Source organism: Triturus cristatus, chromosome 6 (assembly GCF_964204655.1).
Source record: "Triturus cristatus chromosome 6, aTriCri1.1, whole genome shotgun sequence".
Lineage (NCBI taxonomy): Eukaryota > Metazoa > Chordata > Amphibia > Caudata > Salamandridae > Triturus > Triturus cristatus.
This window is the reverse complement of record NC_140589.1, coordinates 1,844,318,703-1,844,462,881: the sequence shown is the minus strand read 5'-3', so window position 1 is coordinate 1,844,462,881 and position 144,179 is coordinate 1,844,318,703. Positions and strand designations below refer to the sequence as shown.

Sequence of the window (144,179 nt, the reverse complement as noted above, 5' to 3'; positions counted from 1 at the left end):
TAAAGCACAATGATGGATTCAACCCAGATCTGTGACTGGGGGTGAGTGTCCATCATCTTGTGTTTGCTTGGCTCTGTTCGGCACCACGTGTGATAAAGTTTTGAGTAACCTTTGATCCAGAAACTTTTTTTTAGTTCCTATCTGCAAATTATGCAGAAAATGATGGATTTTGTGGCAAATGCGAAAAGCCATATCTGATAGAGACTACTAGCCGCAGATTCCTTCACGTAGAATTATCCCCAGGCGTGAGACTGGATCCGGAAACCTTTTTGCCACAGCATCCCTGCACGCCGGGGGCGGGGTGACATTACGCGACTCCGCCCAGGCGTCGTCCGCATACGTGACGTCAGCGAGGTCACATAAGACCCGCCCCGGCGCGCCTCCGTCAGTTTTTTCCTTTTCCGCGTGCAACGCAGATCCGATCCTTGCTACGGGCCTGTTTAGGGCCCCTTTTTCTTCCATTTCTTTTTGGTGGAACAGTGTGCAAATGCCTTTGGGCTTTAAAATTTGCACGCTTTGAGGGCGTCTTATGTCGGTGACGGACCCTCACCTCATTTGTATGTGGTGTTTGGGGGAGGATCATGGCACCACAGATTGCCAACAGTTGAAGCTGAAGTCGCGGTGGGGGCGCCGGATGAAACTTCTCTCGGCACGTCTCTCCAGGTCGACGTCCTCCCCTCGGTCTGCTTCGGCAGACGGCTTCAGATACGGCCGTGGTCGCCGTCCTCGCCCTTCTCCGATGTCACGTGAGCGTCGCTCCCCGGTGGGTAAGTGTCGCAGTTTGTCCCTGGGGGCTGGTTTCCGGCTTACCGGGGACGTGGACTCTCCGCGGGTGATGCAGCCCGCGTGTCGTCCTATCCACCATTTCCCGGTGTTGGGGCGTCGAGAGTCCAAATGGAGACATACGTGGCAGCTTTGCAGGCCTCGCTGGCGTCTCCTCCTTCGCCTCATGGGGCGTCGGCTGATCCCTCGCCCTGCGCAGGGCCCTCCACAGCGCCGCCGGTGGCTCCAGCGCCGACTGGTTCGGATCCAGGCTTGGAGGATGTGGTACTGTTGGGGTGCAGCTCCTCTGGGGCACCTCCTTCAGACCATGGCGTCTCTGCCTCACTGCAAACTCCAGCAGGGGTCCCAGTGGTGTTGCGGGAGGTCGCCGGGGCTTGGGTCGCATCCCCGAGCCCCTCTCGGTCCTTTGACAAGGTGGTCCTGTCTGAGGCCGAGGTTACGCCGCTACGGTGCCGGCAGCAGCTGGACCGTGCGGTGCCACAGGGGTCGGTGGACCCTCCTCGTCCCGCTCCGGGTCGAGGCTGAGGGAGGACCCCTCGTCCCTCTCCGGGCCCCTCTCGTCCCTCCCCACAGGCGGCTGCCTCGTCGGAGGTTGTATCGTCTCTGGCGCCGCCGCATGGGTTGCCGAGCGATCTTCGCCTCATTCTGGGACGCGGCGGGCGGAGGGCTTCGTGCCACTCCCCAGGCCCATCTCGTTCCCCCACGCAGGGGGATGCCTCGGCGGGGGTCGGGTCGGTGTCATTCCGGCGCCGCCCCAGGGCCGGTGTGGCTCCAGCTCTACCCCGGTCTCCGGTGCGGGGTGACTTGGAGGTACCTTGTCTGGTGGTGCCGAATGGTGCCGATGTCCCATCTCAAGCAACGGACTCTACGGCTCCGCGCAGGGGTCGTACCGCGGATTCACCTTCGGACACTCCTTCTTCGGAGGCAGGCTGTATCTTGGTGTCATCCTCCCCGGAGACTGGTCGCCGTGTGGTGTCTTTTTCACCGGCATCGAAGGGTGACTCCCCGCCCTTCCTGAGGCAGAGGTATTCGTTGGAAGAGCGGCAGGTCCCTCATTCTACGGCTCCTTTTGACTTTCAGGTCTGGCCCTTGTCCATCTCGCTTGGCCTTGGGGACGGCCACCTTAGTTTGCAGCCGTCACCCACGGAGGAGCTGCTTTCTCCACCGCGGGGCCCTACGGAGACAGGTGCGGCCTTCGCTCAAGCGGTGTCCACGGCTGTGGGCATCCTGCGCATGGGTGACCCGGTGGCTCACTTTCCGGCGGACCATCTATTGGAGGCCCTCCACCAGGGCTCTGGTGGGAGGGAAGTCTTACTTCCCTTTGAAGGTTCACTCCTTTCTTCCTTGACGGGGGCTTGGAGGCGTCCTGCCTCAGGGGACCCGGTGCCTCAGCTTCTTCTGCACCGGCACCTCCCGGCGCCGCATGACCCGGCGTGTCTTTCCCTTCACCCCTCAGCCGCCTGCCCCTTTTTGCGGACTGCTTTTCCCTCCCTGCCACCACTGTTGACTCCGCCGTCCCGAGAGGCCCGCTGGCTGGACTCTTGGGGGCGCAACATGATTAATTTGGAAATGAATGAACACAAAGAATATCTAACTAAACAAAAGATTAGTCAATTGCAAAAAGACGTGAAGCGGTTCGACAAAGAAAAAATGTACCCCTACACCAAGGATGATTATGTGTTCTCCAACATAGACACCTCCTCTGATGACGTAAGCAGCCGCAGCTCCGGAAGATCAGACTCCACTGGGAGCGAATCCAACTACGACACCAGACAACCTAGAACAAGAGGTGGGTATAGGCACCAACCACCCCCACCACCCTTGTTCCATGGGTTCCCTTCCCACCCCTTCCCAACACCCATGTATCAGGGACCATGGATGGGCCCCCAACCTATGTGGAATGGCCCCATGGGACCCAATCCGATACCAAATTACCACCAATATCAGACCCCACCTTTTCTCAACAGAGGGAGGGGCAGAGGAAGAGGCAAAAGAAGAGGTACCTCCAAGACCGTCCACTGGCAGGACCCGGAACCAATGGTCCTGCGAAGCAAGACAACAAGACCTTAGTGGTTAACCTATCCTCCAGGCATATAACTGAAGGTGAGAATAGACTGTTGGAAAAAGGCTTAGGATTTGTACCGACACCTAAGGGAGATGACTTCATCCTGCATCAAGAACTCCATCAGTTCTTTCGGAAAATACGCCTTAAAGCATTCTTCCAAGACAAACCTCAGGCCCCCCCTAGCGGTTCAGGCCTTAAGAACAAATCGAAATTCACGCCCACCTCAGCTATGACCTTGAATGAAGTATTAACATTCGAACAAGCCGTCTTGAAGGAGGTTAACACCATCACCACGAACCGTGCATTTGACAATCTTTCCAGAGAAGAAAGGTCACTCCTCAGACACCTGACAGAGGATAGAACCATTATATTGAAACCCGCGGACAAAGGAGGGGCAATAGTCATGCAAGACAAGACTGTCTATGATGAGGAATGTACGCGACAATTATCTAACACCAGGTATTACGAACCCATCAATGAAGACCCCACCATACGCCTCTCGACCATGATACAACACCTGACATCGGAAGCAGAGGCAGAGGGATGGATTACCAAGGAAGAGGCCCTATTCCTTCTGAACAAGAAACCACGGACACCGTATTTCTACTGCCTCCCCAAAATTCATAAGGGGATCACCCCCCCACCAGGCAGACCCATCGTGACTGGGATTGATTCCCTTCTGGAACCCTTGAGCAAGTTCTGTGATGTGTTCCTACGCCCCTTGGTAACGAAGACTCCAACGTACCTAAGAGATACTACAGAGGTGCTCAACCTTATAGAACGATTTGATGCACCTGAATCCATCACCCTATTGGTCACCCTAGATGTGGAATCACTATATACGAACATTCCCCAAGATGCCACACTGATGGTCCTTGACAAGGCTCTCCGGAACATCAATCCGTGGCCGTCAGCTACACCAATCACCTTCATCTGTGACTGTGCCACCATAGCACTGAAAGAAAATTACTTCGCCTTTGAGAACAACCTTTACCATCAAATACAGGGTACCAGCATGGGTAGTACCTTCGCGCCGAGCTTGGCCTGCCTGTACATGGCTAACTTTGAAGAAGAACACATCCTGACCGAGACCAACCCATATACCAACAACATCTTATTATGGCGTAGATATATCGACGACATAATCATCTTTTGGAAAGGGGATGAAGAGACATGCAGGACATACTTCACATGGATTAATACCTTAAATCCATATCTACAATTTGTGGGCACATTGTCATACGAATCCATACCATTCCTTGACCTCCTGATATCCCTAAAAGAAGGTCGCCTGATGACTACCAACTACAAAAAGCCCACAGACAGGAATAGTCTTCTCCTATTCCCGAGTCACCACCCAAAGTCCTTAAGAAACAATTTACCGGTAGGACAATTCCTCCGCCTACGCCGGAATTGTAACTCTATTATGGAATTTGAAAAAGAGGCAGAGATATTAACGGAGAATTTGGAAATCAGAGAGTATCCTCAAAGAATTGTTAAACAGGCACGCAAAAGAGCCAGGAACACTCCTAGAGAAGCTCTATTAGAAATCAGAGAGAAAACCACCTCAGAAATTCTAACATGTGTGACATCCTTTACACCGAACTCCAACAAAATCCAAAGAATAATAAATAAACACTGGAAGATTCTTGAAACAGGGGAGTTCCTACCAGGACCCAAACCTCTCTTTGCCTTCAAGAGAACACAAAATCTGAGGGACATATTAGTCCACACTCGCCCTAAGAACATGATCAAGACGCAACCAACCCTATGGAATCTACCCCCGGTAGTTGGTCATTATCCATGCGGCTCGTGCACAGCATGCCCACCGACAAGTACCACAAAAGAACTTGACTCCCAAGACCCTGGAAGCAGTTACATCACACTAACTGCAACACTAAAAATTGCGTGTATATGATTACTTGTCCCTGTAGGTCACGATACATCGGCATGACAATGAGACCAGTCAAAATCCGAATTGGGGAACATAAGAGCACAATCCGGTGTAAGCGCACAGCAACGAGATTTCAAAGTCATTTCTTGGAAATGAACCATTCCCCCGAAGACTTACGATGGACCATCATCGAATCGAACCCCCATTGGTCAGCATCTACACTGTTTAGGCAGGAACAACGATGGGTGTTCAAACTGCGGAGTAATAAAGGGGACTTAATGAAGACATTCCCTGGGTTGATTTATCCCGTTAGTTACATAACATAAGGTCACCCCACAACAGTACTCGACACCAACGGCTATGAGGTTACAGCATGCACAACCACCTCTTGAACTGACATGCTAGTTCTAATAAACATTAAGCGCAATTAACTAACTGCATCCTCCACCACTGTGCTCGAGCCGCAGTTAGTAATTAACGACTCTGAAAATCTGATACAGAGGACAGATTTCCTATAATAGCACTTGAGCACATGTTAATTTGTGACCATCTCCGAGCATTACACGTCCCCACGCCCCTTTTGGACGTTGACATGCATGTGGTAGTTCCCTTCTCTCCTGAACATTAAGCGCAATTAACTAACTGCATCCTCCACCACTGTGCTCTAGCCGTAGTTAGTAATTAACGACTCTGAAAATCTGATACAGAGGACAGATTTCCTATAATAGCACTTGAGCACATGTCAATTTGTGACCATCTCCGAGCATTACACGTCCCCACGCCCCTTTGTTGGACGTTGACGTGCATATGGTAGTACCCTTCTCTCTCCTTCCCCCTCTTCCCCCCCCCCTTCTATTCCCTAGTTACATCACAGCTCGATGTAGAATATACAATTAAAATAATTCTTAGTACCACCACATAGACACGTTACTGCTTTTTTCTGTCTCTGAGGGATTTGAAATAGACCCTCCTAGCATCCGCCTGCCACAGCAGTTAGCACATTTTACTTTCTCTCCCCACTCTGGCAGTGGGTCCGCTAACCATACCATCATGGCTGCGGTAGTTGGCCGTTTGATAGTCCTTTCTCTAACAATCCGGCCCTCGGGCGCTAAGAGACTACGTCATCGCCCGGGGCCTTGGACATATCCCGTCTACACTACTTAATCAGACCGTAGTTTCTCTATCCTTGTTACCGGCTGTGCAGCGGCACGGGTAGGTCTCCCCGCATCATAAGGCGACTTTTGCAGTGAGTATTATTACCACCAGTTCGGACCGTTGGAGCTTCCTCTAAACAGGTATTTTTGATTGTTTTCCTGTTTTTTACCGATACCTTGTGTTCACACTGCCCTTCCACAGCCTTACTCCACGGCATACGCTGACGGAGCCCATCATCGACAAGGAGAGGGTAGGCACTCGGTGACGTTATGTATATATTTTTGTTATTATTGAATTTCTGTTGCCATCTTATTATCCCACCTTGTCTACCTGTTAAGAGCACCAATTTTTTCACTGAGGCCGCTCACATACTCACGGTTGCGCCGCAGTCCTTACAGACAGCTAGGCTGCATATCGCTGAGACGTTACATAGAGCTCCGCCCCACTACAGTAAAACGAGGCCATAGTATTTATGCACGCAATTGTACCTGTCTATGCGCTACAGTCACTTTAGATCACCGAATCCATTCGCCAGGCACTTCGAGGTGATTAAGAATCATGTCACCCCCCCACGGTGGGCACCTTTGAACCTTTTGTCCACCGCTACACCTCTGGCCTGCATCTTTGAACCTTGGGTCTCCCATTAGGTACGACCACATGTGTGTATTATGATGACTAAGGATGGAACCTACCTCCACCACCGCGGGTTTCACCTTCATGCTGGATACTACTCTAGCATCAAAACTTTTTTTGCATGAACACAATGACATTACCTTGGTTGTTGTACATTTCATGCACCAGGCACCTAAGCACACCCCGTGCACCAGTGTCCTCCTTTGAGCCACATATGTATCATAAGAACCTTGATATGTTACTGGTTCTCTCCTCCTCTTTCCCCCCCTCCTCTTTCCCCCCCTCCCCCCTTCCCCCCCCCCTTTTTTCTCCTTTATGTCTCCCTTTAGGCTGTGAACAGGATTGACGTATAAAAACGGATTCTGGACATTTATAGTCAAGCAAACCTGACCCAGGTAACATATAGGATTACGGGCTGTCTTTTCCCGAACCCTATTTTATCCATTCCGTGGTCCTGACTAAGCGCTCCTGGATCAAATAGGGACCATCTCACAGCGCGAAACATGTAGACCTTTTTCACATTCACTTTTTGTTACTACACAACACGGGTTGAGAGAAGTGGGACTCTATTTGGTCTTGTTTCCCCTCTCATAGCAGCACTACCGTGCATCTCCATCCCCGTGAACTTTTTAGTCTGTACCAGGGACCTTTTTGATTAAATAATTTTAGGTCCCTGTCTCATTTTAAACCTGCACTCACCAGCACTTCCCTACCCACACACCCTCATTCACAAATGCGGCAACTCCTTAAAAGAACTCCGCCAGAGAGCCCCTAACCAAGGGCCCGTGAGGGACTGCAGCGCCACCCCCACGAGGAGCAACCTTGCCCAATGATGATGCTATACATCCGCAAGGGTGTGTGAGGGCACTAGATACCACATTAAGGAGTACCTTTTCCTTACTCAGCACACTCACTTGATCCTTGGAGACACTCCCCGCTATTTACAGCTTATCTGTTGGCTGTAATCTCCCCCTCCACTCTGTAGGAACTGTAACCATCCGTTGGAATTATGTATGACTTTTAGGAGCATTGGTTCAGGACCTCTTTCTAACTGCTCCTAGTCCCCCCTCTCATTGATTTGTTGAATACTTAGTACGGCCATTGGCCGTGGGACTTATGTATCCTTCCTTTCTTTACTTCCCCTCACCTCCATAAGACACACGTGACATGGACACTTAGGAAGTTCCTGATTGTGACAAAGCATTATCATACATCTAACTGACACGATGGACAACCCAGGTCTCAGTTTTGATGATGATATGGTAGCAGAGATTTTGAGAGCCCCATCATTACTATCAGAAGATGGCAGTGCACCATCAGGTAGCGGCAATGAAGATTGGAGATCGCTCCAAACTCTACGAAAACTACAGATAAAAACAGCCCTACACGGAACCATTATGACAGAATATTTGAGAGCAAACATCGCTCCTAATGGCCTGCTGATAACTCTGGCACCAAGGATATTCTTGGAAGATCTGACGTTCCGCCGTGAATGGTCAAGAATATCCTGGAAATGTACACGTGATTGGCTGATACTAATCATAAATACAGCAAAACGTTTATCTGATGACCTACTCATCCAAATCAATTTGTCTGAGAATCGACTGAAGACAGGGATTTCCATCACAGCGTTTAAATCAAAACTTTCAGAGATTAATTTGGAAATGAATGAACACAAAGAATATCTAACTAAACAAAAGATTAGTCAATTGCAAAAAGACGTGAAGCGGTTCGACAAAGAAAAAATTTACCCCTATACCAAGGATGATTATGTGTTCTCCAACATAGACACCTCCTCTGATGACGTAAGCAGCCGCAGCTCCGGAAGATCAGACTCCACTGGGAGCGAATCCAACTACGACACCAGACAACCTAGAACAAGAGGTGGGTATAGGCACCAACCACCCCCACGGGCCCCCAACCTATGTGGAATGGCCCCATGGGACCCAATCCGATACCAAATTACCACCAATATCAGACCCCACCTTTTCTCAACAGAGGGAGGGGCAGAGGAAGAGGCAAAAGAAGAGGTACCTCTAAGACCGTCCACTGGCAGGACCCGGAACCAATGGTCCTGCGAAGCAAGACAACAAGACCTTAGTGGTTAACCTATCCTCCAGGCATATAACTGAAGGTGAGAATAGACTGTTGGAAAAAGGCTTAGGATTTGTACCGACACCTAAGGGAGATGACTTCATCCTGCATCAAGAACTCCATCAGTTCTTTCGGAAAATACGCCTTAAAGCATTCTTCCAAGACAAACCTCAGGCCCCCCCCCTAGCGGTTCAGGCCTTAAGAACAAATCGAAATTCACCCCCACCTCAGCTATGACCTTGAATGAAGTATTAACATTCGAACAAGCCGACTTGAAGGAGGTTAACACCATCACTTCGAACCGTGCATTTGACAATCTTTCCAGAGAAGAAAGGTCACTCCTCAGACACCTGACAGAGGATAGAACCATTATATTGAAACCCGCGGACAAAGGAGGGGCAATAGTCATTCAAGACAAGACTGTCTATGATGAGGAATGTACGCGACAATTATCTAACACCAGGTATTACAAACCCATCAATGAAGACCCCACCATACGCCTCTCGACCATGATACAACACCTGACATCGGAAGCAGAGGCAGAGGGATGGATTACCAAGGAAGAGGCCCTATTCCTTCTGAACAAGAAACCACGGACACCGTATTTCTACTGCCTCCCCAAAATTCATAAGGGGATCACCCCCCCACCAGGCAGACCCATCATGTCTGGGATTGATTCCCTTCTGGAACCCTTGAGCAAGTTCTGTGATGTGTTCCTACGCCCCTTGGTAACGAAGACTCCAACGTACCTAAGAGATACTACAGAGGTGCTCAACCTTATAGAACGATTTGATGCACCTGAATCCATCACCCTATTGGTCACCCTAGATGTGGAATCACTATATACGAACATTCCCCAAGATGCCACACTGATGGTCCTTGACAAGGCTCTCCGGAACATCAATCCGTGGCCGTCAGCTACACCAATCACCTTCATCTGTGACTGTGCCACCATAGCACTGAAAGAAAATTACTTCGCCTTTGAGAACAACCTTTACCATCAAATACAGGGTACCAGCATGGGTAGTACCTTCGCGCCGAGCTTGGCCTGCCTGTACATGGCTAACTTTGAAGAAGAACACATCCTGACCGAGACCAACCCATATACCAACAACATCTTATTATGGCGTAGATATATCGACGACATAATCATCTTTTGGAAAGGGGATGAAGAGACATGCAGGACATTCTTCACATGGATTAATACCTTAAATCCATATCTACAATTTGTGGGCACATTGTCATACGAATCCATACCATTCCTTGACCTCCTGATATCCCTAAAAGAAGGTCGCCTGATGACTACCAACTACAAAAAGCCCACAGACAGGAATAGTCTTCTCCTATTCCCGAGTCACCACCCAAAGTCCTTAAGAAACAATTTACCGGTGGGACAATTCCTCCGCCTACGCCGGAACTGTAACTCTATTATGGAATTTGAAAAAGAGGCAGACATATTAACGGAGAATTTGGAAATAAGAGAGTATCCTCAAAGAATTGTTAAACAGGCACGCAAAAGAGCCAGGAACACTCCTAGAGAAGCTCTATTAGAAATCAGAGAAAAAACCACCTCAGAAATTCTATCATGTGTGACATCCTTTACACCGAACTCCAACAAAATCCAAAGAATAATAAATAAACACCGGAAGATTCTTGAAACAGGGGAGTCCCTACCAGGACCCAAACCTCTCTTCGCCTTCAAGAGAACACAAAATCTGAGGGACATATTAGTCCACACTCGCCCTAAGAACATGATCAAGACGCAACCAACACTATGGAATCTACCCCCGGTAGTTGGTCATTATCCATGCGGCTCGTGCACAGCATGCCCACAGACAAGTACCACAAAAGAACTTGATCTAGGACTCCCAAGACCCTGGAAGCAGTTACATCACACTAACTGCAACACTAAAAATTGCGTGTATATGATTACTTGTCCTTGTAGGTCACGATACATCGGCATGACAATGAGACCAGTCAAAATCCGAATTGGGGAACATAAGAGCACAATCCGGTGTAAGCGCACAGCTACGAGATTTCAAAGTCATTTCTTGGAAATGAACCATTCCCCCGAAGACTTACGATGGACCATCATCGAATCGAACCCCCATTGGTCAGCATCTACACTGTTTAGGCAGGAACAACGATGGGTGTTCAAACTGCGGAGTAATAAAGGGGGACTTAATGAAGACATTCCCTGGGTTGATTTATCCCGTTAGTTACATAACATAAGGTCACCCCACAACAGTACTCGACACCAACGGCTATGAGGTTACAGCATGCACAACCACCTCTTGAACTGACATGCTAGTTCTAATAAACATTAAGCGCAATTAACTAACTGCATCCTCCACCACTGTGCTCGAGCCGCAGTTAGTAATTAACGACTCTGAAAATCTGATACAGAGGACAGATTTCCTATAATAGCACTTGAGCACATGTTAATTTGTGACCATCTCCGAGCATTACACGTCCCCACGCCCCTTTTGGACGTTGACATGCATGTGGTAGTTCCCTTCTCTCCTGAACATTAAGCGCAATTAACTAACTGCATCCTCCACCACTGTGCTCTAGCCGTAGTTAGTAATTAACGACTCTGAAAATCTGATACAGAGGACAGATTTCCTATAATAGCACTTGAGCACATGTCAATTTGTGACCATCTCCGAGCATTACACGTCCCCACGCCCCTTTGTTGGACGTTGACGTGCATATGGTAGTACCCTTCTCTCTCCTTCCCCCTCTTCCCCCCCCCCTTCTATTCCCTAGTTACATCACAGCTCGATGTAGAATATACAATTAAAATAATTCTTAGTACCACCACATAGACACGTTACTGCTTTTTTCTGTCTCTGAGGGATTTGAAATAGACCCTCCTAGCATCCGCCTGCCACAGCAGTTAGCACATTTTACTTTCTCTCCCCACTCTGGCAGTGGGTCCGCTAACCATACCATCATGGCTGCGGTAGTTGGCCGTTTCATAGTCCTTTCTCTAACAATCCGGCCCTCGGGCACTAAGAGACTACGTCATCGCCCGGGGCCTTGGACATATCCCGTCTACACTACTTAATCAGACCGTAGTTTCTCTATCCTTGTTACCGGCTGTGCAGCGGCACGGGTAGGTCTCCCCGCATCATAAGGCGACTTTTGCAGTGAGTATTATTACCACCAGTTCGGACCGTTGGAGCTTCCTCTAAACAGGTATTTTTGATTGTTTTCCTGTTTTTTACCGATACCTTGTGTTCACACTGCCCTTCCACAGCCTTACTCCATGGCATACGCTGACGGAGCCCATCATCGACAAGGAGAGGGTAGGCACTCGGTGACGTTATGTATATATTTTTGTTATTATTGAATTTCTGTTGCCATCTTATTATCCCACCTTGTCTACCTGTTAAGAGCACCAATTTTTTCACTGAGGCCGCTCACATACTCACGGTTGCGCCGCAGTCCTTACAGACAGCTAGGCTGCATATCGCTGAGACGTTACATAGAGCTCCGCCCCACTACAGTAAAACGAGGCCATAGTATTTATGCACGCCATTGTACCTGTCTATGCGCTACAGTCACTTTAGATCACCGAATCCATTCGCCAGGCACTTCGAGGTGATTAAGAATCATGTCACCCCCCACGGTGGGCACCTTTGAACCTTTTGTCCACCGCTACACCTCTGGCCTGCATCTTTGAACCCTGGGTCTCCCATTAGGTACGACCACATGTGTGTATTATGATGACTAAGGATGGAACCTACCTCCACCACCGCGGGTTTCACCTTCATGCTGGATACTACTCTAGCATCAAACATTTTTTTGCATGAACACAATGACATTACCTTGGTTGTTGTACATTTCATGCACCAGGCACCTAAGCACACCCCGTGCACCAGTGTCCTCCTTTGAGCCACATATGTATCATAAGAACCTTGATATGTTACTGGTTCTCTCCTCCTCTTTCCCCCCTCCCCCCTTCCCCCCCCCCTTTTTTCTCCTTTATGTCTCCCTTTAGGCTGTGAACAGGATTGACGTATAAAAACGGATTCTGGACATTTATAGTCAAGCAAACCTGACCCAGGTAACATATAGGATTACGGGCTGTCTTTTCCCGAACCCTATTTTATCCATTCCGTGGTCCTGACGAAGCGCTCCTGGATCAAATAGGGACCATCTCACAGCGCGAAACATGTAGACCTTTTTCACATTCACTTTTTGTTACTACACAACACGGGTTGAGAGAAGTGGGACTCTATTTGGTCTTGTTTCCCCTCTCATAGCAGCACTACCGTGCATCTCCATCCCCGTGAACTTTTTAGTCTGTACCAGGGACCTTTTTGATTAAATAATTTTAGGTCCCTGTCTCATTTTAAACCTGCACTCACCAGCACTTCCCTACCCACACACCCTCATTCACAAATGCGGCAACTCCTTAAAAGAACTCCGCCAGAGAGCCCCTAACCAAGGGCCCGTGAGGGACTGCAGCGCCACCCCCACGAGGAGCAACCTTGCCCAATGATGATGCTATACATCCGCAAGGGTGTGTGAGGGCACTAGATACCACATTAAGGAGTACCTTTTCCTTACTCAGCACACTCACTTGATCCTTGGAGACACTCCCCGCTATTTACAGCTTATCTGTTGGCTGTAATCTCCCCCTCCACTCTGTAGGAACTGTAACCATCCGTTGGAATTATGTATGACTTTTAGGAGCATTGGTTCAGGACCTCTTTCTAACTGCTCCTAGTCCCCCCTCTCATTGATTTGTTGAATACTTAGTACGGCCATTGGCCGTGGGACTTATGTATCCTTCCTTTCTTTACTTCCCCTCACCTCCATAAGACACACGTGACATGGACACTTAGGAAGTTCCTGATTGTCACAAAGCATTATCATACATCTAACTGACACGATGGACAACTCAGGTCTCAGTTTTGATGATGATATGGTAGCAGAGATTTTGAGAGCCCCATCATTACTATCAGAAGATGGCAGTGCACCATCAGGTAGCGGCAATGAAGATTGGAGATCGCTCCAAACTCTACGAAAACTACAGATAAAAACAGCCCTACACGGAACCATTATGACAGAATATTTGAGAGCAAACATCGCTCCTAATGGCCTGCTGATAACTCTGGCACCAAGGATATTCTTGGAAGATCTGACGTTCCGCCGTGAATGGTCAAGAATATCCTGGAAATGTACACGTGATTGGCTGATACTAATCATAAATACAGCAAAACGTTTATCTGATGACCTACTCATCCAAATCAATTTGTCTGAGAATCGACTGAAGACAGGGATTTCCATCACAGCGTTTAAATCAAAACTTTCAGAGATTAATTTGGAAATGAATGAACACAAAGAATATCTAACTAAACAAAAGATTAGTCAATTGCAAAAAGACGTGAAGCGGTTCGACAAAGAAAAAATTTACCCCTATACCAAGGATGATTATGTGTTCTCCAACATAGACACCTCCTCTGATGACGTAAGCAGCCGCAGCTCCGGAAGATCAGACTCCACTGGGAGCGAATCCAACTACGACACCAGACAACCTAGAACAAGAGGTGGGTATAGGCACCAACCACCCCCACCACCCTTGTTCCATGGGTTCCCTTCCCACCCCTTCCCAACACCCATGTATCAGGGACCATGGATGGGCCCCCAACCTATGTGGAATGGCCCCATCGGACCCAATCCGATACCAAATTACCACCAATATCAGACCCCACCTTTTCTCAACAGAGGGAGGGGCAGAGGAAGAGGCAAAAGAAGAGGTACCTCTAAGACCGTCCACTGGCAGGACCCGGAACCAATGGTCCTGCGAAGCAAGACAACAAGACCTTAGTGGTTAACCTATCCTCCAGGCATATAACTGAAGGTGAGAATAGACTGTTGGAAAAAGGCTTAGGATTTGTACCGACACCTAAGGGAGATGACTTCATCCTGCATCAAGAACTCCATCAGTTCTTTCGGAAAATACGCCTTAAAGCATTCTTCCAAGACAAACCTCAGGCCCCCCCCTAGCGGTTCAGGCCTTAAGAACAAATCGAAATTCACCCCCACCTCAGCTATGACCTTGAATGAAGTATTAACATTCGAACAAGCCGACTTGAAGGAGGTTAACACCATCACTTCGAACCGTGCATTTGACAATCTTTCCAGAGAAGAAAGGTCACTCCTCAGACACCTGACAGAGGATAGAACCATTATATTGAAACCCGCGGACAAAGGAGGGGCAATAGTCATTCAAGACAAGACTGTCTATGATGAGGAATGTACGCGACAATTATCTAACACCAGGTATTACGAACCCATCAATGAAGACCCCACCATACGCCTCTCGACCATGATACAACACCTGACATCGGAAGCAGAGGCAGAGGGATGGATTACCAAGGAAGAGGCCCTATTCCTTCTGAACAAGAAACCACGGACACCGTATTTCTACTGCCTCCCCAAAATTCATAAGGGGATCACCCCCCCACCAGGCAGACCCATCGTGTCTGGGATTGATTCCCTTCTGGAACCCTTGAGCAAGTTCTGTGATGTGTTCCTACGCCCCTTGGTAACGAAGACTCCAACGTACCTAAGAGATACTACAGAGGTGCTCAACCTTATAGAACGATTTGATGCACCTGAATCCATCACCCTATTGGTCACCCTAGATGTGGAATCACTATATACGAACATTCCCCAAGATGCCACACTGATGGTCCTTGACAAGGCTCTCCGGAACATCAATCCGTGGCCGTCAGCTACACCAATCACCTTCATCTGTGACTGTGCCACCATAGCACTGAAAGAAAATTACTTCGCCTTTGAGAACAACCTTTACCATCAAATACAGGGTACCAGCATGGGTAGTACCTTCGCGCCGAGCTTGGCCTGCCTGTACATGGCTAACTTTGAAGAAGAACACATCCTGACCGAGACCAACCCATATACCAACAACATCTTATTATGGCGTAGATATATCGACGACATAATCATCTTTTGGAAAGGGGATGAAGAGACATGCAGGACATTCTTCACATGGATTAATACCTTAAATCCATATCTACAATTTGTGGGCACATTGTCATACGAATCCATACCATTCCTTGACCTCCTGATATCCCTAAAAGAAGGTCGCCTGATGACTACCAACTACAAAAAGCCCACAGACAGGAATAGTCTTCTCCTATTCCCGAGTCACCACCCAAAATCCTTAAGAAACAATTTACCGGTGGGACAATTCCTCCGCCTACGCCGGAACTGTAACTCTATTATGGAATTTGAAAAAGAGGCAGACATATTAACGGAGAATTTGGAAATAAGAGAGTATCCTCAAAGAATTGTTAAACAGGCACGCAAAAGAGCCAGGAACACTCCTAGAGAAGCTCTATTAGAAATCAGAGAAAAAACCACCTCAGAAATTCTAACATGTGTGACATCCTTTACACCGAACTCCAACAAAATCCAAAGAATAATAAATAAACACCGGAAGATTCTTGAAACAGGGGAGTTCCTACCAGGACCCAAACCTCTCTTCGCCTTCAAGAGAACACAAAATCTGAGGGACATATTAGTCCACACTCGCCCTAAGAACATGATCAAGACGCAACCAAAACTATGGAATCTACCCCCGGTAGTTGGTCATTATCCATGCGGCTCGTGCACAGCATGCCCACAGACAAGTACCACAAAAGAACTTGATCTAGGACTCCCAAGACCCTGGAAGCAGTTACATCACACTAACTGCAACACTAAAAATTGCGTGTATATGATTACTTGTCCTTGTAGGTCACGATACATCGGCATGACAATGAGACCAGTCAAAATCCGAATTGGGGAACATAAGAGCACAATCCGGTGTAAGCGCACAGCTACGAGATTTCAAAGTCATTTCTTGGAAATGAACCATTCCCCCGAAGACTTACGATGGACCATCATCGAATCGAACCCCCATTGGTCAGCATCTACACTGTTTAGGCAGGAACAACGATGGGTGTTCAAACTGCGGAGTAATAAAGGGGGACTTAATGAAGACATTCCCTGGGTTGATTTATCCCGTTAGTTACATAACATAAGGTCACCCCACAACAGTACTCGACACCAACGGCTATGAGGTTACAGCATGCACAACCACCTCTTGAACTGACATGCTAGTTCTAATAAACATTAAGCGCAATTAACGAACTGCATTCTCCACCACTGTGCTCTAGCCGTAGTTAGTAATTAACGACTCTGAAAATCTGATACAGAGGACAGATTTCCTATAATAGCACTTGAGCACATGTCAATTTGTGACCATCTCCGAGCATTACACGTCCCCACGCCCCTTTTTTGGACGTTGACGTGCATATGGTAGTACCCTTCTCTCTCCTTCCCCCTCTTCCCCCCCCTTCTCTTCCCTAGTTACATCACAGCTCGATGATGTAGAATATACAATTAAAATAATTCTTAGTACCACCACATAGACACGTTACTGCTTTATTCTGTCTCTGAGGGATTTGAAATAGACCCTCCTAGCATCCGCCTGCCACAGCAGTTATCACATTTTACTTTTTCTCCCCACTCTGGCAGTGGGTCCGCTAACCATACCATCATGGCTGCGGTAGTTGGCCGTTTCATAGTCCTTTCTCTAACAATCCGGCCCTCGGGCGCTAAGAGACTACGTTTCCCGGCTCCGCCTCAATTTCCTTTCCAACCCCCACGCCTCGCGGCCCCCGCTTCGCGGTTGCCGCTCGCAGGCATAGACTATTTAAATCAGCAGCTGTGGGACAGATTCGGGTCCGTTGATCTTTGCCTGTGACCTGAGAGGACGCTTTGCAGCACACGAGGGGAAGCAGCGACGAGGCTATTCCTACGGGACTGCGAGGCCCAGGGTGCACACCTACAACTTTTCCTAGCACACCTGGCTCCTCTTCCCGTCTCCGCCTCAATTTCCTTTCCAACCCCCACGCCTCGCGGTCCCCGCTTCGCGGGAGCCGCTCGCAGGCATAGACTATTTAAATCAGCAGCTGTGGGACAGATTCGGGTCCGTTGATCTTTGCCTGTGACCTGAGAGGACGCCTTGCAGCACACGAGGGGAAGCAGCGACGAGGCTATTCCTACGGGACTGCGAGGCCCAGGGTGCACACCTACAACTTTTCCTAGCACACCTGGCTCCTCTTCCCGGCTCCGCCCCCTCTTCGATCCTCCATCTACTTCAAGGCTCACGCCCACACGCGCTAGCGGTACGCGCGCGGGACATAGCCCGGGGCGAAGACCGGGCAAAGAGCGGGCCGTTTGTTGCCGTTTGTTGCCGTTCGTGGACGGGACGGGCCACCCCTCTAAGACTGATTGTTGTTTGAGTACAACGGACACTCAACACCGCTATTCACGAACTGAGCTGGTAATTGACTACTTTTATTGTTCTGCCTTTTAATTGTTCAGTTTTACAAGTGACGGCAGACATTTTGAATAGTTTGTTTATCTTGGGTTGTAGAACATCGATATAGGCTACATTCCCCTGCTCTCCAACGAAGATGACATCACTAAGATCTGGCAGGAAGTTTGTTCAGGGCACCACCGGGGGTTGTGTTTCGGGGACCCTTGATAATTTTATTTCCAGAGCAACACGGGTCCTCGAACACGAAATCACACTAACTGAAAAAAGTCTGTCCCTTGAATTATCGGCCAAAAGATATTATGGCAGCCACTTCCCCAGTCAGCAGGCAATTTCCACCGGCTTCTGATTTATTACCAAGTAAGACGCCTGGGACGTCGATCATCCCACCGCCTAGCCCACTGGACGACACTCCTGATACCCCAACTATTTATGAAGCCTGTGGCTTTTCCACAGACCGTAGCGTCACTTCCCCTTTGCCTCCCTCTGATCAATCCTGCACTGCCATTCCGTCTCCGGTTAGCAAGTCTCAGCATAATAAAGGGCCAAGAAAGCGTGTGGGAGCACCTCTTAGGGGTAAACGTCCCAAAGTCCCCAAAAAATCCAAACATGCTAAACCATGTCCTGATCCTCCTTTGCATTCAACACACAGCCCCCCCCTCCACTGCAGGGTGTCAGCTCCCCCCCAATCCTCAGTCACTCTGCCTAATGCTAATCCTCCTCAGCTCTGCTCCCTTGAACTCCTGGAGCAGTCTCTCAAATCTCTTCTTCTACCCTTATATGAGAGAGTTAAGCAACTCTCTATTTCCTTAGGGAAATTAGAGACTATGGTGCTTACTAATACATCTTTACTGGAGAAATCAATAGTGCCTCCCGTCGTACCCAACATTTTATCCACCCGGCCCACCACTATCAAAACCGGGCCACTTCCCAATGATCCCACACCTTTGATTAGTGCCTCTTCCCTTCCATCTGCCCACAATGAACAAGTCATGGCAGTTTCCCACCCCTCTGCTAGCGCTGTCCCGTCTTCCCAATTAGCTAGTAATAATAGTAACCATGTAACTAGACAGCACTTGGCAGAGGGTGCGGGCTCATTTTCACAACTCCCCCATATCAATCTTACCCGTGAGTCCAAGCCCTACACAGTGGTACTGGTTGGTGTCCCAAGGCTCCCCGTGGACAAGTCTGAGTCGCACGATGAGCTGAAGAATAAAGTGACCCACTGGTTGAACTGCAATAGGCCCTTGCCTCCCAGAACAAGTGCTGAAATACTAATGGTACGTAGGGTGAGTTGGTTGGGCTCTGGGGTAAAGAAAGTTGAGGGCGATTGTGTACTTATCAATTTCCGAGATCCCAGGGCAGTGAGCCACATTTGCTCTCTTCCAAATTTTTCGAGTGCCACTGGTATCCAGACCGTTGACTTGTCCTATTTTTACCCCTGCATCTCTAGTGATACTTTGTGCCCCCAGTCAACTGGTTGGGAAAGGGTCTCCAGGGGATTTTGCCGCCCGCCCATTCTGGACTTTCAACTTCCCCTGCAGAACCATTATGCTCCCTTGAATTCCTTGGAGGGGATTGATTGACTGCCATTAACTCAGACGAATTCGGGGATCGCGAGTATGTTCTCTGTGATCCCCGCCCATCTTACTAGTCCAGGGCTGGGTAGCTGGGGCGGGACTGCGGGGCCACATCGGGGTTTGGGAGCATTACACTCTAACATTGTATGTGTTGATTCAAATGCGTTTCACATTAACTCTGCCCTCCCCCTCCCAGACTTGGATGGTCTGAACCCTATCCCGGCTATAAACCCAGTGACTCGCATTCCGTCCCTTCCCGAGACGATAACCCGCACTCTTGTCCCGCCTATTGCTAGCCCATCAATACCTTACTTTGATTCCTGCCAACTAGAGCTAGTATGTGGAGATGTCGATACCATCGCGGTCCGAGGCCCACTTCATGCTCCACAGCTGGCTGGTTCGCCTTGTTCTTCCCTCCTGAAAATGGCTTCTTGGAACATTGCGGGATTACGTAGTAAAATTGTAATGGAGGAATGGTCCGCCTGGGCATCCACCCATGATATTCTGGTTTTCCAGGAAACGTGGGCGGTGGACCCTATTTTCTTTTCTGGCTTTGTCAATTTTTATAAAGCGGCTATTGGTGGGGCAAGGGGTCGTCCTTCAGGCGGTCTCTGCATTTGGGTTAGACAAAGTTTAAAGTATAATATTACTGAGGTAAAAATCGATAGCCCCGACATATTGATCATTTTGTTACAACTCAAACATGAATCAGACGTATTGATCATCAATGTATATAACAGGGGACTCCCAGGAGGTAAAGGTTCTAACACTTTTTGGCAACTAGATGGGTTCCTGGAAACTGTTAATCCATGTACTAATGTGGTAATAGTGGGGGATTTTAATTGCTGTTTTGAGCCCTTGCTCTTTGCATGGGATTCATTAACAATGGAAGTGGATGCAACGATGAATATCCCTCCCCTCGACCTCCCGCCCATCAAGAAGTGGTCTGAATCAGCTATCCAGTGGATGTCTCTGTGTATGGAGCGAGGCTTTAGGGCAGCGAATGGCCGTACTCCATCGGACAAGTCTGGTAAGGTCACTTTTTCTGATGGTCGACGCAGTAGTAGAATCGACTACGCCTTGATTAAAGTCGAGTTCTGGCCTACATTAAGTGACATGGTGATCCAGGACATGCCCGTAAGTGACCACAACCCCCTAGTTTTAAACTTTTTGTCCTGCATTGACCGCAGAAATAATCCATCTGAGATTGTCACAGCCGACGCCCTACTAACCAACAATACACGGAGAGTGCGCTGGGAAAAGGTAGCTCTGGACAGCGCCACACTAACAACGATCAGTTCTAAAGTTTCGTGTGCGGTAGCAGACCTCCAGACTCTTCAGAGTAGAGAGGATGATGTTGGTGAGTCCTCATTCATCCATGACACCCTATTCCTAGACCTTAAGTCTCTGTTTACCAAACCCTGTACGGCCAAGAGACCTCATACTCCCAAGACCAACTCATGGTATAACAAAGCCTGTCGCGAGTCCTACAGCAAATTGAAGTTCGCCATTAAATCTAAAAACCCGGCGACTATCAGACTTGCAAGGAAAAATTATAGCTTAGTTAAAATCAAGGCTAAAAAAGAATGGGATAATGATCATTGGAATGATCTCTTGGATGCCAGCTATCATAAAAATCTGACCCTGTTCTGGCACATTGTGAAATGGGGCAATACTCTATGTTTGCAGACCCCCACCAACCGCGTACCCCCCGACACTTGGGTCCCTCACTTCGAACGGCAGTTTTCGGATTTGACTTCGAATGAGGTGACCGTTCCCATATTATCTCAGACCATGTACCCCCTATTGAACCTCAAATTTGACTGCAAAGAAGTAGAGTTGGCCTTATCTAGGGTTCCAAGTGGAAAGGCTCCGGGTATAGACTGCGTCCCCGCAGACCTGTTCAAATCAGACCGTGCAAATTGGGTACCCTACATCGCTCTTCTGGCCACTGCAATAGCAAAGGGGGCCGGCATCCCTGAATCGTGGAGGGGCGCGGAGATCTTGCCGATCTTCAAGAAGGGCGATCGTTCTTCCCCGGGGAACTATCGCCCAATTAGCTTAATTGACTCTGTTAAAAAAATTATAGCAAGGATGATCCTGGCTAGAATAGAGTCATGGATAGAACAGGAGAATATTATCTCGCCCCTCCAGGCTGGTTTCAGACCCTGTACTAGTACCATCGATCAGGCGTTTAAGTTTCAATTGATCATCTGGAAAACAGTTTGTCTGCGGTGGTTCTTTGTATGCCGCCTTTGTTGACCTTCGGTCGGCATTCGACCTGGTTAACAGGTCCAAACTTTGGGCGGTCCTAGCAGAGTTAGGGATGCCCGCCGATCTTCTGCACATTGTAATCAGGCTGCACGAAAAAAAAATCGCCATAGTTCGTTGGGGGAAGCAAGGACAGGTCACCGACAGATTTAACATCAATAGGGGTATCAGGCAAGGGTGCGTCCTTGCACCAACTCTGTTCTTGTTATTTATTAACAGTGTTGTGAAGTACTTCTTATCTACTCCTACAGACGCCCCTTCGTTGGGAGGTATAAAAATCCCACTCCTTATGTTTGCTGATGACACCTTGCTTTTATCACAGACTATGTCCGGCTTACAGACGGCTTTGAATGTTTTCTCCAACTTCTGTTCTGACTTCGACCTGTCAGTGAACGTATCAAAAACGAAGTATATGGTTTTCAACAAAGGGAAAGGCACGAAAGGTCAAGTAACTATGAATGATGACATACTTGAACGTACTCAAGTGATGATCTACTTGGGGATCGTTCTTGAAAACAAATTGAGTTGGAAGCCACAAATAGATGTTCTTTCTCTCAAATTTGCCCAACTTTCGGGGTGTCTAGTCAAAGAACACAAACAATCCCAGACGAAAACAATACGTCCTGTTATTAAAATTTATAATGCTAGGATCAATTCAGCAATTCTTTATGGTGCTGAACTCTGGGGTTTTTCTGATCTTTCCCCACTGGTTAAAGCTCAACATAAATTTCTAAGGCTACTAACGGGCCTCCCTAGCTCGACACCTGTGAAACCGCTTATGCTGGATCTTGGCTGTCACTCCTTTGATGACATTGCCAGGTTCAAACCACTGTCCTTTTGGAGGAGATTATGGACAGTTCCGGAACTAGAGCCCTACGCCAAGGCATTCCTGGACGTCCGTTCCATCCTGGGCGCAGGAAATATCTTGTGGTTTAAGCAAGTTAGTTCACACCTAGAATCAATGGGCCTGGGAGCTCTCTGGACTGATCCAGTTTCCAACTCCTTCCCCCCCAAAAAAGTCTTTAAAAGTCTTTATTGGACTATGGTTTGCCAAAAACATCAAACCCGAGTTCCAGCAGAGTCTCTGTCAGGCAGGTTTCTTGTGCAGAAAAACGCCCCATGTCTAGAAGCTTACTGGGATATCATTACAAAGCCCAGCGACAGGAAGCTTTACCACCAATTGAGGGTTGGTACCCTACCCACCAATTCTTTCACTAAAAATTGGAAGGGTGCGACTGGCGATTCCTGCCGCTGGTGCTTAGATTGTGCTGAAACTGTGGGCCATATATTTTTTGTTTGTCCAGCATACGCCACTCCCCGGGCCAAATGGCTCAAACCCATCTGTCAAACCCTGGGTACCAGACAGGGGCTTGAGGCCCTTAACATCCTAAGATTCAACACGGGAGAATGTATTGTAGTAGCAGTTGCCAAATTCTTGGGGTGGGTTTGGTTTATTAGAAACAGGAGGCAATAGCCAGTTGACCCGTGCTTATTTATGTTTTTACTTCCTCTGTGTTCTGTATGTATTTTTATCCTTCATACTGTACAAAACGCTTATTTTGTAAATGTCTTTTTATGATAATTATGATCGATAATAAAGACTAATAAACGAAACGACTACGTCATCGCCCGGGGCCTTGGACATATCCCGTCTACACTACTTAATCAGACCGTAGTTTCTCTATCCTTGTTACCGGCTGTGCAGCGGCACGGGTAGGTCTCCCCGCATCGTAAGGCGACTTTTGCAGTGAGTATTATTACCACCAGTTCGGACCGTTGGAGCTTCCTCTAAACAGGTATTTTTGATCGTTTTCCTGTTTTTTACCGATACCTTGTGTTCACTCTGCCCTGCCACAGCCTTACTCCGCGGCATACGCTGACGGAGCCCATCATCGACAAGGAGAGGGTAGGCACTCGGTGACGTTATGTATATATTTTTGTTATTATTGAATTTCTGTTGCCATCTTATTATCCCACCTTGTCTACCTGTTAAGAGCACCAATTTTTTCACTGAGGCCGCTCACATACTCACGGTTGCGCCGCAGTCCTTACAGACAGCTAGGCTGCATATCGCTGAGACGTTACATAGAGCTCCGCCCCACTACAGTAAAACGAGGCCATAGTATTTATGCACGCCATTGTCCCTGTCTATGCGCTACAGTCACTTTAGATCACCGAATCCATTCGCCAGGCACTTCGAGGTGATTAAGAATCATGTCACCCCCCACGGTGGGCACCTTTGAACCTTTTGTCCACCGCTACACCTCTGGCCTGCATCTTTGAACCCTGGGTCTCCCATTAGGTACGACCACATGTGTGTATTATGATGACTAAGGATGGAACCTACCTCCACCACCGCGGGTTTCACCTTCATGCTGCATACTACTCTAGCATCAAATTTTTTTTTGCATGAACACAATGACATTACCTTGGTTGTTGTACATTTCATGCACCAGGCACCTAAGCACACCCCGTGCACCAGTGTCCTCCTTTGAGCCACATATGTATCATAAGAACCTTGATATGTTACTGGTTCTCTCCTCCTCTTTCCCCCCCCCCCTCCCCCTCCCCCCTTCCCCCCCCCCCCTCTCCCCCCTTCCCCCCCCCCCCTTTTTTCTCCTTTATGTCTCCCTTTAGGCTGTGAACAGGATTGACGTATAAAAACGGATTCTGGACATTTATAGTCAAGCAAACCTGACCCAGGTAACATATAGGATTACGGGCTGTCTTTTCCCGAACCCTATTTTATCCATTCCGTGGTCCTGACGAAGCGCTCCTGGATCCAATAGGGACCATCTCACAGCGCGAAACATGTAGACCTTTTTCACATTCACTTTTTGTTACTACACAACACGGGTTGAGAGAAGTGGGACTCTATTTGGTCTTGTTTCCCCTGTCATAGCAGCACTACCGTGCATCTCCATCCCCGTGATTTTTTTAGTCTGTACCAGGGACCTTTTTGATTAAATAATTTTAGGTCCCTGTCTCATTTTAAACGTGCACTCACCAGCACTTCCCTACCCACACACCCTCATTCACAAATGCGGCAACTCCTTAAAAGAACTCCGCCAGAGAGCCCCTAACCAAGGGCCGTGAGGGACTGCAGCGCCACCCCCACGAGGAGCAACCTTGCCCAATCATGATGCTATACATCCGCAAGGGTGTGTGAGGGCACTAGATACCACATTAAGGAGTACCTTTTCCTTACTCAGCACACTCACTTGATCCTTGGAGACACTCCCCGCTATTTACAGCTTATCTGTTGGCTGTAATCTCCCCCTCCACTCTGTAGGAACTGTAACCATCCGTTGGAATTAGGCGCAACATGATCGCCTCGACCAGCGCGGCCCTTAACACCTTGTGTGTGCTGGCTAAGGCCTCCTCCTGTTTGTGGGACTTGGCGGAGTCTCTGGGATCTGCAGCGTCCCAGGAGTCTCGTGCTGGGCCGGGCCATGGCTTCCTCAGTCGCTCTCCGTCGCCATGCTTGGCTTCGGGATAGAGTATTCCCTGAGAATATTCGGGAGCGACTCATCGACCTGCCGTTTGATGGCAGCCTGTTGTTCCATGCCCCGGCTGACTCCGCCATCCAAAGGCTCTTGGCGGGGCTCCGTCCTCCTCCTCCTCCTCCGCCTTATCCTCCTCCTCCGTCCCCTCCTCAGTGACTTCTGAGTTGGGTTGATTCTGGGCCTTCTTAGGTTGGTTGTTCTGGCTGTGGAATGCGTTTTCTGGCCGTTTACGTCCTTCCTTGGGACTTTGGCATTGTTGGCTGCTGGACGGCCCTTGTGTTGATTGTGTGTGCTGCAGGAGTTGTTGCGCGGACTTGGCCTTGAGATTGGGCCTTCTGCTTTGCTTGGGCTGCTTGTCACGCCTTCAGCGGGGGTGTTTTTTCCCCCGTGGCTCTTTGTTTTTTTCCTCTGCTGCGGAAGTTCTTCCAAAGAGGGTTCCGATATCTTGGGACTTAACGTACCCTATGTGGGGTAGTGGTAGCTGTCATATAGCTTGCGCTCTGCTAGAGGGTTCTGGTCGCCTTCAGGTGCCTGTTCTCCATGGCGTTTAGGTAGGTTGCTTTGCTTCCTGAGGTCGTGTGTGCGGCCACTCGTAGTGGTGTGCCCGGGCATCTCCTCCTCTCCCTGCTCCTGTCCTGGGGTCTGGGAGTGGGGTGCTTCGGCCTCTCGGTCCTTGCCCTTGGTTCCTCTGCTGTGAGTGTACAAGCCTCTTCAGCCTTCTTTCCCTCTTACATCCCCTTGGGGTCGGTGGGGTTCTGCTTGTGGGGGTTCCCTTGGCCTGGCAGGGGCGAGGTTCTACCTGGTCCACAGATCTGGTCCCCTGTGGGGCCCTCTGATCTGCATAGGCTGGTGGGGTCCTTTCGCAGACCCTCCTTCCCAGGGGGTATGGCCAGGGTATCTATTCTACATGAAGGAATCTGCGGCTAGTAGTCTAGCAGATGTACGAGTTACTTACCTTCGGTAACAATGTATCTGGTAGAGACGATTCTAGCCGCAGATTCCTTCACGGCCCGCCCTTCCTCCCCTATTCTGCGGGGACCCTGGGGTTGGTCTTCAGTACTCGCCTCCCGGTGGGGGGCTGTGTCGCCTGCGAGTGCCTTTCCTTGTTCTTGACGGGTGGCTCTGTCTGGGGGCGGTTCATTCCTCCTTTGGTTCTTTAGAGGATGGGGTTCCGGTGCCCTGCTGCTCTGGCTACTCCGGGTTTGGGGGGGTGAGGGGGGTGGGGGATTGCTTTCTATCCCTGTCCTCCCTCCCTTCCTTCCATTGTTATCCTCTGCTTAAGGGTCATCTGGCCTTGTCTTTCCCTTGTGGGTGTTTGCCCTCTAGGTTGGGGTGACTTGGAAGTTTGTTGTGCCTGTCTGTCTTGGGACTGGTCCCATTCCTTGCTCAGGATGGGGGGGGTTACTACATGTGTCATGACTTTTACGCATGTTCTTTGCCTCCGGGGCACAGGGATGGGAGGTTGTCTGTGTGCTGGCAGGGTGACTGCGCAGGTTTCTGCTTCTTCTTTCTTCTTTCCCTGCCCTTGGGTTCTGCGGTGTTGGCACTACTCTGGTGGTGTTGTTAGTCACCGTTTCTTTCCAATTTTTCTGCTCTTCGCACACTGTTCCCATGCTTCCACAGTTTTTCATCTGGTGGTTCCGCGTTGTGGTGCGGAAAAGTTCTCCGAAGAAAACTGACGTAGGCGCACCTTATGTGACCTCGCTGACGTAATGTACGCGGAGTCGCGTGATGTCACCCGCCCCCGGCGCGCAGGGATGCTGTGGCAAAAAGGTTTCCGGATCCAGTCTCACGCCTGGGGATAATTCTACGTGAAGGAATCTGCGGCTAGAATCGTCTCTACCAGATACATCGTTACCGAAGAAAAGTAACTCGTACAATAATGCCGAAAGCACCGCAGACACAATGGAATACTTCCAGCGGCACTGACCATAGGGTGGGCAATCTACCTCTGCATTGGCAAGAGGAGTTTTCCCAGTAGCGATCTGTAGAGCTGCTACATGGGCATCTCTGCACATCTGCCAAACATTGCTGTGTAGATACAGATATTGGGTGCGACGGGCATTTATGCCCGTTCAGTCCTACAAGACCGATTGGTCTAAACCATTCTCCAAGTCCCTCTTCAAAGTACTTTATGGCTTGGGAAGCTGTTCATAAGTGGCGGCCTCTGCAAGTTAAAGTATCTATGAGAAGAAAGTTACTTCCTTTCGGCAACAATCTGTCTGGTGGATACTCTACCTACCTACAGAAGTCGCACCTCCTCCCATGAAGGTTATTTACTATTTTGACAATTGTAAATACTTTTCATGTGTTGTCTTCTCATTAGTATATGTAATAAAGGTGCATATTTATTTATAAATTTCTCATTCTTCTGCCTTGTTGGAGTGGAAAAAAGAAAGTGATACTGTCATTGGTACCCTAGTTGTGCGCCTTTTAAATCCAGTGACGTCACTAGGTGTGAAGATGCTGAGCAGGGGACCTCTGCTTACGTGGATGAGGTATTCCATGTGAGTTTCCGTTCCAGACTGGCAACAGGGGATGTTCACAAGGTGGGGAATCTGTAGGTAGATAAGAGTACCCACTAGAAGGATAGTTACTGAAGTGAAGTTACTTTTTCTTTTGATTTTTATCTACTTTTATGGCACATCACTCTTTTTAAATCTCTGTACTGACTTTTTTTCTCCTCTTCATTCGAGTGTCTGCCTAGTGCTTAAACGACAGACTTTGCTGATGCAGACTAGCTTATTAATTGAGTTGAGTTGACATATCAGCATAGAGTAGTTTCTATGACCATCTTTTTCTACAACTTGTATGCCTACTGAGTAATTTCCATGCTGTGCCTCAAGGTCACCATAATGGAGTTCTAGGTTCGCCAATAAGCACAACTTTTGCACTTAAGAGCCTAAACCTTTGCAAGGAATATCTTACGAGGAAAAGGTGTTTGGGAAAAGCTGATTCTTTTTTTTTTTTAAAGTACTTTACTTATCTTTTGGAGTTCTCCATGTTGCCTTCTCTGTCCCATAGTTCTGGAGGAAGAGGCACAGTTGGACTATATAATTCCCATTCCAGGATGGTAGCCACAACAGAGTTTGCTTCCCAGTCCAAGATGGCTACTGTAATGACTTTAGCTGTTTCCTGGACTCTTCCATGACCCATAGTTCAAGGGAGAGTTGTAGCTGGACTGTATCATTGTCCCCAATCCAAGATGATCGGCATAGTGGCTTCTAGTGCTGCTTCTTAGTCTATGATGGTTTCTGTACTACCTGTGATGTCTCTTCCAGTTTTAGTTAGTTAATTTTAAAAAAAAACTGCTTAATTCAGGGGACGGTGCACTACAGGTTATAGTATTTTTCGTCGTGGCCTTCACCTCTTGCTCTAAATTCTGTCCCCCTGGAATTCTCTTGGACTCTAGACTCTCCTGCAAACCTCATGATTTGGGGTTCTTCGCTGCTCAGTCCGGGGTTGCTTAACGTCCTGATTATCTTCACATCAACTCCTGTTCTTGTTCTCCAGACGTCTTCTGCCATTTACCTCTGGAGGTGATTTCTTTCACGGGTTTTCCTCCTTGCAACCTTTCTTGAGTATCTGCTACAGTGAGGAATCATGCTAGTGTCAGGCAGAAGCGAAGTCAAGAAAGAAGTCTTGGTTTAGTCTTGAACATGACAGTCCCAAGGGTTCTCAGCCATTTAGAAGTCAACTTTACATTTCAGACTTTTGCTGGGCAATTCATCACTGTAGTCGGCATTGGAGGGAGTGAGGTCCAGCGGGAAGTCCTGACAAGTAGACTTCCTGTAATATATTCTTCAGCAATTGGGCCATTGCTCGTGTGCTCGATAGAGTGGGTGAGCCATGGTTGCCAGGAGAGCGCTGCTGTGAATTTAGCCATGTGTTGTGCTGCACTGATCAGGCCGGAGCCCTGCGTGGTAGTGAGTCGGTGACCCCATATGCCAGGAGGTGCAGCGGCGAGAAGGCTATTGTGCGTAAACGGGCCATATCTCAGCACGGTAGCGAGGCAGGACCCCGTATGCCAGGAGGGTCCACCGTGGAAAATATCAAAGTGCTGATCGGTCCAGAACCTGTGGGCTGTGAGATACGGTGACCCCGTATGCCAAAGGTCAATAAAAGCACCAAGAACTGCAACTTGTTCTACACCACCAGAGAAATGAGGACATCATGGGAGTACCTATGCACTGTCACCTAGGTGAGGGAACTAGGACCGGATCGTCATTACCACCCCCCATCAGGAGCCGAAGAACCCTTACCTCCACAGGAGGAGCCGGAAAAAGCCTCTGATCGCTTCAGGAGCGCGATTGAAAGTGAGAAACTCAGCACTTGCTGAGTGAAGCCACCTGGGCAGCATGTGGCTGACTTACCTGAACTTGACTGCAGCGAGCAATTGCGGACAGGGCACACTCAAACTCCAGGTTCTTCACACCTTCCCGTGCAGGTAAGACTGCTTTCAGGCCTGTCTGCGCTGGGGCAACTTGCTACTAGTAGCACTGCGGCTCTTGAACATGTTTGACATGGAGTCAAAGTGGACTCTTGAGACTCGGACTGCTAGTGGGACATACCCTGGATGTTACCAACAGCAATTGGGGAATAACCACTACTGTTTGCAGAGAGGGAGTGGGACAGTGAATCTCCATAGAAACACTGGCCGCAACCTCAAGGGGGATTGCGTACACTTGTAGAAAGTGCACTTTTTGTATGGTCATCCCTACACTTTTTCCCCCATAATGCTGATCGTTGTGACTTTGAAAGTGCACTGGAGCCTGCTATCCAGGTGCCAATGCTCTCTCCCTAAAATATGATACATGTGAATTGTAACTCCAATTGGCAAGGACTAAAAACCCCCTATAAGTCCCTGGTAAGTGGTACCATTGGTGGCATGGGCATTAAAGAGGTCACCAGGGCCGGCAGCACTGATTGTGCCACCCTGAGTGACCCAACTAAAGGGATGATGTTATGTTAAATATTGCTAATAAAGCGCACATACACCAGATTGGTTTCATGGCGCTGCTCTAAGAAGTGCTGAGTCCTGGGATTTTACTCAAATACCTGTCTAAACAGCCATGTCTTAAGGAGCCTCCTAAAGCTCAAAAGGTCTGTGCAGGATCTGATTTCGAGAAGCAGGGAGTTCCAGTATCTGGGGCCTAATACGGCGAACCTCGTTCCACCGAAGCGCTTCAATTTGAAGGAGGTAGATAAGAGATGCATGTGGGCAGATTGCGCGTAGGATTGTGCCTTTGAATGACTTTGTGGACGCTTCACTCGTCTCCCCGGATTAATTCCCCTAATAGTCCTACGTATTACTCTAGGACTCATATTCATTACTGAGTACGAAAATACTCCCGCTGCCGATCTACTTTACGGACAGCATTACCACAGCGCTAAGTTACCGCCGCGTAGCCCCTGTGGACGCCTTTACTCGTCTCCCCGGATTAATTCCTTTAGCAGTCCTATGTATCGCGCTGTGACTCATAGGCATTCCTGAGCCACGGTACCAAATAACCGCTGCCGCCGATCTACTTCACGGACAGCACTATTACAGCGTCAAGCCATGATGTTCTATAGATAATTCCCTCTCTTAGCAATCAACGATACCGATCGCTGTTAACTACCTCTGTGATTGACTCCCCATGTTGCTATCACCATACGGGATAGACTCGCCTCATGCCACTACCATAGAAAAATTTGTAACCATTGTCCTGATGATGACCTTAACTCGATATGGTCGAAACGCCGTCGACATTACAGCGTAACCTATGGCTACCACGGGATCGTTTCTGAAAGTAACAAGACACAAATTATTTTTGTATTAACTTGATTCACATCGTTTGATCCCTAATTATTGTTTGTTCTTATTGTCCTTCGCCGTCTCACGCTGTCTTTATATCACTTGTGTCACTGCACTTATCACTCACACCAAGCACGGTCGGTGCACAATTGGTTGTTTTGGTTACTCTAATCCAATTGTAATGTAGTGCTGTTATAACTACTTGCTAAATAACCTTTACCCCTAATCTTGGTCTCCAGTTTCCCTCCTTTAGTGACTTATGCACCTATTATAACAGTCTTTTTAATGATTACTGGTTGAGACATTGTTTTTGTTATTTTGAATGAGACTGTCAACAAATTTAGGGCTTCTGACACTCAGGATTTAAAGATGATACATCCCACCTTGAAGGTGCATCTCTGGGCTATAGGCAACCAGTGTAACTTCCTCATGAGGGGCGTGACATGTTGGCGCTTGTTTTGCTGAAAAATCAGTCTTGCTGCCTGGTTCTGGACCAATTGTAGTTGGTTAATTAGGTAGGCTGGAATGCCAAAGTATAGAGAATTGGCATAGTCTATGTGGGATATTACCATAGCTAAGACTACCTGTATTTTGGCTTCCTGTGTGAGGAATCTACTGATTTTTCTTAACTGGAAGAAACACGTTGAAATCACAGAGCCAATTTGGGTCTTCACTGTAAGATCGCTGTTAATTGTTACCCCCAAGGTTTTGGCAGAATAGGACGGGTGGGAGGCTGTCCTAGTTCCTTTGGCCAAAAGAGAGGACTCCACGGGTTCAGTGATCCCCCTGTTAGGATCACTTTGGTCTTATCTGGATTGAGTTTTAAGTCATTGCTATTCATCCAATCACGGATGAGTAGCATAGTAGTCTGAAGTGGATGGATGCAGGGGAGTTGCTGATGGAAAACATGAGTTGAAAGTCGTCCGCATAGTTAAAGGTGCGCACTTTCCTTTCCTTCAGGACATGGATAAGAGGGAGGAGGTATAGATTAAACAGATGGGGGGGAAGTGAGGAGCCCTGAGAGACACCACAAGTGGTACTCATCTTGGGGGCTGTGAACTGTCCTATGCGGACTGCTGGAGATCGATTTCCCAGAAAGAAGCGGATCCATTCAAGTGCTGAGCCTTGGATTCCTGCACTTCTTACACGATTGGCCAGTATGTCGTGGTCGACCGTGTCGAATGCTGCAAAGAGATCCAGCAGCACCAGAGAGATCCAGCAGCACCAGAGCCTGCGGAGAGCTCCTGTCAGCCTCTTTCCGAAGGGTGTCCAGTACTGTTAGTATGACTGACTCTGCGGAATGTGCTGGACGAAACCCTGCTTGATGGGTGTCCAGATATTCAGACTGTTCCAGAAAGGCAGATAGACATGTGGCCACATGGGCTTCAAGTACCTTGGCCAGATAAGGCAACAAGGAGATAGGGCGGTAATTCATCAGAGTTGTAGGGTCGGCCCCTGGCTTCTTCAGGAGGGGAAGGACAATGGCCTGGAATGGAACATATGGGGATACTAGCCTTAATTTTGTTAATAAAAAAAATGTTCAGAGTCGCATAAGCTTTGTGAAGGCGTGGTTTTTGAAGTCACCCTGTCGGAATGGGATAGTTCATTAACTATCAAAAATATTTCTTTGGACCGGTTTGTGGAGGTCACAATTTTGGTGGAGAAGCATGTGGCTTTTGTGTCCAGGATAGTTTTTTTGTCGTTTTTTTGTGCAGCTAAATAGACGCTTTTATCCTCAGGTATTTACTTCTCCACCTTCTTTCGGATTGTCGAAGGGCTAGTTTTAAGGTTTTTAAGTCGGACGAAAACCATCTCTGTGCCTCGTGACGTCGGGCTTGATGTATTTTCCAAAGGGGTGCATGTTTGTAACTGGCTGCTAGTAACCAAGCTGATAGGATTGGGCAGGCGGGACTGTGTTGGTCAATATCTTAAGGAATTGACTTTTATTGGTATTGTTCCAGCTCCTCGCTACCCTACCATCAGAAGCGAGAGTTTCGGCCCCCGTGAGATTTTTGATAATAAATTTAATCAGCTGATGGTCGGACCATGGGCAAGGGACAACCACCCGGTTAGACATAGTAATGTTGGCTGTCCATACCTGGTTGAGTGTGTGCCCTTTAATATGTGTAGCGACCGTCACCTGTTGATTAAGATTTAGCCCTGTGAGTAAGTCAGTAAATTCAGCAGAGTGAGGACTGCCCAATAATTAAAATCACCGATCAATAAAATTTTTGCGTGATGTTATTAGGTGGGCTACCTGTTCGCCTAGAGATTGTGGGAACAGTGGCATATTCTGCGGGGGCCTATAGAGTAAAACACAAACCATGGGGGTAGCGTCAGATTCTAATTTGATCACAATATTGTCTACTGACGGTAGATCAAGAGGAGTTAGTGCCGTGAATTTCAAGTTGTAGCGTATTATGGCTGCTACTCCTCCCCCCACCTTCCCCTGAGGGCGGTTGGCTTGAAGGATATAGTAGTCAATAGGTAGTGCAGCTAGGATGTCAGGGGAGGAATCCTGTGATAACCAGGTTTCTGTTAACAGAAGGATGACCGGTTGTTCAGACACCAGTAATAGGTGTATGTCCAATTTGTGTTTAACCATGGAGCGGGTATTAAGGTAAATGACAGATAACACCCGACTGTTGTTTCTGTTCTGAGTTTGGGTGCGACCTGCTGGGTGTGAGAGTTCAGGGAAGGAGGTTCTCATTTCCATGATCCCATTCTTGGCCAGTGTGAGGATTAAGTACAAATTTCTCCGAGTGGAGCAGATTCAATTCAGCTGATGAATAAGTTATGAATTGGGCATAGTGACTGGCCGCGTACGGGCACAGGCGGGCTTGCCTTTGGCGCTGCTACCGGCATTTTAATGGCCGTATTTAGCCTTGGCTCCTCCCCAGTGATTGGCGCCCGAGTGGGCGTGACACCAGAAAGTGAGCAGGGCCGAAATTCAAGGCGAGTGGAGCAGCTAGCGCGGTGAGTTTCCGAGTATGAACAATTTAATTCAATACAGTACAATTTTAGAAGGCAATTTTAAAAGCATAAAAAACAGTTTTTAAAAAAAAGATCACAGATTCAGTCCGCCGGGCAGCAGCACTCATCTTAGAGTGATGATAGCAGGCCTGCCACTGCAGGAACAGTGCAGGCTGCTCCAACTTGCCTTTGTCCTGGCCATGTGCAGCACGGTCACAGTACTACTTTTAATGTCAGTCACCCCTATGGTAGGCCTCCTGAGCCCAGGAGGCAGGGTGCATTATATTAAAGATGCGGATATACATGTGCAAGCTTATATGCCCCTAAACATTTCAGTGAGTGTATTAAACCCTTGATTTATATAGCAAAACAAAAGTGTTTGAACGGATTCTGAAAAAGAATAGTGTCTTCAATATAAAATCTGGATGTATTTTTTTTTTTTTATTATCCAAACATTTGTTGAGAAACTATGGGGCTCGTTTATGAGCTTTGTGACGCAGTGCAGCACAGCAAGTCACCTTTCTGCGCTGCGTGACAGGGAAAGGACAGAAATGCAATGTATTTAATAGAATATGATGCCTATCTGTCCTTTCCCATGTTCTGGCTCACAATGTGATGCCTAGAGCTAACGCAGGCAACCTTGAACCTTGGTGCAGGGGTGCCTGCGTTGAATGCAGGCTTTTTTGTGCAGGAAGGAAAACCTTCCTGCACAAAAACAATCCTGGGAGGCATATTTCTCTTTCTATGTGTGGTGCAGAATGCAGCACACATTGAAAGAGGAAGAAACAAGATATTTCTCCTTGTTATGCCTCCCCTAGGAAGGTGTAAGATTTTGGCACACCCACAGGCTTACAAGTGCTTGTAAATCTGTGGATGCATCAAAATCCATGAGAGTTGGGTGGAACACCCACACAAGGCTCATGGAACGCCATACCGGAGAAGAGTAATGTAATGCAATGCAACAATTTGCCCCGTGCTGAGTTGTTACTCCAGATATTTGGAGCCACACAAAGTGGCTTTGCATGGCTTCAAAAAAATCCTTAAGGTTTGCATCGCTCTTGCACCACACTGCATGGTGCAAGAGCGACAAACTGTCTGATAAATAGGCCCCCTAGCTTATAGTCCCAAGTTAAGTTTTTGGTTTGCTTGAAACTGACAGCATATATTGTCATGTCAATAATTCTTTTGCAGCCAACACGTGTTTCACCCCTTTTTAAATTGGCATGCAAGCCTGGGGCTTTATCAAGGCTGAGAAAACATAAAATAAACAGAAATGAAAACAAATCATGACATTATCTCCATTTGGCCCCAAAGAGAACAAATTATTTTGAAAATTGGTGCCATATTGTGAGAAGAACACCATCACCATGTAAAAAAAAAAGTTACCATGTGCTCCTTAATCCTAACCTTTATTGTTACGTGAATGAAAAAAGAAAATGAATTACAATCTGTAATTGAAATACGTTCTAGATGATTTATCGATTTGAGAATCTAAGACCATCATATTAAGTACACTGGCATAAGACAGAGGATACCTTTTCGCCTGATACATAAATATTTAGAGGTTATGTTTCTGTATTCCGGATAGTGTAACTGGAAGAGGAGAAAGAGAATAAAGATCAATGCTCAAGAGATACGAGAGTAAAATACAGCTTGCATCGTGGTAAAAAACATAAGTCCCGTACCAAGTCAATTATTCAAGGAATATTACACCAGTCAAAGAACCAGACTTTCCTCTTAAATTAATAATCCAGAGATCAGTCATATTTTCGAAAGAGGTGCAAGTTTTAGTGGAGGAATACATATGAGTTCCGCATTAAACTTACAAGTCAGGGCTACAAATGTCACTCATGAGCAGAAAAGTCTCTGTGGTTTTATGCAATGACGAGTCATCCCTGCAGTCGATTCCAAGTGTATCTGTCAGTGTCCAAGTCATCCGCCATTGTATTTTACAGCATGAGGAGTTGAGTCCTATGTCGCTGTCAAGGAAAGACAGTAGCAGTCGGGCAACATCTTCAGCTAATTAATTGCCAACGGATTTATATAGAGATCCCATATTTAAGGTCACATAAGTATTGTATATTATTCTTTATAACTTCAAATATTCAAAAGAATATAAGGGACAATTATGGTAAAACCTGAAATTTACGAAAAATGGGAGTGGGGATGAGGCAAATGTTCTAGGTTGTCTAGACCTACAGGCAAGGTTGTATCATGGGCACCATCTTGGGTGTATAATAATTCCTGATCGAAATTAAGGTAAGAAAACTGTTTTATCTTGTTCTGAACACCTTAAATCTTCCGAAGAGCAAGAGAACTAGGGGACAGTTATGAGAAAAACTAATGATGGAAAAAAGGAGGTAAAAAAAAAGAATACTATGAGATTATTCTAAACCGATAGTCAGGATAGTCTAGCGGGCGCCATCTTAGGTGCCTTATAGATAACTCAATATAAGTTACTAACGTTATCTTACGAATGATGGAAAGGTTGTGAATTGACACAGGGCAAAGATGCAACAGCGTTATTTCGGCCAAGCACCATATTGACTGCCTGCTTGCTTACGTTCATGTCAATACTGGTCCTTTGAGGTATCAACCCTTAAGTTTGAACAGATGTAATGATGCAGAGGGAGGACCAGAAACGTTAACACACAGAAAAACTATGATAAAAGAAGAGAAAGAGGGGGGCGCGGCGGAAGTGACGCAAGATGGTCACTGAATAGTTTCTTCTGTAACGCTGAAGGTCTTTTTCTTCCTGGGGGAAGTTAATCCGGCACAGTGAGGGCTCATTAAATCATTGGAAGACGTCGGAAGTCCCCGGGGAGCGGCAGGGTAGGTTTATAGACCTCAAATTTGTCTAATTACCTTTTTATTCGCTTTTCCCTAGCTGCTCCCGGCACGCTCCATTTAACGGCTGCCATCTTATGAGCTTTTCAGTTAGTTTTTTCCTCCGGTGTTAGCGCGCCCATTGCTTTTTCCTCACTTGAATGGCAATACTGGCTGGAAAAACATGGGATTTTCTTTCCAAAATGAAGAGAGACGCTTTATATATACTTTCTCATGTTTTCAATATTTTGTGAGCAAGCTATATGGGCAGCATGCATATTATTAGTGCATACAGTATGGACCTGACAAACATACTGGTATCTTTGAATTGTTATCCTTGAAAGAGACTTTTTTGTCTGTTGTTCAAGTGGTCTATTTTACTGGTCCTCTACACTAAAATTACGCATGCTCTAATCTATTCTGCCTGGGTGTTGAATAGATTACATACGCCATCTTGCTTGTCTCCTTCTGCTCAATTAAAATTTGGAAGTGGCACAGTCAACTAAATCTCAATCGATCACAAACCTCAATGCTAATAGTCGCAAAGAACTTGGAGGCAATGTAAACAAAAAGGCTAAAAAAGGATCCTTCTCCTAATAAATCGCCTTTGAATCTGGAAGACATCATGGATGAGTTAAAAAAAAAAAACTTTTATGGTAGATACCAGTGCGACACTTCAGAGGATTAAGGAGAAATGGTCCCATCTGGATTGTAGACTTACAGAGGTCGAACAGAGGGTTAGCGATGCTCAAGATGTGACTGCCAAGGTTGATAATCTATCCAAAAAAGTGACCCAACTAAAGAAACTATTAGAGAACCTGGAGAACCGAAACAGGTGCATTAATCTACGCATATATGGCATACTGGAAGGGTCTGAAGGCTCTGACATGATCAACTTCTTGAAGATCCACATACCGAAAATAGTTGGTCTACTAACTCTTGCAGATTTCAATATCCAAAGGGCACACAGGATTGGTCCTCTTGGGGCTTCAAGCTCACAAAGACCACAAGAGATCATTGCCTATTTTCTTCAATACTCAGAGCTAATGATGATACTCACAGCAGCTAAACAACGCAAACAAATGCTGTGGTCTGGTCAGAAGACTTTTTTTCAGTCAGGATGTCTCCAGAGCTACAGCTCATCGCAGGAAGGAATTTTTAGATCTCAGACCTATGTTGTGATCCATGAACGCTCCCTCGGTCTTATTCATCCTTGCTTTTTCTAGGTCACTTACAAGGACAGGACTGTTACTTTTGCAGAGCTTAAGAAATTCATACATACACACAGGGGTGAAGTCATGGAACTTAGTAATTCTTAAAATGTTGGCAATTTCCTTTTTTTTCTCTTTTACAGGTCCCTGGCTCCCTCTTGTTTTGATGTCATTGTCTTCATTGAATAGCGTTTCCTAGTCCAATGTATCCATTTTGTTCAGCTATGCTGTCCCCTTATTGTTTGGTAAGTTCCATTAGCAATGTGACTTATGTCTTTTCGTCTTACATTGTTCCCACCTCACTTGTTGATACTATGTTCATTTAATCTCACGTGTTTCACTCTTTTGAGCGGTGTCTTTTTCTGTTTATTACCCCCCCCCCCCCCCAAACATTGTCTTTTTTGTGCTTCATTCTTATGACTAAAGTCTTATGGCTCTTTTTTCTATTTACACCAGGGGAGACCTTGTTCTTTCCGAATTCCCTTCTACTCTTTATCTCCTTCTCTCTGGTTTCTTTCTTTAATGTTCTCCTTTTCCTTTTTTATGTCTCGCCAGCGCAGCGCATGCGTTGGCTCAGGCGAGGCATTTAGTAACTGGGTTTTAAAAGTGCCACCCACAGGCTTTTGCCGGCCACCAGCTTGCGGTTACGCACACAAGCAAACGAGACATACACAGCTACTTTCTGTAATGGCTCATTAAACCTTATAGCGCGTGAATCCCCTCCCCTTCTAATCCTGCAGGTCACCAAAGTGACGAAATGGTCTGGACCGGACGGTCTTCTTTCTGTAAAAGGTGAAAAATGTTATTAAAAAAATGTTTAAGCATCCAGTTCCAACAGCTAAAGACATTTCAGGCTTTGGCCCGTTTTATATGAAATGCTGCCAATTGGGGAATCAGATTGAAAATGGCTGAAAAGTGAGAAGCATGTTCTGTTTAATCTCTTTGCGTTTTGGTGACTTTTGCACTTAGCTATTGCATATTCTGGATACACTTTTACCAATTTCCAATGACGTTGGGAGCTCCGAGTGTATATAAGAGCAAGTTTGATTCCATTCCACTGCTCTGTTTTCTCCGTGTTTCCTTTGGCAAGAATTGTGATTCTTGCGCCAGAGTTAAGGCTGCTGTGCTTTGCCAGTGCTTGATTAGCTGAAGGGTTTAGATCCTGGTTAATATAGGAGTAGGTTATCTGCCTCCAGTATTAGGATTTTTATAAAAGGCCACAGTCCTATCTTCTTTTGTTTGCCCTTGGTATGTATTCACAGGCAGAGAGATGATTCACGAAGTGTGCTTTTACTGTGAAGAACAAGTTACTTACCTTCGGTAACGATGTATCTGTAAGAAACATTAGTTAGTTAGATTCCTCACCTTAGAATATCCCCAGGCGTCAGACTGGATCCGGAAGATTTTTCGTCAGCAATACCCCTTGCGCGTCGCTAGGCGTCGTCTGCGGCTCCGCGTCCGTCGTCGGCGTCGTGCGCCAGAATGACGTCGGAGTACTTAGACACCGCCCTCGCGCGCTGACGTCAGTTCTTGTACATAGCTTTCCGCGCCAGGAACGCAGAGCCATGCAAAGACCGACACTGGTGCCAAAAAATAAAATCTAGGGGCCTGAAAAGGATAACCTTAACCCTAGATGTCAGTTCGCAGAACGGGGAGGATGGGTGGGTCGGTGAGGAATCTAACTAACTAATGTTTCTTACAGATACATCGTTACCGAAGGTAAGTAACTTGTTCATCTGAAAGAAACACGTTCGTTAGATTCCTCACCTTAGAATAGATACCCAAGCAATACCATCCCCGGTGGTGGGTCTGCGAACCAAGATCACACCAGAAAGTCCTGGAGGACAGAACGGCCAAAGAAGCCATCCCTCCGGACTTGGCTGTCAAGGCAATAATGCCTGGCAAACGTGTGTAGCGAAGCCCACGTTGCCGCCTGACAGATGTCCTGCAAAGGGACCCCCCGTCCCAAAGCAGTAGTAGCCGCTGTGGCCCGAGTAGAATGGGCGCGCAGCCCAACAGGAGGGTCCTTTTTTGCCAAGGAGTAACAAATTTTGATGCACAAAACGACTCACCGAGAGATGGTCCGTTTGTGCACAGCTTTCCCCTTCTTAGCACCCACGTATCCAACGAAAAGTTGGTCGTCCACCCGGAACTGTTTTGTGCGGTCCAAATAAAAGGAGAGCGCACGTTTTGGGTCCAGACGGTGGAGCCTCTCTTCCTCTTTGGAAGGATGCGGAAAGAAGGTGGGCAAGGCGACAGACTGCCCAATATGAAATGGAGTCACCACTTTCGGAAGAAAGGAGGGACGAGGCCGAAGGACAACCTTGTCCGGATGAACAGAGAGAAAAGGAGGCTTTGAAGATAAAGCCTGGAGCTCACTCACCCGTCTAGCCGAGGTGATGGCTACCAGAAAAGCAGTCTTAAGCGTCAGCAGACGAGGAGGACAATTATGAAGAGGCTCAAAGGGAGCACACATTAGAAATGTGAGAACAAGATTCAAGTCCCACTGAGGCATTAGAAAAGGGACAGGAGGGAACGTGTGAGTAATGCCTTTTAGAAAGCGTGTAACTACAGGGGACTTGAAAAGAGAAGGCTGATCAGGAAGCCGCAAGAAGGCAGAGATGGCAGCAAGATAACCTTTCAGGGTGCCCAGGGCAGAGCCCTGCCGGGCCAAAGAAAGAAGAAACAGTAAAACCTCAGAAAGAGGGGCGGAAAGGGGATCCACAGCCTTTGCTGTGCACCATGCCACAAATTTGTTCCACCGGCAGGCGTATACAGTCTTTGTGGAGGGACGCCTGGCTGCCAGAATGATATCACAGACGTCAGGAGGCAAGTCAAATGGCATCAACTGCCGCCGCTCAATCTTCACGCATGGAGGTGGAGGCTGGACCGGTTCGGGTGGAGGACCGTCCCCTGCTGCTGCGACAGAAGATCCTCCCGAAGGGGCAGACGTATCGGGGGATCGGTCAACATACTGAGTAGCTCGGGATACCAGTACCTTCGTGCCCAATCCGGAGCCACCAAGATGACTTGGGCCCGGTCGTGCCTGATCTTCTTCAGCACTCTGGGCAGAAGTGGTATAGGCGGAAAGGTGTACAACAGACCGCAACTCCACTCGTGACGAAAAGTGTCGCCGAGCGAGTGCAGCCTTGGAAATTCCAACGCGCAGAACTGCTGACATTTCGCGTTCTCTTCGGTGGCGAATAGATCTAACCAAGGCTCTCCCCACTGCTGAAAGAGACCTTGCGCCACTTCGGAGTTCAGACGCCATTCGTGATCCATCATGCACCAGCGGCTGAGTTAGTCTACTCTGGCGTTCAGGGAGCCCGCCAGATGTTGAACCACTAGGGAGACGCCCTGGTGTTCCAGCCACGTCCAGAGGCGCAGAGCCTCCTGACAAAGGGTCCACGACCCCACCCCGCCCTGTTTGTTGCAATACCACATGGCGGTGGTGTTGTCCGTGAACACCTGCACGACACTTCCCCTGACAGAGGGAAGGAAGGCTTTCAGTGCAAGTCGGATCGCTCTCAACTCAACACAGGTTGATGTGGAGACGAGACTCCGCCGGAGACCAGAGGCCTCTGATCTCCGCCTCTCCCATATGGCCACCCCTTCCCAGGAGGGACGCATCCGTCACTACGACATGCTCCGGTTGGGGAAGGGAGAGGCTCTTGCCCTTGACCCAATCGCGGTCCGTGAGCCACCACTGCAACTGCTGTGCAGTGCCCTCCGAGATCAAGACATGGTCGGACAGGTTGCCGTGATGCTGGGCCCACTGAAACTTCAGGTCCCACTGCAGAGCCCGCATGCGCCGCCTGGCGTGATGCACTAGTAGGATGCAGGAGGCCATCAGCCCCAGAAGCCGCAACACTAACCTGACCGAAACCCAGGATAGAGGCTGAAAGATGGGAATCAGGGCCTGTATATCCCGGACCCACTGTTCCGGCGGACAGACCCGGAACTGCGCCGAATCGAGAACCGCTCCGATGAAGAGGAGCTTCTGAGAGGGACTCAAGTGTGACTTCGGCACGTTGATGGAAAATCCCAGCAAATGCAGGAGATCCGCCGTAGTCTGGAGGTGGGAGACGACTGTCTGGGGCGAGCCCGCCTTCAACAACCAGTCGTCTTGATAGGGGAAGACTGGAACCCCTGATCTGCGCAGATGAGCTGCGACCACCACCATCACTTTCGTGAACACCCGAGGGGCACTGGTGAGGCCGAAGGGGAGCACGGTAAACTGAAAGTGCTCTTGGCCCACCGTGAACCGCAGGTAACGCCGGTGGGCCGGCAGGACGGGGATGTGGAAATATGCATCCTGCAAGTCCAACGCTACCATCCAGTCTCCAGGGTCTAGGGCAGCTAGAACCTGAGCCAAAGTTAACATCTTGAACCTTTCCTTCCGGAGGAAGGCATTGACGTTCCGGAGGTCCAAGATAGGGCGTAGGCCCCCTTTGCCCTTCTTGGGAACCAGAAAGTAGTGGGAATAACAACCACGACCTACTTCTGGGCTCGGAACGCGCTCGACGGCCCCCTTGGCCAAGAGGGCCGAAACTTCCCCGTGGAGAAGATTCAAATGATCCCCAGAGATACGGTGGTGCTGCGGTGGCATGGCTGGAGGGGTCGTCTCGAAGGGGAGGGAGTAGCCCCTTCGGACGATTTGCCGCACCCACCTGTTCGATGTGATGGACCGCCAGTGGAGCAGGTGATGGCGAACTCTGCCGCCCACTGGCGTGGAATGGGCCTGAAAGCTCGAACTAGGAAGGCTTTGAGGCGGATGCTGCCGGGGTGGATGTGGGCTGACCGCGTCGTCCTCCAGAACCGCCTCGGCGGAAACCACGTCCGCGACCGCGCGCAGATTGGTTCTGCGGCTGGTGGCTAGGCGTACGTGAGGAGGCACCCCTTCCTTGGCCACGAAAGGGGCGAAAGGCGGAAGTTTGCGACCGCGGGGCCGAGAGGCCCAAGGACTTGGCCGTAGCCCGGGAGTCCTTAAAGCGATTCAGCGCACTGTCCGCTTTCTCTCCAAAAAGGCGAGTGCCATTAAAGGGCATGTCCATGAGAGTGCTCTGGACATCACCCGAAAATGACGTGGACCGCAGCCAGGCGTGACGTCTAAGCGCCACTGTGGTAGAAATTGCCCTACCCAGCGAGTCCGTAGTGTCAATCCCACATCGGATAGCATGTCGCGCTGCATCCCTCCCATCGGCCAGAGCCTGGGTAAGTCGTGTCCGGACCTCCTCTGGACACAGGGGCAGCACGTCCTCCACCGCATCCCAGAGTGGGAATAACGGTCCAAGAGACAGGCGGTGTTCAAAGACCGCAGGCCCAAACTAAGGGAGGAGAACAGCTTCTTGCCAAACTGTTCCAGTCTCTTGGAATCCCGGTCCGGCGGAGCGGTCGGGAAGGAGGATTGGGAGGTAGAGGCCTGGATAACCAGGCTCTCGGGGGTAGGGTGTTGGGACAGAAAACTGGGGTCGCCCGGAGCAGGGCGGTGGCGCCTGGCGACGTTCCTGTCCACAGGAGGAACTGTGGAGGGCTTGGACCAGGTGCCCTGCAGAACGTCAATGAGGGCCTCATTGAATTGCAGCAGAGGCTCAGTGGAGCTTGCTGCAGACTGAAGCACCTCAGTGAGGACGTTAGTCCTCACAGCCACGGCAGGTAGCTCGAGCCCAAGGGCTGCGGCCGCCTTGCGCAGCACCACAAAGAAAGCAGCGCCCTCCTCCGAAGCCACAGTCGGAGGAGAGATGAATCCAGTGTCCGGAGAGGTATCCAGGCCACTGGCCTCCCCCAGTTCATCTGCCCAGTCCTGTGACATTTGAGCCTGAGCGGCCACAGGATCCTCGGATCCCTCCCAGTTGTCCCCATCATCCGATTCCTGGTATACAGGAGGAAGGAGCGGAGCCGGGCGGTAGACAAAATGTGTCTCCAGCGGCGCCGAACGCGGCGTCCATCGACGCCGTATCGGCGCCGGGCCCGGAGCGGGACTGAACTGGGGCTCGACGTCGAGCGGCGTCGGGGGTGGTACCGGAGTCGACGCCGGCAGAGGAGGCGTGACGAGGTCGACCGGCGTCGGCGGGGACTCGGGAACGGGTCCCTCGGGCGCTTGCGGCGTCGAGGCCGGAGCCGCCGGCAGGCAAGGCAGCCCAGTCGGGTCCGCGGGGCCCGAAGGCGCGCCAGCGGGCGTCAACGGAGGAGCCAGGCTCCTCATGGCCGAGAGGAAGGCACTGACTTCCGCCGGCGTCGCGTCAGTCCCAGGGACCGGTGGGTATGGGGACTTGCGCGGCGCCTGCGGCTCCACGGGGGTGGAACCACCCTGACCCTCGGCCGAGTCGCGCGACCGGCGAGGGGAGTCCGAAGAGCGGTGTCGCCTCTTGGACTTCTTGGAATGCTTCGACTTACCCGAAGACTTGGATCCCGACGACCGATGGTGACGTCGGCTGCGGTTCCGCGACCGATCCTTGGACCTCTTCCTGGACCGGGATCGAGAGGCTCGCGGAGCCGAGTGGCGAATCTCGAGAAGCTTACGTCTAGCCTTCGAGGTCAGGGCCTTGCAGTCCGAACACGACTCCGCATCGTGGTCGAGGCCCAAGCAGTAAAGGCACCGGCGGTGATGGTCCGTATCCGACATCAAGCGGCTACAGTCAGCACAGGCTTTAAAACCAGGCACCTACCGGCACCGAAGTCGAGACAAGATCAAAAAGGATCGAAAAAGTTAGTCAAAAAATGACTAAAGGGGTAGCTCTCCCGGATCTGTGCTTACTGGCGCTGAAAAAAGAAGAACTGACGTCAGCGCGCGAGGGCGGCGTCTAAGTACTCCGACGACGCCATTCCGGCGCACGACGCCGACGACGGACGCGGAGCCGCAGACGACGCCTAGCGACGCGCAAGGGGTATTGCTGACGAAAAATCTTCCGGATCCAGTCTGACGCCTGGGGATATTCTAAGGTGAGGAATCTAACTAACGTGTTTCTTTCAGATGTTATATTTACATGTACACATGCAAGCTCACACACACATACGCTTACATACCTGTATAAACATATTGCCATTGAGGCATATGCATTTCCTCTCCATATACTCATGTACATCACACATATTCGGAGGTATATTTCATGAGGAAATTGGAGAGATTGACGACTACCCTAAACATTTTTCTCCCTCTTTCTTGCTGTCGCTCTCTGCCTCTCTCGCTCACAAACTCCCTAGCACCCAAAATAGAATAAACTGTCCACAGTGACACAAGCACACATGCAGTAGTTTGATTATTTTGTGCACTCAAATTCCTGGCGAAGGTTCCCAGTTAGTTTGTGTTGTGACGTTATCTGTTGTGTTTACTGACGTCACATACTGATCGTAATGTTTCATCAAATCCCGTCAGTGATACAAATGGCCTGTCTACAGTCAGTCGGGCTTGCTGACCCTGAGCTGTTCCTCTGTTTATCTGGGCCTGTTTACTTTGATGCTGTTTCCAAACAGTGAAGGGCACCATGCTCAACCCCTCCTGTGATATAAGATAATGGGATTACTTCATGGGTCTCCTGGGCTCACTAGAGAGATTAGGACTTTGAAGAGGGCCAGCCTTTTGTTTCTCTGTTGTTCACCCTATTCCAACTTTCTGTTTCAGATTTTCACTCTCTACTCCATGTTTTCTATATCCGTTGCACGCTCTCGGTCTGTATTCCACGTTCTCTCTGTTCTATAGTCTCACTCTCTCCGTCTCGGTTTTTGATTTTCTCCCCGTTCATTCTTATTAAGCTCTGTTCCCTGAGCTCTCTTTGTCTGTTCACCATTCTTGACATTAGTTTTCTCTTTGTTCCCTGTACTTTCTCACTTTGTTGCCGGTTGTATCTCTCGTTTCCCGGTTTACTCACACTATTCGCTGCATAAAATGCACGATGACACGGCTGCTGTATTGCATCATTTTGTAGAAGCACATGCTTGATTAACACATGCACTTGTCTACAAAGTGGCATTGCCCAGTGGCTGCATCATGCTTATTTTGTTATTCCCTTTTTTTTTAAAGGAATGTTTTCTTCAAGCCCCGTTGAGTCAGTTGCCCCTCTGTGACAGTGGCAGCAGTGACTGGATGGGCATAGGGGCCACCTGGTTGTCTGGAATGTTGCTGCCCCTGAAGGACTTGTGAGCCTTCAGCCTCACGTGCCCACAGCGGGGCATGTTAACCCTGTGTGAGTCCAGTCCCTTGTTTAACTAGTCACCTGGAACATTCACACGCAAATTTGAGTTCTATGATACAAACACTCTGCTGTAGCTGCAAGAAACTATGTTAAGAATAAACCAATAAATACAATTGAGCATAGCTACACTGCTTCGCAGAGCTAGGAGTACTGCACCTGTCCAACAGCATTTCGCTCAGACATGGCCATGCGCCTAAGCCATGATAGAGCATAACATTTGACAAAATACAAACTATTTTTTTAAATCACCAAGTACACAATTGGTTGTAAAAGGATTACACACTACTGCTGATAAAGCTGCTGTGATTTAAGGTGTGTCTTTGACATGAATGCAAGGGTTTTTATATGTAGTGCATTCCAGCTGTCACAGGTCAGTTACTACACATTCTGCCCGACTTCAGAGACAGCTGATTTCAGCAGACAAACACAAGAACAAATACTGAAAGCTTGCAGAAACATTTTCACCTTTCTCCATATAAAGAAAGATAACTATGGGTAAAAAAATATTAATGTTTCATGGACCTATGCCAAAAAATAAACGAAAAAGGTACACAAAAATGCACTCGCTGTATTTATTTTCGACGTACTAGAATATTTACGAAGCAAGCTAACTGGAATATATAGGATTTATGAACCCATCGAACAGGAGTCCTGAGGTGAAGGTTCACAGTCGGTAAAACTCAGCAGCCTTTATATGCCTGGATCTGTGACATCACACACCGTCTCGCAGGCCTGCCTGAGCATTCCTCCTGCCTTTCTGCAAGTAAATACCATTGGTGCAGCAGGTGAAGTAGCACTGGGGCACATTGAACCCTTGTAATTACTGTATATTCATACCCCTAGTAGTCAAATGAGCAATGTTCTTTGTTTACAGGGCCCATGGCATACTTGCTACGCTCCTAGCTTTCTGATGTTTCTACATTTCAGCCTCATACTGAAGTCCACAGTCAATTGGAAGAAAAGAAAAAAACCAAGTAAAAAATGCTTTGCGCACAATACTGTGTTGAGTGTTTCGCTGGATTACAACCTTTGCACCGTGTAATGTAGAATAAAGTGTGAGAACGGTATTTACAACTACATTTGAGCTCAGTGTTCCCCTTACTGCACAGTTGTGTCAATATATGTCATCTACCCTTACAAGTAGGAACAAATGCATGTTCAAAAAATATGTCCGGGTGTAACTTGTGCGACATTTGTGTAAGCTTAAAACCAGCTGCACAAAACATTGTCACCGTTTCAATACTTCCTGTAGCTTATAACAAGGTCCTTCCTACCATCCTGGAAATTCAGGCAGACGTTGAAAATGTGGGCATATTTTACGATATTTCAATAACCTGCAAGACAATTTAAATATGTCCAAAATCTGTATGGATCTAGGCAGATTCGTAGTGCCCCCCACAGCCATTCAAACAAGCATTTGCCAATAGGTCTCGCCTTTGGGACCTTATAAGTGTTTAGCCATGCAACTGTTGATGTTGTTGCACCAAGGATATTGTGCTGCATAACTAAATGCTTATAAGGTCCCAAAAGTGAGACCTATTGGCTATGCCAATGCTTGTTCTACTATGTAGCACACTCTCTTTATGTAATTTTTTTCTTGTGCTTTTCCAACATTTTCCACCGGATTCCTCATGGATGGTTAAATCTCATTTTTATTGTAAGTCTTTTTATTGTTTGTTCTCTAATTATGTCTTCTCCATGAGTAATTTGCGTATTGTGTCATGGAATGTTAAAGGTATTCGTAACCCGGTTAAAAAGCAACAGGTGTCTCCTCATTTATCAAAATTAAATTGTCAAATTGCTTTACTACAAGAAACCCACCATAAAGAACAAGATATAGCTTCCATAAGAAAACAATGGGTTGGGAATGTTTTTAGTTCCCCTGCTGTAAATAACAAAAATGGTGTCCTTATATTGTTTCATAAGTCGTTAACTATTCAAGCATGAATTTTCAGCTCATAAATGTAAATTAGTGTAGGCCAAGATCCATACCGCTTCTCGTTCAGCAAGCACAACCCAAACATTATATTATTTCTATAACAGATTATATGTAACCCCTATGAGTTTATATAAATTCAAACTTTCTAATGATGCTAAATGTTGGTCTTGTGCTCATGATCATAGTGATCTCCTTCATGTGTTTTTTGAATGCCCTTTAGTTAATAAGCTTTGGCTTATTGAAATTTGGTCTACAAGCATTCCTTTTGATATCCTACATGTTTTTCTGGGGGGCTCGTTTCCCTTTTGGAGTTCACAATCTATGGTTGCGAAATTCACTGACTTGATGGTTGCCCTGGCTTTACAAATAATCACAACTATTTGGAAGGATGCAACAAAATTACTTATAGCCGATGGTGGAATCTTATGTCATCACCATAGACTGGATCGAGCTCATGCTACTTCTCTTCCTTTAAAAGATTATGGTCACCCCTTACCTCATTCCTTTCCAGGCAATCGGCTCAATCCATGTCTAGGTTTATTAATTATGGACCCCCCCCCCTTAAAGATTAGAATGTTTATTACACATTTATTTTTATTACTGCATAGTTGTTACCTGTTTGCTCTACAATTTAAATATTGCATTATATCTTCTTTTCTTTTTTCCTCTCTCCCCCTTTTCTTCTCTCTTCTTTCAACTTTTCTTTATTTACTGATTTATTCTTTCTTTCCTTATAAAAATGGTTAAAATGCAGTTTGTTCTCAGCATTATAGTTATATATTTCAATTCAACTTTTGAGGCTCATCGTTTATTATATGCTATGTTTACTTTTATACGTTTGTTTTTCTGTCTTCTATTTATAAAATGTGTGCATTAGCTCATATTATATTTTTCAACATTTGCTTGGATTGACTTAATGGTGTTTCTTTTCTGAAGAGAACTTTGCCTATGTATCTTAAACTGCATAATGTACAACAAAAAGTAGGGTACTGTAAAAAAGCATTGTCTTAGGCTATAAATGTTTGACATCTCATAAGAAAATTGAGCCTTGTGCTTTTCCCTACCTTTTAGTGGTAAACAGGAAAAGAGTGGATATTTTCTTCTATTTTATTTTTACTGTGGGTAATGTGTGCTGTAGAATCAAAGATATATTGATTTCACAAAGCAAAACTCAATTCAATAACTAATCGATTGAGTCGCGACGTCAAACAGGTGGCGTACAGCTGGAGACATGCCAGGTCTGGTGGCTTTATAGACAAATGCATTCATTCTAGGGTTTTGCTGCTCACCTCCTGACAAGTAACCAGAGCATTAATCCTTCTGAGGTCGATCACGGGGGTACCTTTGAGTTGGGTCACAAACATGTTATTGATCAATTGCATTAAGATAGATTTTTGGGTGACTATGCACTCTATAATACACCGGTTACGTTATGTCCCACTACTTAGAACTAACGGTTAGTTAAAGACCTCTGCTTTTCATCTGTGTATCTTAATTCAAATCTACAAAGTGTATGCGGTGGGTCCGAAAAGATCCTTTCTTTATAATGCAAGTATTCCAGGTCCCACAAATAGCTGCTCAATTAATTTCACCAGTTGCTTAAATGATATGAATCAAACAGGCTAAGATGGAAGACATGGAGTTGGTGGCTTGTTTGAAGGGACATGCACCATTTATGTGCCTTACGATAAGTGCTTTGATGAGTAAAGCAATTTGGTGTTTGACTTCTGCGAGAAGACAGATTTGAAAGCGAACAGTTAAAACCTACTGTTTGTCATTTGACAGCTATGTTTGGTGTGGAGAATGAGAGAAACCCTGGAAAGGGACACTTTAACGACACAAGCAATGAACATTAAAACCCCTACATTCACTTTCAACTAGTGGTGTAAACAGGAAAAACTACAGTACAAAATACAGTAGAAATAAACATTCTTATTTATTCAGTGTTCGTTCTGCAGTAAAAATAGGGGCTCGCTTTCTCCTGTGAATGAAACTTGAAGAGTAGCCAGGAGGCAGGCATGGCAGTTAAAACACAAGAAATCTAGGATTTAGCATTGGCAAATCAGTCACATCAACAAAACTGTATCATACGCAAGGAATGATCAGCAACTGCCTACAAGATGTACAACCGGTTGTTCCTTCTTACCTGAATGTACTATGCTAGAGATTTTTGTCGACAGCATCCCAAAGAAACACAAGGAGCAGGCTATGGTCAACGACAGGCAACACGAAAAAAGTGTACACACACATGCCTAATGCTCAAGGCACACATGTGGTGGATGTTCAACGAGGAGACCTCGCATTGAGGGCATGAGACAAAGACTTGGCTAGTACACTTCTTCCAGTCCTATGGCCAAAGAGACAAACTACTTCAGCCACAATGCCCGTTCGAGTCACACATGATCATATACGATTGAAACAAGACTAGCTGAAGGTGATCTCAGTGCAGAGGGGTTCTTGTGCACAGCAAGGCACAAACGCCACAGATGCTGAGGTAGGTTTTTGGACAAGCTCGAGGCATTTTGGTGGAGCAGAGCCAACAGCTCATATCGCTGCTGGCCAGTTTTCAGACCTGGCCTGTGGACAACATTGGGGTCTTGGATAAATACCAATATTTATTGTTAAAGGGGTGCTTGCTCCTACAAGGCGCCCAGATGCAAGTACAGAAGGGTGTAAATTCAAACCAGTGTCAAGCAAGGACAGTAGAAGGTCATCACTGGGGGACAACTCTTCCCTTTCTAAAGGATACTTCAAATGGGTAGTTACAGCTATTACATAGTGACGCAGCAGCTTTATCTTGGAATCCATCCATCTTGGTTTTGGCACTGGGCGTCTAAAGCAGGAAACCAGGGGGCATATTATCAAGACAGGCAATAAAATTATCGCCGCTTTAGCGGCAGAAAACTGCTGCTAAAATGGCGATAATGGGCTTGATAATATGCTCTATGGAATTCCAATTGAAGCTCAGGTTAGATGTCCTTCACATCTAACATGGGCTTCAATTGGAATTCCATAGCGCATATTATCAAGCCCATTATCGCCGTTTTAGCGGCAGTTTTCTGCCGCTAAAGCGGCGATAATTTTAATGCTTGCCTTGATATATGCCCCTAAATTTCTATAGTTCACGTTTTAACATGCAAGTCAAAACAGTGTTGAATTTTAGCACTCCACACTTGCAGCAAAAATCTACTCAAGGGCCTTTTAACAATTTCTAAACATACGAGACATTGAGGACTGAAGGATCGCAGGACAAGCTCCACAGTCGGTCACTTCAGGGTAGTTTTCAGGAAGTCCTTAAAAATGTGCATCATAAAATTTAAAATCAGCAAACTGACAGGCTCAGAACCTACTACACAACCATACATTAATCGAAAACCTTGTAATATTTGCACACAATGGATACGTTACCTCCTTGGACTAGCACTGCTACTTTATGATATGCTACGATTATTACTGTTCAGCCCAATACAACTGTGCAGCTACTTAAGGCTTGAATGTGTTTCATCGCATAGTGCTCCTATGCACGCATATAAGCGGAGTCTGTCTCCAAGGTGCTGTAATACAGACCGAGTCAAATACTGTAACTTGGTACTAAATGCATGGATCCTGTGTGCTGTAAGGTAGACCAAACGACATGTTTCCTGGTGCTGAAATATAATCTCATGACTTAAAATGGGGTTGCAATAGCAAGGCTTCCAGCTGATGTCGTTTCAGTGCAACTGAGAACGGACATGTGATAATCACATTTCCTCTTGATGTTGAAATTAGATTGCATAGGTACCAGTATTGGACTGGGACCTTAACTGCATTCCTCCTTGTGCTGAAGTGAAACATTAAGTACTTGGCACATGTATGCTGAAATGTGAACCCAACTGCATTACCTCGGACTGTTGAAAAGTAAAGGGGCTTAGACCGTGGGTGAAATGCTTGGCTCGGCTCCAAGCTTTTATGGTGTGGACACAGTAACTATGTACAGTGGAGGCACGCCGAGTTTGAAAGATCAGACCATTTCTAAGGTACCAGTGTGCTCCAATACTCTACAGGTGAGGCACAACATAAGAAGCAGACACCTGGGGGGCACAATTGGTGAACTAGTTGTACCATGTGTTACAAAACACTTGCATACCCCTGGAGGGGGTCGGGGGTGTATTCAACAGGGAACCAGGCATATTAACTACAAGAAAAAGAAAATATCAAATAAGTGTACCCTGCTGTAATAACAATTGAGCAAATGCTAAATTAATAAGAAAAAAAGTTTTTTTTCAATCCCAAAACTATACATCAGAGCAATAAAGGCACTGGGAAGGACTAGATCTCACCCAAGGCGATCGTTGGTTGTGGAAAAGTCTGTTCGCCAAAGAGTGCATCTCAGGCATGAGTCAGCGGGGGGACCCCACATTGTCAAAGTGGAAGCCGCACCACTGGTCACCACGCCCATAGCCCAACAATACATTGTGGCTCAGGGTTGAGTTATCCAATGCAGTCTACAGCGGGTGTGTGAACGGAGTGTAATTTTTTAGACTGCAGCCCGGCACAGTAACTGGAGGGGCCATGCACTCGTCCTGTCTCGGGCACTTCTGTAGTTTCGAGTAATCATCGAACAAGGTACAAGGCATAGTTTTTCCAGAGTGTCCTTCAATACACAGTACAAAGAATGTAGATAGCTGGTGATCCCACCTGAAAGAGGGGGGAAAAAATAAAAATTAGGAAATCCAACAAAAAATAAAAGGGATTTCTGCCTTGCAAAATTTCCTTTTAATTGCGTATTCAAGTAAGTTTACAACTGGGACATGCATTTTTATTATTTTTTTTACCACCAGAATCTGATTTATATATTTTTTTAAACCAAAGATATGAACTGGGTCCACTGCACAGAAACGAATCCCACATACACACATGGAAAGATACAAGGGTCCCCCACATGCCCACCTTGAGAGTGTACCTATAATGCACATTCCTTTTCTATGCCCACTACCCACAAATCTCTAAAGTTACTAATACCCATTTCATGGCCACTTCATGCAACGCGCTAGGTGGTTTTCAAAGACCATTTGAAGCACGTTTTATGGTTTGATTAATTAACTACAAGCGATACGCAGAATAGCACAACAGCAACAAAACCATTTAAATTCAAGTTCATTACTAACTTCTTGTAGCAAGGGGCCCTCAGTCTCATGTGTCTAAGATCTATCTCATTTGCAAACAGTATTCATAGTATGGCTTGAAATCCAAAAGGCAACTCCTGGCCAAGTCAGCTGCTAGAATCTATGAAAACAAACAGCACATCCATTTTAGTTTCTATACCTTCTTGAAAGTTGACAGACAAATGCCAATCAACCAAGCTTTCTACAAGGCCTCAAATGTACACCAGGTACAGATGGCCACTGGCATACGCAAAATGATGCCCCCTCCCTTTACAAAATGCGATGTACAGGAGGTGAGCATGCGTAAGAGCTCTTCTCTAAACTTGGACTAAACCGCTGCCTTCCAAACTACTCTACATTGCTGTCAGAGCCATCAGTGGCATGAAGAGGCCCACACTAGGAGTCCAGAATGCCATGCCGCCTCTTGCCAGAAAGTGGCAGGTCCGATGTGGAAGTAACTGGTCAGTCCCATTGAACCCATCCCTGCTCAAAGCATGTTCCATTGCATACTTTAGGCGTAGGATCCTCCGTGCTGCTGGAGTGAATCACGGGATGCAGCAGCCCCCTGGTTCAGAATGACACCAGAAAGCAAACATGGGAACGAATGACAAACCTGGTCTTTGGTGGAATTCACATCGGTGTGGACTGGTGTCTGCCACACTACCTTTCACACATTCCACAAAGGGAAAAGACGAATTGCTAGGGGCAAGGGTTCCACCTCCATAGATTGGGGTTTAGATTTTGAGGTTTAGAAACTTCTTTTCCAGGAGACGGAGTTCATTATATTAAATGGACAAGGTATGGCACTAAGGATCCATACTCACACGGTAGCCTTCTAACACACAGTCCTCATACGAGTATGCCCCAGGACCCCAAAGTATGATAGGTTAAAGTGGGCCCAGAGGCCTAATACACTCAGAGCTGACTTATGTTTCTGGTTCCAGATCAATGAATGTTCATACACAGTGGCTCCCAAGTAATGTTTTTAAAGGCAAAAGTACCATCACACTAAGAGACATAGTATGCAATGACTAATCACTCCTGGACAGCCTGATAATAACAAATGGATGAAAGGCAATGGGGCTGAATGCACAGATGGTCTTGGGCCTTAGCTGGTTAGGGGAAAGGTTATGGCAACCATCTTCCTTTATTGTGGAGCAACTACACACTTCCTTTGGAAAGGCCTTTTGTGATGTAGCCTCGAAACAAAGGTCTTACCGTTCCAGCTAAGCTCGAACATCTCCAAACTCTGTGATGAGCTGGTGAGTCTCCTTTCTGCGGTGATCTGAAGTCTCCTTCTCAGCAGCTTCATCCTGTAACTAAGTAAATAAAGAGTTTGTTTAACCTTCTTCCATAACCTGTAAACGAGACTGCAAGAAACACATAATAAAACCAAGGCAGAGCCTTTCCCAAGCAGTCATCTGTTCAAAGTCCACGGATGTGCTCTAAGAACAACATCCAGTGCAAACTACTGCATGTTATGCAATCCCACATGCCAGGCTGGGCAAGTACGTAAATGTTTTCTTGCTTTTGTTCATCATCCGCATACCTCGCTTCCTTGGTCCACTAGAATTACAATACACTACTACCAAAGTTAAGACCATAGTGCAAAACGGGTGGCCCCTTTCTGTGAAAACCATCCCAGGGCACCTACATTGTGCAACAGTGCAGAGAAAGGACCGCTAATGCTAGTATATAACAGCCGGCCACTTGCTGACAAGATCACTCGTTCAGTTGACTTATTTGGTACAAACCCGATCACGGATGTAGTTTTGACCACAGGGTCCAATTCCACGAAGAATAAATGACACCACACAGCACCTAATGGAGAGTGCAGCTTCAACGGCAGACAAAATCATGGAGGGGAACCAGAGGGCTAGCGTTGTGTCCTGAAAAGAAAAGTCAGAATGGCAAACATTCAGAAGAATCTTGGTTGGAAAGTCTGGATATTAAACATAACACAATAAGCTATTACCAGAGAAACCTACAGCTTGCTGTACACATTCAAATCTGAGACAGATTGGGGTCAAGAGGCAGATGGTGGTCAAGAGGCAAATTAAGGTCTTCAGCTCCCCAGATACACACATTTTGCTGGGCACGGAGTTTTTCATTTCAACTAAAGTACTCAATTATAATGGTCACACTTTACTTTTCAGAGGTATAAACATTAAGGACGCACACCCCAAAAAATATGCTCACCAGGTTGTTTTTTTTAAATAAAAAGTTTAATTAAAAAAAAAATCTACCTTTTACATAGTGTTCCTTTGCTTGTCGAGTTTCTCACCTTAACCTTCCACAAAGGTTTCAAATTAGTACCTCATTTTGCATTTTCACTTCAGCTTTTTTTAAAAATTTTTATCTGTAAACTGCATCAAGTGCACTCCCACCTCCAGGCCACCCTTAAACCTATGAATAAGCAGGCAAGGTAGGTTCCAAAGAGGAATGGATGCACAGTGGTTTAAAAAACACACATACTCAATGGGAACTTGAAATAAATAATGCATGGATGGAATACAAATGGAGAACACAACCAAAATGTCGCACTAATAGTCCCCGGAGGGAAAACAAACATGTAGAAAGAGGGGCAAAAACACAGAATAAACAATGTTTTACAAAACGTGCAAATAATTCTTGCAAAAACCAGCTTACCAGATGTTTAATTTTTTTTATCCTCCAATTGGTTTGAACGTTTCCTCGTTTCCAAATACATCTGTAGATATACCCACAGAATCGTACATTATAAGCAAAAAGGAGAGACAGTAACCTTCAATCTCCTGGCTCTGTGGTGAGCAACTAATCATCTCTCAAGTCTGGAAACCACAAAGGCCTAAAACTGCCCCAAAGGGCCCTACAAAAGAGGGCTTTCAAATTATGTATCATAAATTATGACACGTGCCATTGAAGATGCTGGTTGGAGAACTCACATAAATGCGCGTGGTGTCAAATGGACAGTCGTTGCTCATAACGACTGACCGGAAATGAGCTGGCACCGCAGTTGTGTTGCATCCGGCAATAAGGTTCCTTCCTCCATCAGCGACTGTCAGCGAAATGGCCAATACCAGGCCACAGAAGCAAGCAGCAGACAGCACGGAATTGGCCATAGAGACTGCAAGCAATACCCAGTGCTGTGGAGTAAAAAAAATAAAGCGTTCATCAGAAAACAATTTGTCCACACATCTAGGTTAGAAAAGAATTTGAGAAGTGTGGCCAACATCATGCAGCCCTCCCAATACAATGGAAAACAGGCCTATGACTACCTCCCATCTAAGGTATTTTATTTCACAGTCGTTGAAGCAATGTATAGCACCATCCTCCATCAACCTGGTCAAAAAAACACAAACCGCACAGGTGTAAAGACAAAATCAACCACACAACCTCTCAGCAACAATTAATCAAACAGAATATACCAGGCACAAGTAAGGCATGATATATTTAAACTAGTGTCCGAGACACGTTCATAACTTAACACATCTACGTTGCATTGAAATCTTAATAAAGAACACATTCCCTGTAATTTCCCTTAAAGGGGTCAGCATTCGATTGTGTGCTCATCTTCGGTACAGTGTTCCTTTGTAGTATATGGGACTATACTGCAAGATAATTCCAAATCAGGGAGTGCTTGTCCTCCCTTCACTCATGGGAAGCATATTTTTCTCTAACTTAACAGGTTTTTGTAGTACCATATAAATGATGTAATCATCCCACCGAGTTTTGTTTTTTTAAGTTGCTTCTAGATGACATGAGTCTGAAAAAAAAATGTTGGGTTAATGTCACCATTTTAATACTACTATTCCACCAAACTACAGACAAATATAAATAATGCTAGGTATTAAAATCTTTAGTTTAGACCATAATCTGTTGTAACCCAGGCAGCTTATGACTTCCATCCATTAAGAGACCTGCTCTTATGTACTTTAATCACATGTATGGTTACTATGTTGACGATTTGATTTTGAAAGCCCATATGGCTGCAGGTATTAAACTTTTTCTCCTTTTGGGCAGAATGAAATTAACAAGATCAGGAAAAAATCCTAAAAAGAATACCCTGAAGGAGGCTTTGATATGTTATTTCCCTTGCTCTATTCAATATAATTTCTTCAATTCGGAAGCCTTGAAAACATGCAATTACCTTCCTAGAAAGGCTCTCTTTGATAGATTTCAGAAATAGAATATTATGTGCCCTTATGATTGACAATACTAAAATATGCATGCCACCATCTACAGTTTCTTTAATTCACTTCGAGAGAACCTTCTCCGTGGATAAGGTTTCCTCTGCTACTTCTAGAATACCTAAGAAACTCATGTTGTACCTCCAAGACCTGTTTTCTATTACTTCTGTTTTGTGCTGCCATTTTATCAAACCCACAAAGTTCTTTTGTGACCTCTGCCTTAACCTTTGCCAGTTCCCATTTTTAAAAGTGCTGACATATTTGGTTTTCTTACTTCATGAAGTATTGAATGTAGCCTTAAAATAGCCCTTCTTTTCTATTTCTTCACCCACTTCCTTCTTGCTTGAGGGTTCAGCTATTTTATTCCCTTTTAGAAAAGTACCTTATCACTCCAATTCTGCTCCTGAAATCTTAATTTAATAGTTGGCCAAATAAGAGTTCACTTCCTTCATCACTAGTTGTATTGTTTACTTTGTTCTGCATGTCTCTTAACTCATGTCCCTCTGTTGTTAATTCTTCTTTATTATAAACTGTTCTCATCTGAGGCATCATTTGCGGAGTGCATAGAGGGTTGATCAGTCGTGATTTCTAGGCCTCTTGACCTGTGCTTACTGCTAAATAGTACATTTTGGCCTGGATTACTCCTGGACCTTTAAAGAGGTGGGTAAGTGGAACGTAGTGTGGTTGGTGTGAGAAAGTTACCCACAAACAAAAAGGTAGAGAAAGAAGCGGCCAACTCAGAATTGGCAAATGTAAAATGTTAAAGGGGAGCACACACACTCTGAAAAAACTGCCCTCACCCACAACAAGTTGTGGCATGCTTCATCATTGGGCTGCTAACAACGCCTCTGCGCAGACCAACGCTAGAGGCGGAGCAATAGGGAGGGGAAAACAATACAACAGTGATACAAACATACAAAAAAGGCAGGATCCTAGAGTGCAGAACTAATGAATATTGAAATTAAAACTGGCCCAGGGATATCTCGAGAATACTTTTATTCCTGGATTCCCTAGTCAGACTAAAATGGTATATATAACAATATATATACCCAATGGATAGTGGTGGAATGAGTTAATTAAGACCTCACCACCCCTCCATTCTGCATAGCGGTCAACATGTTTCTGCCGGCTCAAAACAAATTTCCGGCATTCCTCAGGACAAGTTAGATCCCTATGCCTTTTTCAAACCCCTCTTGCCCCCCACACACTTGTGGGTATATACTCCACCTGCAGGTCTGGAGTCTTTGTTGTAACTCACTCTCTCAAAATAGGAACTGAAAGAAAAAGTGATACAACAATAGCTATAAAAACAAAAGCAGAGACAGTCTTCTAAGATGTGTGCTCACAAACTAACAAAAACAATCGCCAAATACCAAATTGGTGTGGCCAGTCTAATTTTTATACATATGTGATGCGAAATCCGCCATCATACTTGTACGGGCAAAAAATATATGTGCCCTTCTAATGGTATATCCAGAGACATATAATTTGTGCCTCATATCCATTAAAGTGAAAAATATAAACTTCACACACAAGAAAGAACGTGCTGGAAACAAGTGAGTGCAAACATATCAAAATGCCAGTGTGCCATTAGGAGTAATCTAGATGTTAAACTCCTCTCTCAGTCAAAGATTGTCATTATCGTTCTTGTAAAAACATGTCATGTCATGTGCCACCTGTCCCACTTCTTACCAGAGTTTATTAAGCAAGTTGCTGGAACAGGCACTGGAGTAGAGAGCGACCCTCCTGTAGTCAAACACTGTAGAAGGGAAATCACAGAATGTACACCATCCTACAAATAATATTTTACTGCGGCTAATGTCTGCACTATTAGGGTTAAAGTTTCCATAGTATCTAGAGTTCGTACTGAATTTATTCTATATATAGTGTCAAGCTCAAAACACTCAACACCCCCGTTGTACAAATCGGGATGTGGGAACAATGATTAAGGGTTGGGCCAGGCGCTTATATCACCCCCATGTTAAACAGTACAGGCATACACCTTCTACCAAATGCCTTTTTGTATGAAAATACATTCTCGAGTTGTTTGAGATTCCCTCGGAGTAATGAATGCATTCCTGGAGCAGAAATGGGTATATCGTACAAAGAGTCATGAATTGGGACTCAATGACGATATACCGTGGTCTGCCCTAGGTAGGAAATGACCCTGGTGACCTATTCCGAATGATTTAGGGTCCTGGTAGTTTCTTTGAATTCAGAAATTAGAACTCTCTAATGATAATGACCGGGATACAGAGACTACTGTCCTCACACCAGATATGGGCATTGTCAGTATCAAAGAAAAACTGCTTATATGTAATACGTGAAGGATGGTGGGAATTCCCAAGATATAGGCGCAGAACCTTATCTGATGGAACTTAAGAACGATTGTTACCCTCCTTTGCATATGTGTGCATTATTTCTTGCTGATAACTCGGATCACGATTCCATACATACAATACGGGTGTTCCGGTTTGTGGGCGTTAAACGCTGTACCTTGGGGAATGATCGAGGTTAGCGGTCTAGGCCTTTGTGGAGGATTTTGAGACTTGGTTGACGTGATGCGTGCTGCGACACACGCACGCACGCATCATGTGACTTTGCCCGGGGAGTGTTGAAATGGCGGAGGATATGGAAGGGAGAGACAACTACACGGCACTAGGAGGGACGAAATGCGTTGGAGGCGTACCACTCTTGACGAAGTAAGGGGGATTTTACCTGGGGCAGATGGCATAATTACCCCATTAAGATCTTTTTCCAACTTACATTCGAGTATGTAATTTAAAGACTCGCGAATGTAACCCTAGACAGGAAGGGATCTGGTAGTAGGTGGGAACCTTTCTGTTCTTAACATGAGAGTGATATACGTGCTGGGCGCTACGTGTAACTTTTTGTTTCTACATCCCCATTTGCAAACTGGGGGGTGTTAAGCGCTCTGAACATTAGCATTATCCCACGCTTGGAAGAGAGTTAATATCTACTCCGTGCCAATAGACGAAGGATAATATCATTCCAGGAATGCATTCATTACTCCGAGGGAATCTCAAACAACTCGAGAATGTATTTTCATACAAGAAGGCATTTGGTAGAAGGTGTATGCCTGTACTGTTTAACATGGGGGTGATATAAGCGCCTGGCCCAACCCTTAATCATTGTTCCCACATCCCGATTTGTACAACGGGGGTGTTGAGTGTTTTGAGCTTGACACTATATATAGAATAAATTCAGTACGAACTCTAGATACTATGGAAACTTTAACCCTAATAGTGCAGACATTAGCCGCAGTAAAATATTATTTGTAGGATGGTGTACATTCTGTGATTTCCCTTCTACAGTGTTTGACTACAGAGGGTCGCTCTCTACTCCAGTGCCTGTTCCAGCAACTTGCTTAATAAACTCTGGTAAGAAGTGGGACAGGTGGCACATGACATGACATGTTTTTACAAGAACGATAATGACAATCTTTGACTGAGAGAGGAGTTTAACATCTAGATTACTCCTAATGGCACACTGGCATTTTGATATGTTTGCACACACTTGTTTCCAGCACGTTCTTTCTTGTGTGTGAAGTTTATATTTTTCACTTTAATGGATATGAGGCACAAATTATATGTCTCTGGATATACCATTAGAGGGGCACATATATTTTTTGCCCGTACAAGTATGATGGCGGATTTCGCATCACATATGTATAAACATTAGACTGGCCACACCAATTTGGTATTTGGCGATTGTTTTTGTTAGTTCGTGAGCACACATCTTAGAAGACTGTCTCTGCTTTTGTTTTTATAGCTATTGTTGTATCACTTTTTCTTTCAGTTCCTATTTTGAGAGAGTGAGTTACAACAAAGACTCCAGACCTGCAGGTGGAGTATATACCCACAAGTGTGTGGGGGGCAAGAGGGGTTTGAAAAAGGCATAGGGATCTAACTTGTCCTGAGGAATGCCGGAAATTTGTTTTGAACCGGCAGAAACATGTTGACCGCTATGCAGAATGGAGGGGTGGTGAGGTCTTAATTAACTCATTCCACCACTATCCATTGGGTATATATATTGTTATATATACCATTTTAGTCTGACTAGGGAATCCAGGAATAAAAGTATTATCGAGATATCCCTGGGCCAGTTTTAATTTCAATATTCATTAGTTCTGCACTCTAGGATCCTGCCTTTTTTATATGTTTGTATCACTGTTGTATTGTTTTCCCCTCCCTATTGCTTCGCCTCTAGCGTTGGTCTGCGCAGAGGCGTTGTTAGCAGCCCAATGATGAAGCATGCCACAACTTGTTGTGGGTGAGGGCAGTTTTTTCAGAGTGTGTGTGCTCCCCTTTAACATTTTACATTTGCCAATTCTGAGTTGGCCGCTTCTTTCTCTACCTTTTTGTTTGTGGGTAACTATATTCTTGAGGAGGACGAGGTAGGGTTCTTTTTCCTTCTCCCCCTTTTTTCATTGTGAGTATTATGGTGTGAGAAAGTGCCTTCTTTCTTGCATGGTATGCCCCCACTTTTTGCTGAATGTACTTTGAGTGTGCCCTGGACTCCTGCCAATCAGGTGCCCAGGGCCTATGTTCCTTCCCTAAAAACCTCAAACCCAAAATTGGCAAACCCTGGCTACATGTCAGTCCCTGGTAGATGGTACCCTAGGTACGCCGGGCCTTGTGACCAGGGAAGGCCTCTGAGGGCTGCAGCACTCATTGTCTGACCCTTAGAGGCCCTGTACCCTGAAACACACACACAGCCCTTGCAGGCTGAGTGTTTGGATACAAAACAGTCGACATGGCACACATCCCTGCGTGCCATGCCCACCACTTACACTGCCCTGGCATACATCAGCCCCCCCTCTAGCTGGGTGCCCTATGCCAGTGGTGTGGGCACAGGAGCATGAGCCCTGTGCCCCTACAGTACCCAGGTCCATTCCTGGGCACTAAGTGCAGTGCTGCCATTTAAGAATACATGGTGCTGAGAGCTCATAAAACACGAACTCCAGAGCACCATGATGGCAACACTGAAGACTGAGATGCTTGGTATCTAACTTCTCAGCACATTAAACCCACACTGATGCCAGTGTGGGATTTAATGCACAAAGCACCACAGAGGGCACCTTAGAGTTGCCCCCTGAACCTAACCCACAATCCACGTCCTGCCTGAGAGGCTGCCACCCAGCAGACATGTTGCTGGATCCCTGGGTAGAGAGCCATCCGCTCTCCTGGGCCTGCAACATTTCACGTCCTGGGTGAGGTGCTAGGTCTCCTCCCCCAGGATGGGCAGGGGGAAGCTTCAAAGGCATGCCGCCTTTGTGAGCCTCCCCAGACCACTCGCTGTACTCAGCAACTGGTCCCCACCGGTTCTAGCCCCCACTCAGGCGGGAAGACTGGTGGGAAACCCCAAGGGAGGAAAGGGGGTGTGCCAGCCTCTGCCAACCCCACCCCTCAGGTGGTGGAGGCGAGGTGAAGCACATCTCCGGGCTCTCGCCATCTTGAAGATGGGGAGCTCTGCCCAATCAGGACTTGGCCCCTGCCCCCCCTCCCACTGGAGAGTGGCAGGATAGGGGGTGTACCCACTCTAGGGAAGGGACCCATTGGTCCCTGCACTTTACCTACCTGTAACGCCCCTAAATTTAGTATTTAGGGGCACCCCGAACCTTCCTTCCTCAGATCCCAAATCCGAAACAAGCAAGAAGAAAGAAGACCTGCCGTGCAGCTGCTAACAAGAGGACGACACCAACTAACTTGGCCCCAGCCCTACAGGCCTGTCGACCCTCAACCCAGCTCCTGCTAAACCCCAGCGTCTCCAGTGGTCAGCAACCTCGAAAACCCCGGAGGACCTGACTGCCTTGTGACTCTAAAAGACTGGGACTCCCACGAGCAGTGGTTCTGCTCAAAACAAGTAACAAACCCCTGGTGCCAGCCAGGAACCGCGACTCCTGCACACTCGCCTGGCCTGTGCCAGAGTGGACAAAGACCACGAGGACGTCCCCCCGGCGACTGTGACCAAGAATCCAGCACCCAAGGACCCTCCTCGACGCTTGCAGCCTCAGAACCAGGGACCCCTCCAACCGCGACCAGCAGAGGATAAGATTTCCCGACGCCAAAAGGCACCCCTGCACCCAGCGCCCTGTGGCCCCCTGTGCCAAACTCCTGTGTACCTACCTAACCTACAACTTCCCAACTTACCTCTCCAAGTGGTGGTCGCACCTGAAGAATCTCCGTCCCCGAGCTTGCAGCCTTTGTTCATCTGGTAGCTTCTCCATTGAAATCCATTGAGCGCCCGACGGCTCAAAAGCACCCTGCACCCAGCCGCCCGAGTGGCCCTGGAAGTGCAACATCTATCCTATTCTACTTCCCCACTTGCCCCGTGTAAGTGACCAAGAGCCCAGCTCCTCCCACAGCCGCGTGGCCTGCCTGCTAGCAGCCGCCAACCAAAGGCCCCCTGCCCGCCATAGGCCAACATTGGGCCTAACTCTCTCTGCACCCGGCTGCCCCTGTGCCGCTGAGGGTGTAACAACTATCTACCTGACCCTGGGAGACCCCTGAGTCTATGCCCAGAACCTTAACTCTGCCAGTCGAGTACTTACCTGAAAGCCGATAACCTACATTTTCTCCATAGGGTAACATTGACTGGTTTTACTTGGAAATTCTTCCAAATGTCGAGTTTTGAAACTTTAAAATATTCAATAAAAATCAGCCGGACGAAAACGAAATTACTCACCTGTTATCAGGAGAGATCCCAATGCTGGATCTTGGTGCCCAGCACTGACCCTGAAAAGTAATTACAACTGTACTTACCGATAACTTGATTTTCCTCCATAGGATAACATTGCCTGGTTTTTGCCAGACATTCTTCGAAGTGTCGATTTTTGATACATACAAATATTCCTTAAAAATCGCCTGTGTAACAAAAACGATTTCTTTCAACTGTTTACAGGAAATGCACCAGGGCTGAATCCAGGATCCAGCCCGGTGTAAGAAAATCATACGCAAAGTAACTGAAATTGCATTTACTTAAACATTCCCATTGAGCTCAATGTTATAATTGTGTTGCCTATTGCAACAACTGTAACTATTGCATTTAAAAGTCTATTGCTTATTGAAAGTATACAACTACAGCATTTTATTCTGAGAAAGTATTTTGATACCTATTGTTGGTTCTAAAATAAAACTACTATAGATTTTTATATATAAAACAATTGGCCTAGAGTCCAGTTCTTGAGTGTGTGAAACCATTTGCTGACTGAGTGTACAACAAATGCTTTACACTGTCCTCTGATACTACCTTACTGCTCGACCAAGCTACCATTTAGAGAGTAAGGTTATACCTAACTTTAGCCTCTGCCAAACCTCTGGGGACTGTGTACTCTGCACACTGAACCTTACTTTGGTGCAGTATATACAGAGCCACTTTCTTACATCCCCCCTCTTCCCATTGCAGTACAGATGTGCCTATTATATGACGCAATTTATGTGGTTGTACAATGCTGTGCGTCATTCGCACTGTTGTGTTTTTCTTTGTGGTTATCTTCAAATCTCAAATAGCGAAACAAAGAAAGTGAGTTGTTTTCAGATCAGAACTAACCCATCTCCTTCCCCATTAGGGCCACCGCCCCCCCCCTCCTTTTTTTATTTTTTATTTTTAAAAGAAAAGTGGTACATTGCTGCAGTCCCTTGCAGATGACCAGAGGTCAGAAAGATCTGGAGGTTACCCCCATTGTAAGGGAAAAGGAACCAGGTTGGTTAGTAATAAATAAATACAAATTCAAAATAAAATGTTGCCCTTGTTATCCACCAATACAGCATTGGCTGTGATTCTGAACATTTGACATGGTTTCTATACTCATCCTCAACCCCTTCTTACTGGTAATTTACTCTTGTTTAAGAGGTCTTCGACAGCGTACAGCCCCTTATCCTCCATTATATCCCTTCCTCGCCATTTTCCCTAAATCTTCAGGAGGATATTCAGCATTTTCCCTATTTCCCCATAGTACTTTTATTTTGGCTTGGTAGGAGTTTCAGATTTCGATGGTGGCGCAGTTTCCTTTGCCCCCTGCATGTATATGGGCTTGTTCCCCTGCCCTGAGTGCTCAACTGTGGGTGTATTTGGTAGTGTAAGAAATTGATTGATGGGTGAAGTGAAGGGGAGGGAAATAAGTACCCACATGAAGTTATAATCACAATCCTGGTCAGGGTAAATCATTAAGGTCACTACATAAACCTGAGCTCAACCCCCTGGCACAGAGCTGACAGGTTTAAATTAGGCAATGAATAAATAATTTACGCAAGACGAAACCAGTAAAAAAAAGTTGAAATACAAAGCTTTAAAAAAAATGGATTAAAAAAAAAAAAACGAATTTAGAAAAGGAGTAAATTTAATAAACAAAATGACAAAAATCCAATAAGAAGTGGAGAGTTGTTGTTTTACGTTTTAGGTAGAAATAACACCAGGAAACACACAGTGTCAATGGTTGCAGTAGGACAGGCCTAGGCACAAATGGATTCGGACCACAATGGAGCAAGGGTCGGATACATTAACTAGCTTAGGCCAAAGATTTTACCTTTTGACTTTAGTCCTCTATGTTCCAAGCCACCATAGGAGCACACTTTAGAGCCCCCCATGTTGTAAAGACCTCAGGGTATACATAAAAATGATGGATAGAATGCAATAATTGATCAGCATCCCAGTCCATTGTTATTTTGCACACCATCCCACCTCAGCTTGAACCCAGCCATATGAGAATCATCAGTCTAGACCCTGCTCCAATTGGAACAGACCATCCAGGCCATGTTCTTCCGGAATACAAGCAACATAGGACCGGTATCATCCGAGGCCATCAATCGTATCAAAACCCTATGAAATGTCCACCGATGTGGAGATAGCTTTGCACCAGGTTATCGCAAGAAGCCCTGTCAGACTGCCGTTCTGTGCCAGACTCCATTCTTATGCTGAGAGTGGATACAGAGCCAATTCCAGGAGGACAGGAGCTGAGCCCAGCTGATGTGTGGTTTCCTATTGAGGGAACACTCTCTCCTCTCTTAAGTCTTTCAGCTGTACTGTAAACAGGTATACAGTGCGCTGAATCCAAGGAAACTTTAGAGGAAAGTTAGCTACTCCGTGCTCTCTTAGTGAAGCACTTAGTAGTAGTCATTAGGGTGATCAGTGGCCAGAAACATTCTAGTTATGTTTGAAATGTTCATATTATTCTCACTGTTAGTAATATGCATTAGTGCTGTTCCAAATATATTCTGTGTGGTTACTACTTGTGTACTAAGCGACAGGATAAGACTGTTGAAATAAACACTTAAATATGTGTCTTTTCTTAGTGCAGTACTAGTGTGTGATAGTCTAAATAACAAAACTGGGTTTGAATTACCACTGCGTCCCTGATTCTTTTGAGGAACTGCTCGTATCCCACCAGCAAGAATGTCAAGTGGGGTTGTGTGGAGCTACAACAACCTGGACTTTTACGCTCAAGCATTGGTGTGCTGAACAAAGTTCAGGCACCGATGAGTGGGAATGCCAAACAGTGTACAAACCTGGCTAGAGTCCTAGTTTACGCATGTAAGAAAGTGCCTTCTTTTGACATGCTTGCCCCCACTTTTTGCTGAACTGCTGATGTACTTTGAGTGTGCCCTGGGTTCCTGCCAAACAGGTACCCAGGGCCTATGTTATTTCCCTAAAACTGCTTTAAAAACAAAACCCAATTGGCACTCTCTGTCCACAGGTCGGCCCCTGGTAAATGGTACCCAGGGCACTGTGGCAAGGGAAGGCCTATACCAATTATTGGGCCACCCTTAGATGCTGTGTACACACCCACACCCTGAACAACGTAAAGAGCCGACATGGCATACATCCCTGTGTGCCATGCCTACAACCCACTGCCCTGGCATAGAACAGCCACCCCTCTAGCTGGGTGCACTATACCAGTGGTGAGGGTATAGGTGCATGAGTCTAAACCAATTCTTAGACATTGTAAGTACAGTAATGCCATTAAGAGTATATGGTGCTGGGAGTTTGTCATTACGAACTCCACAGTACCATAATGGCTTTACTGAAAACTGGTAGGTTTGGTATCAAACTTCTCAGCACATTAAACTCACACTGATGCCAGTGTGGGATTTAATGAAAAATGCACACAGAGGGCATCTTAGAGATGCCCCCTGAAAAATGACCTAACACTAGTGTCCAGGCTGAGTGGCTGCTCACCAGCTGCCACCACCAGACATGTTTCTGGACCCCTGGGTCGAAAGCCTCCTGCTCTCGGGGGTCTGAAACAATGCACATCCTGGGACGAGGTGCCAAGCATCCTCCCCCAGGATGGGCAGGGTCCACGAAGGGGAAGCTTCAAAGGCTTGCCACCTTTGTGAGCTTCCCCAGGCCTTTTGCTGCTTCCAGTAATTGGTCCCCACCGGTTCTGACCCCCACTTTGGGCAGGAGAACCAAGGGAGGTGTGCACACCTTTGCCAACCCCAACCCTCAGGTGGGGGAGGGGAGGTGAAGCACAACTCTCAGTCCCCTCCATCTTGCAGATGGGGGGACTCAGCCAACCAGAGTGAGGCATATGCCTCCCACTGGAGGGTGTCCTAATAGGGGGTGTACCCACCCAAAGGAAGGGACCCATTGGTTCCAACCGTTACTTACCTGTAACGCCCCTAAATGTAGTATTTAGGGGCACCCCTGAACGTTGACTCCTCAGACAAGAAACGACCAAGAAGAAGGGCCGAACAGCTGTGCTGAAGCTAAGAAGAGAAGGAGGCCCACTAACTTGGCCCCAGCCCTAGCGGCCTGTCATCACCTCAAACCTGCAGAAGCGAAACTGCGGTGTGCCCTGCAGCCAGCAACCTCAAGAACCCTGATGACCTGCCCTGCCTTCCAAAGAAAAGATTGTCTCCAGTGAACACCGGATTGGTTCACCAACAGGGTCTAGCTCTGACCGAATCTGCACCACTCTGCACCAGTCGCCCACGGCCCGAGTTCGAGTCGCCCAACACCAGGAGGAGGTCTCCCTGGCGATTCTGACCCAAGATCTGGTGATCTCTGACCTGCCTTGAATCTCCCAGCGAAGCCTGCAGCCTCTTTCTGGAGGATCTCCCCTGACCGCGACCAGAGCTGGTAAGTGAAACCTGACACCTAAAGACACCCCTGCACCCGAAGCCCCACGGCCTTGGGTGGCCCAACAGACGGTGTCCCAGCATCCCCAGGCATCCCAACTGGTGGTCACCTCCAGAGGGATCTTCGTCTCAGAGCCAGCAGTCTTTTTTGAAACAGGAGAATCCCTATTGAAATCAAGAGGGCACCCGACGCCAAACCAGCACCCTGTGCCCAGCCGCCCCTGCGGGTGCACTTTGTGCTAAACAGGACCCCACTTTGCCCTGAGCCTAACACCAGGAGCTTTGCTCCCACAACCCAGTGGCCTGCTCGTCAGCAGCCACCAACCGGAGGTCCCATATCCCCCATTGTTAACACTGGGCCTCAGCATGCGACACCCAGCCGCCCTAGTGCCACTAAGGGTGTAACAAGAGTGCATCCTTGACCATGGGGGAAACCTTGTTCTTACCCCTGAAACTCAACCCCAAAGATCGAGTACTTCCTTGGTTACCGTTAACTTTATTTCTCTCCATAGGAACCTACTGACTGTTTTTCTCTGAAAAATGTTGTAAGTGTGGAGTTGATTTGTATGGAAACCTGAAAAATTACAATTGTGCAAAACTGATTTTATTGACCTTTTCTGGAAATGTTCCAGTGTGATATCTAGGTATATCACACTGAGTAGAAAAAGTAATCTAAAAAGTAATTATAGGACTTGGCCGTTTTGGCTAAAGTTCCCTAAAGCTTTTGCTTTCCCCCTAGACCGTTTTCCTGACAGAGTTGCCAATTTAGATGCTTTGGGTACTTTGCCACTGCTGATCAGTGTCAAAGTACAAGTGTGTAAAGTGTAATGGTAATTGGATGGCCATGATTGGTATGTTTGCCTTACTAGTAAAGTCCCTAGTGATGTGCACTGTGTGTGCCAGGGCTAGTAATGCAAAGGTGCGCGGAGAAGGGAACTCAGGCCTGCAGTGTAGGGCCTGCGCGCAGTTTGCTAAGTTAGCATGTTGTCCTGACAAGTGCAACCACTTGTTAGGCCTTACTTTGCCTTTTGCGTACACAGTGGTCACCCCTGTGTTAGGTCCCGGGTAACCCCTGGGCAGTGTGCAGTGTAAGTAAAAGGCAGGATCTATACTGAGGTGTGTGCTATGTCCTATGTCCTGACAGTGAAAAATACTCCATTTTGTTTTTCACTGGTGAAAGGCCATCCTGCACATTGAACAGAATACGGGAGGCTGGGTATTGTGTTTGTTAGCCTAGTTTCCCATAAGTTTAAAATGGAGAGGTGACGTTTAGTATGTATGAACTCACAGTGTCATAACACATCTTTCTATGAAAATGGTTTTGTCACTGTGTGTTCAGAAACCACTCTCTTAGAAAGTGGCTGAGTTTTGTGCTTTAAGCATTTCTGTGTGTCTCTGCTGAATGTGGATTGACTGTCTGGATCTGAGAGGTAAGAGGAGCTGGGGGAGGTCTTGACCCAGGAAGGGGTTGAGATGGCATCAGGGTGACCTGCATCTGGAGAGTATGCGGAGAAGCCCCAGGAGGTGAAGAGGCCTGGGTTGCTGCTATAAAACAATTGGCCCATCTCCTGCTGAGTGATTAAGGATCCAGACCCCAGTATCAAAGGGAGAAAGGTGACACTGGGAGGGAGACACCCAGAACTGATTTAGGCAGGGGTCAGGGACCCCTGAGCACAACAAACTTCAAAGACATTTAGGAATATAACTATGAGAGCGGAGACCCCTGAACGTTGGCATAGAAATGGATTGAGACTGTAAAGGCTTGGACCCATTTCGTAGTCAAGAGAAACCTCTGCTAAGGAAGGAACAACTGAAGAGACTGCTGGGAAGGACCGACCCTTGCTTCGTGATCTGGAGCTGGTCTGCAGTTTGCGGTTTTAACCAAGGAAGAGGCTGTTGGGACTGAGCTTGGTGAGCTGGGTCCCCCTGCTTGAAGAAGACTGCTTTGTGCTGTGTCTTGTTACCCCAATGGCCCGAGGTGAGCTGGCTTCCTGTTTGGAAACACAGGAACATAAAAGTTTCTGGAGAAGTTTCAAGCGACGCGGTGGGCGCGTGTTGTGGCAGCTTGAGACCCTTGGAAGGTGTGCCCTGTGATCTTGGACACACGGAGAAGTGAGACTCGGACGCGCTGGCTGCGTGTCGTGATGCACAGGAGGCACTGGTGAAGAGCGCCTGGTCAACGTGTGCATCGAAGGTGAAGTGAGTCTCGGACACGCAGGGTGCGTGTCGAGGTGCACCGGAGACGTTGGTGAAGAGTGCCTGGTCATCGAGTGCACCGGAGAAGTGAGGCTCGGACACGGTAAGAGTGTTGGTGTGCGGCCGAAGACGTTGGTGAAGAGTGCCTGAATATTGGGGCACCGGAGTTGGAGTAAGTCTCAGTGAAGTAGTGTGCGTGCTTTGGTGCGACCTGGGACTGTGGAGGTAATCGGCTGATCATCGCGTGCACCGGAAGAAAGTGAGTCTCTGCAGCGCGGTGTGAGTGTCTTGGTGCCAACTGAGACCGCAGGAAGGAGTGCCTGGTGAACATGCACTCTGAGTCGACGTGAAGTCCCATCAGTGTTGTGTGTGTGGCCTCGTGCCAGAGAAGACCCGGAGGGTGCTGTGGTGAACGCGCACCCAGAGTAGTATGTGTGCCCGGCGGCTGCCTGAGACCTTCCTAACAGTCACAGCCCGGACCAACAGCCCGGAGGAGCTGAGCTACCAGGCCGAGCCGCTGAGGCCCATTGAGAAAGTTCTGCACGGAAGGCCCAGTTCGCTGAAGGAGCAGAGGAGAGTGGGGTCGCGCCCCCAGATAACGTGGATCACTGCCTGGGCAGGGTGCGGGCTCGGAGGGACACTTTCTCGGCATCCCGGTCCTTCTGGCGACGTGAGCCTTTGCTTCGGCTCAGATTGGGGGCCTGTACTGGGGCCAGAGTGAGAATCTGTACTTTATGTCATTGTTGATACATGTGTGTGTGGGGGGGGCAACTGTTATCGAAGAGGCTGACTGTCGTAATGCACATTGCCAATATTGCTGCTAAGGAACTGCAGGACTGTCTTATGACGCCTGACATTATTTCTGCATAACGAAGTACACGATTGTAGCGCTACGCATTGCATTATTTCTCCATTTTAAAGTACAGGAGTGTAGTGGCCCGCATTGCATTATTTCTTCATTACAAAGTACATGATTGTAGCTACACATTGTATTATTCCTTAATTGCAAAGTACATGATTGTAGCGGTGCGCATTGCATTATTTCTTCATTGCAAAGTATGTGATTTGGGTGTGATGCATTGCATTATTCCTTCATTGCGCAATACATGATTGCAGAGGTACGCATTGCATTATTTCTCCCATTGCAAGGTACTGGGGTGCATCGTTACGCATTGTATTATTTCTCCTTTGCCCAGCACAGGATTGTATCGTTACGCAGCGCACTATTGTTTGTCCATTGCAATGTGTGTGATTCTAGCATTGCGACCGGCATAGCATTTTGAAAGCGGTGGTTGGGATTTGAACCTCCCAGCCAGCCGGAACTAATATTACTCTTTATTATATGTTTGCTTTTGTATTGTGTGGTCTGATTGTATATCTTTTTATGTAAAGTTTATACTCGCTTTATCAAACTCGTGTGGAGTCCTTTTGTAGTGTCACCAGTGGGTTGCTGTGAGTGTGGTCGCACATACTGTACACTCATGCCTTGGAGATAGCCCTGCTCACCCCCTTAGTAGCTTGGCACGAGCAGCCAGGCCTATCTCAAACTGTGTCCTTACTTGGCCTAACATGGAGTGAGGAGTCCCGGGTCTCACATTGGATGACAGTGGTGCGGGACTGGGACTCCCGCTTCCAACAGTAATCTGTACAGTAATTTCAATACCTTGACTTACCTGTATTTCATACAACTGCATTTGAACTTGCATTCATTCACTTGTAAACACTGCATAATATTTTGCAAAGCATTTATTTCACTTACCTGTGCCAGGCTTGGTTCTAGAAATAAAATAACTTCATAATTTTATACAAACCAAATTGGTCTGAGTTTAGTCTTTGAGTGTGTGACATAATTTGCTGATTGAGTGTGTACAACGAATGCTTAACACTACCCTCTGATAAAGCCTTACTGCTCGCCCACACTACCACAAATAGAGAGTAAGGTGCTATCTACTTTTACCTGTGCCTACCTTTGGGGTTCCACTGGACTCTGTGCACACTATACCTCATTTTGGTATAGTATATACAGAGCCAGCTTCCTACAACGCAACACCCAGAACCTCAGGTGAGACACTGAGAGAATCACAAGGTGGCAGGCAGAGGCCAACAGGAAAGTCCAGTTGATGTAGGGTCACAAACCAAGTCCGGCCTCTCCCTGTACCAGTTGTGCCTCGAGGTGCCTCGTCTCTCTCCCACCTTTTCCTCCCACCACATGAGAGATCGACTGACCCCGGATCACGTCTTATCGGCATCCCGCAAGACCACCCCAGATCTCACCGACCTTGTTTTTTTTATTTTTTTTTAACAAAATAGTTGATGGGCGCTGCAGTCAAGACTGCCTAGTGACCCAATCCATGAGGTCCGACGGGTTAAGTGTCCAACCCGGTTTACGACCCATTCCAGGGACAAGGCAGACAGTATCGGGCATGGTCTGAAATGCCCCACTGCAAATATGGAGTGACCGTTCTCCAGCTACCTTGATGTTACGGGACCAGGAGATAGTCTAGTCGGTACACCGATCTCATGGCGTTAGTCGCATAGGAGAACTGCTGCCGGCTGGGGCGATGTACCCTCCATCGGTCAGCCAGGCCCATGGAACCCATGAATGTCGCCAACCGCATGTCCGATCTGGGCGGGTGCCCCTCTGTGTAATCTTGTCCTGGTCACCCTGTGCCGCCAAATTGAGCCCCCCCTCCCCCCCAACCCAAGGAGTGAGAGCGCATCCGGTACAGCCACCAATCAGTCTCCCATATTTGCCAGCCACTCTGTCTGCACCCGCGGCGGGAGACACCACAACACAGCCATCAGAAGCAGCCATTCAAAGTACCTGAAGCAGCTGCCTGGCAACTGCCCAGTGTCGACCAAGTCTGAGGGATGTGAAATGGGATGGTTTTATTGAACAAGACCCCCAACCTCCTGGAGCCCCGAGTAAACATCGTATGCACACATCTATCCGGTACCTCCCCCTGCTGAAAAATCCACATATGTTGACCACCAGCTGGGTCTCCTGCAACAGTACAATGTCTGGATCGCACTGGGATAAGAATTTTGTCACTATACCACTCTTCAAACTGCTACCTAACCCGTTAACATTTCAGGAACGGACCCCGAGGCCACTAACCTCCACAAAGCTGAGGCTCGGGGCTCTCTACCATGTGCCCCACTTGTGCCCATTTAGCACCCATTTGTTCCAGCAACCTTCTCAAGAGCCTCTGCCTGGCTGAGCCACGCCCCCCCCACTACAACCGTGTGTGATAAGCCTAAAACTATCCACCTCCCCAATGCTCAAGGCATCTGCCGCCTGCTGTCCCAGTCTGTCTGCATGAAACAGTACCAGAGTCAATGAGGGGCAGATCACTGGTGTGCAGAATCTCAGCACTTCCACAGGCAACCAAGTCTGGTGCCATGGGGGTGATCAACGGCAGTCTTTCATTTTGTCCCTCACTCAGGGAGGAAGCCTCACCATCTGTGGAATCCTTAGCCGGACTCTGGGCCTGATAAAGTTGAATTTCAGCCACCACACGGGCCATTACATAATCGGCCTGCAATTTAGTGGGGGAGATCCAGGGTTATGTCTTTGCCCCCGCCGCCGTCACTGGGATCCCCAGGGCTCATCGGGGGGTGCCCTTTAGAGTCTAACCAGTCCCACACTGCCGTTGCAGACTTGAAAAAATGCGACCCCTCCCCATACATGATGCACAACTTTGCTGGGAACATTAGCGCATACTTGATATTGAGCTGCCGCTTCACCATCAGAAACGACTCCCGCAGTTTCTATCCCTTCGTGGTATAGTCAAGATAAATGACTTCAGCAGGCACCTACGGCCCATATCCATCTCCCGGGTGTACCGCCGCCGCTCACAGGGTCTCCCTCACTGCCACTCGCCCACACAGCAAGCTGCCATCTTGGCTCCACAGCCGCTCACCCAGTCTCTCGCTTCCCGGCCAGAGATGCCAGCCTCTGAACCTAAGGTAGTGGAGCGTGTCCCCAGGTGTCCAGGCCCCACACTTGACCTTCAGGGCCCCAGAATCAGCAGGATAAGGGTCTGTGTGCATGCCGGCCGCGCCACTGCACTCGACTGGATCAATGCACGCTCCTTGATCAAGTTTCTTCATGTAGCAGTATAATAAAGTGATTTGATTTTTATAGAGCGCGACGTCTGCCTGTGGGAGTTTTGCCGCTGCCATCTGCTTAAAGGTAAGAGAGCTGCCTAAAGTCTGCCCGACAAGGGAAGAGTAAACAGCCATGTTTTAATGAGTTTTCAGAAAATAAGGAAGTTGGGCTGATTACTCAGATACCATGGCATTTGATTCCAGAGATGAGATGTAGCACAGGAGAAACTTCTGTCACCCTAAGAGGCTTTGTGAATTAATGGAATGGACACTTTCCTAGCTGTGGCTGATCAAAGCGATTTATTAGAGGTGTACCAGGAGATTTTGTTCTTAAGAAAAGCAGGGCCAGAGTGATTAAGCTTTTGGTCTGCAATGCAGAGTGCTTTGAAAGCTACTCTCTTCCATAGCCTTAGAAACTGGTTCAAATTTCTTAGTATATTTAAGAAGTCTGACTGCAGCATTTTGCAATTGTTGTAGTTCTTTTAAGATGCCCTGCTGAGCATCAACATAAAGGGCATTACAATAGTCCAATTTTGACCATGCAAGAGAAGTGACCACAGTTTTCTGCAGTCAACGTAAGTGAAGTGGTGATTGGTCATTGCCCCATAACCGCAACTTATTCCACAAGCGATTTCGGTCCACCTTGTCAAATGTGATACTGTAGTCTATATAGCAGAGATTTAATGCATATTAACTGCCTTCTGAGCGAATAGTGTCAAGGCTCTTATGCTATTCATTATTCATTATTGAACATCAACCCCGGAAGCCTGTTTGTTTTAATGGTATCAAGTTCTTTTCTTTTACGCATGTCTCAAGTTTGCCGAGTAAATATTTAAGCAAATATTTTACCATTACAATCCAGCAGGGTGATGAGTCAATAGTTTTTCGGGTCATTTTTCACACCCTTTTTATAAATTGGATGTATGATAGCAGCTTTCCAAGACGGTGTTATAATCCTGCAGTAAAAATTTTGCAAACTCGCTCATTTAATAATGTACTCCAACGTCTCGGATCACATCTCAGAATATCTATCGGCAGTCCGTATAGGCCGGGTGCTCAGGTCGGTCAACTTTTTACAATCAGGTGGAAAATATCTTCTTCAGTTAATGAAAATGTATTCAAGAAGGAAACTGGTTCCTTTGATGTTTTGTTTGTCAGATGCATATATGGCTTTGACACGAGATCCCCATTTCTTGCTTGGAATGTAGTAATCATTTGCCTTTAAGGTACTGCCTAAGCCATGTCCTACCAAGGACCATAATCTTTACTGTGACTGAGTTTACTGCATTCACAAGTTTAGTCCAGGCTTATTTTTGTTGACCACTTTTAATGTCAATCATATTTTGTTTGTACTGTTGCTTGGCGTTTTGAATCAATGTGCCATGCTCAGACAAGCGCTGGGATTTTAGGAGATGCCTCAGAGCTCTATGATAGTTATAATTTGCTCTTTTAATGGGCCGATTCGGAGTCTTTTTGCTTAGTTACTTGTTTACTTTATTTTGCATTTACAGGGATATTTACAAAAATAATTGTGTACCAGTACAACGAAATACTCGATAAAGGGCGGAGAGAGTCATAAAAAAGGGAAAAATAGGGAAAGAGAAAGAGGCATTCCTGACCTACAGAATTGATAACTACCATGGTTGTCATGCTTATACGGGAGAAATAAAAATAGTTCTAGCTTACAGGAGCTGCAAGATGTACGTCGCAGGTTGTAAGATCATTATGAGGGACAAGACTGTCTGAACTAGATCTTGTGGATATATTAACTTTCAGATGCACTGAAATGCATAATGTACTGAACAGGATACACTACGATGTACTGTGCACGATAATATAACTTGTACAACAGATAGAATTCCATTTTGGCTTAATCTTTGTGCAGGATACTGTACTACTTGTAAAACTCAATGAAATGTGTTTAAACATGTTTTTTCTGTAAGTGCTTAGAATCGTCGGAGGTTGAATGCTAAATATTGCATCAGGAGAATCCTCCATAGCTGCTTCAGTACCAGGTTTACATAATAGAGACCGATTAAAATCGCCATTCAGAATTAATGAAAATGTGGCTTTTATATATCTTAATTTTTTCAAAGGTATTAAGTAGAGGCATGTACTGACCTGGATTAGCACCTACTGAAAGGGGAAAAGTGTAGATTCACAATTGTAGACCAACTTTTACCCTCTTCTTGTAGTTGAATTATTAAGATACTGTGAGAATTAGAATAAACGTTTTTAGCTTTTATCATAAGGTTATTCGTGTGTGGGATTAAACCTCTACTGCGGTGTCCTGATCGATTTTTCTATGACAGATTTTCATAGGTTGAAAAATTAGGTAGATAAATATGGTACGGTTTTCCACGATTCTTGCAAACAGATAACCTGACACTTTGTAATACAGTCAAGTAAATCACTACTCAATTGCCTGCTATATTACATGAGCATAATAGAAAGTCATTGGGTGGTGGTGAAGATTTGCTAGGAGCAGTGTACAGGGACCAAGGAGACTCTTCTCACACTATTTGAGGCTGATGGCATGACTGCTGTAGAATTCTGATGAACAGTCGATGGAGGCCATTAAATTCTCAATTAAGTCTGGGTGTATTAGGCTTGTGCTTATACCGCACTGATAAATGAAGCTTAAACAACAATCTAGAAATCTTTGATTGGTCTGACTCTCCTCGGCAAGTGTAGATTAGATTGGGCAGATTTCTTAAATTTGATTATGGGATGATAACGTTTCTAGGTGAGCGATAAAAACTAAATGTAGGAATTGTATTCTGCGAAACATACCACAATGCAGTCTGTTTGAGCCGCTTAAGTATCTTCTCAAGTGCCTAAAAAGATGATTTTTTTCTCTAAAGGGATTCACAAGCTTCACTAGGATTCACAAAAGGCACTTCTTACATCTAAGAAGCTCCAACTGGGAAATGTGGGCTTCAGTTCCAGAAATCAAGAAGAGGAAAGTCCAATCACAGCTCTCTTTTTATCCCTCATGGGTCAGCAGGCGTGGGAATCAGAAGAGATCTTCAAAAAATGTGAAGACCAATAAGTGCTTTCTGAGGAGTAATTGAGCAGGATTTATGTTGAAATTTGATTTTGCTCATTTCAGCCCAATGAAAAAATGCAAATGTTAAGTTTCTACATAGTGTTTGATACCAGCATTAAGCCTACACCCTTTTGCAGGAGAGCAGAGACACCACTTGGCCCCAAGCCAAATGACAGCCAGTATCCTACTGCTTAAAGATCAGGCACCATAAATTAAAGAGCACTCTACTGTTCAATCGCATCTTGATGTACATCATCCACTTTTTGGAATAAAATGACCGTAGGGAGACAGGCAGTACTCGACAAAACAACAATAGTAATTTCTGGTTCACTATTCAGATGTTGTAAAATGCCCTGCATGAAAATCTCCTTGAGGCTCATTTTTTTTTTTCAATCTGGCAGTTGTCCTGCATTCACAACAAGATACAGATACACTGGCAATAGCAAATATATAAGTAATAAAATACAAAGCCAAAAGCAGGACTAGACAGGCTACTCACACTAGGCACGGACAACTTTAAATAAATGGACTACGGACTTCAAGTTACAGGGGGTTTTCTATCCAAAAAGTGCCAAAGCAGTCACTAAATCACTTAAATGCCCATTCAACCTAATGCCACAAAGACCTTTGTAGAGCAAAGGACGGCTGTTAAACTCCCCTAAGAGTGTTATCAAAGTTACTGTACAAAAGCGTAGATCAGAAAGAGCAACAACACACACCCAGTAGAGATAGCAAGTGCACATTAGTCAAGCATTTCCCTGGCAACTCTGCCTTAATCATGGTACTCCAAGCACACTGGTTTAGCAAGCAAAAAGGAAGGTAGGGCCAATTGAAAATAAATAAAATATACACACACACTGAATGGCAATGTATTCTTTTTGATTTCCTATATTTATGTAGTGCACGTTAAGCCACAGGCATCTGAGCACTCAACAAAAATAAACTGAAAAGAAAGAAATTCATATACGGAGTCAGAAAACATACACATTTTTGTAATCCACCATGGATACAACTAAGGCATAATTACATCGGTTCTAGTGCTACCAATTAAGCCAGTTTATTGAAGCATAATGACTTCGTCATGCGTTATAAATAAAATAGAAAGAAAAAAATTGCAGTGAACTGGATTCCTGGCTATCTACTGAATCAAATCTAGTGAATAGAGAAAGGGTTCAATAAAATCCACATTTTGGTACACCATTATTTAACCAGCTACTTCTCCTACAACCCCTTTTACTCTCCCATCTTCAATTATTTAATTTATCACGTAAGATGCTGGTGATTACAACAGATACAGCATATAATGGACTGATATAGTCTTAAACCTACATCTCAATTAACAGCAAAAGGCAGAATGAGTGTCTTTCTGCTTTATACACCAAACCATTTCTCACAATAGCTGAGAGGAAGAATGAAAAGGGTCATACTCCGATGGTTATGTGCATCCTTGCACCATGGGGTAAGTTCCTAACCGCTTCTTTCCCCCAACATTTGGATTGATTGTTGGTCATCCATGACCAATACATGCAAAAAGGATGAACCAAATGAACACTAACCGCATAGGAGATTGTGTGGCCTGAGTTAAAGAAAAAGGCAACAACAGATTGCTATTCTGACTATGAAAGCTATTTTCACCACCAGGACTAACTAAAGAACAGACTGGACCAGAGGATCAGTAGCAGACACAGAAACATACTGGGATGTAAACTTAGGAGAGAAAGAGGAAAATAGTGTCATGTGGCACCAAGTAACTCATCCCAAGACTCATACTTTTAGCCACTGTACATAAACATGGGGTTGTCTTACTAAACTTCTGTAGGTACCTATTCTTCTGGGTTCGATCCAATCTATAAACCTACCGAAGCCATCAATACTCCAGAAAATAGGAAGCAAACCTAAGTGTACACACAGTAAGACGTGCTCCCAATCATGCGAGGAATCATTATATGGCAAGATCATATCAACAAATCTTATTTATCATTTAATTCTAGTATCTAAAAAATGCAAACTTATTAGATAAACACATAAAATACAAGTGTATCAATTGAAACAATCAACATAGGCATTCCACTTCAAACATTAGCACTATCAACCTACATTTCCACCATAAACAAATAGTTACCAGGGTACACATTTTAAACAGTGCTCATGTCCCACCAATGAAACCTGGACAATACACAGGAAAAAGTTTCAACCAAATCTAATTTTGCCCCTCCAAAAATACTGCTCCAGATAAGCTTCAGCAGCTTCTTTCCGACAATAAATAAAGAAAAAGGTCTTCTTCATCTATGCATGCTGGATTTAAAACATCCTCAACCATCAGAAATGCTCTCCTCTTCAATGAGCACTGCATCCCAACACCCCAAAGTCTGGCCACAATTGTGGATAGCATTATAAGCCACCGATGCTGTAAAGCGCTCTGTTGCCATTGGGTAGATTTGCGCTCCAAAAAATACCCACATAAATTCAGATACATATATTGGCAACTTCTCAAGAATTGCATATGGGAGGATAATGGAAACTGAAATGGAAACAATGTCCAAGAAACAAGATAGCCTAATGACTAATTAATCACAAGGGAAACAGACTTACCATTCTTGCGCTGGGAAGGTTGCGGGACATCAGGATGGCTCCGATGCCAGTAGCAATGCTCTAGGTCATAGAAAGAAAAACAAAATTACCACCAAAGTGGGAAAAAGTAAACTAAATCCTCCAAATTAACTAGACAGTGTCAATGGTTTAGTGGTGGCACTGAATATTCCAATACAAGCTGACAGAGACCATATTCCCAAGGGCATAATTTGCCAAAAAGTTCAGTAAATCCATGTTCCGCTAGTAAGATGAAAAGTGTGAATATAATACAACATGCTGTATATTTATATACAATGAAGTTATGTATGCCAGAAAGAGTGGTCAAAGGGAAAAATCTAGAAATAAATTAGCAAAGTTCACTAAAACAGCCACCCTTCACCACGAGATACTTGTCCAGTAGTAGTAGTAGTTACACCATTATGGGCAGCATCCATGAAGCCACTCCAATATGTGTGGTCCTTAATGGCAGGGCTTTAGAATGCACCCTAAAAAGGAACATAAATCTGTAAAACATTGAGCAGGTCTACATCTTTTCACCTGGAAAAACACAGCACTACTAGGTCAGTCTAGGGGATGTCTTTCTTTGCATCATGTGGATTGTTATTCTTTTCTGATCATTTACTGTAATGGGCTCACAGTAATGGAAGTCCAAGCTGTACTCCGAGAGGTAGGGCGACTATAAACTACTCACTGGGAGCAATACACCCTTCACCCCTTGAGAAAGCATTGATACAGAAGTGTCTACAGCACATCTTTGAACATTCACCCATCTTATGAATGTTATCTAAGCTTGCCAGGTTGTAATTAAGGGATTTCTTTAGCTCCTAGAACTGCCTAGGTATCAGTGCAAGCTGATGAATGTATGTAGAGTTACTGTGTTCCTGATAGCCTGTGGCCAAGATGCCTTATTTCGTATGGCTAGGGTTAAAATGTCATATTGGCACACTGGGGAAAGAAGCTCACTACTTTTACAGTATGCTTAATACTGCCAGCCCTGAGAGGTTTTACTCGAATGCTCCACTGTTGGGACATAAATGCCCCTGCATGGTAAATTGGAGTGTACCCCCGCCCTGACTGCCCATGAAACTGGCATCCTCCCTGTTATTTTAGTACTAGTGTCACACTAAGCTAGTGTGCGCACAGAGGCTATTTCACTAACCAGAGGTGCGCACACACAGACCTCATAGTGGGCACTGTATAATTGTCCCCGCCGTGTGCGTGTGTGTATCACAAAGTGGTGGCGTCAGCATACTGCGTTTTGTGAATCTGTAATGCGACCATATTATTTTAGGTCTCGCCCTTGAGACAACTTCAGCTGTCTCGCCAGAACTACTGTTCCTCAAAACTAAACAATCGTACATAGGGAGGAGAGTTTGGTTAATGCACTTTATCCATTGGTCTTTCAAACTGCCATTCACATTTAGCATCCACCCACCACAGCATGCGGTCTGAGGCGATGGTTCAGCCAACTTTACTCATAAGCTGAATTCACTTTGAGAGACAGCCCAAAGCCTATGCTCATTGTTCACACCTGCATAAAAGTAATTACTTTCTTTTCAGTCATAAAGCTGTTTTAAAGTGTTCATTTTAAAAAAAAATTTTTATTAACTTTAAATACTGACTCGGTTTGACTGAACGTTTTAAAGTTTGTTATAATGTGCTTAAGTGACACTAACTAGAACACTGTAGCTGTCTGCGATTTGAATGCTCGTTTAGGTGGTCATATCTTCTCATCTCCAATAATAATAATAATAATAATAATAATAAAGCATTACACAAATGAAAGGCTTATTTAAAAACATCACTAGCACAACAGGCTCACCAGTGGATGTTTTTTAAATTTAGAAATGTATTTCAAGCATATGGTGGCCAGATAAGTAGCAGTTTGTTTTCCTTTTGTATTACATATGCCAGAAATAAGCAAAGGGCGCCATATGCAAAATGGAGGAGCCCGGGAAGCAGGACCAGTTGGCTTTGCAAAACATTTTTTTCTGTTAGTGAGTGAGGTCTATAAAGTTCCACTTTTCTGTGAAACTCAGAATTTGGCACTGGCATCCCATGTGCGTTTATATGCAGCGAATGTGAATCATATATGGTAGCAGTCAAGTCAAAATAACTTTATTCAATTTGACACAGCAAATCATAGAGGTATAATAAAAACATTTCAATTGAGATTATCATTTAAAATCAGATCTAATAAAAAAAAATATTTTATGAATGAGAATGAAGCACATCCACTAAAAACCAAAGATGAATAGTAGCAGACTTTAATATTATCTAAAAATTGCAAATACAATAAAGCTGGTTTTGTTTGAAATCAAGAGGCAGAACAAGCATTGAAAATGCAATAGGCCTCGCGTTTTATTAAGTTAAAGCCATTTGCTTTGCTAATGGTGTTATATAGCAAAGCAAATGGCTTTAACTTAATAAAAGGCGAGGCCTATTGCATTTTCAATGCTTGTTCTGTGTGGGGTGCCAATGGGGTATGCTGCGAAGGTGTGTGTGTGTGGGGGGGGGGCGGCATTGGTCCGGGCGTGTGGGGGGAAGCGCTTGTTTGGCGCCAACATAGGCGCGGGCATGGGGGGGCTCTGTCTGCCACGGGAAGTGCGAGAATGAGCGGGGTTATTGCAGGGCCAGCCCATGTGGGATGCTCACAGATAAGGGCAGACCTACGGGAGGGTGGTAGTCCGTCAGGATGGCGGAGCTCGAGCGCGGTGGGAGGCGAGGTGAAGGAGGGCAGGGGGGGGTTAGGTTGGGGGAAGCGGTGGGAGGGATGTGGTGCCATTGAGCAGGGTGGGAAAGATGTGCGGGCACCTGCAGGGTTTTCTGCCGGTCCTGTAATAATGGGGGCACACGAGGAGGGCAAACCTCGGACCAGGTTGCGGTCAGATGGGCAGGGGGGCTCGTCGCCGCACACAGGCAAGGGGGACGTTGGAGGAGGGCTGTCGGTCTTCCGTCCTTGGGGGGACGGCGGGGTTGGCGCACTGGCATGGGGAGAGGAAGAGGGAGCCGCGGGTGTCTTTAATGGCGGTTCGAGCCCTGGTCGTGATTAACTGGGGCTTCCATCCTTGCGGGATCAGTGGGAAGGGGTGGCGCTGAGAGGACCAGGGGTGTTGCTCCACCCACGGCTTGCCCTGGATGCCACCTGGTGAGCCCTGCGGCGGTGCGCACGGGGGCGGCACTGTCCCCTGCGTGGGGGTTTCATCCGGGGAAGCGCACATCCATGAGTTGTGGAGGGCGAGAGTGGTGGCGCTTGCCACAGGCCCAGAGTTGGGTGGGAACAGGGGGATTTGAGTAGGCACAGTGAGGTGGGCTACGAAGGGAGGCACTATGGGTTTGCTTTTGACGGGTGGCAAAGGTGGCGGTTCAATGGTGCGCACAAGTGCTGGCAGATGGCATGGTGGGGTTTCGAGCACCATCAGGCCACTGTTAGCATGCAATATGTGAGGGATGAAGTGCGGCAGAGGGGATGAGGAGGACTACAGTGGGGTTGGGGGCATCTGGGTACACGTTTTGGAAGGGTTGGGGCGGGGTGCACCCGGGAAGGCTTGGGTTTGTATTTTCTTTTCCCGCACTTGGGTGCAGGGAATGGCGCTCGTGAGGAGGAGGGGGTGGGGATGCTCAGTGGGGAGTTGCGGATTCGTAGATGGGGGCTCGGGAGTCAGGGGGAGGCATAAGGAAACAGTGGGTGATGGCGGGGTTTCCGGGGGGACCGATGCTCCGAGATGCCGACCTTGGAAGGGGGGAGGGGGGGGGGAAGGGGGTCTCGGCATGGTTCAACGTCCTGTGATCTTGGGCAGAATGATTGGTCTCCACGGCCGGGGGTGCGTAGGAGCAGGGAGCAGACCCCGTGGTTCGGCAGCCTGGGGAGGGGTTTCATTGCGAAGGTAGGGGGCAGGGTGTTGGCCTGCCGAGGAGGAGGAATTTTGGGAAGGGAAGGACGGGGTGGGCCATGCCCTGGATCCAATAGGCGTTACCTCGCATCGGGTGGGTGATTGCAACGCTGGGCACCGCAGGGGGCGTGTCTCCCAGAGTTAGTGGTTGGCGCCAATATTTTGGTAGCAGGAGTCATTGGCAGGCGCGCAACACCCATTGGACTCAAAGTGCCTCAGCCCCCCCGTGTCGTGTGTGGCAGCCCGGGATGAGACAGCCTCCCGGGCACACACAGCCACACCCGAGCACTTCAGGCGTGTGTTTCTAGTCACGGGTGTAGTGCGCCTGCGATACAGTCCGGGGCATGATGGGAATTTGGTGACGACATAGGATCCCCATCCCAGCTAATGAGTTTGCAAACACGGCGTAAACGAGCGGAGGTCGGGCAGCTGCAAGCAGTGTGGGGCGTGGCATAGTAACTGCTCTGCACCCCCCCCCCCCCGAGCCCAAAGGAAAAAGCAAACCGCAACAGAAGCTTTAAAGAATTAATGAGCGGCCGAGCCGCACAGACGACGTGGGAAAGGCACAGCTTCCCAGCCCTGTGCACGCACCCCTGAACCAGTTGGACTGGCTTGCGAGCCGTCCTAGTTGGACTGACTCGCATGACTGGTTTCTTATCTTTATGGGGCCATGTGTTTGGCTCCATAAAGATAAGAAAACCTTTTACGCCAGCAGTAAGTCGGGGCAGCCAGTCCAACTGGGACTGCTCTAAAAGCGAAAAGTGTACTCACGAGACGCTCCTTTCCAATGGCTGGCCACCGTTTAGCATAAACAGTGACGCCAGCCAATGGAAAGGAGGGGCGGGGCTTAAAGCCCACTAGAGAAATCTAACCAAAACGTTAAATCTCGCCAGCGAGACTGCGCATGTCTGCGCAGTCTTACGCCAGGCGAGACCTAAAAAGGGGCAAAGTATACTTCTGTTGTAAGATGGCCCGTTTGGGACACACTAAAATAATATGTAAAGTGCCTAGTGCAGCAGCCATGTCGCATGAACAAGGTGGAGAATCCGAGGATTTGTGCCGCCCCACTAATAGTTGTAAGAACAGATTTAGATGTAAAAAAGTTAAGTGTATGAAAAAATGGAATATCCAACCTTAAATACAATTCTATCTTGCTCAGAGATTTCACCATAGCGTAATGGGTGCACAGACTTTTGGATAATTAACATTTAGCCCTTTTCTCTTGCATATATCCCGAAAAGACCCCTTCACCCAGACAATGTCTGATTTAGAAATCAACTCTGGGTCAATACAAAGTTGCGATTTGCCCAGTTCTCCCAGCGTGGGTTTTTATATAATTCAGCCATGGTATGTGGTGACAACGATCCAGGCCTAAGCAGTCTCTTAGCCATACTGAAAACCACAGAAATAAGGGGTGAGTCCTATATAATCTGCAATAAAGCAAGCATCTAATTCATCATGTACAATCTGTGAGGGTACACTCTGGGGAATCCTCAATCTCCTTCTAAAAAATTGCTTTCTGCTTCTCGTATTGGTAGACTAGGATTATTCCCCCAGATATCCGCCCCAAATAACGCGATTGATACACATTTTGCGTAGTAAAGGTGAAGTATAGACTCAACGTGGATATATCCTAGGCGCGTGGAGAAAGCATTGGTGCTGTGTGCTACCCTATTAAAAGATCGGACACGTTATCATCAGGGGGTCCCTGTTCATTTTGTTGTCCAACAGAATGCCCAATTAACAAAATGTGTCTTTAATTGCATGTGTTTTGAATTTGACATTTTTCAGGCCTAGTGTCATCATATAAGATTTAGAGTAATTAATTTTCAATCCCAGTCAAATTTTCCATAAAATAGAGCTAATAAAAGCTGCAAACCATTCCTTTTGCGTGCTAGGAGGACAGTATGGTCTGTGTACAGTAATGCCGGGACCAATCAGTTTCCTACCCTCGATACGTCTTTACAATGACATCCTAAAAACGGGTCTAGCCTGTTAATATAAAGAATAAAAAAGCATAGGAGCCCATATGCAGGCTTGCCTGACTCCTCTCCCTAGGTGAAAGTGCGTAGAGCATTCTGAATTTGGCCCAAATCTAACTGAGGCTTCTAGTCCTGTGTGCAAATCATGCAAAAAGGCTACAAGGAAATCATCCAGCCCCATTTTCCGCAGCACAACCCACAGTTTAGATATAGCCACTGTGCCGAACGTTGTGCTGAGGTCCATGAAGGCCAAACGGACGCTCCCCCTTCTAGCTACGGTCTATTTGGTGATTAGTAGATAAAAGGTTCACATTCTGGCTTAATGCATGGGATTTGCGAGATGTGACAGTTGCCGAGGAGCTCTGTGTTGATTCCCAGTTATATTTCACTGAAAGTGAAGGTTCTGTCTCATCGGCGGTCACCTTGTGGGAGGCCTATAAGGCGGTGTTGGTGACTGGGTGCAAAATATACTGGCCCATAGGAAGAAGTGTGCGACCCAGGAGCTTGAGGAGTTAGAAGGTACACTCCTCGATCTGGAGGGAGCTAATCCAGCCACACTGACGGAACAAGATGTGCGTCACCTTGAGCTAACCAGGCGAGAGTATTTAGCGCTTGCGACTGATTAGGTAAAAGCGCACCAGCTAGCAACCCAACATAGACTTTACGAAACTGGAGATAGGGCAGGAAAGCTGTTAGCGTGGCTGGGGAGGAAAGAACTGGAGTCTCGATGGGTAATGTCTATAAAAGAACGAGAGAGTGTCCATACTACTCCAGAAAATATTGCGGGAGCTTTTGAGCGGTATTACAAGACCCTCTACGAGGTCCGCATGCAGACAGGGGACTCTCAGATACGCCAGTATCTCCAGGGTATTGATCTGCCCACCCTGACACCCGAAGACCGAGACAGTCTGGAAGGAGACCTGACATTGGCGGAGGTCACTGAGGCTATAGGCATGAAGAAGACAGGTAAAACTCCGGGCCCTAATGGTCTGCCGGGTGAATTTTTCAAACTGAACAGTGCATTGTTGGTACCCCATCTCCTTAAGATGTTCCTGGAATCAAAAGAACAGGGGTGTCTCCCACCAGATCTTCATCTGGCCACGGTGGTGGTTATCCACAAGGAAGGGAAGCCCCCAGAATACTGTGGGTCCTATCGCCCCATATCCCTTCTTAATCTTGAAACAAAGATCCTGGCCACGATTCTGGCACAGCGGCTACTGAAAGTGATTCTTCCGCTGGTACACAAGGACAAGTCTGGTTTATGCCTAAACGCGCTACACGTTTCAATTTGCGCCGTCTAGCCAACTGGATGGTCACAGTGCGTGGCCGAGATAGTCCCCATCTGCTTCTCTCGCTTGATGCGGAGAAAGCGTTCAACACTATTCACTGGCCCTTTATGTGGCGGACTCTGGAAGCAATGGGCTTCGGCCCGATTTTCCTAGCATGGTCAGCGTTGTTATACAACATGCCCGAGGCACGAGTCCGGGTCAACGGCACTCTCTCGAATAGTTGGCCGATTCAGAGGGGCACCAGGCAGGGATGCCCTCTATCCCCTTTACTGTTTGCCCACATATTGGAGCCCCTGACTTGTGTGGTTCGTAGCCGACCGGGACTGGGCGGCTTCCTAGCCAGTATGGATTCCCTAGAGGAAGAGCGTATTTCGTTGTACGCAGACAATGTTCTGCTCTATGTCACACAACCCGCTGAAACACTCCCTCGCCTTTTGCACATCTTTGAGGAATATGGCAGTTACACTGGCTATAAGATTAATTGGACTAAGTCCACCCTTTATCCGCTAAGTGGGGACCTAGTGCCCTACACTTATCCCAGCTGCGTGCGCCTGGCCACGGAGGGCTTTCTTTATCTAGGTCTCTACATCACCACCGACTCTGTGCTTCGCCTGGATCGCAATATACGAGTGTTGCTTAATTTTCAGGCAGATGGGAAACGCTGGAGAAAACTCCCATCTAACTATTATGGGGTGAGCCGCAATGTATAAAATGGTATCGCTTCCTCTGCTTCTTTACGTTCTCTAGAACACATATTACAAAATACCGGACACTATTTTTACTCTCATTAACAGTGAGTTGCGCCTCCTTTTATGGGACGGTGCTCATCCGCAGATAGCGTTGCAGACCCTGCAACGTAACCCCTATAATGGAGGATTGGCCGTACCGGATATAGGGCGGCCCACCTTATTATTAATGAATGGAACCACACACCAGGGGATCACCCGACGTATAGGCTGGAAAGACTCCAGTTCCATGAACGTTCCCCGCTGCACTACTTATATGCGGGAGCAGGAAAGTCGCGACTTCTTCCGGCGACACAGAGGGTAATAGAGGCCTGGAAATCTGCAGGGAAATTGATGGGAGGGGAACCTACAAGGGAGAACCCCCTGTGGGAAGGGGCTTGCCTGGCTGAGATTAAGAAGCTGAGATGATTCAAGAAATGGGACCTTATTGGCATTTCGAAGATTGGAAACCTCTTGGAGAGAGGCTTTCTGGCTTCTTTTTCTTTCCTTCAATTCAAATATCAATTACATAATTCCCAAGCCTACGCTTATCTTAGACTTCGACATGCCTGGCAGGCGGAGGGACTAGAAGATGTGACGCTGCCGGAATATGCCCCCCTTGAGGGCAGACTCCTTCAAGAGGAGATCCCGGCTCAGGCAATATCTCGGACATACAAAACGCTAATTAATAATACGCCGGACAATCTTGGCCCACTTCGCGCAAAATGTCAACTCATCACGGGGCCACTCGAGGATATAGACTGGGAAGCGGCCCTCATGCACCCACGAGAGACAGCAATCAAATTAAGATTTCACCTTATTCAATACAAAATCCTTCATAGGGTCTACTATGATAGGGAAGGTCTACACAGGATGGATAGGGTGGACAACCCTGCATGCCTCAGATGCAGGGCGGAACATGGCATGTATATTCACACTCTGAGAATGCAGCTACATCCAGCACTATTGGCACACAATAGTGGAGGAATTAAACAAAATACTCGGGGCAAACATTGAGATGGACGTGGAATTCTTACTCCTAGGAATTCTCACGGATATTGACCTGCCGCGCTATGGGCTCCTACTGGCCAACTTGGGGTTAGTGGTGGCTAAAAGGGATATTGCCAAGTACTGGGGTGCACATCACCTTCCTACACTTATGGAGTGGAAGTCCAACATGGATCTCTACATGGCGGCTGAGAAAGTGGTTTATAAAGCGAGGGGCTGCCCACGCAAATTTCGAAAAATTTGGTCCCCATGGTTGAAATATTACAAACTAGAACTTGGTGCAGAGGGAGGAGCCCTTCCATTGTCTCATACCGGGTCTACACCTGGCCCGTGAGAAATGTTTCACCACCATCCATTCGAGATTGGAACTCTGGGAGGTCTTGCCTTGTGTACTTATTGGACGTTCACTGTTGATGTGAATGTATGTGTTTTCTTGAACAATCCCCAGCAATGTTCAGTGTCCATTATCGTAACTCCATGCACATTATTGATCGTATCTTTGGTGTTGATGATTTCTTTTCCCATCTGTATGTTTTGTTTTTTATTGATACAGGAAAATAAAAATAAAGTTATTAAAAAAAAAAAGGTGCACATTCTGTTCAACTGTACGTCATCCTGGTCTAAAGCCATATTGAATTTCCGACAAGATTTCCTTATTATCTACCCATTCAATTAGCAGACTGAGCAGGACCCTAGCCAAAACTTTCGCTTCTGCGTCTATCAAAGAGATTGGTCGATAGCACACTAGGTCCGCTTGGTTCCCTTAAAAACAAAAAAACAAACTGAGTCAATAACGGATTGCTTTCAGGATGTAGGAATATGGCCTTGAGCTACTACATTTAAACTTTGGGTAATTAATGGGTCTCAGAGGTCGATACACGATTTAAAAAGGTATCCGGGAACGCCATCCGGGCATGGCACATTCCCTGGTGTAAGACACACAATTCCTTCTCTCACCTCAGCCAAATCAACATGTAGTGTTAACTCAATGTTAAAAGATGCGGTGGAGTTTGAGTGGCTATTATTTGCATATATACGTTCCAAGTGGGCAACCCATTTCTGGGACGGGATAGTTTGGCCCATGTCTGGTGCTGCTACCTCATTGAAGCATTGAAGAGTAGCTGGTTCACAACTTTCCAAATGGCTGAACATTCTTTAGAGGTACAAGCCTCCTTTAACTCTTCCCACGTTTCGCTTTGAGGGCATTCTTCCGAACCCTATGCGCTAGCATATAACGCTTCTAGCATCCTTTGCGGCATCTTTCGGCCTTGATTTAAGTTGCAGGGCCGACTTTAAAACTTTGGTATGCCTTTGTACAGCTCTTATCAAACCATTTAGGACCATAACTGTATAACCTGTTTCATGTTCTAGTTAGAGTGTATACCTCTTTTCAGATATTAGAGAATTAATCTACAATGGCTTGATCAGAAGAATCTAAATACAGAAACTTCAAATTCAGAACTACACCTATGGACCAAATTACTTGTGAATTCCTCCAAGATAATCTTGCCCCAACCAATTAGCCGACCTTGCTCCTTAGTTGTGATGGTTTCTATATAGCTATTGGTGCTCTTGTCCTTTAAGTCATACCAGCAGAACTATAAAAGTGGGTTATGGTCACTGTTGGCATGCCACTGTCTTGAACTTGATTAGAAGAGGAATCATGCAAGCAGACACAATGATAAAATCAATAGTGGAATTGATACCTCTACCCATAAGCGTGGGGGTCGACCAGGGGATTCATACTCCTCTTTAGTCAGGAGATTGGCGAGATTAAACTCGGATAGCATAAGAATTAAAACATCTCCCTGACAGGGGTGACTAAAATATACCTGCTCTGGATCCTCACCATGGCTTTGTATCCACTTATTAGTATTACATTAGGAGCACGGATGCATGTTAAAATGCCCTACTAGCAGAAATATAGGTGAGAAAGACCAAACAAGTAGGGTGTCTTTCAAGACTTTCTTAGCTCAACTGCCAAAAATGCCTCTGACGCGTTGGGGGTATAGATGTTAATTACCAAAATCCTGACCTTATGCAGGAAAGATACATGGGCACCCAGAATAATTCCAGACTCGAAGGGTACTGGTGTGTCGCAACCTAACCCTAAGCTCAAAAATGTTGCCACGCCCCCCTTCGCTCTACCATGTAGTGAGGGTATTACATTAACGCGAAAAGCAATGAACCCATCGATAAAGGAAGTCCCCTTCACATCCCAGGTCTCTTGGAAGTACACTATCCCAAAAGAAACTCAGACCCCTGCTCAGCCAATAAAGATCTTATCCCTGCTACATTCCAATTGAGTACTCCTGCGTTATTCTCAAGAGTCCTAATAGGAGCCATTTCCCCCTTAGGGACCTCTTTTATGCTGACTTCTGATCTCACACTATCTCCAGCGTCCACATAAAGATGTAGAGAACCGGCCTCTGCCCTATTTACTAAGTCTATGTCTGCTAAAACTTCAAACCAATTATACATAGGGGTCCCAAATGGGCCAACGTATGCCAATATTTGTCGCTATTGGAGCTCCTAACAACCCTCTCCCTGGTTTATTATGATCCCAAGCAGGAACCCAAGCAGCTCGGGATCTGGTTTATAAAAATAACCCAAGGGCAATAATACATTACTACTAGGTTCAAGCTGAATACTCGTGTGCCCAAAAAGCAATCTTTTAGCCAGACATGGTCAGTTAAAGGTAACAATAATACAATCCCCTTGTCGCTCCACAGATCAAGTGCCAATCCAACTCACCCTCCATGTCAGCAAAATATTGTTGGCCAATGCAGGAGTGAAGTTTCTGTGACAACCTAGCAAGTTCACAGTCTTATTGAGCAACTGTTTCTGAGTCTCCTTTCGAGCCCTTCCTCGGGCCATGAATTCTCGCAAGGATTATTACATATGGGCAGGAGGCAAGCCTATTACCAGTTGATTTTTAATTTGGATCCCCCGGGCATTTACTCCAGTTACTCAACCCTGTGTCGTGTTAGGGGGCCGCCCCTCAAGCTGGGCACTGCAGTGACCTGCTTCAATGCCCCCGTGGCTAAGTTAACATGGGTATTAGGGCCAACACATGGGGGGGGGGGGGGAGCAGGCGTAGGTCTTGGTATTGGGGTGGAGAAACAACAGGAGGGATGCTCAGATAAGTTAAAACATTGTGAGCTTTGCGACCCAGCCTTCTCTGTAGCAGCCAAAGCTGAGGTGCAAGAGTCCCGCTCAGATGCATCCCTTAATTTCATACTGTCCAGTATGGTCTATAGCATCCAGTCATGAGAGGATTGCGAGCAATTCCGTCCGTAGAAGCTCCATGCATTTGGTTAAATCCTCGCCCGCCAAAAATCCTTGGCCCACAGGTGGCCCGGTCCCCCTTAACTGCTTCATTCCCCGCTGACAAGGCTGTGTCAGCTTATGAAATAGTTTCCGTTATTGCTGAGGCAGCAATCTGTGCATCATGTGCTGGGTGCACTGGGTAACTTTTTGCAGGCTTTGGGTCTAGTTAAACGTTGGGTATGTTCTGCCTCCCTTCGAGGGGGTGAGGTGTCAAGAGTGTGAGCTCGATGCCGGAGGTGATAAGTCTGTTTGCTACAGGGGAGATCAAGATCGGTTGATCTAAAATATTCGACAGCAGAGCAGAAGAGCTAGGTGAGGCAGGGGGATGTGGTTTTGGAGCCGGGACCAACCACTGCAGTGAGGGAAAGCCTCCTCTCCGTATGACCCATTTAATTACTGATGGCGGTCATGGCAAGCTGAATCATTCTGTTGAATGAGGTAGGAACAGGGGGAGATGCTGCAGTGCTCGGGCCATCGCCCAATTACCTCTTTTTTTTTTATTAGCATTTTGCACATTTTTAGGTACAATCCGAGCAATGCCCGTTCATTGTGAATAAATGTTTGGCAGTAGCACAGAATCAAGCTCAACAGGAGAGGATGTAGCAGGTAAATTACATAACAATGACTACAAGGAGTCCAAAGACCGCGACAATATACATGCACATTAAAATACATTATTTGTGCAGAAAAGTCCAAAACACCCACACACACACACAACTAGGACAGAGAGGCTGGTCCCGTCAGTTTTCTTTCAAATCTAATGTTCACCCTACAGTCTAGACCTGACCCTAATCTTTAACTAAAGAAAGCTGAATTCCAAGATCCCCTCTAGGGCAACCTGTTTCAAGTTTATCATCCATATTGTTTAGGTCCTTAATGATGAGCACCCTTTATCCCCTCAGAATCCTTTGCTTTTCAGTCTGCACACACCCTATGTTCCTGTAATACAAGAACATTTAATCTTACTACCACTGTAAGTACCCCAAGCACCTACCAGCAGTCCGGAAACCACAGAAATAATGTTGGCTGTGGTGTACTCCGAGGTCACCCTCTTCTCAGGATTCGCCACGTGTCGCAGAACAGTACCATGGACTATGGCACCCAGAATGAAGTTAATGTGCCCAACAAAAATGAGAGCGATGCCAGCTCTCATCAACTGCCGTGGGCCCTTCACCAAATCTGCAACCAAGAAAAACATTACTTCTAAACAAGGTGGCATGAGCTACCAAAAGCCTAAAAATGACTTCACCCATGTGACGACAATATACAGTATTGACTTTTAATCTGCAAGAACTGGTTTCAAGAAAATAATGAACACCTAACCCCTGTACTGTGAATTAGGAACACAGATTGGAATACTGTGGAAACCATACTGCTTTTGTAATTTGACACCATATATGTGACATTTGACATATGCACAGTGTACAATGAGTGTGATCACATGCCAAGAAATCAAGTCCCTGCTAATATTTACCATCTCTTCACGGAGATTTATCTATGGTTAGTTTTTCTAGTTGCAGACCATAATATCTGCACAAACAACAATTTAGTCAAAACACTCTTCCAGGTGATCGATATCCGAGAGCAATTCATTTAACAATGGGTCCTTCTGCTACCTTGTCACAAAGGGTCTAGTATCACTTGTACTAGAAGCGGCTTTAAGGTCAGAAATACATCAATTTATATGTGCGACTTCACATCCAAACAGAAAGCATGGGTTACATAAAATGGCCATCCAAAAATATGGCCCGCTCTCCACAACCGGAACAAGAATTACTTTTCTATTCTGGAAAAAAATCAGCTGCAGCGTCTTCAATAGCATTGCAGAATGATAAGAGGCCTACCCTGTGCTTCCCTCGTCTAGGCCAGACTGGCTGAACCAAAAAGGCCCTTGGCAATAATCCACCTGCACTGCATATGGCGAGTTTTGTGAGGTGAGGGGCAAGACTTTGAAGATGAGTGGATAAGTGAGGCAGGTGACGAAAGGTGTGAGATTGTGCAATCACTCACAATGGGTAATGCAGAATCTAACTGAGCATGGCAATGTTTGATTTTGATTTGAGATTTGTAAAGGGCAGCAATCACCTTAAGGCATCAAGGCACTAGAGACCAGCCGTCCAAAAACAGGCTGAAAAGGGTGAAGAAGATTCAGATAGATACTAGACAAGCCAGGTCTTAAGAGCTTTTCTGAAAGGGAGCAGAAGTGGAATAGACCCGAGGGCAAGGGGGAGGGAGTTCTAAAGCTTGCTCACTGTCACTGAGACTGCTCTGTTCCCCCATTTTCTCTTTTTGGTTCTTGGTACGACCAATTGCATTTGGAGCGAAGAACGCAAGGGTCTGTAAGGGGAATGCAACAAAAAGACTGGGCTGTTCCTTAGGAAAGGAAAGAGGACAGGATCACTAGGAAAAAAGGGTTAGTGCTCAATGGAGGACAACCCCTGGGTATCCAATTTGTTGGATATAATGGCCTCACACACCCTTGCGAGTGTCATGCTTCATCATCGGCAATGCTCCACGTTGGGTAGGCGGTGCAATGCCCAACGGGCTCACCTCTAAGAGGGGCTCTTTATCGGAGATCTTTTATCCAACTGCCTATGGGTGAAGTGGGGGGTGAGGGGCCAGGACAGAGTAGATAGTGTGGGTGAGGATAAAATGTGACCTAAGGTACCGGAAAGCAATTTTTATTCTGGTGGTCCTCTGCCACAAGTAAAATCAAGGATAGCCGGTGCTCATGGGGACTATGGTTTCCCGGAATGGACCAGGGCTAGAGTGCAAATGGTGTGGTCAACATGTTTCTCGCTTCTAGTACATTGACTGCGATTCTTCAGGACCTAGTAAAAAACTACAATCTACAAAACATGACCTAATGATTAGTATCAGTTTAAATACAGCACATAAGTTGTACTACCTGTATGACACTGCTCCTACCTAGAAAGTGAAGATAAAGGAGAACATTACCACAGGTAAGTAACAACATGTGACCCTGTAGTGACCGTGAACACACTGTGAAGAAGTGACATACTAGTGCAGATAGTATGTGATTAAAACCAAGTTAAAAACTGGTAGCATCAGTATCCATTTGAACTACTTCACGCACCCATGGAATCGGTGATACTGTTACTCACCTAAGGGTTAGAGTTACAGGGTGTCAACAGTACCCGGTGGATCTGACATCAAGGGAGAAGCCATAAAGTTTCAGACTCTAACCCTTAGGTGAGTAACAGTATCACCGATTCCATGGGTGCGTGAAGTAGTTCAAATGGATACTGATGCTACCAGTTTTTAACTTGGTTTTAATCACATACTAGTCACTATCTGCACTAGTATGTCACTTCTTCACAGTGTGTTCACGGTCACTACAGGGTCACATGTTGTTACTTACCTGTGGTAATGTTCTCCTTTATCTTCACTTTCTAGGTAGGAGCAGTGTCATACAGGTAGTACAACTTATGTGCTGTATTTAAACCGATACTAATCATTAGGTCATGTTTTGTAGATTGTAGTTTTTTACTAGGTCCTGAAGAATCGCAGTCAATGTACTAGAAGCGAGAAACATGTTGACCACACCATTTGCACTCTAGCCCTGGTCCATTCCGGGAAACCATAGTCCCCATGAGCACCGGCTATCCTTGATTTTACTTGTGGCAGAGGACCACCAGAATAAAAATTGCTTTCCGGTACCTTAGGCCACATTTTATCCTCACCCACACTATCTACTCTGTCCTGGCCCCACACCCCCACTTCACCCATAGGCAGTTGGATAAAAGATCTCCGATAAAGAGCCCCTCTTAGAGGTGAGCCCGTTGGGCATTGCACCGCCTGCCCAACGTGGAGCATTGCCGATGATGAAGCATGACACTCGCAAGGGTGTGTGAGGCCATTATATCCAACAAATTGGATACCCAGGGGTTGTCCTCCATTGAGCACTAACCCTTTTTTCCTAGTGATCCTGTCCTCTTTCCTAAGGAACAGCCCAGTCATCTCTTTTTGTTGCTTTCATATCTGGGGCTACGACTGTAGCCGGACCTTCCATTCCCTTCTCTTGTGAATGGTAATTAATGCCCTACTGGATCACAATTGATCCTTGTCTTCCCCTACCTATTGTTAGATTCTGTAAGGGGAATGCCAATTGAACATAGTCTTTAATCTTGATGGGTAGAGAGAATACAATGATTTGTGAACCATTCAAAGTGCCTTGAAACTAGTAAGTTTTTCAATCGAGAGCCAGTGCAGGGATTCTACTCCCTTCCTGGCGGATTGTTTCCTGGGAATGTCCAGAACGAGTCTTGCCAGTGCGTTCTGTAGCACTTTGAGTTTATGCCGCATACTCTTATTGGCAGCCAGGTATAGTGTATTGCAGTTGTCGAGTCTGGACATTACCAGGGTCAGTGCTACCTGGATTCGAGCTGATCATGGGCTGAAATATTATTTTTTTTTTTTGTTAACATCCTTATGATACAGGAGCATTTTGAGATGGTACGGTTAATTTGGATATCAAAATTGAGTTCAATATCCATCAGAATTCCAAGGTTCTAAGCCTTCTTGCTCAGTGCAGGATTGAGGCCAGCAGTTACTATTCCACTTGGATGACTGATCCAAATATCATCAGTTCAGTTTTCTCCCCATTGAGTTTCAAAAAGTTAGCAGACATCCATTCTGCCACTTTAGTCATGCAACCGAGGATATTCTCCGACGTTGAACAAGGACTTTTGAGGAAAGTGACCATGATCTGAGTATCATCTGCATAGGACACCAGCTCCAGTCCAAATGAATGGATTATAGTTGCCAGGGGTGCCACATACAGATTAAAGAGAGTAGGGATCAGAGATGATCCCTGCGGAACTCCACTGGGTAGAATATAGGAGCATAAGTAGAAAGATTATATTTTCACCCTTTGGGATCTCCCTGTTAGGAATGAGGACAGGAGGGCTAGTGCTTGCTGCGAGATCCCAAGACTCTGGAGTCTGTCCTGCAGCAGAATAGGTGAAATGGTATCAAATGCTGCTGACAGATCCAAGAGAATCAGCACTACCCCCGGTCCTTCATCGACTGAACGCCCGATGTAATCAGTGGCCGATATCAGGGCAGTTTCCGTCCCATGATGCTTCCTGAATCCAAACTGAGAAACATTAAGCCATGGTTGCTGTTCAGCCGTTTCCATAAGCTGCTTATTAAGATGCAGCTCCAGTATTTTAGCTGGAAGCAAAGAAAAATCGGACGGTAATTCTTACAATCCCCTGGATCTAAATTCGTTTTTTTTAATGTTTTTTAGAAGCGGCCTAATGATGGCTTGTTTCCAGCTATGTGGATAGATTCAGGATTGAATGACATTATTCATGATTTTACAGAGCGGTTCTGCTATGGTGTTTGCAGCCATATGGAGAATTGCTGGTGGACACGCCTCCAAGGGTGTGCCAGCATGCGTCTTCAAAAGATATTGTACAAGTGGAGGCGAGAGATCAGAGAATTTAGAAAGATCTCTATCCTCATTACAGGGCTGCAAGAGTGCCCCTTCAGTGAGTCTGCTCGATGCCAGTGCTATAGTGGACGCTCCAAGATGTGGATCAAAGCTGGTATAGATATCCATAATTTTTGTTTGAAAAAAGCTGGCCAGTTGGTCGCAGAATACTTGTGAGGTTTCTGGTTCTGCTAGGAGTTGGGAGGATGAAAGCTGTTGTACCAGCTTAAATAACTCTTTTGGGGAGGATGAGTTTTCAATTTTGTAGGTGCAGTATTTGGATTTTCCTTCCACTAATGCACGTATGTATTCCTTAATACTAGCTTTATATGCCAATCTATCAAGTTTCTCTAAAGTTGATCTCCAGGCTTGTTCCGAGCAATGGCAGGCTTTTTTGTCGTTATACCAGGGGGTCGAGGGACGACATTTTTTCCCCAACATATAATTTCAAAGGAGCTTCGGATTCTAACCAAATCTCAAATGCCTCCGAACCAAGATTGGAATCCTCTTTAATTATGCAAAGAACATGATCCAGAATGTTGGTTAAGGTGTTGGCTGAAATACCTTTCCAGCTTCTAGTTTTGCTAGGCGAGTGAGGAAATCTATAATCTACAGCTATAGCTGGGGGATGGAAATCAAACACTACTGCACTATGATCAGACCAGCAAATGGGTATAGCATTTTGGAAGGTAATTCTTAAGTCAGAGAAGATCCCATCCAATGTGTGTCCTGCTCTGTGAGTCGGGTGCACTTTAGATAAATATGCTAGTTTCCATGTGTCTAGTATGTAAAAATGAGTATCTTCAAGCTAGTTTAATTCATGCTGTCACAGCAATGTCGGATTTACAGATCTTGTAACATGAAATTGCCGTATGTTGCACATACAACACAATGTGAGAATGATTGTGGCAACTATTCATTACAATCTGGCAATGTTTTTTAAAACAGATATAGGGCTTCATAACGTTGATGAGGAGACGAAGCACTCCAATTTGCATACTCCCACCAATGATCAATTCTAGGGTTGCCACTGAGACATACTTCAAAACACAGTAGTAAATGTTGCTGGGCATAAGTATGAGGTGCAGAGAGCATGAAAACGGATGCAGTTGCAATTTTCAAGTTTACATCACATTCCTGATAAAACTACAGAATGTTCGGCGTTCTCGTTCCGGTCCAATGCAAATGCACTACTACCAGATCAGCGTGCAGAAACTGGAACAGCATCACTGAGGACTGGAACACCGCTCTCAAAAACCACTGACCCCCACAAATGCACACCCCCATGCAAAAAGCAGGCCAGTCAGTAAGGCTAAAGACTCTGGTCCTACTTTTTATGTACAGTTTTTTTCTTCTCAAAATCCGGTCACCCCTCAGACGACATCTGCTTGTTTCTGTAAAGAGAAGACATGGCGACCCTCATCCTCCTGGACACCTGCACAGCTTCTGACAGTCTCCCACCCCATCCATCGGCTATATGACATGGGAATGCAAAGACCCGCACCCAGGTGGATCTGCTCCCGTCTGACTGGAAGTACCCAGTCAGTCACCCTTGCATTGTACACCTCAGACGCCCACGACCTCATCTGTGGAGTTCCGCAAGGATCCTACATGAGCCCTATCCTCTTCAAAACATACATGATCCCTCTAGCCAGCATAATCTGATCTCACAATATCAGCGTGCGCTCCTAAGCCAACAACAAAGGTCATTCTCTCCCTCATGGACAAGACACCCAGAACTCAGATCAATTTTAATGCATGCATCACTAAAATTGACCACTGGATCAAGACCAACTGTCTAAAGCTGAACACCAACAAGACCAAAATTGTGATCTGCGGGAAAAGCATATCACTGTGGAACTTCACCTGGTGGTCAACAGAGCTAGGACTGACACTCACCACCATGCCAAGAATCTGGGGGATCATCATGGATAGCAAACCCAACATGACCGCGCAAGTCAATGCCATCCCCGTCTCATGCTTCCATACCCTGAAGATGCTGTGGAAGATTTTCAAATGGCTCCCTATCAGCACCCTGAAAACCGTCACACAGTCCCTGGCCACAATCAAGTTGGACTAATGGAACACCTTCTATGAAGGGGGAATCAATAAGAAGAACTCTCAAGAAGGTTACAGACCAATGAGAACTCGGCGGCCAGAATCACCCCCAACCTCCCACACCACATTCACATCTGAAGGTTCTCAACTGGCTCCCAGTTCACAAATTAGCAAAATTCAAAATCCTCCCCCACACTTTGAAGACACTAACACCGGTCCAGCACACTTTAACAATCGCATGGGCTTTTCCAAACCTTCCACTCACTCGTCTGAACTACTACTTGCACATATTCTAGCAATCAAGTATTCTACATAGCTCCTAAAGCTTGATACGACCTGCCTCTACACATAAGAGCCTCTTCCTCACTTCTAATAAATCCTGCAAGCAGCTGAAGACCTGGCTTTTCGAGTAGTCTCACTAGGCCCTGGGTGTGGCAAGACTCACACCTGCTCAGCACCAGGATACCCTTCCGGGTGATAGTGCGCTCTACAGATCTAGATAATGAGGCTCTAGGGCAGTCTTCTTCGTCTGGAGTGTCACCATTCACACTTAAGTACAGCCGCCGGGTCAGCATCCATAGAATGAAACCGATCACCTCCAAAAACAATTATGTTGAAAAACGTATGCACCGATTAAACATTCAGAGAATAAAGTTGTCATAAGAGTTGCAATTAAAAATGTATGAAATAAAATCAGCAAATTTTAATCTAGCTGTACACCTGACCTTCTGCGAAAATTACAGCAAGAGGCCCTTTTTAAATGCTAACCATAGAACACTGAAAGTTAAAAGATTGTTTAACATCGGGAATTACGGGAATGTAGACTATATTATGCTAATGAGGCATTCAAATATACACGACCAAGTAGTCGCAGAGATCCACAGGTTTGCCTCACAGCTCGGGGGCCCCCCAGTCTCCTACTGTCCATACACGGACCACTGGTCCCCCCCAGTGCCCCTAGCCGGTGGCATGAATCGACCCCACTCCCACCATGGGCTTTCCGTTTTACTCACCGAAACCGCACGCTGCCGCCATGTTGAAAACACTTAGGTCTACAGTACCCGACGCGCGCGCATCACCTGCGCGTGGCTCCACCTCCAGTGACGTCACTGTCTACCTGAAACCGTAGCACCGCCTCTACAATAACGTCACTGCGAGGCAGCTGCACCCTTCCTCTATTGAGACTGCGCGTGTCAATTGGCATGCCCGGAGGCGTCCATGCTGGGGTCAGGCAATAGATTCTTGTTCATGAGGAGGGAGGGAGATAGAGGGGCTCTGTCTGGCTCCATCACAAGTGTTAGCAGCGCCGGTGCTAACCAGTCTGATCCTAACATGGGTACCTGCTTTCAATGCCAATGACACCTGCTGTTGCAGTGTCGATTTTGCTGGCACTTGACATTTATTTATTGCATTTTTATATAGCGCGAACTTTACCCAGAGGTGTCAGAGCGCTTTACAATAGAACGAAGTAATTTACATAAGAATGAGAGTCTTATTGCACTGGTGGGGGAATTTGCACATTAACAAGTTACAGATACAATAACATAACAGGTGTATTTGTAAAGCACACGTTCACCCCAGCAACGGGGGTATCTTGGCGCTGAAATAACAGATGTATATTGTTACCCAACTCAATGGTACTCATTTTATCGACCTCAAATGGATGAATGGCTGAGTGGACCCGCCAGGATTTGAACCTGTGACCATGAGGTCGAACACAGGCCCCCGCAGTGGATGCATTAGTCCACTGAGCCACCAGATCATGATTATAAACTGAAAGGTGGCACAATTAGAGTAATACAACTACAGAACACATATTTACAAAATTGAGCTAACGTGAATGTCATGTGGCCATGAGGGTCATGACCTAGTTTGAATTATTCATAGACGTTTCTTTGGAAAAGAAGAGTTTTAAGATCTGTTTTGAAAATCTGAAAAGAGTTGGTTGTCCGAGTTAGTGAGTTCCAAATTCAAGTTGCATAACCTGAGAAGGATTGACCCATAAATCTTTCTCTTTTGAAAGTAGGAGGTTCGAGCAATACATTTTCAGCATTGCTTGAAGGTATGGAGCCGCATGATAATCTTTTGAGTTTGTTCACCAGGTAGCGAGAGGTGGAAATGTGTATGACTTTATGGGTGATGCAGGCAGCCTCATAAATTATCCTAGCTTCAATGGGATGCTAGCGAAGAAAAATCAGTACGGGTGTCATATGATCATTTCTTTTGGCCCCATAGACAAAATGTGCAGCTGAATGAAGGATGGATTTTAGAGGGGATGGGTGTGTTTTGGGGAGGCCAGCAAGTAAAGAGTTTCAGTATTCCAATCTGGAGAGAACCAATGATTGTACCCGAGTTTTTAGGTGTTGCTCAGGAATTAAACGCCAAACCCCCCCCTGAGAAGGCGCAGTTGGTAGTGTGTGTTCTTGGCCGTGGTGTTGATATGTAAATGTAGGTTGAGTCATCAAATACGCTTTATTCGGTTTGCCAAGATCCATCAAAGCATATAAATACTAGAACATGTGTATAGTTGAAAGTCCAAAATACAATTTGTACAATATAAAAGTTAAGTGGGTAGAAGAGCTTTTACAATTTTCTTACATGTTTAAGAGATCTAATACAAAGAAAAAATCTGTTATAATACCAAAGGTACAGCAGCATTGTTCTAATATAACATCTGTGCAAATCTAGCAGAGAACTAATGTATCCTTACTTAGCTTAGTGGGCGTACAGCATTATAATCTAATTGAGGAGGGTCGAGCGAACCCCAGCTATCAGAATTCAATACTAAGAAGGAAGTAATGTACTCTTCCTCTCGCTAGACTATAACCTTACAGCGTTTGTGCCAAACATTGGCTAAAAACCGACTTACAGAAAAAACTATTGTTTTAGAGGTGTCAGTTTTTAACATTCTGTATGCAATTTTATAAGAATTAACCTTCAAGTTTAAACAGACAGGGCAAATCTATTTCCTGTGGAGGCCGCGATATTCTGGGCAGAAAAACAAAACGTGTACCTCAGTCTCAGGAACTTCAGAAAGGCAGGGTATTTGTCAGAATTTCGCTTCCTTGCCCAGTTACTTGTCGAGGTTTTTAGTGGCAGGCTGCCCAACCAAAATCTCACAAACAGACTTTTGACCTGGGAGAGAAATTATATCAAGGAAATCTTCAATTGAGCTAGACTTGAATTCAAGGAACTGATCAGTCAGACGATCTAAAGAAGCCATTGCTAGTTGTTTGTCATGCCTGGTTTTGAGCACAGCAACCTCAGATTTTCCAATTTTCTCAGGACTATCCCAGAGTCGGCTTTGTTCCCTTCTCCTACACCATTTTTATTTGTTATTTATAAAGTTTTGTATAGCGCAAACATTACCCAAGAGTGTATCAGAGCACTTTACATTATAGGGTACGTAGGATACAGTTGTAAGAATAGACACTCACAAATATGAGAGTTGCATGGTAAAACTGGTATCTATGGTTGCGCATCAATGTAGTAGTCATACAGAGTATCGGAATAATAGGTAGGAAAAAAAACAATAAGACATAATGTGCTTTTCCAAGACCATAAGGGGATTATCTTAGGGCAAAAACTTCGTGGCGATACTCGAGAAGGCTCTGTAGCTCGTTCTCTTTTCGTGGAAAATCTATGGTTTCAGTAGCAGTGAACTCACACTTCGTGAGGATCTGCTTCCCCCTGATAACTCTAGCTTTTGTGCCAGATATATGGGGGTCTTGCAATATAGGGCTTTATGAGTCATGCAAGCAATCTTTAGCTGTATTCTTGCTTTGTACGGGAGCCAGCTTAGAGTTTTTAGGGCTGGAGATATGTGATTATTTATTTTTATACGGGTTATCAATCTGGCCGCAGCATTAAGGGAGGCCCTTAGTGGGGCCATATTGTATTTAGGAAGACTGCAAAGAGTGGAGCTTCCGTAGTCTAATCTAGGCAATACAAGAGCTTGGACCGCCAGCTTAAAGTCGTCCAGTGGTAGTAGGGTTTAAGTTTCCTTAGTATACTCATCTGGTAATTAGCTCCTTTGGTGGCTGTGCTGATATGATTCTGCATATTCAAGTGTTTGTCTAGTGTAATTCCAAGGGATTTAGTGTAATGAATAATGTGAGGAGAGCAGTTGAAGGCTGTTAGATGCTTCAGGCAGAGGTCGATCTTGGGAGTGAGATTATGAGGAGCGATGAGGAGGAATTTTGTTTTGGAAGTCTTGAGATGGTTACCAGTGAGACAGTTTTGAGTGTTCTGCAGGGTAGAGGTGAGGGAAATGAAGTCTTCTGGGGAGAAGATTTTCAGATACAATTGAGTGTCATCTGCATACATGTGATAAAGAATGTTCGCAGAGTTCAGTGCATTTGCAAGAGGTTGCAGTAATAAGTTGAAGAGAATGGGTGAAAGGGCGGACCCCTGTGGTCCCCTCATATTGACCATGGGGGGCTGAGAGAGGGATTGATTTTTTTTTTTTAATTGTATTTCTTTATTATCACATTGCACGAGGACATACAAAGTATTGTGCCTACAACCCTGAGGCCGGCTAGTATACCACATCCCTTCACTGCAGCCCAACAGCTTATCCCACATCCCGGAGGCCGGGCATCACTGTACAACAAGTTGGTCTAGCCTTGAGTTCTTCCAATTAGAGCAATAGTATGCCGCATCTTGTTTATACCTCCCCATTGGAGATAGACAGTTTTTATGGTAACTTAATCAAACTACCCCGATCCCCCCCCACCCCTCCCCACTTCCCCAACCACTGAGTGTCCGAACAGCTCTCCTCTGATCATACTATTCCCGGATTCTACCTTGTTGCGCAGTCTCCCCCGTACTCCGTTTTCTGCCCCTCGCCCGTCCTAGAAAATTCACGCCTCTGTGACACAAATCATACCACCCCTCCTATTCCACTGCCCCCAGCTATTCGATTTGTGCCCTGTCGCTTTACACCTAGTATAGCTCTCCCACTATCAAAGGGTCCTCCCCTAGGTCGCCGACGTCTCCACCGCCCCGGGTCCCTCTCAGCGCCCGTCTCCGTGCCCCCTCCGCTGTTCCCTCCGTCCCCTTAAGGTGTTCTGTGTACAGCCCCCAGAAATTCTTTGGTCGACTGCGCGGCGGGAGCAGCTCACTAAATACCTCAGTTTGCGTACAGCAATACAATACATCCCGGGCCCATTGTGCTACTGTGGGCAACGGTCCTCTCATCCAACACATTGCTACCCTTCTTTTTGCCAGAAGCAGCCCCATGTCAACCATTTTGCGAACGGCTCTTGGCAGCTTCTTAGAGTAGCCCAGCAGAGCTACCGCCGGGTCCGGATCGAACTCCAGACTCAGCAGTCCTCCCAGTTTTTGGAAAGTCGCCTGCCAGAACTCATAGACCCCCGGACACTCCCATGCCAGATGGATAAAGTCGGCCGTGGCGTGGCCGCATCTCTCACACCTAGCATCCTCTCGCAGTCTGTATCTGTGTAGTCTTTCCGGTGTATAATATACTCTATTTATGTACTTGAAATGGCGTAGTCTGTGCCTACCATGCAGAGAAATCCTGCGCGTGCCCGCACAGCAGTACGTCCACATGGCGTCATCTATTACCATCCCCAGGTCTTTTTGCCAAGCGAGCCTAGCTTTGGGGTACCACTATATACACTGCTCTATCGTAATCTTGTATAGTCGGGATATTAGTCTGCGAGGGCATTTCTGCTAAATGATATATGTTAATTCTGGCACCTCCGGGGGTTCTGCCATGTCGTCCCCCAGTTGCTGCCGCCACGCTCCTCTCACTCTATGAAATTGGAAATGCTGCAGCTGCGACGGGGCCTCCGCCCCTGCCGCCACCTCATCCCACGTTATCGCAATACCATCCATGAAGAGATCTCCCATCGTACGTAAACCAAGCTCCTGTAGGGCACGCACCACTCCCAGGTCCCTGCATGGAGATAGCCATCGCGCCCATTCCACCGGCATTGCCGGGGAATATAACAGTGCCCCCGCCTTGTGTCGCAGTATGCAGTCCCAAGCATGCCTTGTGGAGTTAAGGGAGTCCAAATAACTTGTTCGACGGTCGGGTGATTCAAAAAGAATCGCAGGGAGCGGAAGGGGGTCAGCAAACAATCTCTCCAGCTTTAAGTACGGGATCGATTCCTCACCATGGATCCAGCTGTGCGCTTGCGCCCCCTGAGCCACCCAGTAGTACAGTTCCATATCAGGCGCCCCAAGTCCTCCCATGTGATAAGGCAATGTTAGCACCCTCCAGCTGACTCGGGCCTGCTTATCCGCCCATGCCAGTTTCAAGAGAGACCTACGGAGCCGATCAAAAAAAAAACATGGCAGTACCATAGGGATATTAGTAAACAGAAAGAGGAAGCGAGGGAGCACCACCATTTTCATAATCGATAGCCTATCCGCTAACGAAAGAGGGAGGCCGATCCAGATCTCTACATCGTCCTCCAGCTTATCTATGGCTCTGCCATAGTTTTCCCTCATTAATATGTCAGGGTCGGTGTGTAGCTTTATTCCCAAATATCTGACCGCTTCGTCCGACCATTGTAACGGGTATTCCATCTCAAAGGGAGTCGTGGATGGGGTAAGCAGAAAGTCGATAGACTTATTCCAATTCACCTGAAGGCCCGAGAGGGCCCCAAAGTGAACCACTTCTCTCAACACCGGAGCCAAATTATTCTCTGGGTCCCGAACATACAGAAGGGTATCATCTGCATACGTGGACACCACTATTTTATAGGTAGGGAAATTCACCCCCCTGAGCCTGTGGTATTCGCGTAGGGCGCAAGCTAACGGTTCAGCCACCAGAGCATACAGTATTGGTGACAGTGGGCAACCCTGACGTGTTCCCCTGGAGATGCGGACAGCTTCCGTAACGCGGCCCCCCAACCTTATCCTTGCACTAGGCGCCACGTACAATACCCCATCATACGCAGGAACACCGGGCCCAAGCCCATTTTAGTTAGTACCTGACTCATAATAGGCCATTCAACTGAGTCAAACGCCTTAGTGTCCCTACGAACATGTTGCATGGTGCCAAAGACAGTGCACAAGTTATAGGTTAGATTTCTGCCAGGCATGAACCCTGCCTGCTCTGGAGCCACCAGCTCCGGAGTCAGTAGCGCAAGGCGCGTGGCCAAGATTTTCGCAAATATCTTAGTGTCAACATCTAGCAGTGACAATGGCCTGTAGGAGCTACACTCCTCCGCAGGCTTACCAGGCTTAGGGATGGCAACCAGTATCGCCTCACTCATGGACTGTGGCATTTGGCCCGTGACGCACATGTCATCAAAGAGCTGCGAGAGGTGCGGAAGCAGGAGATCTGTGAAATTTTTATAAAAAGCGGCCGTTAGGCCATCCGCCCCAGGTGCACTGTTCGCACGCATGCTCGCTAGAGCTTCAAGGATTTCATCCTTCTGAATAGGGAGGGCCAGGAATTCCCTACGGGCATTAGAGAGAAAGGGCATCTTGATGTGATCCAAGTATTCCCATATCTCTTCATCCATACCCGACTGCCGTGAAGCATAGAGCGCCGCATAATACGACCTAAAGCAAGCCGCGATCTCCGCCTCCTCAGTCAACATATCCCCAGCGTCCGATCTGATCTCAGTAATATTAGCTTTACTCTTTCGAGCCTTGAGCAAATTCGCCAAGACCGAACCCGGCCTCTCACACTCTCCATAAACCCTGGAGAGAGGGATTGATTCACCTTGACTGTTTGGGTTCTGTTGTGGAGGAATGACGTAAGCTATTGCAATGCAGGACCGGACAGGCTCATCCGTCGTTCCAGTATGGACAGTAAACTGTTGTGTTTAACAGTGTCATAGGAAGAAAATAAGTCAAGTAGAATCAGAGGACATGATTCATTTTGGTCTAGCATTTGTCATCCATGATGTGAGTGAGTGCAGATTCTGTGTGGGGTCCTTGACGAAACGCAGATTGATGTTGATACAGGAGTTGGAAGTTCTCTATGTGAATGCAGAGTTGAATTCGCACGCATTTTTCTAGAAGTTTTGCCAGAGTGGGGATGTTAGAGATAGGGTGGAAGTTGTTAAAAATGAACGGTTTGCGTTAGGTTTTTTTTTTAGAATAGTGGTTACCTGCCCTACTTTTAGGCAGTCTGGGATAGTGCCTTGCAAGAGTAAGGCGTTAACAATCTTAGACCATAAGGGGAGAATGGCAGCTTTTATTTCTTTGAAGATTGGAGGTGGTAGTGGGTCGCTGAAGTGGTTAGATGGAATGATCGCTAGTAAAATGTTATAGATGTCACTTTCGCTGAGGGGAGTGAAGATGTGCCAGGGGGCATTGTTCTTAGGGACATCTCCAGGGGAACGAACCGGTCCGAGCTTAAAGAGGCGAGTGGGGACGCAAGCCCTGTAGTTGGAATAAGATCCCTCTTTGATTGTAGGTTGTTTTCAATGGTTTTTGTTTCCTCCAAGAAGAATAAGGCCAATTCCTCACAGGTTGGGGGATTGATGTCACCATGGTCTGGCTGGTTTGGTGCATTGAGCGATTGTTGCTTGATGATTTCAAAACGCTTTTTGGGACGATTTTTGGCTTGGTTAAGCTGAGTTCTAAAGAATTTGGCTTTTGCATTTTTGATTTTTCGGTTGAATGAGTTTCTTAACTTTTTAGATTACTTTTTCTACTCAGTGTTATATGCCTAGATATCATAAACACACTTAGGATCTATAAGGGCGATCTTTGAAAGCCGGTGAGGTACTGATCCCCTAGAGACTACTATTCACACAGAAGTACGTCCGGCTTAGTGTCAAAGAACAGAGACGACAAGAAGGGAGAGGCAGGGAGAAGAGAGCACAAACGTGAGTACTATGTAAAAAGGAAAGGAGGGAGACTTCCCTCAGGACAGGAACCCTCACTCACCATTAGGTGACATGCTTCATCATTTGGGTTCCCTTCTCACACCCAAATGATGAAGCATGTCACCTAACGGTGACCATGCCACATCCTTCTCCACCTCGTTCAAGTGAATATTCTTAACTGTTCCCCTGCGATCTTTCCAAGCCTCCCACTCACAGCCCAACTACCTCTGGATATCTTCACAGAGGTCTGTGCCACACCTCGAGCCCTTCACACCTTCCTGCTTGAGCTCTCGCCCTGATCTGCCTGCTGATCCAGCTGCAACCCCAGTCGCGGCCAGCTTGACTCGCGGGTGGGGGGGGTAACACGGGGGTTCACGCAGGGGTGTGAGGGGACATTATATTTTATTTTTTTAAATGTACCTTACCAGGTCCCGCACCACCTCTGCACCTGGCCAGGTCTGGTGTTTTCCTGCTCTCCTGCTTCCGGCAGGAAGCAGGTAGCCTCCCTCCCTTCCCCTATGCCAAACACAACACTGCAATGGCAGCTAGCTACTCCTCCCCGACCCGCCCAGACCAGGCATACCCTTCTGCTTTCTCGCAGCGCGAGAAGAAGAAATATAAAATGGTATTTAAAATCCCATTATATGTTTCTGCTTCTTGCACTGCGAGAAAGCAGTGGGGCGATGCTCCTACAGCCCTAATGGAGGAGCTGCCCCTGTTCTCCAGGTACCCCAGGTTCTTTCTTTCTTCAATGAGGGCTTTCATGAACCATGGTGCAGAAGGAGTGGGCCTGTGCTTTGTGGTGGAGCAACATTGTCAATCCCGACTGGAAGAATGGTGAGACACTGGGTGGTCAAATCATTGACATCAGAGTTGGAGCTGAAGACTGGAAGTGCCTTCATAGCTGTGTTGCAGAGAGTGTCCAGGTCGATGTTTTCAGTGTTGCGGAACCAGATAGTCTTCCTTTTATGTTGGCCAAGGGTTACAGAATGAGATAGGTGCAGTATGAAGTGGTCAGACCAGTTTACTGTTATAGGATCAACGGCTGTTAGCATATCTTCTTTGGAAATAATACGGTCAAGTGTGAAGCCCTTAGAATGTGTTGGTTTTGTGCTGTGCTGTGCGAGATCATTTCTTTAGAGAAATTTGACAAGCTGGTTGCAGCTGAATCTTCCAAAATGCCCCAGTGAAAATGAAAGTCTCCAAGAACGATCAATTTGTTGCTTTGTGAGTATTGGTCACTAGTAAAGTCAGTGAATTCCTCTGTGAAGGCAGAGCAGTCATCTGGCGGGTAATAAATGGCATGAAATCTGAAAGGGGAACAGTGTTGTACTTGAGGTTCCAGAGAAAAGCATTTGAAGGTACGGAAAGAGCTACTGGAAAATTCCTTGAATTGAAGGGAGTTTCTGAAGACAACTGCGACACCTCCCCCGACTTTACCCTCTCTATCATTTCAGAGTCCGCAGGGAGCAGAACATCGCAAGTAGTAGGAGAGTTGTCATTGAACCATGTCTCAGTGAGGAACAGTATATCAAGATTGTATTGATTGATGGTGTCTTGAGATTTCCAACTTGTGATAAGTTGCAGATCTACAGTTGTGAAACAAACAGCGCAACTCTGGTATGACTGTTTTGGTAAAGGGGGTTTCAGGGCTATTAGAAGCGATAGGGGTGATGTTCCTGTATATTGGTGCCTGGGTTAAAAATGGCCTGCGTTTGGTTCGGGCTAGGGAGATGGTCGGTATAGTGCAATGATTAGTGTTGTCTGGAGAAGAGAAGGTGGGGGAGTTAGAAGTATTGTAGCTAGCCAATACATTGGAAATGTCTGTTGGGGACAGATTGTGTGCAGCTTTTTTGGGACATGGGAGGAGAGTACTCCTCGGGATAAGGAGTTTGGGGTATTGTGCTCTTGCCAAGGGGAGTAGGGAGTTGGGTAAAGTGGATATTTTAGAGCTTAGGTGGGAGGTGGTAGCTTCAAACTTTGAGACTGAGGAGATGAAGTGGCCTAGTTTATTTTCTAAGGAGAGCAGAGCTAAGCACGGAATGTTATGTTGCTTGGTAGGGGGGACGGGTTCTTAAGGAAGTTCAACTTGAGAGGAAGAGCAGAGGAAAGGGAAGATGTGCTGGTGTATAGGATTATAATGTGGAGGGAGTATCATCAAGTGGTGTTGATTGGTAATAAGGGTGGATGCAGCTGTGGTGAAGAGAACATTCTCAGGGCATTCATTGAAAGAAATAGATGTGTATTGTTTTAGAATCAATCTTTTTTATTAAGTGATACACCTGCAAAATACACAGTACACAGCCGGCAGAGCGAAACAAAATATGCCATACACAGCACACAGGTCTACAGCCCGGAGGGCGACCCCGCAAGAAAAGGATGGGACGCAGGCCAAGCCTGTCAGGCATACGCTCGCGTATCACAGTTTTAAAAGAAGAGTCCAAAATAAAACATATAAACCCCCTCTCCCCTCCCCTCCCTCTCCGCATCAGCCTCTACCTGCCACCGCGAAGCCCTGAGAGTCGACAGTCTTGATCAACGTGGAATCAAACCTCCCCAGTGCCCCCTGCCGCTTCCAGAGGGATACGCTGAAGAATTTGCAAATATTTAGGGCACGTAACTTCCCGCACCTCCTTGGACATGTTAAAAATGGTAGTGGCAGTTGCAGTCGATAACCTTTCAAGTATTGCCCGGCGGTAATCGCCTCTCATACCATTCAATGATTTACCAATAAAAGAGGCAGGCGCCGGAGACTGGAAGGCAGGAAACAAAGTTTTATTCTCTCCGGAGGAGAACACATCAGATCAGACCCACAGGGAATCTTCTCGAGATGCTCTGTCTACATCTCTGAGGCCTGGCCTCTTATACACAAGTTTATTGCTTTATTACACGGTTTATTGTACATGGCACATTCTTGAGATTGCTTTGATACATGAAAGAACATCCTCGGAATCCCCACTTCAAGCTTGTTCCCACACATATCTACAGTAGAAGTCCCCACCCCACCCACAGTAGGAGATGGCTATCACACAGCTGGACATTCCGCCACTTCCCGGGGGTGTGTGCGACTGGTCGGGTCTCAGGGTGTGGGGGGGGGCCTTGATCTACTGCAATCCCTTAGATGTGAGGTGCTTCCTTTACAGTAGGGGCAATAAAACTGTGTCCGTAGGGTTAGGTGATGGCCTGGGATCAGTTCGGACGATCAGGCGTGGAGGAAGGGGTTACCGAAAGGATGTATGACCATGTAAGGGATGAAAGGAGGTGTTGGCCAGGTGCGGGATGTGGTTTCATGGCAGGGTCGCGCAGAAGGAGAGGGTTCATGGCCTATGTATGAGAGAGCGGGGGTGGTTAGGCGCGCGGGGGATGTTCGCAGCGCCAGAGGGACGCGCTGGCGATCGGTAATGAGGTCATGGTGCCTAAAATGGCCGTCGCGCGTTTTCCGCGTGTGGCGCTTGGGGAGAGACAAGATGGCGCAGATAATGTTCAGTTACGAACTAAATTTCCACAGTCCTCCCTTTTAACATATCTCGCCAGCTTGTTTAGTTCGGATCTATCCCCATAATACCACGAACTTTTATCTCGTATTGAGCTTTCATATGTTCTGCTTCAAAGTTCAGAGTTTTAGGGCGTACAGGAATAATCTGACACATTTGTACATAATTATATGTAGTTGATGGGATAGGCGAGGAGGCAGCGCATACAAATTACATCAGCTGCGTCATATGTCAGACCCGGAGACAGGGGGAGGGAAGCTCGCTTGAACACAAACATGATACCGTAAAGTAAAAAAAAATGTTCTGGCAAAACAAGGAATATTACGTTCATTACTTAAGGCCTAGACTTCGTGTGGATCAAAATAGACAGCATAGTCATGTGTACGGCTGGTGTTATACCAGTGTCATTACACAAAGTTAAAGTTTCTTAACTATCAGTGTACAGTTGGAAGTTACCGATGCAATATCATGAAAACTTGATTGGAAGATAGTCAATACGAAAGCGGTTGGGAGAGGAATTCAACTTAACATGAGTTACAGTCAGGGAAGGGAGTTCTTCTTTCCAGTGTCCTATTATAACGAGCCATCACTGGTAAGCTCTCATTGTTCTTCTTCTTTCGTTGGCACTGTTGAGCACCGGCGGTGGAGCTAAGGTCCAGCTCAAATCCAAGTTTTCACGTAGCAGGGTGTGACCATTCGTTGTTCTCGGATCACAGTCCTGTTCCCTGATTCATCTTATCATAGGTTCCTTGAGACGGGGTACCCGCATTTTGTTCTTCTGTTGTCAAGTCAAATTCAAAATCCCATATAAAAGAGAGGGGGGGGGATAGGGGCGTGCTTTGGGATGCCGAGGGAAGAGGGGGTGGAGTGGGATCGGATCAAAAAGCGGACCAAGGAGAGCAGAATCTTTCAGCGCTGGGCCCATCAATCGGGCCCGACGGGTTGGGACTTCAGGCACGAGCTGATCAGCGAGCAGGGGGGGGCTTCGGGATAGCCCTTCGTTCTATCGCTTTTCATGCTGATAATGGTGCCTCGTCCCGCACCCTTTTGCTTCGTGGCTCCCCCTTGGTCGATGCCATAGGTGTTCCATGATCCGCAGCCGGGCTGTGCGTAACGTCCGACCCCTCTCTTCCGATGACTGCATGTTATCTTTGAATGAGTACAAGAAACAAAATCTTAGAGAGCTGGCAGGGAAGACATTTACGCACTTCATTCTCTCTCCCAACCACCGAGTAGTCGGGGAAATGTTTTATCGGTCGCTCTATGATGGATGTCTATTAACTCTTATATCGGTGTATGTTACTAACTTATTAATCATTGCTGTGGTGCATGTTTTTGTGCGTGTTCCTGCAAAATTCCATCGTCTGGCCTGCTAGGTGTCTATTCCTGTACCTTATAATCGTTGCAGGAGGCCTGACATCTGTCAACTTTCTGGTCTATCAAAGTTCGAACCGGCTTCTCCGGTAGAAACTCGTTCTTCTAACACGAGCTCTGTTAATTCACATTTTTCTCCGAGGACTGCTAAGTTTATGAAAAAGTGCGAGGTGCTACTGTCATGGGTTCACAAATATCTATTTCGGGGAGGGACACAAGCTAAAGACAATAGGTAACCCTCATTAGTTTAGGCGATGTGTCTTCAGAAAATAAAGTCATCAGCTGTATTGTTCAAAATACCCTGGGATGGCTAGTACAGAACTGGGGCTATTCTGGGAGGACGGGGTGTTTAGACGTTCCAGTTCTGAGCAATTGGGCGGGGCAATTCTGAGCGGTGGAGGGGGTGTCGTTAGGAGCTCTAAAACGAAAACCACTGACATATAGTCCCCGTGATGAGGGCCAGATTGGGAGACATCAGTCGTTGTGCCTGTCCTTTCTTTCTCAGCCAGTGAAGTTCAACATTTTACAGAAAGGAGAGGTAGTAATGTGGTAAAATACGGTTGTTTTGCTTCTGTCAATTTGTTCGAACACTGTCGTGTTTTAGGCCAATTATACACATACTGAGGATGTATAGTGTCGTTAATTTATTCAAAAAGAAAGAGGGCAAGAGAGCCTTCAGCGAGGGAGAGAGAGAGAGAGAGAGAGAGAGAGAGAGAGAGAGAGAGAGAGAGAGAGAGAGAGAGAGAGAGAGAGAGAGAGACGTGCGCATCAAGTAGGTTATTTGGTATATGTACGACACAAAACGAGAGAGAGAGAGACATGTGTACGATAATAGGCTTGGTGCACACACAACATGGAGTAGCACGGGTCAGTTCTACGTAAGAAAACACAAGCGGGGGAAAAACATAAATTCGGCGATCACGTACACACAAATACCGGATACGGCGTGACAGTACATACATCAAGCACAGAAACTTAAGACGAAGACACAGAGCTATGTTGAGCATGGGGACCTCTCCTTTCCTGTCCTCTTTCCTATGCACGCTGCGTATTTTCAGTATTTTCCGTAATTCATTTTGGGGGGGTGTCGGACTTTTTACTCCCCTCCCTTTGATCGATAGACAAGCACTTCAGTCATACGATGACGTTCTCTTCCAGCGACCCAAGCATATGAAATGCATACACATTCATACCGTATAATCATGGCACATACGCACAGTCATACCATACAGTTTTTCACGTTCCCAGTGGTGGTCTGCACTTCGCGCACCATCCCACAACGTTTGTCTATGTTTTTCCCTATATTGAGCACGGTGCGGTCCATGTCCACTCCATTCTTCAGTCGGAACTCCGATGTGACCTATAGGGAAGAAAAGAGGGGGGGGGGGGTGTGCAGCATTCAAAGTACGTTAGCGCGCGTAGACACGAAAAAGTTCTACTTACCACGTACCAGGCTAGCTGCAGGGGCGGGTAATACCACAGACCTACTATATCTTTCCTCTCAACTATACAAGACGCTCCATTTTATTCGTCTCCTAAATTCGGGTTCCCTTGTCGTGCATTTGTTTCTCAATCGGTCGCATATTATGGGGCAAGGTACCGTACTTTGCATTCGGCAGATACCTTAAGCTATAGTCAACCATTTTCTAACAATTCTGAAAAAGACAGGCGTGATGGGTACAAATTTCATCAATCCAAAGATTCAGGCAAAAAGAAAAAGGGTCTGCATTATCTGCCTTCTATTGCTTGGGAGTAACAGTAATTAAAAACCTCTACCAACCTAGATGATTTGTCATGACGCTGATTCCGTAATTCCTTCAAGAAGCTCTTTATTTAAAACAATGTCAGTATACAAATACGGGCCTACAACCGTTACAGGCCGGCCACGGTGTGAGAGGCGTCGAGTATCATGAGCAACACTACCTTAACACGAAAAAAATAAAAATGATAATAAAAATATTGGGGAGGACGGCATCAATAAGGTCGTCCGTACGCCCGATCAGTACCCTCCCTGTCCCTCCGCCCATCATGTGTGAAAACATCGCATTCATATCCTGTTAACATAATGTCAAGTAACTGAAACGCCATAAGGAGTTGTAGGCCCCTCCTACATCGGCGCCATTTTGGGGCGAGGTCGGGCGGGTCCAGTGTACAGTCTAAGTCCTTCCACTAACTAGCTGCCGGACCAGAATCCCCTTCGGCAGTTCGAGAACTTTCGTTAGAGCCAACGGAAAGAACAGACAGCATGAATCATGATTCGGGGGTGGGGAAGCACAGTTTCTGTTCCTACCGGGTCATGTTGAGGTTCCACCGGAACTGATCCGAGCGGCTAGGCTACAGTGTCTCCTGATAATTCAAACAGAAGCTTGCGTCAGCATGGCGTCACCACGGTCTCGCAGCAATGCCGGGATCCGTTCTTAGGGCGGGACAGCAGGCGGGTCTCTCTGCCGACGCCTTGAATCAGTCTCTCTCATGGCACAAAAAGGGAGCAAGATGGCTGCCGCCCGGGGCAAAGACAAGTTAATGTGGAATGATCAAGCAATAGCGGCGGTTGCCCCCACCGGAAGTCCGCGGGAGTCGAAGGCCAATGACTCCAGCAGAATCTGCAAAGCTGAGAGGGCGTTTTTCAAGGGTGTGGCTCATGTCCAAGCAGGCAAGCTTCCGAGTTCCAAGGTAGCCCAGAGCCATTTTTTAGTGGACCAGGCCTGAATCTGAAGAGCCGACCGCCATTTTGAGAGTCCAGTGGCAGCAGCAGCTCTTCGTTACAGCCACCGGGGTGGGTCCCCCGACCACTTTGCTGCGGGGGCCCACTTCTTGCGTCGAACGCTAATGGCAATCTTGGTGCAGAAAGGAACCCGCGCCTGGGTGGTTGTCCGATAGGCGAGACGTAAATGGTTCCCCTGCTGCAGCCGGCTGGTGAGTGCAGGGGCGCCTACTCAGCTGGACGGCGAGTGAAACGGCAGAGGTGCCTTCTCAGCTGGTCGGTGAGTGCAGGGGCGCCTACTCAGCTGGACGGCGAGTGAAACAGCAGGGGTGCCTTCTCAGCTGGTGAGCCTCCACCTGGGGAGGCGGGGGAGGCCCGTTCGCGTCGCTTCCCCCCCGCCAGGGCACCCTTCGTTGTCGATCTGTGCAGTATAGTAGATTGGCAAGACCAGTACAACAACTTGTTGGACACCACCTCTGATGCCGTCCTGGTCTTGGCGCGTCGTGCTGCCTCCGGCCTATTCGCACAATATTCCACCACTGATGCCGCCTCACAGGCCGATGGATTTTGTGGGCCTTTGATAGCCCAAGCTGACTAAAAGACCGCCCAAAACAGGCCAATGTTGCTATTTCGAGGAAGGAGGGGCGAGGACTATGCCATGTGGACGTGAATGCTTGGGATTTTGCAGCAGGCTGTCATGTAAATAGTTAGAAAACGTTTTTTTTTTTTTGTATGTTTTACCCTGTTGGAGTGTTGCATATACCTACAAGTTATTAAAACGCTTTAACCATTCTACTTTGTTGGAGTGTTTGTACATATTTGTAATCCGGCAACGAGCACAAGGGCGTTACTGCATAACCGGAAAACGACCTAGCCCAAGCGTGCGTGATCTAACCTAGTTCGGCAACGTCGATGGTGGGTATTAGCAGATTTCCATTTGTGCAGGATTTTGTCGTGTTTACTGGGCGGGGTGGGTGGTAGGGCAGACATGTTTAGGCAGCGAGAGCAATAGAGCCGAGCTACCTCGTGGCCATCTTGATCGTGAGCTTGGCTCCTTCCCCTAGTTTCATATTTTTCGAAAAGGGCTATTTCCTAGTGTTTCTTATTTTTGTAGGGTTAAAAGGATCCCATCAGTGGTCTATTGGTCTCTCTCGATTATTTTTGTTTCTCTATAGCGATTTTTATGCCCTAGTTTGTTGTAGGCTACAGCGACTGATCCATATTTAGTAAATATGTCCTTATTAGGGGTGCCTTCCAGTGGAGCCGGATGGTTCACCTCTAATAAGCGGTCCGGGCAGAACCAACTACCAATCAGTGGGGAGAAGATAGGCATGACGGGTTACAACGGGGACAAAAGTCTGCACTACCTATCTTTTCACTGCTTGCAAAGACTAGACAGAATATCTCTATTCCACATTATTTGCAAGCAGAGAATACCTCCAAAGAACCAATATCGAACAACTAGTGTTCGGACAATCAATCAATCAATGGTGAGAAAAGAGATAAGCACGACGGGTTACAATGGGGGACAAAAGTCCGCGTTACTTATCCTTCACTGTCTGCAAAGACTTAGGCAGAATATTTCTATTCTACGTTATTTGTAAACAGAGAATATCTCAAGAAGTACTATTCTTCAAAACAATCAATATTCGGTCAATCAATCAGTGGGGAGGAAAATAGGCGCGACAGATTACAATGGGGGACAAAAGTCCGCGCTACCTACCCTTCACTATCTGCAAAGGAAGAGAGAGTATTTCTACTGTTCCCCGTTTGCAGGCAGCGAATACCTCAAAAAGAACAATCAATAAGCAATACTAGTATTTTCAATCAATCAATCAATCGTTCCGCAATTCGTCGTGTTACACGACCTTACCCGGACCGCATGGACAGTTTCCCGTCTTCCACCTCCAGCGCCCCGATCGTCCTCTACTCTCCGTGTTTGCCGCGGCACTCCTGATGGTTCCCAGTCAGGACCGTAGATCACTCGAGAGAGGTCTGCTCGGAACCAGTGAAGTTCGGATGATCGGCTGCCAGACGAGGGTCTATCAGGCAGGAGCTCTCCCGATCGCTGCAGTCGTTCACTCTGTCGTCGGGACCTCTCCCACTGGATCCACGTGTCGCTGATGGGCCCCACGCTTGGGACGCCAATTGTTAAAAATGGTAGTGGCAGTTGCAGTCGATAACCTTTCAAGTATTGCCCGGCGGTAATCGCCTCTCATACCATTCGATGATTTACCAATAAAAGAGGCAGGCGCCGGAGACTGGAAGGCAGGAAACAAAGTTTTATTCTCTCCGGAGGAGAACACATCAGATCAGACCCACAGGGAATCTTCTCGAGATGCTCTGTCTACATCTCTGAGGCCTGGCCTCTTATACACAAGTTTATTGCTTTATTACACGGTTTATTGTACATGGCACATTCTTGAGATTGCTGTGATACATGAAAGAACATCCTCGGAATCCCCACTTCAAGCTTGTTCCCACACATATCTACAGTAGAAGTCCCCACCCCACCCACAGTAGGAGATGGCTATCACACAGCTGGACATTGTGAGAAAGTGCCATCTTTCTTGCATGGTATGCCCCCACTTTTTGCTAAATTGCTGAATGTACTTTGATTGAGTGTACCCTGGGTTCCTGCCAATCAGGTGCCCAGGGCCTATGTTCCTTTCCTAAACCACACAAACTCCAAATTGGCAAACCCTAGCCACATGTCAGCCCCTGGTAAATGGTATCCTAGGTACCCAGGGCCTTGTGGCCAGGGAAGGCCTCTAAGGGCTGCAGCACTCATTGTGCCACCCTCAGAAGCCCTGTACCCTTACACACACACACTGCCTTGCAGGCTGAGTGTCTGGGTGCAGGACAAAACAAAGAATCGACATGGCACACATCTCTGTGTGCCATGCCCATCACCTACACTGCCAAGGCATATGTCAGTCACCCCTCTGGCTGGGTGCCTTACGCCTATGGTGTGGGCACAGGAGCAGGAGCCCTGTGCCCCTACAGTACCCGGGTCCATTCCTGGGCACTGTAAGTGCAGTGCTGCCATTTAAGAGTACATGGTGCTGAGAGCTCGTCAAACACGAGCTCCACAGCACCATAATGGCAACATTGAAGACTGGGAAGTTTGGTATCAAACTTCTCAGCACATTAAACCCACACTGATGCCAGTGTGGGATTTAATGTACTAAGCACCCCAGAGGGCATCTTAGAGATGCCCCCTCACAGCTAACCTACAATCCACGTCTGCTCTGAGGCTGCCCAGGCTGCCACACAGCAGACACGTTGCTGGACCCCTGGGTGGGAGAGCCCCTGCTCTCCCGGGCCTGCAACAATGCACATCCTGGGTGAGGTGAGAAATCTCCTCCCCCAGGATGAGCAAAGGGAAGCTTCAAAGGCATACCGCCATTTGGAGTTTCCCCAGGCCACTGCAACCCCCCACTCTGGCGGGAAGCTTGGCCAGAAACCCCATACAAGGACAGGGGATGTGCCAGCCTGCCCACCCCACCCCTCAGGTGGGGGAGGCGAGGTGAAACACATCTCCGGGCTCTCGCCATCTTGAAGATGGGAGGCCCTACCCTATCCGGATTAGGCTACTGCCCCCCTCCCACAGGAGAGAGGCAGGATAGGGGGTGTACCCACCCCAGGACAAGGACCCATTGGTCCCTGGCCTTCACCTACCTGTAACACCCCTAAATTTAGTATTTAGGGGCACCCTGAACCTTCCTCCCTTAGATTCCAGACAGAAAACTACAAGAAGAGCAAGAAGAACAAGGACCTGCCCTGCAGCTGCTAAAAAGAGAAGAAGACACCAACTGCTTTGGCCCCAGCCCTACCGGCCTGTCGACTCTCGAACCTGCACCAGCGCGGCATCTCTCGTGGCCAGCAACCTCACCAACCCCGGAGGACCTGGCTACCTTTTGGCTCTAAGCCCCTGGGACTCCCATGAGTAGAGGCTCTACTCAGAAACCTATCTCTAACCCCTGGCAGCAGCCCGGAACCGCGAACCCAGCACACTCTGCACCAGCCAAGCCTGGCCAGTGCCGGAGTGAACAAAGACCCTGAGGACGACCCCACGGTGACTGTGACCCCGAGTCCGGCACCCAAGGACCCCCCTCGACATTCCGGAAGAAGCCTGCAGCCTCAGAACAGAGTGCCACCCCAACCGCGATCAACAGGAGGGTAAGATTCCCGACATCAAAAGGCAACCCTGCACCCGGCGCCCTGCGGCCCCCTGTGCCCAATCCCGGGGTACCCACCTAACCTACAACTACCCAACTTACCTCTCGAAGTGGTGGTGGCATCTGAAGCATCCTCGTCCCCGAGCTTGCAGCCTTTTTCCAAACCGGAACATTCCCATTGACTTCCATTGAGCGCCCGAAGGCTCAAAAGCACCCTGCACCCAGCCGCCCGAGTGGCCCTGGCAGTGCACTCTCTACACTAACCTACGTCCCCACTTGCCCTGAGTAAGTGACCAGGAACCCAGCTCCCACAGCCGCGTGGCTTGCCAGACAGCAGCCACCAACCAAGGCCCCCCTATCCCTCATAGGATAACATTGGGCCTAACTCTCTCTGCACCCGGCCGTCCTGAAACCGCTGAGGGTGAACCAACTGTGCCTACCTAACACTGGGGGACCCCTGAGTCTATGCCCGGAATTTCAACTCTGCCAGTCAAGTACTTACCCTAAACCGCTAACTTCATTTTCCTCATAGGGTAACATTGACTGGCTTTTTCTTGAAAAATCTTCTAAGTGTGAACTTTTCAAAACTGCAAATATTCACTAAAAATCAGCCAAGTGACAAAAACGAATTTACTCACCTGCTCCTAGGTGAGCTCCCAGTGCTGGATCTTGGTGCCCAGTCCTGACTCTGAAAAGTGTCCACAACTATACTTACCTCTAACCCATTTTTCTCCCATAGGAAACCATTGTCTGCTTTTCTGTGAAATTTCTTCTAAGTGTCTACTTTTGCAAATTTGAAATATTCTTCTAAAATCGTACCATTTCTGCAAACGAAATTAATTACCTGTTTTTGATAAGGACCCCAGTCCCGGGTCTAGGTACCCAGTCCTGGATTACTAAAGTAACGATAAAGTACTCTACCTGCAATTTGAATTTCTTGCCATAGAGATCCATTGAATGTTTTCTTTGAAATATTTTCTAAGTGCTAACTTTTGAAATAGCTAAATATTATTTAAAAATCATTACAGTTATTAAGTCGACTTTCATCACTTGATTCTGAATACTAACCCAGGGCTGGATCTAGGAGCCAGACCTGGAATTCCAAAAGTAATCTGAAAAGTAATTTATTACAAATAACCTGAATTTACCATTGAGCTCAATGCATTGTTATGTTTAGGAAATAGGATTGTTTATTGCAACCAACTGTGACTGTTTACACAAATTTATTGCTTAAGGCAAAAGTATTTATATTCAACCTCTCATTCTGAGAAAGTATATTTTTATCCCCCTTGTGGTTCTAAAAATAAAACAAGCATATATTTTATATATATAAACCATTGGCCTAGAGTTCAGTTATTGAGTGTGTGAAACCATTTGCTGACTGAGTGTGTACAATAAATGCTTTACACTGTCCTCTGGTACTGCCTTACTGCTCGACCAAGCTACCACTTTTGAGAGTAAGGTCATACCTAACTTTGACCTCTATCAGCCTCTGGGGGACTGTGGACTCTGTACACCCTGTACCTATTAGGGAACAGTATATACAGAGCCACTTTCTCACAGACATTCCGCCACTTCCCGGGGGTGTGTGCGACTGGTCGGGTCTCAGGGTGTGGGGGGGGCCTTGATCTACTGCAATCCCTTAGATGTGAGGTGCTTCCTTTACAGTAGGGGCAATAAAACTGTGTCCGTAGGGTTAGGTGATGGCCTGGGATCAGTTCGGACGATCAGGCGTGGAGGAAGGGGTTACCGAAAGGATGTATGACCATGTAAGGGATGAAAGGAGGTGTTGGCCAGGTGCGGGATGTGGTTTCATGGCAGGGTCGCGCAGAAGGAGAGGGTTCATGGCCTATGTATGAGAGAGCGGGGGTGGTTAGGCGCGCGGGGGATGTTCGCAGCGCCAGAGGGACGCGCTGGCGATCGGTAATGAGGTCATGGTGCCTAAAATGGCCGTCGCGCGTTTTCCGCGTGTGGCGCTTGGGGAGAGACAAGATGGCGCAGATAATGTTCAGTTACGAACTAAATTTCCACAGACAGAAGCCGCAAAAAGGGGCCCCAAATCTTCACATAGTCCGAACCCCTCCCATCAATTCTGAGTGATAGACGCTGCATCGCCAGCAGATGCCAGAGCCTCCGGATCCAGTCCCTCGGATCCGGCGCAGCCGGAAAGCCCCATTGCGCCAACAGAACTTGCCGCGCCGCAAGCAGTGCCAATGCCAGCTGTCTACCCCGCATCGTGCACAGGGGAAAGCACTTTGGAAGAGCGTGTGCACAGGTTCCCACAGCAGTTTAATCTGAAACGCCTCTTCAAGGTCGTCCAAGATCGCCGCCCAATATCACACCAACTTCGGGCATCGCCACAGCAAGTGAACGAGAGTGCCAGATTGCCCACACCCCCGCCAACAAAGACCGGATTTAGCAGGGTCCCAAGACTGAATGCGCGCCGGGGTATAGTACCAGTATGCCGCCACCTTATAGGCAGATTCTGCCCTCGCCATGTCGGATGCCGTATGGTGGACGCGGTAGAAAACTTGCTCCCACTCCTTGCTCGTTAACGGACGCCCCAGCTCAGTCTCCCAGCGAACCTGCGCCTTCGACCTCTGCTGCGTAGGAAATGCCATTATCAGCGCATACAGTTCCGAAATAAGCTTCCGATCATCCTTCTTGTAAACCAACCAGCGATCAAAAGCGGTTAAGGTACGGGACATCAAGGCGAAGTTGGGGGGGAGGGTCACCCAATGTGCAAGCTGTGCGTAGTAATAGGCGTCGGTGGATGGCAGGTTGAAATAGTCTTTGCGCAGTTGGGCGAAAGGGATCACTCCATCCAGCTCCAACAGGGAACCCACTCTCTTACAACCTTTTTCACGCGCATCCCGGCGGAAAGTCGGGGTTGTCTACAATAGGCGTCATGGGGGAGGGGAACGTAGTCCACCCCCGGGAGCTCACCAACTGGTCCCACACCTTAAGAGTCAGAGAAGTCACCGGGGATGAATAGAGACCCCATGCCCTGTGCTTCCGCAGAAGCCAAAGCTCACGCCAGATATTACAACCCGCGACTGTCTGATCCATAAAGAGCCAATGTTTGCTAGAGGAAGGCCGGTTCCACTCCGTCATATATCGGAGGCAAGAGGCCTGATAATACGCCCTCAAAAGCGGAAAACCCAACCCTCCGGCAGCCTTCGGCGTAGTAACAAGCGATAAGACGAGCCTTGGCCTCTGATTGTGCCATAAAAACGTATTAAGCAGATTTTGCAACTTGCGGATGATACCTGGAGGCGGCTGTGCAGGGAGCATCTGAAACAAGTAAAGGACCCTCGGCAACTCCGTCATCTTTACCACCGCGAGCCGCCCATACCAGGCCAGGCCAAGGCAAGACCAATCAGATAGCGATTTAGTGGTTTGCTCCACCAAGAGTTTATAATTAAGGTGGGCCGGTTTGACAACCGAGGAGGCCAAGCGAATCTCCAGATAGGAGATATCGGAGTGCACCCATTGGAAGGCAAAGTCCCGCTGCAGATCACTGACTTCCTCTGCAGGGATAGAAAGGTTGAGCACCAGCGATTTTGAAAAATTGACTTTAAATCCTGCAACCGATCCAAAGTCGTGTAGTTCTCGCATCAAGTACCGCAAACAGGTGCGCGGATGGGTTAGAGAGAGAATAACATTGTCTGCGTAGAGACTAATTTTATGAATGTCGGCGCCGAACTTAAAGCCCTAGACATCCGGATTCGACCGTATGCGCTGAGCAAAAGGCTCCATATATAGCGCGAATAACAGTGGAGACAAGGGGCGCCCCTGCCTCGTCCCTCTAGTGATGGGAAAGAGGGAAGACCGGCACCTGTTTACCCTCACCGACGCCTTAGGGGCGACATAGAGACAGTGCACCCAGCGAAGGAAGTGTTGCTTGAAGCCAAAGGCACGCAGGACCTCGAACATATAGTCCCAGTCCACCCGATCAAAGGCCTTCTCGGCGTCAATGGAAAGGAGACAAGCTTGGGTCCGAGACCGATGGACCAGGTCAATAAGATGGAGAAGACGCTTGGTGTTGTCCCCTCCCTGACGCGTAGGAATGAACCCCGATTGATCCGGATCTATAATGCCATCCATCAGCGGACTGAGACTAGCCACCAGAATGCCCGCGAACAATTTGGCGTCGATATTTAAGAGGGAGATTGGCCTATACGAGCCACAGTCCCTCGGATCCTTCCCAGGTTTAAGGATAACTGTAATCTCAGCTTCCGACATAGTGGGGGTCACCTCCCCCGTCTCCAGAAAAGAGTTAAAAAGACGCGTTAAAAGCGGAGCCAGCTCAGCACAGAACGTCTTAAAAAACAGAGCGGAGAAACCGTCAGGGCCAGGCGATTTGGCGACCTTAAGGCGAGCTATCGCCGATATGACTTCCTCAATACGGATGGCAGACTCCAACGTATCAACAGAGGTCGCGGACAGCGGTGTGATACGGCAGGAGGCCAGGTAGGCCTCTCGTTCTGCCATACCGGTCGCCTCCCTGGTATACAAGCGCTGATAAAACTGCCGGAAAGAATCCACAATAAGGGCGTCAGTAGTCTGTTCCACCGCCCGAGCATCCCGAATGGACTGGATCGCTGCGCGCTCGCTCGGAGCCTATGGGCTAATAAAGGCCCCCCCTTATCCCCGCTAAGATAAAATTTATGCCGCAGACGCAACAGTGCATATTCGGCCCTGTCGAGATCCAGGTGTTTCAGCATGCGCCGCTTTGTTTCAAGCTCTCTCCACACCCTGGGCACTCCGGTGCGCTTATGGATGGACTCCAGGGCCCCCACCTCACGCTCCAGCTCCGCACGCTTATCCCAACGTAGACGCGCAAACGCAGCCGCCAGCGCAATGAACTCCCCCCGGACCACCAGCTTGAGGGCCTCCCAAACCGCCGCCACAGACGTAGTGCCCTGATCATTAACCGCCAAATAGGCAACGATCGTGTCGCGGATACGAGTAACCGTGGTGTCGGAACTGAGCAAAGAGTCGCGCAGGCGCCATCCAGACGAAGAGGGACGGACCGCAGGAGAGTTGAGTTGCACAGAAATTAGGGCATGGTCGGACAGGGAGCGGGAAGTGATAACCGCATCCGTCAGGCATGGCAAAAGGGAGGTAGAGGCAAAGAAATGATCAAGGCGGGCATACGTTTTATGCGCTGCCGAGTAGAAAGTATAATCGCGCTCAGTAAGGTGCTGTATGCGCCAGACGTCATGCAGACCGCCATCACTCAACCACTGTCTGCCCCCCGGCAAGAGAGCACACTCCTGATGTGACCGCTGCCCTGACCTATCCAAACCCGCATCCATCACCACATTCAGGTCCCCGCCCACTAATACCAGGGAATCAGGCGAGGTCAACACCTCAGAAAAGCCATCTTTAGGAAAGACTCCTGATGTTCATTCGGGGCGTATATTGAACCTACAGTGAAGCACGTGTCCCCCCCCATTGCACGCGAAGCGCCAGGAGTCTCCCCTTCAACTCAGCAACCTGAGCGAGAATCTTACAATGAGCACGCGCACTAAAAAGAACTGCGACCCATGCTTCTTAGCCGCGCCGGAAGACCACACTTGCAGAGGGAACCGCCGATCCCTCATCTGCTTAATATCTTTAGAAAGAAGATGAGTCTCCTGCAATAAACACACATCACCCCCGCACCCTCCAGAAGCTGAGCGTTTAACTGGATTATTTAAGCCCCGAACAATCAGACTCACCACTGTGAGACTCCTACCCATGAAAGACAAGGGAGGAACAGCCAGGTATCAAGCGCAAGAACCCAGAGCATGGAGGCAGACCTATCGACAATAGTTCGGGGACAGACAGATCCCCACCCCAAAGAGGACTGATGCGGAGCCCCAAAACATTCCGAAAAACAACCCTTGTCCCCCACCCCCTCCCCTCACCCCTGACCCCATAAGCAAAAAACACCCCGAACATAGAGAAGACACTGCAAAACACAGAACCCAAAGGCCCCGAAAAGGGACAACAGTCTGTCATATAGAACAAACGATGTGGGGAACGTGGAATCCAGGAAGATGACACCTCGGCACGAAGGGCACCAGCCATCCAACCCCCACAGGGCAGTTGACGACAAGTACCCCCAGCCAAGGACACGCGTTGGCTGTGTGCCGTTTTTTAAGGACTGATTCAACAAAAGAAGTATTTCCAGAATTACTGCTCACGTGTTTAACTTGGCTATGAGTGCACCTTCCATCTTCTCTTGAAAAATTGTGGATGGGAAACTGTTAACATCAGGTCCCATTGTGGAACAAACTGGCTCATTTTCTTTATCAGGTTTGGCGGAATCACAATGGCACACAGAGGAAATAGTCCTGAACATCATTGATGCCCCTCAGTATGGGTTGATTTTGGGCATAGCATGGTTATGGAAACATAACCCGGTAATAGATTGGAAAACAAAGTCAGTCGGTTTTCAATCCCCTGAATGTAGAAAAAAGGGCGTAAGACCCTCGTCCTCACATATAGCGGCGTTATGTAACCAGTAGGTAGGTAAACCCCTACACATAGCCACTGAAGCAGAAAAAGACATCGAGTTGTCCATCTGTTACGATATGTATCAAGATGTGTTCAGCAAAGCTAAAGCAGAGACCTTTCCCCCGCATAGGACATGTGATTCTAATATTGACCTTATGTTCCATCTTGCAGAGTGTCAGAGCCAGAAACACGTCATATTATGGAATACTTGGATCATTATACTGCCAACTGCTTTATTCGTCCATCCCAGTCTCCCGCAGCCTCTCCCCTTTTTTTCATATAAAAAGCGAATTAGGATCTTCGCGCCTGTATAGATTACAGAAAATTGAATGCTAACACAGTTAGGACCAGATACGCACTTTCTCATCCCTGTGTTATTGGATCAGGTGAAAAGTGACAACATCTATACTAAGTTAGATTTAAGAGGAGCCTATTATCTGGTGAGGATGAGTGAGGGGAACAAGTGAAAGACAGCGTTTAAGAACTGATACAGATTGTTTGAGTACACTGTGATGCCGTTTGGTCTTTGTAGCGCCCCAGCGGCATTCCAGTATTTTCTAAATGATACTTTGAAAGAGTTTCTGGATTGGTTTGTGATCGTGTACATCAATGACATTCTGGTGTACTCACCAGATGAGAATGTACATACAGAACATGTGTCACAGGTTTTGCAGTGTTTGAGACACCATCACTTATACTGCAAACCCAGTAAATGTGCGTTTCTTTTGAGAGAGGTGGAATTTTTGGGAGCCATTATGAGTCCGTCTGGGTTACAAATGGCTGAGAGAAAGAACAAAGCAACCCATATATTGCAGGTGCCTCAGTGTGTGAGAGATGTGCAGTTTTTTAGGGGGTTTGCTAACTATAATAGGAGATTTATACAACATTTCTCTCATGTGGTGGCGTCCATACCAAGAATGCTGAGAAAGAGAGTCACCTTTGTTTGGACCCCAGATGCTAACAAAGACTTTGAATAACTAAAGAAGGCCTTTACCACTGCACCCTTTTTGGCTCACCCTCAACCAGAGGAACCATACATCATGGAGGAGGATGCCTCTGATGTGGCAATTGGGGCCGTCTTGTTCCAAGAAACATAAAAACAGGACAGCTGCATCCCGTAGCACATATGTCAAGCTAGATTTGACAGAACAGAATTGCACAATAGCTAAAAAAGAACTTTTTCTGAATGGAGACAGTACCTCTGGGGGGGCTAGTCATTCGGTGACAGTATATACAGATCTTAGAAATCTGAAATATATGAAAGATGGCAGACAAATATCTCAACGTCAACTGCGTTTGATGATATTCTGCTGAAGGTTTGTTGTTTAGGTATGTCACTAACATATTGTTTTTTTCTTGCTAGTTTTTCCTCGTTTCGTGTGCTTTGATTAAAGGTGCAGGGTTTAGAAGCATGTTTATGTCGGTTCTAATAATTCTATATGTTGTAGAGAATCTGGGACTATAAAAATCATATTTAAACTTTTGGCAGTGTTTAAATATTTCACTGATTGGTGAAATGGCTGAATCTTAAGAAACTTGGCCAATATGTAGTATCACATTTCCCCAGAGACACAGAATGGGTAAAACCTTTCATACATCAGACCCCTTTTCTAACAAGTCAGTATTAAGACTTGGTCACCTGCCAAACACTGCTGACTTTAAATATTCAAAGCAAAGTGTAGTGACAGGTACCTGTAAAAAGAAAGAATGCTGTCACCATGGACATGGGATAGAAGTTAAAGCATGACACAAGACTTTCCACATAGGAACTAAACTCCCAACTGCATGGTGTCCCATTGTTATGTGTGATACTGTCAGCTTTTTACCCAAATGCACTTTATTGCTGTGTTTTTTGGCCCATAGTTACAATGTTAACAGCAACATTTCAAGTCCCAGAATGCAATGTCATATCTGTTAAAAGGTCAGGACTGACTTAAAGTGAGACATTTGCCATGGGTACACTAACCAGCTATAAATGTCCACACAACAACAACACAACCTTAATGTATCAGGCAAAGAATGCAGGAAAGCATTGGAGAGCATGCTTAAAGCATCAAGCTTCAGGTGCCTTAGAAGGCAGGGCTACAGAATAATCTGGTGCAGTTCAAAATTTTTAATTGTCACAAGGTGCTAAGCTTTTGGCAAGTTGACCACTCTTATAATGTCTAATATTCAGTAAGAAGTTGGTGAATGACCCCCAACTGTGTCCGGGAATTTGTTTATTACAATATTTCAATATAACACTCTTACTTTTTTAATCCTTTAATAGTTCTGTAAACCAGTCAGTGTCCTGACCGAGTGAGTGTGAGATGTGAGAGGGTAATGAGATGTGTGAGTGAGAGTGCAATACATAGACTTTCAATGCTTAAAACAGTCTAACATAAGTCCATTCGACACACTGCCAATGTTAAGATACTACATACCCTGCATTACTTCTCCTGTAATTCAAATATGCACTTTATAACAATAACTGCAAAATAAAAAAACATGTTTGTTAAACACTGGAAAACACAGTTGTTTGTCTATTTTGGGGGGTAGACAGCTGAAACACTGATTGGCTCTATTTCAACAGATTTGGGAAACACTGAGCAAACACCACTGAAATACATAAAAAATAGAAATAAACATTGGGCCCGATTCACAGAACTAACTTAAGACAAAATCCTAACCTTACTACCATTTTGGTATTCACAGAAGGCACTTACTCACTGATGAATAAGTGCCTTCTGTTAATACCAAAATGAGTAAGTGCCTTCTGTGACTACCGAAATGAGTAAATGGTAGTAAGTTTAGGATTTTGTCTTAAGTTAGTTCTGTGAATCTGGCCCACTGAAAATAGGACAACCTAGCCACGCATCCACCAAATTGGCCGCTCAGGTCACACACCCCAAAATTATTCAGTTCATTTTAGAAAGGGTCAAAGAGACCCAAGAACAAATGGACCCTAAATAGTTAGAGAGTCATCATCTGAAGACCTACTTGTATCATATAATGATTTGTACTTAAGTCAATAAGGTATTTTCTCCCTGCTAAGAATTACATCTTCATGTGTACTATTTCTGGCTAAGGGGATTAAGATCTCGTCAGACCTTGTTACTTCATCTTTATTGTTGTTTACAATTTACAATGTATGGTTTACAATTCATTCTAACAATCAAAAATGCATAATTGTTTGTCCCTTTTCAGCTTAACCTATATTGTTACATTCAAAACCTTTTGGATTTCTGCAACTTCTCCCAGTGGCTCCTGAACCGTGGCACACTCTCTCTACTAACTTCAAAACAGATCTTTCAACATCGAAAGACTTTTAGGTCATAATGGGTACAGTTGACAACTTTTCAAAGATGGTCCATTATCCGTCTTTGTCTAAGTTACCTGCAATAGAAGTAACGCTTCAAATGTTTTTATACTAACTACAGATGAAGTAACTCAATATCTATCCCATTTTTATAAGGCACTATGAATTGATCAAGTTCTTTATTATGATAATTAACATCTTCAATCTAAAAGAGAAATAGAGTAAAGTACTGAAAGTTTAGAACAGTTTCTTTGATGCTTTTGCAATGCCACTGAAAATGATAGATGTTTCTTATAGTAATGCAACTCAAATAGTGCTGCCAAGGTTTCATCATTTTTCTGCTTTTAAGGCTTTCATCTAAGAGTTTTACTTTCATCCTCCCATGTGAATCCTTTGGCTCCAGCAAGTACTGATTAAATGAATCTGGAGATTCTTGACTGACTGGGTGCAGCCCCTGATGAAGATGACTTGGAGAAGCATATGGTGCTCAGTGAATCCACATATTTAAGGGTTCTCAGTTGGAAACACAGCTGGGGTGCGGGGCAAATTATTCAATGTTGGTTGGATCAGAATGTTGACCACCTTTGATGTCATCTGTTTACAGGAGATGTGGGACGCCTAGGGGTTCTTATACCTGGAAGGTTTCGCCACATATACTGTACCACCCATTTTGTCACCCAGTGGTCGCACTAGTGGTGGCCTTGCTACACTTATCAACTTGGGCCTTGATTGTAAAGTTGATCATATTAGGCCCAAAATGACGGACGTTCTTGGTACCCTCCTGACCTTTCCAAACTAATGTAGAATGCTGGTAGTAAAATATTATAATGCAGCTGTAAACAGGAATGAACTGGATGCCGTCTCTAGTTTAGTAGTTTATATAAATTTATTTATTTCAATCAGTCTTTATTTACTGTGATTATGTTATTGGGGGATTTTAATCTGCACCCCTGTTTCTCCTGTTAAGACAATGACGTGTAGAGAATGTGAATCCATGTAACAACCAGGTGCATCTTAAACATACACAGCAAGGTGATAACATTAATAGTCTAATCATCCAGTATAATTTGGTTAATTTATTGGATCCAAGAGCTGAGAGGATACCTATGTTTAAGGGGAGAGACTTTAGCACCACTATAGATTATATTTTTTTATCCTTCTGTTTTTTTCAGACCTTGCAGATTTTATGGTTATGTGGGACGATTTAGGTGACCATAATCCTTTGATGACCACCTTTCTATGCGATTAAAAGCCTAGTGATGTGACCCACTTTTGCAGGGAACCAGTATTACCCACCAGTCAGGGATGGAGGGTGCGGTGAGCCTTAATTGTCCTATTGGATTTCACTTTTACTTTGGTCACTCCTTGCTCAACTGATTTCGCCACTTGCCTTAATGATGACGCTTTGGATCAGAGTATTATAATGTATTTTTCAAATATTTGTAGATTTCTTAAATCTGTTGTTTGTAAATCAGGAGCTCCACCCTCACTTCATCCAATTAGGTGGTTTGACAAAAGGTGCTCGCAAGCACATAAGGATGTGTTAGAATCCCTGCACGAAATACCCCAGTGCCAGGATAAGGTTAAGAGACCCAGGGCAGCCTACCCTCGATTTGTAAGGAGCACAAGACTGAATTGAAAGAGGACTCCTAGGATAATCTACTCGCCGCTAGTATTCAGAGGGATAGTGCCGCCTTTTGGCGAGTGGTAAATCTTCCCTTGTTTAGCAGTGACCAACTATCCAATCAGGTGTTAACCATCTCTCCGCGAGGTTGGGTTAAGCATTTTAAGGCTATTTATGATCAAGAGGAAGTGGTGTCCTCCTCAGCTGGTAGCAAGAAGACTCATACAGTTGTATTCCAACCGGCTGAAGTGAGTTCAGCTATTTCTCGTCTTTCCTCCAGCAAGGCTCCCAGGCCAGATGGAGTGCCTGGCGATCTTTATAAATCCTGTGTCACCCTGTGGGCCCCTTTAATAACTCTGCATTTAAATGCAGATGCTAGAGGCTACTCCCCACTGACAAGGTGTCAATCCGTCATTGTCCCAATTTTTAAAAAGGGAAATAGATCAGATCCAGCTTGTTACAGGCCCATATCTCCTATTGATTCAGAGGTTCAAATTATAGGTCCGGTCCTGTTGGATCGGCTTTCAATTGGGGCAGAGGAGCACAGCATTTTGTCTGATCTGCAATATGGGTTTAGGCCGGGATGGGGTAACATTGAACAAAGCCTGAATCTTTACCTGCTGATCTGTATGTACACTAAGGCTAAGGGGGTGTAACCCCCTGGCCTTCATGGACTTCAGATCAGCTTTCAATAGAGTTAATTACTCTAAGCTGTGGTCCATGGTGGCTCAGATGGGGGTAAAGACTGCAATAGTTCACTTTTTGCGTGATTTGCACAAGGACCTTTCGGCATTTGTTAGATATGGCCCTAATGGGGAATGCACATCGCACTTTAAATTGAAGCGTGGCGTTTTCCAGGGTGCATACTAGCCCCCTTTTTATTTATTTTTTATATTAATCAACTAGAATCAGTTTTGACGAAATTCCCCCTGGATGTCCCTAAAGTTGGAGGTCGACCAATCCCCGCTCTGCTTTATGCAGATTATACTGTTTTAATTGCACGGACTGTCAGGGGGTTGCAGCGACTTTTAGACCTTTTTATTGATTTTATGAATAGCCTTGACTTGTCCACCAATTTCTCCAAATTACATGTGATGACGTACAGCCCATCTAAGACTAAAACAATTAAATTTGTAGTAGATGGTCACTACATTAGCCAGGTTGATAACCTTCGCTATTTGGGTGTTCAATTGGATTCTTGCCTTAATTGGCATTCATTGATAAATTACAATGTAATGGCTTTCAATAGGGCTATGTATAATCGTCAGTTAGGGCGCACCCAGATAAAGATAGTTTTGGATATTTTTATGGCTAAATGCCTACCGATAGTCAGCTATGATTGTGATATTTAGGGTTATGGTCCTGTGGCCCCAATTCAAATAGCTGAAAATAAATTCCTCAGGGGGCACGTAGGGGTTCCACAAAGTACATCTTCTGAAGTTGTTCACGAAGAGTTGGGCATAGGTTATGTTATAGATTATATTCTTCTTTAACCTTTATTGCTTTGGCTCTCAGTTTGGATGAAGGGCAAGCTAGGACTTGACAGACTGATCGTGTAAGATTGCATGAATCTAGACAACTCATCACAAATCCCTTGGATGTTCCCTGTTTTTTTCCTATATGAAAACTTTAGGGAGACTTGAGATTAATACTGACCCAAGTTGTATGGTTAAAACTGATCACATATGGATTAAACAAGTGTTTAGAGGTAAGATGGCAGCAGAACATGAGGCAATAGCATTGAAAAAGCATTTAGTACGCCATGTGATATTTGTGAAAACTGTCAATGGTCTGGAGCCTTATCTTAGTTTAGACATGTCCAGCTACCATCCAAGATTTTACTTTTTTTAGGCTTAATTTATTTCCACGGCTTTTTGCCTCTAACCATGGTTGTTATAAGGATTCCATGTTTTCCTTGTGTGAATGTGACAATGTCTCTATTAGTGATACTTTGCATATAGTTATGATTTGACCGAGATATAACAATTTACGCTATACATTCATTCGCCCACTTTTGATACCCATGAATTTTAATCAAGTGAGATCTGCAAAATGGTTTTTACAGTTTTTAGCTACCCCTACAGTATGTTATTTTTTGTAATTTATCTTTCTGATGTTTTAAAACAGGTAAAACTGTAATTCATGTCGATGTCATCATGTATGTAATGTATCACACTGTGTTCGACTTTTATGATTTTTTAAATAAAATCAAATAAAGTATATTGCTTGATTAGATGAATGATTTACAGCAACATAGAAAACTGTTTTTTGAAAAATCAAAATGGGGGCTGTGTGGTGCTTTCTTTCGGGTCGCCCCAACTTAGTCCAAACAATCCTTGATAGGGCGGGAACTTGGTCAGTTGAGCAAACAGGGATTCATATTTTACCTCTGGGTTTTTTTTATAAGCCACCTAGCCACAACCAGAAGCTTTATGGGATGGATGATGGTGGGGGATGGCCACAACCCAGGTATACCATCTCAATGAATAATCGTTTTGCGGCTCTAGGTAACATGGATGATAATGATTGACTGAAGCCACTCAATGAGGAGCCACTTGAAAGAAGGGCAGCTAGAAGAGGCATATGGCAATTCGAATCATCTAGGCAGTATTTGGATGAAAGAGCACCTTCCCCTTGTGACTTCAAATCTGCTAGCCCTAAACCTGTCCCCTTTGAAATCTATCGAGTGCAGTCCCGAGGATAACGGAGCCGATATAATTAAGTCTTTGAGTGTGGACCAGACATCCCACACTATCAGCATTGCTTTGCCCCATATGCAGGGTCTAGTAAAGATAGGTGGCGATAGAAGTGGAGTAAGGAACGAGGCACCGGGAGTTTACGCTCCCAATAATAATAATGCAGAACCATTATTCGGAATTTACAACACACAACAGCTGACGAACCTACCTCATACAACCACAGAAATAAATCAGCCTATAGTTAGGAGCGACCACTGCCCTTCGGGTAAGGAGCTCGAAAACCATAGTAATCCCACAATCCCCTTACCGAAGCTCCAAATTTTATCCTGGAATGTTGCAGGTCTTCGCTCCAAAATTGACAACCCGGAGTGGGGCACCTTTATCCAATATTTTGACATATGCCTGCTCCATGAAACTTGGGATATGGAGACCTCGCATAGACCGGGTTATATAACATATAATCTACCTGCTATATCAGGGGGCAGGGGCAGACCATCCAGGGGACTCACCATCTGGGTCGCTATACACTTGAGCTGTACAGTGAAAAAGGTGGAGACGTCATCTAGAGATATTCTTTGTGTTATCTTGAGCTCCACCTGCAGGACCAGGCTAGTGCTTATTAATGTGTATTCAAGGCCAGTAGGGTATGGGCAACAGTCTCCCACACTTGACACACTTACAATCATTTGTATCCACAGTCATAGATAATGACATAGTGATCCTGGCTGGCAATTTTAACTGTAAGTATGAACCTTTGAAAGACCTGGAGGCTGGGGACATAAATGAGGAGGATCTGCACTGGGCCATTCCTGTGGCTAATGCCCCACCAGTCCGGATATGGACCCCTCTAGCTCTACAGTTGAACACTCTTGCTTTGACTCATTCACTTAGGGCATGTAATGGGCGCTCTAATTCTGACAGCCCGGCAAATTTCACCTATAATAGGACGGGCTCCTCTTCGATCTTAGACAATATCATGGTGAATACTAAATCATGTAAAGAAAAAAAGTCCCTATTGTTGTAAACAACCAGGAGGAAAAATACTCTCCCGCGAACATACACTTATTACTATATTTCAATCCAGATTATTGAGGACAAAGTGAGCAAGAGCTGCAGTTTATGAGGTGTATCAATATACCATTTATTAAAACGAGTTCATCCTAAGCCACTTTGTATTAGGTCAGTGCCTTACTAATCCTCCTATAATAGGTTACAATCTAAATGACATAAAAAGGGACACAATAATCTGGATTGAAATATAGTAATAAGTGTATGTTCGCGGGAGAGTATTTTTCCTCCTGGTTGTTCACAACAATAGGGACTTTTTTTCTTTTCAGTATTACTCTAACCCTGTCCTTTTGCTCTGCAATAGGGTTACTCCCTCTCTTTTTGGGAATACTAAATCATGGCATCAGATGCTTAATTTCAAGATCTTCCCCAGATATGACAGCGACCATAACACCCTGACCCTAGAATTGGACTCTCCATATATTGGGGATGTCCACTAGGGCCACTTGTTGAAAAGCCCAGGCCCAATTTTAACTAGTTGCAGGAGGAGAGTAAGATGGGGCACCCTATGTGAATCACAAGATAGACTATCTTCTCTCTACCAAATAATTACGCCATAACTGGAGGTAGCGTCCCACCTGAGTAAGTCTGAAGCTCCTATCTGCCCACTTAATGAAATTTCAGAAAACCACCAACGTTGGTCAATGTACCCAGACACCACTGGTACAATGATAAATGCAGAAAAGCTAAGACAACCCTGCTCACAGCCATTAAATCTAATGACAAGCAGGCAATAAAGGAAAGTAGATTACTATATAAACACGTAATCAAGCATGTCAAAAAAGTGTGGTAAGGGGAAAAATGGAAGAGTCTGAAAGTCGCTCTGAAAAGGAGGAATATGAGGACCTTTTGGAAACTGATTAGCACAGACTCAAAGGAGGACAAACAAGCTATTGAACCCAATCTGGGTGCTGAGGTTTGTAGGGTCCACTTTCAGTCACTTTAAACCAGGCCAGAGGTCACTCTCGAGCAATCAGAAAATCACACCCCTCTTCTACATATAACTAGTCTGGAAATTCCTGCCATAACTTTAAAAGAGGTAACAGCTGCTATTGCTCAATAATCCCTGCAAAAGCACCGGGGTTAGACAAGATCCCCGGAGACCTATATCGTACTGAACCCAGTGTTTGGGCTCCGTACCTATGGAGTATTTTTAATGCTATTTTGCAGGGAATGGAGATCCCCTCAACATGGCTAGGGGCAGAAATGATCCCTATTTATAAGAAGGGCTCACCCCTCCATCCTGCTAACTAGCGGCCCATAAGCCTCATTGATGTCGCACAAAAAATCTTTGCTCGAGTGCTTCTGGGCTGTTTGCAGAACTGGATGGAGGAGTTCTCCATTCTTAGTCTCTATCAGGTCGGCTTTCGAATAAAAACGTCCACAATTGATAACATTTTCAGGCTGCAATTATTGCACTGGAAAACAGTGATTGTGGAGGGTGGCAGTCGCTACATGATCTTTGTGGACCTAAAATCGGCCTTCGATTTAGTTCCTAGGGAAAAACTTTGGGCTATCCTATCTGACTTAGGGGCGCCCGCTTATCTATGCGAGATCCTAAAAAGACTGCACACAAACAACTTTGCCCAAATCAGATATGGGAAGAATGGAGACCTAACTGACAGCATACCCATAGAGAGAGGGGTGAGACAGGGGTGTGTTCTGGCCCCCACCCTCTTCTGCATTTTTATCAATGGCTTAATAGGAGCTCTGTCAGCGGGAGGGGGTCTAGATGCACCAAAACTAGCAGGCTACAAGATATCAGCCCTGATGTTTGCAGACGACACCCTCCTGCTGTCGGAATCACCGATGGGTATTCAAAGGGTTTTGGATATCTTCCATCTATTTTGTAAGAGCAGGGGCCTGGAGATTAATACCCAGAAAACAAAATACATGGTGTTCAACGCAAAGCATTCCAAACGATCTAACCCACAATTAGCAGGGGAATTTTTAGAGAGAGTCCCTTGTTGTGATTACTTGGGCCTATCACTTAATGGGAAAATGGAGTGGGGTGATCAAATTAAGAAGGCCTCTCTCAAGCTGACACAAACGTCTGGGGGCCTTGCAAAACAGCAGAGGAAGTGTGCACACAAGATGATGGGGCCGGTGCTAGAAATTTACAAGGCGCAAGCCAGAGGGGCGACCCTGTATGGAGCGGAGCTATGGGGCCACAGGTCATCCGAACAGCTTGTTAGGATTCAAAATTCATTCCTAAGCCAGGTAATGGGACTTTCCAGTGGTACACCACTAACTCCGCTCAGAATGGATATGGGTGTCAGCCCACTGTCTGTGGAGGTCGCGCTTAGACCTGTACTCTAGTGGCGTCACCTATGGAGCACCCCAGAACTTTCCACGTACAGAGAGGAACTAAGGGAGGTGGTAAACCTCAGGGGAGCTAGTAAAATATCTTGGCTCAACTTCATTAAGAAATCCTTCCTGTCCACTGGAATGAGAGATCTCTGGGCTAATCCGGAAGAAAGCTCCTTGGTAACACCAAAAAAAGTCTTGATTAAAATCTTTAAAGACTACCACTTCAATCTATTGCTGAGGGGCCCCAGGACAGGTACACTTACATCATCCTTCCTAGAAGTCAAACAGCAATACATCTTAGAACCTAGCGTAGATGACATACAGCCCCTTCTTGCTAGAAAACTTTATATGCAGTTTAGGCATGGTGTACTCCCTCTAAGTGCTGTTACTTATAAATGGGGCGGAAGTTCCACAAAGGACTGTCCGTTCTGCAAAAACTGTACGGAGACTGACCCGCATGTGCTGTTTTTTTGCCCTAACTACAAGGCAATACAAGCTTGTTGGCTATGACAGCTTTGTAGGAATCTCGGAACCCCTCACTATCTACAGGCTTACAGGATCCTCAGATATGACACTGCTATGCCAATTGTTTATTCAGTCTCCCGATTCCTGTTTTCAATGTGGTGCCCTCGCTGTGCGCTTCTAAAGAAAGCCCAAGCCCAAATCATCCACTTTAGGCGCCCGTTACATTCTGGGACTCTGCATTTTTTAATCGATCTTAACATATATGAATTTTGCACTTCATGCCTGAGATACCTAGTGCCTATCAGTATATTTAATACTTTTTTTAAAATATTAATGTCCTCACATTTTTATGTGTATATAAGAATTTTTTTACTGACCAATTGCATCGAATTTTTAAAATGTTTTATCTGTGCTTTTAAGGTCTTATGAGGCCGAAATAAAGTATCTCTTGACTTGAAAATCAAAATGAAACAACATGCTGACAAGTCAAGGTTTATGTCATCTCCTTTTGCTTCTAGTGCTAAAGTCTAGGGGCCCGATTCACAGAACTAACTTAAGACAAAATCCTAAACTTACTACCATTTTGGTATTCACAGAAGGCACTTACTCATTTTGGTATTCACAGAAGGCACTTACTCATTTCGGTATTCACAGAAGTTAGGAGTCCTAACTTTAGGACTCCTAAATGCCTTCTGTGAATACCGAAAGTCTTAAAGTTAGGATTTTTCTCAGTTTAGTAGTAGTATAGTTAGGACTCCTAACTTTAGGACTCCTAAATGCCTTCTGTGAGTACCGAAAGTCTTAAAATTAGGATTTTTCTCAATTTAGTAGTAGTAAAGTTAGGACTCCTAACTTTAGGACTTTTAAATGCCTTCTGTGAATACCGAAAGTCTTAAAGTTAGGATTTTTCTCCGTTTAGTAGTAGTATAGTTAGGACTCCTAACTTTAGGACTCCTAAATGCCTTCTGTGAGTACCGAAAGTCTTAAAATTAGGATTTTTCTCAATTTAGTAGTAGTAAAGTTAGGAGTCCTAACTTTAGGACTCCTAAACTGAGAAAAATCCTAATTTTAAGACTTTCGGTATTCACAGAAGGCATTTAGGAGTCCTAAAGTTAGGACTACTAACTTCTGTGAATACCGAAATGAGTAACTGTCTTCTGTGAATACCAAAATGAGTAAGTGCCTTCTGTGAATACGAAAATGGTAGTAAGTTTAGGATTTTGTCTTAAGTTAGTTCTGTGAATCGGGCCCTAGTTGTCATCTCACTACCTGTACATACATTTCCAGTCAAGATTTAACCATGATATTTTGGTCTATTAGTCATCACCAGTGTCGATTCCTCCCCATCCATACGCCACACAGGAGCTTGGTATTACTCGTCTTTATTCGTCTGCGTGTCACTGCGAACTCAACGTTCTAAACCTGCAGTCACATCACTATGCTCTCTCACTTATGTCACAGTTCTACGGAGTCCATCAGACGCCAAAAGGGTTCCCTCATTGCTAATTCACACGACACTGCAACAAGTACCTAGTTTGTGTCATTGTCGATGGGTGCTACTGGCACGTAATTTAAAGCATCGGGAGCTTCTCGCAGGCAGTGTCAAGCCGAGGTTTGTCATCCTGGCTGCTGATACTTCACCAGCAACACTGGTAAAAGAGAGGCCACTATTTTCTTTTTATATGTGGCATTCAATGTCATAATCACTTGTCAGGCTTGTGATGATTGTCACAGGGTGAGTGGGCTACCTTGATAGGCCAGCTTAATATTTTCCAACGCAAACAGTCAAGCCCTCACACCTTACATAATGTGAATGTGGTGTTTCCTTGCTGGCTGAGCACACACTCACTAAGCAGGCGTCAGCCAACCAGAAAGCAGCTGCGCTGGAGGCGGGTCTGCCTGGAATGGACACAAGGCTAAACCCATACCAGGGCATTGCTGGGCTCCTCCCTCTTCAGTATGGCCTCCTTGGGACACCGTTCCAGTGCATGAGCTAACTATGGCTCTCAGTGAGACAAAGCAAACAGTGTACACTTATTGTCTACTTACTGAGGGTCTGAGGATGAAGATATTCCCTGGAAACTGATCAGTGTTCAACAACTTCCTTTCTCTGGGGTATAACTACCCATGCAAACTGCTCTGCAAAGAGGCTGCTAGTTAATATGCTCCATTGGCTAACAAAATTAATAAAACTGAACATTGACTTCTTTTCTTTGGAGATTGCAAAGTGTTGTTTGGTCTGAACTATCAATTGTAAGCTAATCTATCCTGAGGTGTCATTCTTGAGCTGTTAGTCATCAGAAGCAAGAAAACAATTCTTGCAGCAAATAGCGTTGCTTATCAGGCAGCTCTGGTTCAGGCAACCTACATGAAAAAAGCTAAATGCATGCCCTGACACACCTATATATCATGAGGAGATCCGTGACAGCCAGGCAGCAGTGGACTTCAGTCAGCCTAGCGTGCCACTTAAATATTCAGGACTTTGTCTGATAGAATACATCAGAGATCAGAGTGGTGCAAACTTCCTGCAGATGCTTCACAGGGACATGCATTTCAAAGGCAGTGCAGGGCTCACTTACAAGAAGGGCAGCTTGGCAAACAGCAGTACAAGTCTGCTTAACTCACATTCAACACTTGCAGAACAGGGAGCATCCAAAAAGCATACATGCAACAGCATAGGCACACTGCACTCCCATACTTAATTTGTAAAACAAAATAAGTGCCCGGGCTCTCGTCGGGAGTCACTGCAGCTTGCACCACACATTGCCCATCCCGGCACTGCCAATGGTAGTACCAACACAATTACTCACACAAGTGTGACAATTCAGCCTATTCCAGAGCCCCAAAGCTATGAGAATGGGCAGCAGTCAATAGTCATTGTTGATGTATATTGAATTAATAAACAACTGTTGTTGTGTTCATCTTTAAATTAGATAGACAGCGCCACCATGTGGCAGACTGTTACAAGCTCTAGTGTTGACAATTAAGTGCAGGTACCAAGTACCGGAAACCACCGGCTCAAATTGAGCACTGCTGCACTGTGACATCAGCTGTACAAAAACATCCCTTTCTCAGAAGAAGTGAAGCACAGGCAGCAGAATGACAAGCTTCCCTCAAGCAAGGAGCAGGTACAGCACAGCAGCATCTGTTCCAGCTTTTCTTTCTCACGGTAGGTACAGCACAGGCAAAGAATAAACAGAGATGGCACATAGGACAAGAACAGCAAAGACCTCAGCGGCTGCAGAAATTCAAGCTTCTCCCACATACAAACGGTTCAGCCTGGGCAGCCATAGTGCGAGCTTCACTCAGAAAACAAGAAGTATAGTACAAGAACAGCAGTGCCAGCTTCCCTCACACACAGGGGCAGCAGCACTGCTGGGCTCAGTGTGTGTCATCAAGATGCGCTGCACTTGTTCATCTCTCATGGCTCTCACACAGTGCTCTATATGTGCCTAAAAGGCCATTGTGAGAAGGTGGCCTGATATATGCTGTCCACTAGTCCTAGTGGGCACCTTGTATCAGCCCAAACAACCCCTTATGGTGATAGGTTAAAGACACCCTTTATTGAAAGCTATCCTAGTGGTAGCTATGGAGAGCAGCCTTCAGGCTAAGTCTTGAAGGAATGTAAAGCAGCTTGTTTTACTAGTCTATAATCTCTTGAATGATCAAATGAAAGGACAACCACACCAGGTATATATTCAAAATATATGTATTTGAGATAAAACACACCCCTCTAGTCTCTTTATGAGACTGGAGTTCGAAGTACTTAGTTTACAAGTGAACAAGCATCAGTAATAGCACAAATACATGTTTGGGCCATAGGGGCGTACCAAACCATATACCAAAAAAGTGGCATAAGAACCACGACTGGAATAGACACTAGGCCTATAGCCTGTAGAATCGCTAGGACCCCAAGGAACCACCCAAAGTAGTGACACAGGGGACCCACGGGGACTGTATGCAGTGTGTAAACACAACCGCGGGTTCCCGTTATCTTCTCTGGGCAATGTCGCGGATGGAAATTTAAAGATTAGGGACACTTCTAATTGAGTCAGGACCAAACCCTTTTGGACTTAAAAAGTTCTAGGGCTAGCACCCACGTAAGCACTGGAGTACTCGAGTTACCTCACCCAGGGAAGCCGGGTGCATAGGTGTCTTTTGGTGTCGGGTAGCATCGTCGATTTCAATGGAAGCCCGCAAAGAACTGCTGCTACCGTGAAGAGGAGAAGTGTCCGAGGAGATCCAAGCCCGGATCTAGGAAGGAACGAACCTGAAAGCAGAGAGGACAGAGTCTGGGTCACTTGCCAGTGACCGAGGGCAGGATGGACCAATGCCCACAGATGTCGGGGGCATCAGGTGAGTTGATGGGTGTCTTGACTCTTCAGCCACGAGGTCCAGGAGACGTCGACAAAGTCCATGAGCCGGATTCGAGCTGTGCGGGGTAGTCTGTCGAGGGCTGCAGTGTCGTCGACCAGATTGGACCCAACAAGCCTTGGCAACGGCAAGTCACTGGAATTCAGAGAAAGGACTGCGGTGCAGACCAGCAAGGTCTGTGGGACTCACCCAGCAAGGGTAAGTCAGGGCACATCTGGAGCAACCAGGAAAGCCCAAGCAGAAGAGGAGTTGCCTTCGTGGGGACCTGCTAGCCAACGGGCTAGTGATCGCGAAGGAGCCTCGAGCGGTCGCACTTGAAACTGGCCCACGGGTCACTCGTGGAGTGGAGGCCAGCAATCTTTGGTGCAGGAGGTGCTCAAAGCTGGGGCTACTTGGAGCCCAAAGCACAACTTCGAGGAGGACCAGGAAGATAGTGTTGCTGTAAAAGTTCACAGTGTCCAGGGGTCACAGTTCCACGTCACCCACGATAGCCACGGGCCTCAGCTTTGCTGTGGACTCAGGGTAGCCTCGGGGATGTCTGGAAATCCACCTCTGGTGATGCAAAGACTTTGGCGTCTGGCGGGAGCTTCAGTGATGCAGACCGGTCAGTTGCTTCTTTGGTGCCTGCCAAGCAGGGGAGTCACTCCTTGACCCCAAGGGAGATTTCTTCAGTCTTCTAGTCAGGATAGAACCTCAAAGGTCCAGGATGTACGTTACAGAGTTTCGTCCAGGGTGATCTAAAGTCCTAGGGACTGGATTCCTATACTTATAGTAAGTTTAGGGGATGGACTAACTCTAAGGCCCCACCTATGGGTGGGCCTGGAAAGAGGGGTGGTTACACCCATTTCCTTTGTCCAGTTTCGCGCCAGAGCAG

At 46.5% G+C, this 144,179-nt stretch overlaps 1 protein-coding gene across 1 annotated transcript; it reads right to left on the bottom strand.

The window, feature by feature from the left end:
* Positions 1-50,203: 50,203 nt before the first annotated feature.
* Positions 50,204-101,533, bottom strand: KRTCAP3 (keratinocyte associated protein 3). The gene is made up of 7 exons (XM_085613306.1): positions 101,405-101,533; positions 93,870-94,054; positions 80,649-80,708; positions 56,355-56,555; positions 55,185-55,319; positions 54,649-54,749; positions 50,204-52,963 (listed from the first exon to the last, which is right to left on the bottom strand). Exons 1-6 carry the CDS (start codon positions 101,424-101,426, stop codon positions 54,657-54,659), a joined length of 696 nt encoding a protein of 231 aa, XP_085469432.1. The 5' UTR covers positions 101,427-101,533; the 3' UTR covers positions 50,204-52,963; positions 54,649-54,656.
* Positions 101,534-144,179: the final 42,646 nt, after the last annotated feature.

Bases quoted from the DNA above. Each gene is read 5' to 3' on its own strand.
- KRTCAP3 (XM_085613306.1), bottom strand. From the start codon at position 101,426: ATGGCGGCAGCGTGCGGTTTCG. The intron at 94,055-101,404 runs GTGAGTAAAACG...TCTTGGTTGCAG, and splicing joins GGCGGCAGCGTGCGGTTTCG to ATTTGGTGAAGGGCCCACGG. The intron at 55,320-56,354 runs GTGAGTTCTCCA...TTTTCTTTTCAG, and splicing joins TTGACACCACGCGCATTTAT to GACACAACGCTAGCCCTCTG.